A 142,752-nucleotide genomic window follows, 5' to 3' on the forward strand; every position below is an offset into this window, starting at 1 on the left:
TTTCTTAGTGGAATAATCTTGAAACTCTTTATTGCACACTGAAGTAAAAAATAAAGCAAAGAATAAACTGCACACCACACAATTTCTGGTTTGAAGCTTAAGTGTCTAAGTTGAACTTGTGGTCATTTGAGGGTACCATCGTATGTACTGTTCCCTGGTTTAATTCATATGTATATATTCCTGTAATTCAGTCTGGGTTTCAATTTCTCCTGATGAACATTGCCTCTTACCTTTTCCATCATTTGACACAAACATTATTTTCCCAGCAACACATCTGTTAATCAGCCATGTTCTATGTATTTATATACATTGAACTCAGTGGGCCCCTTCTCCGATAATGAACAATATAAATCTCTTTGAGCATCCAAATAATCCTTGCACAACATTTCTCACTACAGTGAGCTATTCTCTTCCACAGAAGGCACTAAGGTGGCATAGAGTGCCTCGGCTCTTTTACTCTGAATCACCACATATAATACATTTGAACTTAGTTTATCCATTGCGCCCTCTTTCAGACTTCCTCTGACCTGTGGTGAAAATGGAAATGCTCTTCCACGGTTTGTCAAGAAAAAAACCCATCATAAACTACAGTTCATATCTGAAAGTTGGGACAAGGGACAAAGGACTTGGAAAATAATCAGCAGACTAATAAAAATAATTAACCAGTCCGCTAGAAAGCAATACATTAGGAGCAGCTCTCCTCTGAATGGCTTTGCCTATATGCATCTACAAAGCCAAATACGGAACATAAGAAGATCTATTATCACAGCCAGAGCAGAACTTCCTCCTGGAAGAATTTGTGTAAATATTTTTTGAGGTTTACATGAACATTCTTTAAAAAACACAACAACTCAGGAAATCCCTTTCTTATACATAGTTTTATGTTGCCAGAAGGAACCTTGCAAGTGCCTTTAGGATGTTAAAATAAAAAGTGTATCAATCACATTTCCTTACTATTAACATAGATTAACATGTAATTACAAAGAATTTATGCTCGCCAGCCACTTTAGCAGGTCCACCTTTTCAGTGTGGAGCGAGACCCCCTTTTGCCGTCAGAACTGAGTTCAACACGGTGAGGGAAACATTCCTCTGTGATTTTGGTCCATATTGACATGATAGGATCACGCAGTTGCTTCAAATCTGAGAATCTCCTTTTCCATCACATCCTGAAGATGATCTGTTGGACTGAGACTGAATGTGCTGGCTATTGGAGAATACAGTAAATTCATTGCCATGTTTAGGAAATCAGTTTGAGATGATTTGAGCTAAATTGACTAAAGTAATAATAAATAAAAATTTTCTAAAAAATCATTACATTATTTTCATAATCTGGTTCAATAGATATATTTTTTTAAAGCAAACAAATAAGATAATATATTACATATTACATCACTCATAAACTAATAATTTGTTGAATAATCCTTTAATGTTTCCGCTACAGTCAGGTGTTTTCTGTTCCTCTCAGTCAGACTTCTGCACCTGTTGACAGGTTTTTTGTCCCACTGTTCAACAGAAAAGTGCTCTAATTTGTCCAGAACCAATTTGTTTGTTTTTTTGTTTTTTCTTTTTCAACTCAATTAAATGAAAAAACAGTGTCTTATATTACTAAATTACTAAATGCAAATTTTTATTTACTGTTCCTTTTTTAAGTCTCCAGTTATTTGAGTGACTGTAGTAAATTCAACCTTTTCTTAAATGAAAGGGTATGAATACATATGAGCACAACTGTACACATAGCTAACCAAAAGGCTGGGATGAGATTACTCCTGTAAATGCTGTAAAACAGACCATACCATGCAGGAAGAATCAGTGAGCCAAGGCACAAAGCGTCAAACACCTTTGTGATTTTTCTTGTCATGGATTTTCTTCACCATGTGTCTGCCTCTCATTGGATTGCAGATAATCAAGGAGAGTTTGCACATCACACGTTTGACTCGCGCATATATTCACCAAGGTGACGAATCAACTGATGCCTTCACTGCCTCGAGAACCTGGGGGTGGGGGTGGGGGGGGGGGGGGGGCTTCTGCTTTAAGACCCCCTCCCCGGACCCGAGAAGTGGCCCAATCGCCCTCCTTTCTTAGTCACCTGATTCATGTGCTGCCATTTTACACACAAGTTTGACTGACTAAATTGCAAAATATATAAATAAAAAAAGATGAAAATGAAAGAAAAAATGGACTTGCCAGCAATTGAAAAAGAAAAAGATTCACATTTTTGTGTGAAGATAAAAAAAAGACTTGAGAATTTAAAAAAAAAAAAAAAAAAAAAAAAAAAAAAAAAAAAAAAAAAAAAGAAAGAAAAAAAGAGTCAGGATGCAGCCAGAGCGGGGTGCTGTGTGATCAGAGAGGTGTTTGCGCTTTCTGAATAGATTCAGAGGAGAAACCGGGTGAAGAGAAGGTGGACAAGGACAATGCTGTTTCACATTGTTTTCCATTTATTATTTTCATCCAACGAGTCTTCGCTTGTAGGAATCTCCGCGCAGATGAAGCGTGTTTAGGCTGCTGACATCGTTTATTTCGGATTCAGCCCTCGTATATGCGGACGCACCCCGCCACCGGCTCCTCACCCTTGGCAGCATCTATTTCAGGGATACATCATAGCGCACTGTACATTCATCTTCTAACCAGCTTTTAGGCCGCTACACTGATTTTAAGCTCCTCTTTTTTAAAAAAAATAAAAAAAATAAATATATATATATATATACATATATATATATATATATATATATTTCTCCCACCGGGCCCATCCTGTTGCCTTCGACTGAATCTTAAATGTTTCTCTGGATGTGACGGTCCTCTGTATTTTCTCTCTTTTTTTTTTTGGCCGCCGCATGAATTCTCCCACCGGATCCACGTCGGTGTACGCTGCTGCTGTCCTCCCCATCCTCCTCCTCCTCCTCCGGCTGACTCTCGCAGAGGGCACTACCCTCTTTCCTGACGTTTTAGACATTTTGATCGTCCTCCCCGGTTCCCCCCACCCGGACATCACACCACCTGCCTTCCCGTCCACCACCACCACCACCACCTCTTCCGTAACATGTCGGGACAGTCTTTGACGGACCGGATCGCCGCCGCGCAGCACAGCATGACCGGGTCTGCCATCAGCAAAGCCGTCTGCAAGGCCACGACGCATGAAGTCAGCGGACCCAAGAAGAAACACCTTGACTGTAAGGTTAAGCATGCCATCACTGCTCAGTGTCATAAATAGCCTGCATGCGATCCCTCCTCACAAAAGGGACAGCTTGTAGAAACATCTGCCATGCTCATTTTCCTCTTTCTCATCCGGCCCGGTTTACGTTTGCAGCCTATTTCAATTAGTCACCATCACATTCCCTCACATTTAGGATGGGATTTACGCAGCAAAGCGGAGCTACACACTCAGCAATGTGTGCGAGCATCAATGGGAGCAAGTGAATTTTAACACAGGGCGACAGGCGTGCGCTATCTGGGCATGTCATTCAGGGGAAATGGGCCACTGTGATATGAGCTAATCATATTGCAACCAACCGCTTTATATTGTAGGCCTATCCATTATTAACGCCACTATCAGCACTACAACCTCAGGAGACTCCTGAGTACAGAATGTGCGTTACTGTGCAGCATCACCTCGTTTCCACGAGCTCACATCCAAGTTCACCGTCCTCTGATGCGTTTTCATTAACCAGCGTCCTGCTGTCAGTCCTGGGGTGCAGGAGGACAGCTTTTACTGTGTGTGTGTGTGTGTGTGTGTGTGTGTTTGTAGATGTACTGTACCTCTGCTGTTACAGTGAAGCATCAAAGCACTGCTGCTTCTTTATCTCCACATTCTGATCAGTCTGTGTACAGTCTGTACCCGCTGCGCACGTGCGCCTTTTCACCAGCAATCATTAGGTTGTTGTTAGGTTAGTTGGCTTCTCTGCTTTCCTGTAATCACTACACACAATCGATTTAAAAAAAAAAAAAAAAAAAGCCCGACTAATCAGTGGTGCTGCCAGACAGACTCAGAGACAGGCCGTCCAAACAGACAGACAGACAGACGGGCAAAAAGAGCGAGATGGACTAATCTGGAGGAAATGTGGATAAATCAGTCTGAGAGACACCACAAGGCAAGTAGCCAAACAGCCTGGGAGTCAGTCATCCAGCTGCACACTCAGCCAGTCATCCGGCAAGTTTGGCACTAGATTACTCAGTCATGTCCAGAGCAGAGGGGGACACCGGGAGTTGTGAGCTCCTTTACTAGATATGCCACCAACTTAAGGCATCTAAATAGGGCTGCATTGCTTTGCAATATAAAAACAAAAACAAAGCAACTAAACTGAGTAGTCTGAAATACCCGAGGGGTATTTCTTTTTCAGTACATTTGTGGGACAGGAAGTACTTTACTTTGTGTTTTTTTCATGTTAAACTTATCCTGATGGTAACAAGAACTAAAGTTCATAAGATGCGTCTTTGGAAAGCTGTTTTACTACCTGGGCGCCACAAATAGAGGTAGGACGATTTCTATGGTACATTTATCAATTAAAGAAATTAAAGTCAATCGTTAACTTTAGATAAATGATTACTTTAAGTGCTACAAAATAATTTGATAGTGCATCAGGAGATTTGCACCATTATCAAGTATTTATTCACTAGCCATGGAGATGTTGCATGGGGGGGGGGTTGATTGCCCACCGACAGCACAAGCAGGCTGTCTAACAAACACGTAAATGTCACTTAAAGCTGAAAGCAGATGTTCTGAAAATAGGACCGAAGCTTTTACGTGACAAATTTCAAGCACTCTAATGGATTTTATACAACCACTCTCAAGGATAAAAAAGTTTCTCCCTGGCTGAGGTTATTCTGGTCAAAGTGGTTACACAGGGATGTCTTTCATTGTGAACTGGTAGTCATTTTGAGTTTTGGTGGAATGTATGGCTTTGTAAAGAAATGGCTCACCTGCTTCTTGAAATGAGCTGCTTTATGCCACTAAATGGTTTTTCTGCTTAAAACATAGATGCAGCTGCTCCGGCTTTAGCTTTTTATTTGACTTCCAGTCGGAGGGTCTCTCTTCTCTACCCGGAGCCCTCAGAAGGCGCATCGTTAAGGTGAAGCAAAGGTGTTGGTGATGTCGCGATCAGGAGGTCAGTTGGTCTAGTCTTGCAACTGGTTGAGAAGACCTTGGTGGGGAAGTGAATGAATAATGAGTTGAAGTGGAGCTTTGGATTAGTCAGCCATGTTAGCCATCTCAGGTCCAAGATTTCATGAGTTTTCTCTGTGCACCCGTCACTGCATTTAAGTCCTTTCTTCTGTACCTTGCTGAGGAAACGGGGTCTCAAACACTGTCACTGGATAATGGAAAGTCATAAACCCCCCTCAGCAGGAATGACACCAGAAAATGAAAACTAAATGAATATGGAGAGGAAAAATAGAGCTGAGGAGAAACAGTAACTCACAGGTTCTCTTGTTTCAGGAGAAATGAAAATCTTCGCTCAGCCTGACCTGCTGGTTAATCTCTATAAAAAGACACAAATATGCAGAATCAGAGAAGAGAAAAGATGTTTCAGTCTTTCTGTTTCTAGTCTAAGCAGAATGGACCAATCACATTTCTGCAATATTTGGAGGAGCAGGTAAACTGCATGTGGACAACTGTACAGATGGGATTCACATGATTAAATTCAGAGCTTATGGCTGTCATCTGCAGCAATTCAGCTTTTGATCAGCATTTCAGACGAGATAATGCTGAAACAAAATGCAGGGTTTAGAACAAGAGGTCTTGGATATCAGTGGGATATAAGTGGAAAAAGAAAAAGAAACTAAACACTCACCTGGGCAACAATTGTGACTCTGTTAGCCTAATCTTACAGGTCTGCTGTTTTATTAGGCAGGCACAACACAAAGACGAATGCCTAATAAATCAAATGCAAAGCCGCTCACTGAAGCCATTCAGAGGGATCGAACCCACATTATTGGCGACACTGATGGCAATCGTTGATTATTTATTACAAATAGCAGATGAACAGCAAGGCAGATGGAGAAATGGAACATTAAAAGAGTAATCAGGCCAAGAATGACCTTTTGTCCTCAACACACAGTCAGCAGCATTACTCAGTGCGTGACATCTTTGGCTGTGTGTCATGGCAGCGACCATGACATGTTTTCAATATTTTTTCAAAAGCAAGAAAATGCGTCGAGGGTCATCACTTGCTTTTTTTTTTTTTTTTTTTTGTGCCACACATTCTGCCTCTCTGCCCTGTTAAGTAAAAGACAACAGAAAGAAAACTAGCAGTGACGACAGACGGATGAAAATGCTGCTGATAACAAAGCTTTGCCTCGCAGGCAGGCTGACAGCACAGTAAAGTATTTCAATAGAAGCTACTTACTCCCACATATGTGTGATATTAATGACCTTATCTTGTAGAAAGATTTCATGCCCTCAATATTTTTCGTTTTTCTCTGAAAGCCAAGGTCTTAAATCAGAGTGAATAAAGTTTTTATATCTTTTTACAAAAGTCTCTTGATGAATATAAATCCTTCCAGTCACACATACTTTTAGACGGTGGGCTTCTATTTTTTTTCTAACGAGCATTAAAGTTGTCTTGAATTCAATCGGATGACACCACACTGCCTGACACTGATGTCATAAATCTAATTTCTAATCAAGTTATTGATTTATATTATTTCCAATGTGGAGCACAGGTTATCAGCAGTTCCAGTTGGCTGCCATATAATCGATACTCCATCATATTCCTCTGGTTATCTCCGCCGTCACACGTCGATGGTTAAATCCTAGCTAGCGTATTATTGCCCAGAGGCTTGACCTGGTATGTACATGTTTGACCGGAGACTTTCTATCATTTAGATAGAGTAGTTTGGAGTTATTCAGCAAACATTTTATATTACCGCCACTTATAAGACCATTACCTGTCAGCTTCTTTGGTTGAACTCTTTTTGGCACTGATGATTCAGTTGGATACCTGTGGATTCACCCTTCTTCTTGCACTGTTGTTGGTCCTCATCAGCAGCTGGAGAGGAAATGAGTGGGGTCTTTTTTCAGCAGCTATCCACAAGCTTCTTTGTTTAAAATGGGTGCGGGGAACCTTGGCCCTCGTCCAGACAGATTTCTACGTCTCCCTGTTCCAACACACCACATTCAAATGAACGAATCACTGCGCAGATCTTGATAAGCTGTTGGATGCATTGGATTTGAATCAGGTGTGCTGGGGCAGGGATGTATGGAAAACCTGCAGGAGTCAAGCCTTCAAGGACCAGGGTTTTCATACCCCTGGTTTAACCCTTTGAACTCCTGGTCCACCATTTGATAGAGGTAAATTTGCAGTGACTTTGATGGATTTCTTTAGAATATTGTGGAAATAAACCTGCCTGAGCCATCTCTACCAACTGGTTTGGGTATATAAAACCCAAACACTACTGTTTTAAATGTCAACTATTTCACTGTTGTTACGTTATCATTAACTTCTTTTTATCATCTCAACGATTTGCGAAAAAAAAACCATTTATTCTGTTTATTCTTGTACAAAACAAAGGGAAAAACACAGAGAACCATTTTCTCCGTTCTTTTGGTTAGTGTGGATGTTAAATGGTTAAAACAACTATTTGCCATGGTGACAACTAAGGGATATAAGTGAATGCAAAGTACAGGTGTCACCATAATCAGTCCATAAAATCTATTAATTGGAAATCCTGGTCTCAGATTTTAAAGGACATATGACACATGCTACCAAAAGACATGGATATTAAACCCATGTCTGGCTGTTTTTCAAGATACTTCATCCAAATGCAGGTATAATGATGGAGAGAGACATATTGAGAAAACAGTTCTGCTCCAGAGTTGGTTCAATATTCAATATATTTGGGGGATTTTGAATCAAAATTTGTCGTTATTTTGTACCTCTTCAAAGCTTGTTTTTTTCCAATTATGTTTCATTTCCCAGTTCCAGATATGAGACAGCAGGTAAAGCTGAAACTAGGATCAATATTTGTATATGTACCAATTGTGTTATTCCTGCTGAGGTTTATACACAAGATAAGGATGAAAAAGAAGAAAAAGACTGAGCTGAAGTGAGCTGTTAGTGCCTTCAGCATGAAACAAGGAGGTAAGCCTGTACCAACTGGGATTCTTTGGTATCCAGCAGGTTAGTGGGTGCAGAGGACATAGTTCAGCACTCATATAAGCTTAGATAAACTATCATTTTTAGGAACAGAGTAAGGATTTACATCTTAAACTATTTTTTTCTTAGTAAGACAGCATACAGTCTCTTCTCTTACTGACTCAACTGGTTTCACTTGTTTTTCATTTGGTTTCTTGCATCATTATGATTGTACTAGTTGCTGATATGCACATCTCGCGAACCTTGTACATTTCAAACTTTTATTTAAAGTCTTTGAAAGGTAGATATGTGTGAGTTCGCTTATATTTTCATTTCTCCTTGCCATGAATGAAATTCATTCATTCTGTTAGCTTATCACTTTTGCCAAGTGTGTCTGGGTTACAGTCCTACTCATATCAGTTCTGACATTTTTTTAACTTTATGAGTAGTTTATCCAGGAAAAGATCTCAAATTAGCTGATAAACGTCAGTGAGCAGATAACATTTATACAGTGAAGGCACCCTGTGGATAATTAATATAAATGATTTTACAGTAAAAATGCACAGAGATGAGTTTGGAAAACTCTGTCCGTGAGGATTTTAGCAACATTTTCATTACCGTAATGAAACATTTTTGGAATCACATTAACATTTAGCAGATTTTGCAGCTTTAAAATACTCTATAAAAGTAAATGAGGGAAATGAGAGGAAACACACTTGTGCCATTTTAGAAGGACTCAGTAAATCTGAGACTTAACAGATGCAACACATCCCTCTCATTCTGAGCTGGAGCCAGAATCCATAAAGAATTTAGGGCAATGTTCCTACAGCCTGCCTCAGTTTAATGCAGAATTTTAAATCACTCATTATTTGTATGTAACTTGTTTTGCAGTAAATATAAGACAAGCATTTTCTGGACTTTAAAAAGACGCTTTTCCTGTGTTAAGTTGCCAGAACACACATTTAAACACTCAGCCTGGTGTTTGCCCAACCATTGAATTTGGCACTGAGCATTTCAGAGCTTTTTTTTTTTTTCCTTTTTTATACAAGCAGTATTCTACATTTGCTTTGAGAGCTGATTTTATACTCCAGATTGGTGAAGGCTTGAGGTTTCCTCAAGTTAGCTGACAAGGATGCTCCACAATAAAGCTCCATTACTTATCATTAGTTTAAATATGTGTCTGCTAAGCTGATTGCACTGGAACAGAATTGATCTTCTTTTGAGTCCATCTTTTAAGATGATATATAAACATTTCAAGGTGTAATACAGTATCTCTGGTTCTGTTTCATCTAACTAATACAATGTATTATTAAAAGAATAATTTGTTCATTGATTTATGTGCAGTTAAGTCAGTTCAAATGAATGCAGCAGTCGATATGACTTCAGTCATTGTGGCTGTTTGCTCATTTTATTGATTCAGAATAACTCAACTTTTAAACCCTACAAGGACATAAACTACAATTTTGACATGCGGCTCCTGCTTTTACTCACAATAACTTAAACTAAGTATACAGATGGGGGTTATAAGCACTGCTTAAAGTAGCTACCTTTACGCCTTGGCCTCTTGCCTCTCTGTTGTATTTATGCCTTCCTCTGACAGTTTTTCTCTGCATTGTTTCATGCTGGTTTTCTCTGTGTTCTGCAGACCTGATCCACTGCACCAATGAGCTGAACGTTAACATCCCCCACCTGGCGGACACACTGCTGGAGCGCACAGCTAGCAACAGCTGGATTGTGGTTTTCAAAGCGCTCATCACCACACACCACCTCATGATGTACGGCAATGAGGTGAGCAAAACACATCAATTTGCAGATGCCCCCCGACAAAGACGGGCTATGCTTCAAATGGTCATAATGACTGGAAAGTAGTTTGTCATCGTGACATAAATAAGACGGTTGTTTTTATTAGATCCACAAAGAATTTTTTACTGCCACATAAACAACATTTCTCATTTTTTTGGGTGACAGAAAGGTTAAAATAACAAATATGTTGACAATATGACTGTGTAATCTTCTGGATGATTTTTGTATCTGAAAAGTGGAGAAATTAATCTGCTTTTAATCCAGATAAAATGTAAAATAAAGCATTTTATGGCTGCTTTCATCAACACTGCTGTGATAACTCTTGAAATATTTATTTATCTTAAGCGCATTGCCTTCTCATAAAATAAGTTTTTGCATGAATGAATGAATGAGTTTAATTAGTCAAAGAAGAAAACATTCAAGACTTTTCCTGTCTAATTTAATGCCTTTTGTACACAAGCATAAATAACAGTGAGACACTAATGTGGATGTTTGCAAGACAGCTGACCAAACTATTTGATCTGCTCCGAAAATAAAAAAAAAAGAGAAGTCTGACATACTGCTCACCAGGTTGTAGCATTTCCTTTCCAACTCTTTCATAGTCAGATTCTTTGAAGCCGCATCTCACACATGTCCAACAAAGGCTGATGAAGGATTTCACTGACATTTCAATGGCCGGCATGACAAATCACCTCGCTCCGCTGCACACCCAACAAGATCAACAAGCCAAACATCAAACATGTTCAATGATGAGCGGCTCCAGACTGCAAAGAAAGGCTGCGGCAGAGATTACTGTGGGGATGATGACCCTCTTAAAGCACGCCAACAGCAAAGCTTTTAGCGACTCCAGCAGTGACATGATGTTTTGAAAATTTGTCAGGGTGGTTAAACTGGACGAATCTTGAGCCTTGCTCTTTTTCTTCTACTGGTTTTACTTGACCAGAAACCAGTTTGGTACGATGCATAGACTAAAAAGGAGGCATCCATGTTTTTTTTAGCCTGATGTAATCTTTTATTTTTTTGAATTTTTTTTTAAAAAAGGGGCTTTCTATGAAAAGCTTATACAAAAACTGTTTTAAATGTTATTTCTAGAATTTGTATTAATACTTTGTAAGATCAAACAAAAGCTGAGTCAGATCTTTATACACTGCAGTTTGGTTTCTGACCTTTATCACCATGGCAACTGACACTTTTCTATGCAAAAGAAAAATATCTATTAATATTGGCATATAATTACTAATGAAGAAAAATGAAGAAAAGTAATAGATACAGTCTTTTTTCTTAAAGAAAAAAAGATTTTAAGCCCATGGTGCTCTCATACTGGAATTTATTCCAGGTTTACTAAACAAAGGCCCAATCCGCTGCCATCCCTTCAAGCTGCTCATTTGGCTTATTTGTTGGTTGATAAGGTTTTTAGTTGCTCAACCATACCCATGTAGAGTTTCTTGAAATGTAAAATAGCAGCACCCCACTGACTGTGTCTGCACACGCACAGATAAAGAATCAAAGATAAAGTATTGCTTTAAGCCAGCAAACTCATCCTCTGTGAAATCCTTCCATAGCTCTAACTTTTGTCAATAAAGGACATTTTTATTATGCCTGACAAACACATTGCCCATGTCTCCCTGTGGAAATGACTTGACACTGACAGACAGCAGGAGGAGATAAATCACTAACTTTGTCCTCTGTTTTCCCATCAGAGATTGATGCAGTACCTTGCCTCCAGAAACACGCTCTTCAACCTCAACAACTTTCTAGATAAGGCTGCATTACAAGGTGATTTAATGCTATTTGGCTGTTTGTGGACTCAGCAGTGCTGTACGTCTAACAAAATGACTTTCTGTCGGACTTTTCCCGGCTCTGTAACACCATCAATAAGCCGCTATTCAGAGCCTATTTCAAAGAATTCCAAGACTGGAAAAGCTATTGGAAAAAAAAAGGTTCTCTTTGTTTGCTACACAAGCTGTTGAATGATGCTGTAAATTGAAACAGGGCTCAGTGTGCAGTCACGTATTTAAAACGGAAAATGCAAAGAGCTGGTTTGACGCATCAGGGACATAGAGGTGGACACCATAAATAAAAGTGTAATGACACGTTATCACAGTTTGGAAATACGCCAAAGTGACCGTCTTTTAACTGCAGCGCCCCCTCTCTGCCCTCCAGGGTATAACATGTCAACCTTCATCAGACGCTACAGCCGCTACCTGAATGAGAAAGCCATGTCTTATAGGCTAGCAGCAATGGACTTCACCAAGATGAAGAGAGGGTAACACTCATGTGCATTACACACATGAACTGATGACATGCATGTTATGCAGATATATACATGTCTTTCTCCCTTTTCAACAGTATACACGCCTGATAGCTTCTGTGAGTGTGCAGCATGTGTGCATGTGTCCTTGTATGTTTCAGGGCTGACGGTGTGATGCGCACAATGAATACAGAGAAGCTGATCAAGACTCTGCCCGTCATTCAGAATCAGCTGGATGCACTGCTGGATTTCCAGGTAAAACAAGCTGAACGTCTCATGTAAGTGAGCAGAGCAGCCAGTGTGGCATCTCCATGCAACCTCTTGTTCCCGCCTTCTGTCCCACAGCCAAACTCCAACGAGCTGACCAATGGGGTGATCAACACAGCTTTCATGTTGCTGTTTAAAGACTCCATACGATTGTTTGCTGCCTACAATGAAGGTGTCATCAACATGTTGGGTAAATCACAAACACAACATCGCTGCTGTCAAGATCAGAATGGGACTATACTTAACTCCACTCAATCACTTTTCATGGAAAAATCTATATATCTCTGATTATCTCTTTAAGTCCAGTTAAACACTGGAAAAACCGAAATCTAAGTAAGATTAAAAATCTTAAATTGAGTACACATATGTTTATTTTTTTAAAGGTAAGATAATTCTTAGTTTTAATGTCAGAGAATTCCTCTTGTTTTAAGAGTATTTTTACTTATTTTGAGAAGTCTTGACAAGCCAAATTTTCTTGTTCTGTTGGCAGATAATTTCTCACTTTAAGAAAACATTTACCTAATTTTTGTATATTTTTTTTCTTGTTTTTTAAGGCTGAGTTTTTGCAGTGAAGACATCTATTAAATATTAAGGCAGCGAGGCATGAGGGTCCCTGAACAGATCATAAGACTCTTTAATGGTTCTGCTGAATTATTATTTTATCTGGCTATAATAATTTATTACTTAACCTTGTATGAATAATATGACGAAGATAACATGCCAAATCAGTACCAGACTGATGAATAAAAAAACAGCTCCTTGACTGATAAAATGTTGTTTTTCATGTGCAATTTTAAGTTTACCTTAAGTTTAAAGTCTAATCTAAACAACTCTGCAGGTCTGCATGGATAAATACAAGTAACTAATGTAGGTGTTTTTAGATAATAGCTGAACAAAATCTATTCATATATGATAATGTTCCCTTTGCTGATTCTTCTGCTACACAGAGAAATACTTTGACATGAAGAAGAACCAGTGCAAAGAAGCCTTGGAGATCTACAAGACCTTCCTGAACAGGATGACCAAACTGTCTGAGTTTCTCAAAGTGGCAGAGGTAACATCTGTTTGTCCTGCTTCGTCTTCCAAGGAGGAAACACAGAATTGAATCCCTGTGGAAAGGATGGCAGCATCCATCTGGAGTGAATCTCAGCGGCCTCCTTTCGGCTGATTTCACAGAAATATTACACATAACCCCTCTCATTTTCTTACGTGACTCGAAAGAGTTCAACCTAAACTTAACTAAAAAAAAAAAAAAAGTTCGGCCTGTTGAGATTTGCTCCAGACTTCTGTCACCCTCAGCTTCTGATTTATGGTCGGTGTTCTCAACCAAGACTGACCGCAGGTCAGTGTCCAGGGGCTTCTTCTCCTTAATCTTCCGAATCTTTATGCATCTAGATATTCTCGTGTTTCTGTCCCCCCCCACCCACCCCGCCTCCTCTCTCTTGCTCTGACTTGGGGAGAGAAGGGGGTTACTACAAGCAGTCATTATTGGACAGGCCTTAGCCTTTCAGAGAACCACTCACGTACAGCTTCCAGTTGAGGGACCCCTCATGTGCTGCCTGTTCACATGCCTGCAATGCATGCCCAAGCAAGCTCTTTTTTTTCTATACTATCTCTGTCCCTTCTTCCTTCCTCTTTAATTTCCTCCCTCTTCTTAAGAACTATATTCTTATGTGTATAATGGCTGTTATCCAGTGAACAGTTGGAGTTCTTGCAAGGCTTAACAGCGAATATAAATAGTTTGATCCTCTGTAGACTGCGTAGCACTTTCCCATGCGTCATCTTCAAAGGCTTTCTCACTGCTTGGTTTCTTTCCCATTTGGAAGAAGGTTTGGGGTTCAGCCGCTTGATCCAAAGAAAAAAAAAAATGGCAAGAAGAAAGACTAACGTTGACTTTAAGGACCCATTTTCATTTTACCTGTCTAACAAAATTTGTTTGTCTGTTTTGTGTGTCATCTGTGTTCCTCCCTTCTCCTTCTGTTCAAAGTCAACATTAGTTGAGTGTCTTCCTTTTGGATGTTTTCTTCCTCGCAGTCACGTGACCTGTTGTCCGCCCTCTCTGCCCTGCCTGTTCAATCAGTCGATGTGCTCAGCATTCATTTTCCAACCAGTCTCAAGATTTCAGTGTGTGTATGTGTGTGTGTGTGTTTATTAGTGTGCGTGCATATACTCTGTTTATATTGCTGTTTGTGTGTGTGTGTGTGCATGTGCCCTCCTCCCCTCCCCCTCTGTTGTCTTTTATTTGTTTTCCTTTCCAGCCACTGCATGAAGTAATGAATGCTTGGGTTTGATTCTTCTTTCTCCCTCCTCCTCCTCTTCCTCCTCCTCCTCCTCCGTCACATGCCTCTCCTCCCCTGTTTTAACTCCGTGGTCCTTTTTTTAAATTTATTTATTTATTCCTTTTTTTATTACTACATTTGGTTTATTTTCATTTTGCCTTCCTCCTCCCTCCCCTACCCCTCCTTCCTTTTTTGTGACACAGCGAGTTGGGATAGATCAGGGCGACAGCCCCGATCTCACACAGGTCAGTCTACATCTCATCTCAATCAGTCAATCAACCAGTCAGTCAACCAGTTTATAAATCCGCCAAGTCAGTCCCATAATGCTTCATTCTAAGCGCTCCCGTTCCCTACTCACCCTACAGACCTACCCACACTGCAGCAGCCCCGTCTTCCTCCTCTCTTCTTCACTCTCTCTTTGCTTTGTCTCATTTTCTGTTTGAACAGAGTCTAGAATAGAGAGGAGAGAATAAATAAAGACCTTGCAAACAGTCTTTTCTTCCCTCAATTACTCAGCTTTATTTGAGGAATTCCACATTTTTTCATCTGAATCATTGCAGAACAAATTTTACTGAAAGTCCTGATTCGAAGGTAAGAAAGTAGAAATTAAAACAGCTGGGTTTAAAAAAAGATAAAGTCTTTAGCTTTTTTTTTTTTTTTTTTCCCCAGATTAATTTTAGATGTCCATGACTGGGACCTGGCATTTTCTCCAATGTAAATATGAAGGCCTGTCTGTTTACTCAGTGGCTTATCAAAAAAAAAGAAAACAAGTCAGCACAATCTCATGAAGCAGGTTTTTTTTTTCCCATATAAGCAGTGTTCAGGTCATTTTTTAAAGGTTTACGTCCCTTTGCATTAGCTGTGGGGAGAGCAGCGAATGGTTTTTTTAAAATAGGTTTCTGCAAATATGACTTGGATAGGTGCACATAATGTCATCATAAGTACTGCATATGAGCTTATGGCCTATAAAACAGATGATCCTTTTCAGTGGATGCATAATTGGATGTTGACAACATGACTAAAAGGCAACAGACAGAAAAGGGTGTACTTTGAAAAAAAAAAAAAAAACGATGTTGTGTTTGTAGTGCTTTTGAAGACCTTATATGCCCTTATTCAACAATACAGTGACCCATGCCTTTACTCAGTTGTAGATATGTGTCTGTTTTACTTTTACACTTTTAGCATATTCTAGATTTCTCTGAAGAAGGATATCGAGAATTCGCATTTTACTCTCTTTCCCCCTTAAAATAAGTATATGAGAAATCTTTTCTTTGCCTGTTGTGTTTGCATTGTCTTTTCTGATGCTTAAATGTAAAGCTCTGGCTGAAAATCAAGGTATCACATGTGGTCCAAACAAACCCATCCATTCTTTTTGTTTCCCAATAATGGCCAGCTGCTCAATGTGTATGCCTGGTTTTTCACCAGATGTTTACATTTAACAGAGTTAACTTACTTGGCTTCCAGTAGGATAACCTCACCTGAGATCAGATATCACCAGCTCCGGATCTCTTGGACCAGAATCCTGCAGGGTTTTAATGTCTTCCTGCTGCAACCTGCAGGACACTAGCTCGAGAAGTCTGGAGTTGGTGATCTTTGCTTTGAATCATTTGATTGCTGAGAAATGTCCGCGCAAAATCAAATTAGTAACACAGTAGTTTGACTTCTCATCTAATTTGGAATCCACAAGTTAACTCTTTTGGATAGTGATTTTTTTTTAATGTGTATGTGTGTGTAAGTGTGTGTAAGCTTCTGAGAGTGTCTGTAGACTGATGGCCTCTGCATGGGCTCGTTAGATGACATGTTTGTTGAGTTTCTACTCTGGAGCCCTGCAGCGACGATGCTCTGCTCCGTCCTGATCTGTCAGTCCTGCTGCGGGCTCTCTTGCATGATCCAAGGCTAATGTGTGCATGCTGGTCAACCAAACCTGATGAAACCAAAAGCAAAATCAGAACAAAAGAGCTGCAGTAGACTAGATAGCTAACCTGAAGGTGATGTCTTAATTTTGCGGCTGCTGTTTGTGTGTATGCAACATGAAATGAGAAGTGAGGAGAGGTTGTGAAAGCGAATTATGCTCCCAACTTTGTCTGCTTGGATGTGCTGCTAACGGTTTCTCTTTAACTCCATGTACCCTCCCCTTACCCCAATCAGGCTCCCAGCTCTCTCCTGGAGGCTCTGGAGCAGCATTTAGCTTCTCTAGAGGGGAGAAAACTCAAGGACATGTCCACTGCCAGCAGGTATGATCCACTGGCAAAGAAGTAGTTTGTGTCTGTTGCATCAAAAGCTGCTACAGCTGTTGCTTATGTTGTTGTTTATGTACCGGTATGCTATTTCTATATCCGTGGGTGAGTTAAAAACAAAATATGGGGATGACACTGATGTAATTAGTGAGAAAACTATTCATTAATTACAGAGTTTCCCACCGTTATCCTCTTAGTATGGCATTTTAGCACAAACTGAATTAGCATTAAATCAAAGCAATGCTAAGAGTGATGTGGATGAACTGCTGTTTTGAAGCCTCAGGTTTATTGTCCTACTTTTTTAACCTTTAATGATCATATATGAGTAATAAAATGGATTTGTCGAGCAAAACTTTTAACCTGACTTGTCAATAAGGGACTTGCACACATTTAATAATGGAATTGTTTTAAGAAGGGCCATTGATACAGAGTTCATAAAGAGCAGATTTAGTCAATGTCAAGGACAAAAGGCATTGATTTAGCAGTACAGTAGAGGTGACGGCCCTTTGAATATGAACCTTCTGAAGCCAGGGATGTTTTGGAAGCTGGCTCTAGAGGTCTTTAGTTGTATTATGATTGAATGAATGTCTCGCTTTTCTCAATTTCCAGTAAGGTTTAATATCCAGAATACACTAAGCAAAATGAGTTAGTTGCAGTTGTTCTTTTTCTCCTGTCCTTGCCATAAAATCAGAAGTTACTGGAGTATTTACTTGAATGAGCTATGTTTTCTAAAAATCTGGTTATGTTATAGACTTCTGCTGGTTTTAAATGTTTATATTTGTGCTTTAGAGCGTAACCACTATAAAAACTATCAGAGATTGCATTATTAGTATCATTTCACTGTTTTGTTGTCACAATCTGAGAAATCTCTCTTCATTCATACAACAGTACTCGCCTATCACATCTGTTTTTGGGGATAAGAACCTGCTTTCTGGAAAAAACGTTCTTGTGGTCAAAATGCGGTAATATAGATGCTATCATAGGAGCAGCAGCACCCTGGCATCATATTAGACAAATAAACAAATACAAATCATTCTTTTAGTATTTCATCTTTTTCTCGTGTCCAAACAGTATAAAAAAGTCTGATCTTAAAATATCCCGGATACAGCATACCTCAGCCTAATAATTGTGTGTTTTTTGTATCAGTCCCAGTTCATATGAAATAAACAGCTGTGACTGACAAGTCCCGAGTGAAATAATGTCTTTTATTAGCTGTGTGCAGTTTTTAATGACTGATTCTGATAATGGCTGATGAGCAGTAAAGGTCATTCGTTGGTTTTCTAGCTTTGTAAAGCCATCAGCAGCAGATGCCAGTTTTGTAAAAATGTTCAAAATAACAAACCTGATGAACTAAATTATCCTGTATAAATGCAGCTATGAGTGGCTGACAACTTTTCAGCTGTGGTTGCAGCGCTGGTTTTGGGGAAACTAGTTGATGGCTTCGCCATTTTGAAATTTCTTTAACTTTGCCAAAGGGATTACTGCGGAATCTGGTCCTGCCAGCTGTGGATTACAGATTATAAAAACTGCTGGGTGTTTTTCCTTTTTTTTTTTTAACTTCATGTATCTGAATCATCAAGGATGTGCAGAAACAAGTTGTGTTTGTGTCTCACCCTCAGATCCAGCACCTTGTCCAGTGCAGTGTCGTCTCTCTCCAACACAGGGATCTCTCTTAGCCGTATGGACGACAAGACAGAAGACAACAGACTGCAGCAACACAAGGCAAGACATTTGCAGTACATCTTTTACATGTATACAATATATTGACATACTGCTGACAGGTTAATGTCAGTAATATTACAGGTCAGCATTATTGTTTGGTTAAACTGAAATACGACTCTGCACAGATCTTTTGGTCTCTTATATGCTTTTTGTTAGAAAACACAGAAATCTCTTTGTGCTCTACTCTGTTGTTAAAGTTAAATAAACAATTGCATTAACTCTGTGGAGCAGTAAAATACACTCTCTGCCTCTGGCTGCAAGCCTGTAATGTAAAGAGCTGCACAGAGAATAGAAATGAGCTGAAACACTTCACTCTTTAGCAAAGCATTTCTTCAAATAAAACAGCCATGACAGTCCAGTCTTTTGTCAAGGAACAATAAGAATTTATATTTTTCCAAGACTGTTAAAAGCAAAAATGTGTGATATAAAGAAGATATGATCAATTCATTTGGCTTTTTCATGCAGGAGGACGGTCATAAGGTGATTGACATTCAGACGCCTAATGTTTCACCCAGCACCCAGTCAGCGGGCAGTGCCAACAGCAGTGGAGGGGTCACAGATCTCTTCTCCAACTCCCCCATTGTACCCATTAACAACCAGTGAGTCCAACTTCAGATATAAACCATAGGATAAATCATGCAAATGCTTAACAAAGCCTTTATTAATTTAGTTTTATCTTTGTACCTTTGTTATTTAATATCAACAACCAGTCTTTAACAAGGCTGCAGGTGCAAATTAGATTTTAAAAATGAAATGAGAAATAAATTGTCATTTTCATTCCTACAGTGTGCCAAATCTCACCAGTGAGCTGTTCACCCTGCAGCCTAACTTCACCCCAATCCAGACCACACACACTGTGCCCAATAATAACAATGCCTGGGGAGGTAAGACTCCATACACACACACACACACACACACACACACACACACACACACACACACACACACAAATGCACATACATATGCAAAGATACAACGACACATGCAAATGCATTCCCACTCATTCACAAACAAGGAGACACTAAGAGCTGAACACGCTGTGACTGTGATGGCCAGTTGCCTCATACTCTTGACTCATTACCCTCCTCTCTCTTTCTATTTTACCATGGTTACCTTTGTACATAAGGTGACTTGCTAAAGCCATCCCCACCATTGCATTCTGGGAAAATGCTGCCCAGTGATTTGGACTCTTCATTAGCAAACCTGGTTGGCAGTGAGTAGTCCTTCTCTCCTAATGATCAGTCATTATTTCCATTTTCCCTGTTGTTATTCTCGACTGTGTTGTTTCTTTCCCACTGATGTTTTTGGATTTGTATCTTCTCTGACAGACCTGCAGTTTGGGGGAATGCCGGCTAAAAAGTGAGGGATTTGTGGCACGCATTCATGGCTGAATGATTCTGTCACCGTCTAAGCATTAATATGTATTCTTTTGCATTACATACACTTTTTAGCATTGTCTGTACATCTTGTGTGTGTTTGTTTTTTATGTGTGCATTAGGCCAGAGCTCCAGTGGAGTCAGCTTGTAGAAAAGAAACCCACTGGAGGAAGTGGGTGGCAGTCAAAGACCATGTGCACCAGCACCAACTGGACTCACACCACCCATCCCATGGCACCTGCACCGATGCCAGTCCCTCAGATGGTAAAATAGTGAATCTATAAACTGTAATATTATGGGAAATAACATTTTGTTGCATTCGCAGGTCTGTTAAGCAAGTCATTATATTTCAATTAATAATACACACTGAACATTCGTATCAGTCTGTGTCCATGTGTGTATCCCTCACCATAATGAATACATGATAAAGTCCTAGACCCATCAGGGACACCATCATTTCTCTATCTCGTCTATGCCCTTTGCATTCCACTCTGATTATCTACATGTCTCTTCTACTCAATCTGGTTTCATCTTCATTTTGGACCGAGTAGCCCCTCAACTGAAACTGCTCATTTTGTCTGTAAATGATACGGAAAGCCGGAGGCATGACATGACTAGAGAAAGAATAGAAGTGATTCTATCGTGACAAATAGCCAAAGGTTTGGTTTATCCTTTCTGACCATTCAGAGAAAAAAAAATTACTTTAGCTTTAATTTATGCTTAGTGAACTGAATGTCTTTCTTTTTTCTTCCACTTTTCTTCTTTTCTCTCTGACTCTCTATAGAATGGGATGATCTATACTGGATATGTAAGTTTAATTAATAACATCTTTGTTGTTAACATCTGTTCTGTAGAAACTTATGTTTTCATTATTGACGCTTTGTGAATTTTCAAAGGATAGTGGAATTATTTTGCTTGTAATACCTCACAATAGTAGTTTTAACACTTGCGATCATCAGCAGCTGCCAGTCTGCTACTGCATCATCATCTTTATCAAATATTACACGTCTTTTTGTTGCACAGGATTAGGTAATTGAGTGTAAACTAAAGTCAAGGTTTAAGAAAGTAAAACTTTTTTGTCTTTGTTCGGGTTGTATCTTTATGAGGGATGAAACTATTAATACTTTATTTGTAACTAAATATGGTTAAAATTAGATTGCATGTTTTTCTTTACAGGCTCCAGCACCAGTGGCTTTTCCTATGACGACACCCCAAGTGCCTGTGTATGGAATGGTAAGGAACAATCCCCATTTTAGTGTCATTTATACATACATAATTCTTTTGTTCATACACTGAATACTAAATTTCTCCCATCCACACTCCCTCGTTTGTCACCCATCTCTTCTTGTCCATCATACTTTCCACCTGCGCTTACCTCTGCTGTGACAAGCTTCCTCCTCAGATGAGTCATCAGATGGGGGGCGTTCCCATGATGCCCCCACAGCCTGTCATGTACAACCAGCCTGTTTTGAGACCCACCAATCCCTTTGGGCCCATCCCGGGAACACAGGTGATAAAAAAAAAAAAAACCCCACATACATATATTGTTGCATGACAGTGAAACTGCTGTTTACCAAGGTTGTGTTTAGGTTAGGTTTGGCATTCAGTTACGTAGGACGATGAAAGATCAAGCCTGGCTCTGCCAAAAACATTAGTGAATAGTTTGGTCTTTATCACCACCACTTAGTAAACCCGTCTGGTAACACTGAAACATTGTAGAGCAATGATCATATAAAATTGGAACATCTAGAGATTGATTAAATGCAGAGCTGAATTAAACCAATCAGGCTTGATATTTGACAGTTACTGAGCACTGAATGATCTTCCTACTAAGAATCTGTAAAAGTTCTTCCCTCCGGATAAATACCTGCTCAAGATCCCTCTGGCAGCCTCAAAAAAGACCATTACTCGGAAATGGAGCAACACTAACCCAGCCATCTTAGAGAACTGGAAAGAAACAGTAGAAGAAATTTATAACATGGAAAAACGTACATACACTATAAAGCTACAACTTCCAAAATGTGTAAACCTATGGGAGAAATGGACAATATACAAAAACAGTCGTTGTACTCATTGTTAATTAATGTGAACACGTGTCACTCTTGTTGGGTTTTTTTTGTTTGTTTTGTTGTTTGTTGTTATTTTTGACATAGTTATGTCTGTAATCTGTAAAAGTAGGGTTGAGCTAAGAGCTATTGGAATTACTTCATCACAAAATAAAATCTTAGGATTCACTGCTTAAATTAACCTGATACAAGGCATTACAGCATGAGAAGAAAGAATTACTTTTCGGCTGATGTTTGCAAGTGTCATGAAATAATTGATGCTATAATTCAGGAACACAACTGCAGCGCTGAGTCAAGCTGCTAAAGGATCGAGTAATTAAGATGCAGGATGTATCATATTGTATATTTTTAAGTTTGGCCTCAAAGTGTGAAGAGGGCAATTTTAAGGAAGTAATTATGGGCTGCTTCGGCTATCAAACGTTTTAGGGGGAAAAAACAAAATACATTTAGACACATTATTAAAAACAGAATGTTGTAATTGCTTTGTACAGTTTAGCTTCTTGGATGAAGCCATTTCCTCGCACTGCAGCGTGTCATTAGATGCCTGAACACATGATGAGATGTTTTGTTGTACTAAATTACTCTTGATCCCCTCTTCAAACCTGTCTTCTGCAGATGCACTTCATGTAGGGTTGATGATGTAGCCATGGCAGCAAAGCTGAGAGGAAAGAGGCAAGTGAAAGTGATGGAGAGAAACAGTCGACGGCGTACACAAATCCCGAACCAAATCCAGAGCAGGAGGAAGAAAGAAGGGGGCAGAGAGGGAAAGGGAGGAGAGAAGACCAGAGGATGGATAAAGATGAAATGCTGATGTCAGTTTAATGTCACATATTCCTCTAATCTCCTCTTCTCTCTTCACACGGCTACCGATCTCTGTGCTCTGTATTTGAACCTATGAGTACAGTGCTGGGGCACCAGAGGCTCCGCATCCGCCTCACTCATTTAATGTTTGATTTGCCACTTCAGATGGCAATTATGACCTATCGCTGACACTATGACGACTGACAGCTAAAAGGAAGTTTTGAAGCAATTTTGCCATTTCCAGACTCCTTCATACTGATCATTTATTGATAAAGGCTTATCCATGCCCCTCTCCATTCCACGACTGAATCAAATTTGGAGGACACGCGTCTCTTTCTCTGATTGGATCGTTTGCTGGCACTTTACTCAATGTGAACTTTGCCAAGGGTGTGTTTCTGTGTAGGTGACTTTAGCACTTGTTCAGATTGGTTCCTGGCTGCGTGTCATCCATGACCCGATTTTATAAGTTACTAATTTGAATGCGTGCGTGCCCCTTTTTCTACATTTCAGCGTGCTGCATCAATGTTATGGTTTCTCTTTATGAAGTCCATTTGTTCTTAAATGCGTAAAACAATGATTTGTGGGCATGCTTGTGTGATTGTAGATGGATGTAGCTGTCTAGAGTGTGAACTGTCTTTCGGTACCTGATGTCATTACTGTGTTTTGCCAGGTGCCAATGTGTTACTGCACTGGAACAAACTGATGAAAGCACTGATCCAGACCTAGTTATCGCATTTGGATGTAAACAAACCTGTCACCCTAACTTTGCTTTTTGGGGATGTGCTGTACACTGTTTTTTTTTTTTTTTTTTGTTTTGTTTTTTGTTTCGTTTGTTTGATCATTTCCTTCTCTGCAGCTGTGCAATACTGTGCAATCTGATTGCTGTCTTTTTCACACATCTGTTGCCTGTTTAGAGGCTTTACTGCTGTAGTGTTGTACTTTTTGGGTGTCCTTAACAGGACAGTAATTCTGTACAAAATGCTTTTTACCTTTTTTGGTTGTTTTATACCTGTACTGCTCTAATGGTGAACAATGCACTGAAAGGCACATAGAGATGGGTAGATATATGGAAAGTGATTCTCAGTCTAACCAATCAGAAACGGTGTGGTTTCCTTCCTGTCCTAAAACATCAAGAGATGGATCCAAAAAAAAACAAAAAAAAAAAACCCTCTTGTCAAGTAAGCTTCATCCCAGAAAAACAGGAGTAGTGTAATCACCACAGTACATGTCCATCCAAAACTGGAGGACTATAAAACATTGTTATTACAGAATGGGACATACATCTAATCTTAGCATACAAGGACAGGACAGCTAAAGGTCATTGAGAGAAGTCTGCTGAATGCCAGAACCATCGGACAGCGACTGAGGGTAATGTCTTTCGATCTCGACCTGAGTAATGCCTGCAGTGACGGCGTACAGATTAATTCAGACAGCCAGAGACGAGCAGGCTTTAATGAGGCATTAAATGTTAATGTGGAATTTCCAACAGATTCAAGGTCCAACCCAACCCATATTATATATATATATATATATATATATATATATATATATATATATATATATATATATATATAGACACACATACATTACATAGACACATATATATAGCACAAACCTTCGAGGAGGGGACAATGCTCTGCTGCACAAAAACCTAAAATCATTGCTGGGATGTACAGTTGAAAGGGGCAATAATTGATTGGGAATGAAGTTGTTTTCTATTGATTGTGTCTGTTCTATGTACATGTACTGTATGTGTGTTTGTGTGCACATGCCTTCGCATAGAGATAAACAGGGTCATGTTACTCGGTTAGAGATTGAAAGTCTCTAAGTGAGTTGGTAGCGTGTACTAACTTAGCATAGTGTTTTTTGTGACCGTGTCCAAGTCTGTAGAACACATCCGTCCAAGGTGGCTTCAGGATTGCTCATCTGCTGAAAAACAGCAAGGCTTGGAGTCAGAAGTGCATCTGAGCCGAAGCGCTCCTGAAGAACGAAGGTGCACAAGCTGGTGATTTCTAACAAAAAGCATTGGAGAAGTGCAACTTCATGTTGGTCTTGTTGAGATTCACAGCTGAACTGTAACCGATAGCAACCCAAATGACAGCCTCCCTACGGTTACAACTCTACCAGCAGAGATGCTTGTGTTAGAAATCATCGCCAAGCAGGCAGATACTCTCCAAGGTGTCACCTTTCAATGAACATCTAACTAAGAGGTCAACTGTCTGTTCCACTCTCCTCCATTAATCCTTGTTCCAGTGGTTTGTCTTTCTCCGTCAGCTGAATGCTTTCTTCACTCGGCACTTCAGATCCACCATAGAGCTCAACCCATCCTGGGCCAACCTCTGACTGTTACTGTGTCCCCTCTGTATATAGGTAATGCTGTTCATGTGTTTTTAGACGTGCTCTCTCTGTAAAGTGATTGAAGCCCCATTGGATGACTTACTGTACGTGGGACAATTTATTGCTGTATCTGTGTTTGAATGGTTGTAATTTGAAGGTGTCATCATCCAGGGATTGGTGGGTGGGCAGGGTCAATGTTTGTGTCTATCAATAGAAAGAAATGGGTGGGGTTAGGGGGGGCGGGCGTGGGTCAGTGGTAAACTATCACAACTGGTCTATACCAAGAGTGTCTTCATCAAGGAAGTGGACAGGACAGGGTCTGTCTTCTTCAAAACAGGAACATTTTTTTGCACCAAAGTCATCATCAAAGCGCAGCTTCTTCTTATTCAAGGTCACTACGGATGGATGATATCAGAACTACAAAGATGTTTTTTTTTTTTCCTCTTATTTTTTGTTTTCTTATTTTCAACAGACAAAAACTGTCTCTTTTGCATGATTAAGTGTTGTCTTTTTATTGGCTCGTGTGCCCGGTAAAAGCATGACCATTGTGTGAACTCTCTCTTACCGGTGTTTGGAAAAATGTTAAGGAAATTTCTCCATGAGATTTTTTTACTTACCTCTTGACATGAACATTCATTGACATTCATAGTCAGCTGTTTTACAACGTACGGTCTGTAACTGTTTGAAGGCTACCTTGCATGGAGAAATGTCAATTGCAAGTAACCCATCAAACTTCAAACCCAGTTACCATAACTGCATCTCTGTAAAACACCATGGATGTCAATGCCAGTTATCACCTAGCTAGCTCAACATTGCAGTCTTGTAAAAATCGCTCTTTATTAAAGCGTTGCTATTTTCAATACGTGTGTTTGAACGCTCGCTCCTTTTTCATATTAAGCCAGCAGCATCATGGGAGGTTGTGATTCAAAGTACTGTAATATGTGTTTGGTCTGGTCCACACTGTGTGGTGTTTTACTGTGTTTGCTCCGTCTCGTCCTGTCTCTTTCCATCAACCACCTATAAATTTCTGGTTTTCATCCTCCGAAGCGCAGACTAGTTTCCAGGCTTTGATTCACTAGAAGATTAGTCTGTTTTTTTAAAATCAAGGAAAGTCAGAAAAAAATATTTTTTTCTTTTTTGCCTTTCTAAAGTATCATGTTTATAAGCCAGTTAAACAAGGGTATTTGGGTAAGTATACTAGGTTCTAGTACTTCCATCGATCTGCACTTATTGTAGCAATAGCTTAGAAAGGGCATACTTTCCTCTTCCCTTTGCCTGATTATTTCCAGTTTCCCACTGATCACTGAGAAACACAGAAATGAGGCTTTGAAAGGTGAGGCCATTTTAGAAAATAGAAAAATGATTTGGATTACTAAAATGTGATTTGCTTCCAATATTTTTAAGAAAAAAATCCAGAAACTTCTGTGCAACACATATCTTTAAAAAAGGAAAATTTCAGTAAAGATCAACCACTGAAGCTTTTTTAGGGACTGGACTGGCTGCTGGAAACCAGCTTGCGTTCCCGGAGTATAAACTGCTGCATTGCCAAGTCACTAAGCCAACAAATGGCGCATGATGTCGCAGTTTTATACTTTGCCCATTTACATACATAGGACGACTCATCTTATTACCTCAGCACATTATTAGTATATTAGTGTTTGGAGCATTCGCTGCACTCATTCAATAATCTAGTGTCTATCTGTAAACTGTTCATTGTTGTTGAGGGCATGAAACTCAGCAGTGTCCATGAAACTTCAGCAGGGAGTGCAGTCCCAATCCTTCAATTTCTTCTTTCCTTTTTTGTATATCAAAGCAACTGAATTATCATCAGGTTTGAATTGTTATCAAATTATTGATTTTTATTTAAAAAGGCATAGATTGATGTTTTTGCAAGAAAATGGAATAAAAACGTCATCTGATGCTGAACTGATTTATTGATCATACTGTTGGCTTTTCCATCTAAAGTTACAAAGCATTTTTCTAAATATTCACACAGAGATGGTGGAGTTCAGTTCAAATTCATTTATTGATAATTAAACAGTTCAAAGAACAAAAGACAAAAAGTAATTTAAAACAACATGGTAATTTTTGTGTTCATTGTCATTCATACAAGTTGAATGTGGCATCAAAAATCGTTTTCCGGGAAGAAGGGAAGTCAAGCGTCGAACCAGCAACCGATCCTGTGCCAGGTTTTTCAACTGTAAAATGGAGGGCTTACCAGTGTGCTCTTCAGCAAGGCACTTAACCCTAAAGTGGCTGCAGGGTCGCATTAACAAAATCTGAAAAGAACCCATCCTACCTAATTGTCCCAAATCCGGCTGTGACTGTGTTTGCCTGGCACTCTTCAGAGACAGGCTGAATTATGTCTGCAGGAAGCGTCAGATTTACACTAAGGGTGGTACCGATGTCCTCCAAAGGACTGTATGTGACTTAAGCGGTTGAGAGCAGGAATGTATGAGCAGAGTATGCTTGAAGAAAAATGTAGGAAAATAAACAGGACCATCAAAAGCAGGAAAAGGATAATCTCCCTTTCAGGAGACATTTCCAGTAGTTTGAAATCTTAAATGAAAATCCCTGAAAACAGGCAAGGAGGAGAAAAAAAAAAAAAAAAGTATTGACAAACGTGGTTCCGTACTGTATTTGTGTGCTTGTGTGTACGCGTGTTTTGGGGAGGGGCAGGAGTGTGTGGTCTGAGTGTTTACCTTAGTGGGGGGACACCCCATCGTCCACAGCAGTTTCAGGCCTAACGCTGCTGTTTTCCCCATCCCACTCTACAGCTGCGTGTGGCGTACGTCCAGGGCAAGGGCTCAGTTTGGCTCCCTCCCACTCTAGCTGCAATAATCAGCAAGAGGAAGAAGGTGGCTGGAGCAGCAGCAACAACAAGGCATGCAACTAACAGTTCACATGGAGACGGTGGAATAATGTGGAAATGTTGAGTCGCTATGTGTCACTGAACCCTAACAAAGCGCTATCAGATGCCCCATAAACAAGATGAGTAATGTGTACAATCAGAACAACTTGTAGGTCTAAAGATTCAGGTGAAATCATGTGTGCATCAGTATCATTTGCACATGAGGAAAAACCTATGAACCAAGTTAAAACACATCGAGATGTAAGACTGGAGCTGAATGATCGTCTCGCTGTGATATGAATGAAGCCAATAACTCAAGCCATGTGTCAAAATGAGGTGTGCATTAGTGAAATCATATGAGACAGGAAGGTCATCAGCTCTTCTTACTGGTTCTTGAGAAAAATCAGCAGCCTTTATCAAATCGAAAATGACTCGATATCGAACGTACTACCTGTCACTGCATATCAACCCAGTCAATAACCCTATAAAACACACCACCAGTAACACCACCACACACAGGAAGACATTTTCCTGAACTGTTTTCCACAACTTTGTCACCTAAGTTTCAAATTATAACTCATGTTCTATTTCAATTTTAAGGGCAGATTCGGTTAACATTTGCGCCACAGTTACCCAAAACCACGCACTGTAAGCATGACAGCAGCTCTTTTTATGCATACGTCGGAGGCTGCAGCTTTCTCAAAGTTTGGAACAAGTTAACCGTCCAACTTCATCGAGCCTGTTTAAGAAATACAATCGCTTTATCTTCTAACAGTCAATGTTCTTACTAAATGATGGCTGACATTTCGTTTTGCTTTCTTAGATTCAGTTAAGGATGAAAGTACTTACAAAAGTACCAAAGTGAACGATTTCCCAGCGTGAGAATGAGCTGTGTTGCTGGGGGTAAGACAACAGACTACCCAAATGAAAAAAGAAAGAAGAAACTAGAAATTGTGGAAAAACAAGTTGAAAATTGAAGTACTGATTATGCTCATGGGCCACATATCTTTTATCAACTAAATTCCTTACTCATAGAAATTCACATACGTACGCATTTAACAAAAAGATGGTCTCTTTAAAAACAAAAAACAAAACTGTGGATTACCTAAAACTATAAATGGTATATAGATGCTTCAACTTGCTTTCCTCAAAGAACGTTCTTATAAACAACTTGACACAATACTGGACTTGAAAAATGACCACAACAGTCTGTTTTGACGTTTTAGAGGCAAAAAAAAAAACAACAACTCTGGTCTCGGCTGACTTTCAGATAAAGTTTAGGCTAAGAAATAAACAAGCAAAGTAAATTATAAGAAAATCACCCCAAGGGAAGAGCCAATCACATCATCTGAAAACAAGTGTTCTCGATTTTCATACACACTCAAAGTCAGCTCAAATGTTCAAACTGTTTCCCATCATATCAGTTCAAACTTCCAATAAGCTTAATCAGAAACCGTGACAACAGAAAAGGGCAGGGAAAAGCTTCCCACTTAACTGGACACCCTGTATAACATACCATCACAATAAGTCAGTCTCCCATCCTGAAAGCAAGTGGAATGAAGACATTTTCAATCCAGTGAGACAAACGCCAGTTATTCATTGCTAAAGGGGAAAGTGGACTCCCTCACAATCTGAATGACAAACTATACTTTCAATCCCAGAGTTCAACTCCAGACCGTATATCTAAGGCAACCTGCTCAGCCGGGTCTTTTGGAGCTTCTACAGTAAAAAACCAAAATGACTTTCATTAAACACTCAAACCCATTTTTTAGTTCAGTTTCTCTCCTTTTCAAGCATGTGTACTGCATGTATTAGTCAGCATTCAGATGAACAGGATGCTACTTCAAGGCCTCTAAACTGTAACTGGATTTATCTAAAGGCTTGTTACAAACTGAACTGGCCTCGAACAGGCACACTTATCTGGTACTCATAGCTAACAGCCCTTCAGTAAATTACTGAAAGATTTTCTTCCCCAGTTCCAGAAAAGTGGTGAGTCCATTTAAGAATCTTACTGGAAGGTAATGCTGTTTCCTGGTGTTGCTGACAAGAACAGCATTAACCACAGAAATATTTCTGCCATTTACTCTACCATGTTGGATATAAAAACTGGTCTCCACAATAATCGAGAAACATTTGTCAAATTAGTTAACACTAGCCTAAATTAAACGACTGCTGTGAGTTAATATAGAAAGAAAGTCAGAAGAGACGGCTTCTTTTACAAAACTCTTCAAAGGCGAAATAGTCTAATTTTGCCAGAATATCCATGTAAAAAGTTAACAGTTTGAATATGCTATTTTCTGATCCATATTTCTAATTGTCTGCCTTGCTTGAAATTATTTTGACTAAATAAAATGACTCCACATTTCAATTTGAAAAAGATAATATAGATTATATAAAAGGCCTTGATCCAGCACCAACTACAGAGGGTTTTATTTATTTTTTTTAAAGGGAGGTTCAATCTTGGCCTTTTATGCTTAACTTTGCCCCAGGCAACATTAAAGCTTTAACATTCGACATGGAACGAGAGTTGTACCTCTACAACGTCTAACAAAGAACATAAATGTGGACTATATTCCAATTTTACCTGCTGTCATCCCCACTCTTCCAAAGACTTTGCTTATGAGCAAATTGTTTGAAAACTAGCAAACTATTTAGTCACGATGTAGGTAGGTATGGGGCAATGCCTTAGATTTTAAAGCATTTAAATTATGACCTTTCATTCTCTCTGATTTTCCTCTTTAAACTGTCCCTTACGTAAATACACATTCGTGCACACACACACACACATCAGCAGTGTGTAAGGAGTGAGTGGGCAGTGGGACTATCGATAAGGGGGTTCTGGCGTGTGGTAAGGGTAATCATGACGCTGGGGCGTGGGATGCCCATGTGCGGGTGTCTGCTCATACGGTGTGGATGTGGAGTAGTTTCCTGCTGCTGCGTATGCTCCAGATGAATCATACGCTCCTGATGCCCCGTAGCCTCCAGATGTATCATAGCCTGCTGAGGTGTCGTAGTTTCCTGAAGAGGCATCGTAATTCCCAGATGAAGAGTCGTAGTTTCCTGATGAGGTGTCATAACTTCCCGAAGCATCATATGTTCCTGGGGGAGCATAAGGGTCCGAAGCAGCATATGTTGGAGGTGCTGTGTACGTCCCAGGGGGTGCTGGGGTTGTGGTGGAGGCTTGTGCCTGTGTTGTGGCTGGTGGAGGAGGTGGTGGTGGTGGAGGATTGGTGTAAGCATACTGGAGGTACTGGTACTGTTGCTGGTACTGTTGATACTGTTGGTATTGATGCATTTGCTGGTAGTACTCTGTGTAAGACCTACAGCACACAATAAAGTTGAAAATATGATAAACAGAAGGGGGGGAAAAGGGTATAAATACCTAAATAAGTCTTAAAATCTTCCCTGACATAAAACAGTAGTTAATTTTGTGTTTTTAATATTATTTGATTTTCTAATGTATTTAAAAAATGTAGTTACTTAGTTGAATTTAATATTTTTTGTCACTGTATAATGAGTTTAAATCAAATTTAATTTGTTTCTCCGTCCAGCTTAATCCTACGTTACAATATGTTATGTGTACCTAGCAACAGGATCTGACCCTTCAGGAGTTGTAGAAGCAGCTGGGGATTCCTCTGGTGCTCCAGGTGGCGTTGGCAGCAGGGCACGTCGTTTGGGTCGAATCTGAGCAAAGGAACCTGGAACAGGGTCGGGGAGGAGGGGTGCTCGATTTCCTCTTATGGGGCTGCGGTCCCGCTCATTTTCAGATGATGCTGCTGCCGCCGCCGCCTTTCTCCCTGCCTGCTGCTCTGCCAGAACCTTTAAATCAAAATATGCATGTAATTAAACATATATCTACATATATACATGTATAGAAGAACTATTTTGATGCCAGTGTTAACAGACCTTCTGTCCTTCTTGAAAAAACTTGGCCCTCGCTGCTTCAAAGAGTGTTGTTGGATCTGGCACAGTCTGTGGCTCTACCTCTTCAGTGGTTGGATTATGATTGGCCAATTCATGGTACACCTGGTCAGCAACAGTTCCATAAACTTGACTTGCAAGAGCACCATATATGACCCCATCTGCACCTTTAGCACTGGTGATGCCTTTAAGAGCAGCATAGGTGGGGTCAAATGATGTTGTATTGTAAAATGAGTTATGAACACTTTGCTGAACCTGCAAGAAAAAGGGAGATAATTAATCATACTAAATATGATCTAGGATGAGCTTATCAAAGACTTTACTAAAACCATCTAAATACATGTGAAATTACTTTAGAAGTCACAAGATTTTTACCAATCCCACCAACATAAAAAAAAACATCCCTATGGGACATTATGGTGGGAAATATAGATGCACTAAACTGCTTTTTTGGGTTCCTATCAAAATCCAGTATCTGACATTTGGATCTTGTTATCGGTTTCATGAAGATTAATTCAACCATATATCATTTCCTAATAAGAGAGTAACCAATGAACAGTATTATTTTCTAAAACAATTGACAAGGAAAAAGAAATTAAGTACCGGTATACTGAAGACAATGTACATTCTTCTTCATAATCCTAATAACAAAATAGTTATAATTTAGCAGTGAAAAGTTTTTATCTATTTAATGTCCAAGAGAAGATGCTAAAAGGAGCATGGAAATGTGTGAATAATGTGTGAATAGATCGAGTATGCAGTATTGCAGGTTATAAAATTGTTTAGTGAAGAAGGCTGGCTTCTAAAAGACACCAGAACAAGACAACAGCCTCCATCAAGCTCACTCCTAGTGTTTGACCTGCACCTGGGGGGATCCTGGAGAAGATCCATAGAAAATAAATAGGTCTATTAATCATGGCTGAAAAAAATTACCATTATGAAAGGCTGCCGTGTATTTAAAAAAAAAAAAAAAAAAAAAAAAAGAGAGTGAAACAAACAAAACCTTTGATGTTTCTGGCAGTGTGAGCAGACAAAAACATGGCTTATATTACAACCAAAGAGGAGCTGCACTTACAAAATTAAACTTGAATTTTGAGAAAATAATTCAAGAAATTCAGCCCAATATCCGATTTTGGTATCATGTCAATATCAGAACCCAATACAACTAATGGATATAACCCAACTCCAGTGGGAAATTCGACTTACTTGTATGGGTAGTCCAGCTGCTGCTGCAGCAGCAGCAGCTAGTACAGCTGCTTGACTTTGATGGTGCTCTAATGATGGGGGAGGTCGTGGAAGAAGACCCTCTCGGTCACCTTCAATACAAAGTAGAACAGAATATAGGCATTAATAGTTGCCTCTCTTACATACTGGTAAATACTGCATATTAGAATTCTACTGAGTTGATTTATTAATAGATTTATTAAAAACAAAGTAAAAACATTTTTCATTTTAAGCTACTATTATAGCACCTCCAGGAGTAGCTGAATTTCCTCCTGTTGCAAGCTGGTTAATCAAAGGTTGGGCTTTGGACAGCTCTACAGCCAACTGACGACCCTTGAACATGGTCCCATTGAGCGCCTCAATTGCTGCCAAGGCCTCCTCCTTTCTCTCCATATGTACAAACGCATAGCCAACATTTGAGCATAAGCGGGCTGCAGAGTAGACAAGAAAATGGTTAAAATTGTAGAAATGGGATTTAAATAAAACACCATCTACTTTAATCTCTAACGTTACTGATTACTTCTTATCTAGATCTAAATATGCTGCTAAAAAAATACAGATTTAAAAAAAAAAAAAAAAAACGAGTTTATGGAGGTGCTTGTTTCATCCATGGATACCCATTCCTCTAAACAAAGAGTACAATATTTTTGTTTGATAGGCTTTGTGCTTTACCTTTGACTTTATCACAGTCTAAAACTCTCCCAAAGGTTGAGAAAAGCCCATGCAAATCATCTGCTGAACATGTTGCACTGAGGTTCCCCACAAACACTTTAGTGGAATTGGGTGGGCGTGCACGTGACTCCTCAACCACCAGTGGTCTGCCTCGGTACTCTTTGCCATCAAGATGCCGTATGGCTCTGTAGGAATAAGAACAAAGATTACTATTTTAATTGTGACCAACTAACTTAACTTTTGTTTAATCTTTTTTTAAATTTTGCTAGACTGCAACAGATGCCTTCACACTTTTATTTTTGCCAAGTTGTAGAGATAACAAAAATGTAGTATGGCCTTTTTTTTAAAATTATATTATTGAAGACTACTGCAAATGTGGACTTTACTGGCCAACAACAAGCTTTAACGTAGCTGCTTTTGAAGACTAATAATATGAAAGACTTTAAACCACTTTGTGAGATCTGAGGTAGTTCAACATGTATGGTGATCTACCTTCATCATTACAGTATAACTTTATACAAATGGCCAGATGCATACCTGTCTGCTGCCCCCTCTCCCTTCAGGGTAACGAAAGCATACTGTCTAAGCAAGGAGCAGGTGTTGATCTCTCCATATGGAGCAAAGAGTTTATTCAGTTCTTCCTGAGTTGCATCTATAGGAAGGTTCCCAACAAACAACTTTGTGTTTTCCCCGCTCATCTTTGTATCAACCAGGCATCTGAAAAAGAAGCATAAAAACAGGATATAGCTAAAATTTCGACTAGTTTGACAGTAACGTCAACTACCTGTTATCAAGTTTATATATTTAAAAAAAAGTTTATTATTGGTAAAATCTCACAAGGCATTATCTTGATTTTCTTTTTTAATTAAGATAATAACTTGACATGTATTAATGCCGTTTCTGTTGTGTCAGCTAAGCTAGCACAGCCGTTAGCTTTCGTCGCGATTATGATTCAATAAAGTTATAAGCTGTTTGTAACCCAGCAATCTTTATGAGCGACAAACAAAGAGCACATGGGTTTTAAAGTACTAAATTGCGTACGGCTAGATGTAAGAACACAAACACGACTTACAGCTAGCTACGAACTCCTGGCCATTTTGTTAAACGTTAGCGATGTAGCGTTAGCTTAGCTAGAAGCTAACGTAGCGTTTTAATTAGTATGTTTGTCAGCATTTGCCTAAACTGGGACCGTTCTAGTGGTAAGGGCTAACATGAAATATATTAAATAATCCTAATTGGTTTTAATTATATATAATAAGCTAGGGAAGCTTTAGTTATGCCAACACAGTACACCGAAGCCTTACCCAACGCGGTCCTGGGCTGATATATTTCAAACCTCACATCCGGCTCCGGTTTCTTGAGGATGCTGCTGCTGAAGCCTAGGGGGCGCTGTTTCACCAAAGCTGCAGCTGGGCCTCATATAGACATCTTACATACGTATATATACCTACATATATGTATATAACATAGAGTCTGTGGTATATATGATGTCTATGCTGTTCCTGGTCGGTCTATGGTCATGGCGCTACTAGTTCACCATCAAAAAGTGTCACGTGGTGTGCATAACGAAACACGTTTATCCTGCGCAAATACAGTTTGGTCAGCAATACTGATTAACTGAATTTTCACCATTGTTTTCTGGGAAAAACTGGAAATCATGTCTATATTTGTAATTCTTCGTGCATTGCACTTCTTCTTTTATTGTATCTACCATTTTATTATTATTATTATTATTATTATTATTATTATTATTATTATTAATTTTATTTTATTTATTTTTCTATTTCTATGGACCTGGATTCTGTGTCCGTAATAAAGCTTGAATTGAATCGAAAATTGAATTGCTATTTTGTATGAGTTCATAATGGCACAGACACGTGAGTTTGGCACCTGACCGTGACGTTTGTTTCCAGGTGGGATAGGGGGAGGAGTCGCGCACATCTGAAGGTCTGTGAGCGCACGTCATGACAAGCCGAAGTGAAGGAAGTTGGCTTTCTGTAGTTGTAAGTTGGAGGAAGAACATGGAGCGTGTCATCATAATGTGGAACCGGAGGGGATAAAAAAAAAAAAAAAAAAAAAGAAAATAAAAGAAAGAAGGAAGATCGGTGTGAAAAGGTACCCAGCACTGAACCAGGTAAAGACCAATACGCAGAGCACGTAGCTGGAATGTTGTGAAATTTTCGAGCAGGGGGACTTAAAATATGTTTTGGATAAGAAACGTGACGTTTTACGTAAAGGAATGCATGTTGTGGATCTAGATACACACTGACACCTGGGCTCCTTTCAGCTACATATCTGGTATTTTAAGAATTTAAAGAAAAGTGTGTTGCGTATCTGTGACTTTTGCTTTGAAATATCCAACAGTATGGGTCGGTGCGTCAGTAAATTAAAACTTTGCTTCCTTAAGGTTGCTATTACATTTAAGATCTGTCTGAGCTTCTCCGCTTATCCAAGTCTGGGCTTGCTGTTCAAATCCAGGTAGATTTATTACCCAGGTGTGTGCCTCTGAATCTGCAGCAGTCTTATTCAGTCCTCCTGCTTGTGAACCACAATTACTGCTTGATCATTTGAGGTGCAAATAATAACCATGCGATTATTATTATTATTATTTTTTTATGTATGCAGGCTATGTTTAAATGGCACAGCAAGAGCAACCTCTGTATGACTTCCCAGAGCCCACCCACCCTTTGGAGCGCAAGTTCCAGAGGCATCAAAGGGGACAGGGCTCTCTAAAAAGTATCAGCATACTGGACCGTCTTCTGCTTACAGTTCCTGTCTGGCTTCAGCTGTCAATCAATCCTGCCACTGCATTGCACATCCTGCAAAAGGAGCCTCCAGGGGTCTGAGCCATTAACACACTATTTATTAAGTGCACACATGAATCACATCCCCACAAAGAGTTCTGCCTTTGCTTGCTTAATTGAAAAGGATGCACATGCTTACACTTGCGCTTAACAATCAGACATGTCGTTCTGCAGACATTTCTGGTGAGAAAGTCCCGCACATCCCAAAAGAATGTTCTTTGTGTCCGTGTGGCAGATGACACTGTACCATCCTTCGTTCAGCAGTTTGGCATCAGGAAGGAGCAGTCCAGTAAGAGCATTACCATGAACACCCCCACACATTTTTCATACCTACAGCTGTCCAAATAAGTACAAAAGAAAAAAGTGACCCTTGGTGGTCACTTTATGACTAACTTTTTATTTGAATAATTGTAGATTATTCCCATCATGTTGTTTGGTACCCTTGTGTAGTAATAATGCATTTCTTTAAAGTCCTTTTGTGTTGTTTTTCCTGTCTTTATAAGGATTATGTATTATTTTGTGGTTGTGTAATCTATTATTAAATTTATTCTAATTTTGCATCTCTTTATAGGCCGTTTGGATTCTCTTTATTTAAATTTACTTTGTGTCTTTGTTGCAATTTTATTTGTCATAAGGGTACTTTGGTTCTAATTTGTGGTTATCTGGCAAGATTAATTTGTATTACTTTCTGTGTATTTGAGTGGCTTTCCAACCAGAGGCCATGCAAGCCCCTTGTAACAACTTTGGCCGTAGTTCAGAGACGAAGAAAAAATATTGTGCTATATGGGCTATATAGTTGTTTTAGTAATTAGCTAAATTTACATTCCTCATCATGATTTTCTTCATTTCAAGAGATTTGAATTGACACAAAGCTAAATTAATTTTCTTAAAATGACTATACTCATTCCAGTAGATACTTCACATACCTTTAAAAAATATTCCATTAACACCCACAGCCACTCATTTTATGGTTTCATTGCAAATGTCCTTTAAGTTTTTCTAAAAATGTTTAATTCTGTAAATGCTCTAATTCAAGAGACCTTTAAAAAAAAATCCAACAATGCTAACTTTGAGCCCTCATCATATAGTATTCAGGTGATGACTAACAGATGCATTTCAGTATGCAATGGTTCGAAGGGTTTTGATACTTAAATGATAATGCACCTAAGATAACCTAAAAAGCATCTTGATAAGACTGTTGATTTTTTTTTTTTTTTTTACCAGCTCTGAATCTGGAGACATCAGCCATCAGCTTTCCAGATCTCCCAAGATTAATTTCTTTTTACTGTGTCAGCAGGTAAAAAAAAAAAAAAAAAAGCTCTCCACACTTTGTTTTATTTCTTTATATTTCTTGACTTCTATGTTAACAAATTTTGAACTTCATTTATTTTAAATAATGTCAAGATCTATTCGTATGTTAGTCTATTCCTCACAAGTTGTGTATTCCTGTCAGAGATGTGTTACCTTTCCCTCTGGAGCTTCCTGAGGCCATCGCAAAGGCAACATCACACAAAGAGCTCGAGTCCATCTCACATATGGGAATAGGTTAGTGCATTACTCATTTCCTCACAGCAGATTTTGTTACCAAGACTTCAGATACGACCGACATTAAGGAAGGGATTTACTGTAAATACCAGTAACTCACATACTGGAATGCAAAATGTACCTCCCATCTGTGTTCAGATCTGTTGTTTTTGTTTTCTCCACTGATAAACAACTCAAAGTTTCCTCAAACCTTTCGTTAAGTGTTTTGTGTCAGGATGTCCCAAGACAAATGCTTAATGTCTAATTAAGTAAAAAAGAAACAAATGTAAAAATTTATTGTTTTATAGAATTCTGGAGTTCCCAACTAAATGTCCGTGGGCCCCGGGAGACACCAAAGCCCAGGATAGATGAGGAAAAGACCCTGGGTGCCGTTACGTCTGCTTCACCTGCTGCTCCACAGATGGATTCTGCTGCTCAGTCTAATGTTGCGCCCCATGCTGACTCAGATACCCAGCTCGACAAAACACTGGAACCAGACACTTCCACCAAAAAATTAGAGCCAAATCCAACTTTATTCCACGAGTTTTGCCCTATTACGACACGCAGCCCTAGAGAGCTAGATTGCGGCTCAGGCTTAGGTGCGCTGTGTTTCATAAACCCGCTTTTCTTGCAGTCCCAGAATGCCCTGTGCAGACGGCGAATGTTCAAACACAGCCTCAAAGTTCGAGTTTCCACTGAGACATCAAGTTTGCTATCACCTCCACTTGCCCCACCACCTCCTCCACCTATTATGCCAAAAACCAAAGGAAGATGTAAAGCCCTGAAAGGGACACAGGGAAGTGATCAACCATGTGAAGGTCCTTTACAGGGATCTCAAACACATCAAATCGGAGACAATATTAAGCCTCAGTCCCTGAAACAGATGCAGGACACTCCTAATGAGGGCCAAGTGCAGCTTTCATTAGAAAGCTTTCACCTCCATTCAGACTGGCAAAAGCAGGGCCAAGCAGAGATTAATACAAACCAAAGTAAAGCTGCAGTCGGAGAAGAAGCTAACAGTCAGCTACCTGGAATAATGGAGCATCATCTAAACGACTACATGAAGCCTTCTACAATGATCAATTTCTCCCAGGTTCCCTCACTTTCTCCCTACCAGTCACCATCTACGTCTCCTATGGCGCCACCCTCTTTCCCCAAAGCACAGCCTTTCCTCTTGCCTCACTACTCTCCCACTGTTTCTCCCTCCCTCTCACCTTACCAGTCCCCATCCGTATCTCCCAAAGTTCCCCTTTCCCTGTCACCACACAACTCACCCAGTATTTCCCCGTCTCCTTCCCCTTTAGCCTCCCCCCCTTCCTCTCCACCAACAGAACAAACACAAGCTACTTCTTCAGCACCTAATCAGGAAAAACTGGAGCAGCTGCCTGAAGAGGAGAAAGAAAGCAAGCATGAATGAAAATCAGAATGGAGACAAACAGGCAAAGGATTTGCCAAGAAAGATGGAAAAGGAGGGAAATGATGAGGATTTACAGATGATTGCTGCATTGCAAGAAGAAACAGAGAGCTGCAGGTCTGTCATTAACGATGAAGCGGCAGAGACTGAACCTCAGTCACCCCTGAAACAGGTTGATGGTACAATCCTTTAACTGTAAAGGGATTTGATGTAAAAAAATTGGCTGCTTTTTTCATTAAAGTTTAAAATAAAAAATATTGCAATGCATTTGTCAGTAACAATTTTTGAGCTTAATGAGTTATCTAATGATTAACAGTGTTAGGTTAAAAAAAAAAAATCCAGTGAAATGTTATCAAACACTTTATTTGTGTTGCTTAACCAACACTTAACCAGGAGATTACACATCAGAGAAGTATTCTATTACTTCTTTCTGACCAAATCTGGCATTAAAAAGAAAAAAAAGTGTGTGTGTGTGTGTGGGGGGGGGGTGTTTATAAATTAACTTTTTCTTTCAGTCCATGAACATGGTCCAATACAAATATTTCATTTTTAATTCTAAGTTTAACAGTAAAAGTCAAGTCAGATACATCATCAGGAGAACACAGATATCATCGTAGTAATCTTGTTTATACTCAGAAATCAATACTCATTGTCAAGTTGCATTGGTTTAACTGACAGTCATCACCATTTATAATTAGAAAATATCCTTCCTTATTCTAAAAAGTAAATGGTATCAATAATCAGCTCAATAATTTCCGCTTGAATAGGTTATCAAACATGGACCTTCTGAATCCGACCCCCCCCCCCCCCCAAAAAAAAGAATCAGATTATTTTGCTGGAAAAATGCAGCTGGCAGTTTCTAGTTTTACAGATTATTTCAAGATTTGAACTTAGATTTTGTTTATAGTGAACAAAATTTCTTTCACATAAAAAAAGAAGAAAAAAAAAGAGCTGATTTTTGCAGTCGGTATTTTAGAAGGAGCGGATCCTTTATCATCAACACCAGCAGGTTGAGTCTCTTTTGCTCAGATCCAAGAGGCTGGCCTCTAGTTGCTCCGCGTCCTCTTGAAAGCGTTCAATGAAAGAACGAATCAACCCTGCTGGACTCCCTTCATATTCCACCAGCTCCACGTTCTCCCCTGTAAAATGCACCAAGCCAAACACAGGTTGAATATTTAATAAAAAAATAAAATCAAGAAAGCAGTCATTGTCCAGGTTTTCTGTGATGAATTGTTAATACTGGATGTTGTTTCTGTTGTCTAGTTCTCATTTTGATCCTTCTGGTAATCTAAACCACAGAACTGACCACTGATTTAACTCAACAACACAGGTTCCAATTAAGTTGTGACGTTGTGTAAAACGTTAATAAAAATTAAAAAAAAAAACCTGAATACAATATGCAAATTCTTTAACCTGTATTCACTGCAAAGACAAGATATTCAATGTTTAAAGTGTAAACTTAATTTTTTTCCCCCAGCAAATATTCCTTTTAAATTTCATGCCTGCAACATGCTTCAAAAAAAAGGTGAAATGAGCATTTTCATCACTGTGCTACATCACCTTTCCTTTCAACAACACTTAATAACTGTTTGGGAACGGAGGACACTAATTGTTGAAGCTTTGCAGGTGGAGCTCTTTCCCATTCTTGCTTGATGTACAACTTTAGTTGCTCAACAGTCCAACCTCTCGGTTGCCATATTTTGCACTTCGTAATATGCCACGCATTTTTAAAGGTAGACAGGTCTGGAGGCATCAAATTCAAAATGTGAGTGTTTGCAAAAACAACCCACAAAAAACAATGAATATGATTAGTTAGAACTTTAAAATAGCTCGTCTTTGTTGTGTATTTAACTAAATATCGGTCGAACAAGATTAGCAAATCAATGTATTGTCGTTATTTGCAGTTTACACAGTGTCCCAACTTCACTGGAAATGGGGTCATAAACTACATACCGTTCACTCTAGTGTTGGCCTGAACAAACATCTTGCGAGCCTCTTTTCTCAGCAGCACTGTCTCTCGCAGACGCAAGAAGTTGTGAGCTCCGCTGGCGTCAACGGTGGAGTAGCCTTCATAAAGAGCCCTGCCTCCTTCAACATCAGCTGTTGACTTAAAGACCTGGAAACCAGAGTCAAGTTACCACATGTCAGGTTTAGAAGTGATGAAATCAAAAGGAGTATAACATGAAGCTGATCATCCATAATATCCACGTCATTACACGCTGCTAAAGTTGCAATTAAATTCTGCCTTGATACGGAATGGCAATTTCCAAAAGCCAAGATTCTGATCTCTGTTTGTCTTGAAGCCACTTTTTCCTTGGTCTAATGTGTTGATATAACATTTAATACATACATATTCATATACATACATAATCAAGTACAAGCTCCATGACAAAAGAGTTGGGTTTCTGGATTAAAACAGAAATAAAAAGAGAAGCAAATAATGTGCACACATTATTCCCCAATATTTTACAAACAATAAAAGACAGAAAACATTAAATATTCTTGATATTTTACAGTATCATAAAATAATTTTTTTTATGGAATTGTAAAATATACAGGACTTCATCAGCACCTACAAAATTGGAAATGAGCACATCTGGAAAGGCTCCATTCATATTAAAAAGTATAAACAGGTTCTAGTGTTAGTTATTTTACCACTGTGACAACTTTCAGAAAAGGACTTGCATAATTCAATAAGATTGTGCTAAACTGCATGCTGCTGCTACTACTACAATAATAGGAATTTTAAAATGAAGTGTCAATATGCGTAAGTTTCTTGAGTGCATTACAGACCTTTTGAAAAAAAAAATGGCAACATGAAATGCAAAGTGTAACAACACGACACGATAGCTCAAAATGTTATGGATGGATTTTCATGAAACATTCGGAAGTTGTTAGAAATGTGAAAAGGAAGACCTGAATAAATTTTGGTGGTGATCATGATCACCGTTTGGATCCAGGAATTTTTTAAAGAATTCTTTAACATAGTGCTTGGTGGAGGTTTGTGCTCTCCGAGTGCTTTTCTCGTTACAGTATTTTTGGCTAGGTATCATCCCAACCTGAAAAGTCATTCTTTCTTTCACAAGTATGAGCACTGTGGGCCCCTGTGCAAGGCCCTCAGCCTTAATACTGCTCTTTAACAAAAGCAGAGGTAGATATTTGTGTTTTAGCAGTTTGGAAGGAGTAAATGTACCTGAAGTTTACAGAGGAACCTATGGATGGCGTTTTTCCCCACAGTATGGATCTTGTTGCGGTCCAGAGTGATGCGTGCGTCAGGTTTGCCGTCCTGCCCGGTTACTTCCTCCAGGCCCACCAGACCATCCCCAGCCTCCAGCAGAACACGCAGGATCACGAAACGTGCCTGCATGTGAGCCTGAGGCGAACAAAAATATGTGACGTGCCGTTTACGTCTCCTGTCACTAAAATAAAAACTGAGTCAGACTTGGTAATAAACAGAGCAGGAATGTCCCACTAATCATGTTAAATAGCAGGTAAAACCCGTTTTAACAGCCTGTGTTAACCTTTTATATAAACAGAATTTTCAAACAAGATGCATCTCTCAGGTTCTCTGCATCTGATGTGTTTATATAAAAAGTGTTTAAAAAAAAAAAAATTCCAGTTACTCGCAATAGATTACCTGTCTCCAGCTCTTACTCTCTGGCGTGTAAAACTCCAGGCCCAGCAGGCCCGCTCTGACCATGCTCAGCCAGTTGATATACACCACATCCTCTGCATCCTGTCCTTCATGGCCGAAAATACTGGGACAGAAAGAAGCACACACATCAGTCAGCATGGTGGCCATCAGTCACCAACACACAGTACGGATGTTCCCACGGCTCCCAGTGATTCTCTTACAGGGCCTGAATCACATGACGAAGATTAATTATCATCCACACAATTCTGAAAACGAAGAAAAACAGCCTGTAAAAACAGCTGCCTCAGGCTTTTAAACAAAATTAACTATCTAACATTTCTTAAAGCTTGTGTTTACTTTCTGGTTCAGTACGGTGACATGCCCAAAGAGATGCTTGTTCAGGCTCCCAAAAGGCTTCATAAAATCCCCCAAATTATTCTCCTATTTTATAATATTCCAGTGTTTTTAAGAATAATACCCTTTCTTTGCTTTCTCCAGCGACTCTTGGCTCATTTTTTGCAGGAAGTAAAAGTACAGTAACACCAAAGTTACATCAGGGTATACCTGAGCACTTGCTTGTTCAGACATAGATAGAGTCCAACGCATTCTGCACGGCATTCCTCATATGAGGAAGCAATGGTGGAGAATTTACTGTCCCACGTCTCACTGCCTCGATACCAACTGGTCACCTGAGAGATAAAAGTCACACCGTTATTACATCGTCTCTTTTTCATTAATTTATTTCAGGATTAGACATTATGGTGCACACAGACAAACTTACAGCTTCTCCAGTCTCTGGGTTGACCACCTTACTCTGATCAAAGTTGAACTTGCCCATGTCATCCTAGGAAAGGAATGATTTCAACAATTAACAAGGAGGAAATGCAAAAAATTCTTGAATCATTAAACAACAGATAGTTATGTTTTTTTCATTGATGCATCACAGGAATTAACTTTGCTGTTAAGGTTGTACACACTTCATTTGACTGACCTGGACAAACAGCTTGCCGCTACCGTGGCCCAACAGCTCATGAAGTCCAACCTGCACCTCAAAGGATGGACCTTTCCATTTGACAAACAAATCCTACAGAAAACAAACAAAAACATAAACGGCATATAGTTACACACAGGAAGTCAGTCAAAATAAGTCTAACAGAAAGCAACACCTTGTGTGTGGGCTGCATAGACTACCTTGTCTTCTTCTTCGAGGAAGGTGAGCTTTTCTTTCTTTGTAGCATAGGCTACAGCCAGCACGTTGCCTAGTGACACATTTTTAAAACCCTCTGACTGTCTGATGTCATCATCTACAATGAAACACACCGCCAATGTTTTTAGTTGTAGTGCCGAACTGTGCATACTTGTGGTCATTCGAGTCAGGATGTCAGCGTACGCACAGTTTGGGATATTGATGCCAGCTGGTATTCCACTCCCTGCAAAGGTGAGGACGTCCAGTGAGGTGAAGTCTGGTTTAAGGAACGTGTCCTTCTCAAACTCCTGGGGCCAAGGCAACTCAGGAAGCAGCACTTCAGCTGAACTCACCAGCTTGGCAAAACGCTCACTCATTGCCTTGTTCACAACTGCAACAAAGCCTGGACATGACCAGACACAGTTAACGTCATACAAAAAAACAGTAAAAAATGTCATAAAAGTGCTGTGTGACAACTATTAAAAGATCTGTAATGTCTCAAACTCATTCCCTCTGCAGGTAAACACAGCATAAAGTTTATCTTCTAAATAAACAGCAAATGATCAGAAACAGAAAAAAACTGTTTTGCACTTTTGCAATGACAGCCTCTTTGAGATCGAACTGTATATCTGATAGGATAAAAAGCTGAAAGCTGAATTTACGAACTTTGCAGTTCCCTGAAAAGATATGAACTCTTTGAATTTGATAAACTTCAAAACAGCTTGGAGAAGTACATTCATCTGCAAAAAATCGCTTCATCTTTCAATTAATACTGAGGGCATTTTGGAAATGAGCAATTACTTTTAAGTAATTATTCCTTAACTGCTCAAGTCTCTTTATTATGATTTCTGGTGATTTTTTTTTTTTTTTGCATCTGATACAATTGCAATGCAGACAGATGAGCAACTTATCTTTTTGACCAAGGAGCATTACTTTTGTTATCCACACAGAATTAAGTAGAATGTGTGTCATAATAAACAAAGCTTTACATAAAATAGGTCTTATCTTATTGGCAGCACAAGGCGCACACAATTCGCATCATGTATACTGCTGGGAAAGTTAACTGTTCCCCAAATACAATCCCATCTCATCAGAAACACTGGCTTTTAGCGATGTGCTGACAGCAAGCCACAAGGGTCCACTTCTCTTTAGCTGGCAGAATACTATGCATTTCAGTCAGATAGCCTGAAGATCATAGCCATTCAGTACTGCTTTTCACTCCTCTCTTTTGCCTTTTCCTTTAATTGTTGAAGTATTTTTAAGTATTTTTACTGTGTGAACTTTTTTTTAAAGACTTTTTTAAACTCTCTTAACTATTTACTTCTGAAACTCTTTTACAAAACTTTAGCAAGCTTTAGAATTAATTAGCTAATGATTTCCCCACTTAGACAAGCAAAATTTATAATTTACCCAATATTCCAACGTTTTTGTAAATATGGGAGCAGCATCAAAACTCTAAAATCACTTATTATAGTTTAACACTGCAAATAACTGTGTAAGTAACAGTTCTATGCGGCGCAGCCAAGTGCAATAAAAACTTAAGAGGCCTGCGGGATCACAGCTTGAATCCCAATAAACAGCATCTTTGTTCTTGAGCAGCTTTGCAGTTACCTTCAAACTCTCCTCTGGAGCCAAACGGGTCTCTGTAGCTCTCTATGAAACCAATATAACTGGAAAAGGCGAGACAGAAGAAGAGTAATGAGGGGGAAAAAGCAGAATGAGAAAGGTTTCAGAGGTTAATGAGAAAAGTAGCACTCAATGCTGATAGCAAAGGTCTGAACAAAACTCATAGAACAATAAAAATCAGCATTTAAACATCTATGAAAAGTTACTGACACGAAATATAACTTATTACATTTTGTGTACAAAGTTAATTATGTTCATTACCTTGCTAATTTTAGGTGTCATAAATCAAGCATCTCATCATGTCTAATTAGAATAAATCGGACAGTAAATATGTTCAGTGGGTGTTTCACCTCTCAACAATTGGTCCCTTGTCTTTGATCCAGTATCGTGAGCCCTCTTTGTGGGCTTCAACAGAACCAAGGGTGAAGCTACGTCTGTACTCTTCAAGCATCTTCCTCTGGTTCTCATTAGCAGCATAACCCTGTCAAATAAGTTAGGAGAATTCCTTTCAGGTTAGTAACTCAGTGATTCACACACAAACGTTGTTGCTTTTAATAAGCATTCTGACAGGCTGCTCCGCTTTGTCATTTAGTACATTTTCTTTTTATAGTTAATTAAATCAAATTTAACAACTCCAGCTCTGTATGCTTAACTGTAATACTGAGCATGAGTTTTATGTCCCATTGTTTTCTTTGTAGTCTCACCTGTGCTTGTTCGAGGTGATAGCAGACTTTCTCCATGAGAGGACTATAGTCTCCTCTCTTCACAATGAACTCTTTGTCTTCAAAGCTGAAGCTGCCACAGCAAGACTCACACTCTCCTTCTACTGCACAGTCTGAAGAAAGAAATTGGATTTTTTTCCTGTAATCATTGTCAGCATCATTATTAAGGTACATGAAAAGAACAGTTGTGAGCTGTTTCTCAGGAATAACACTGTGTAATTACACAAGTTATGGATAGTAAAAAAATTCAAGTCTACCTAATTTATGATTTGTTAGGTGTAACCTTTTGGGCGCCCCGTTTATCATTATCAAGCGTGACTTTACATTTGTTCTGACCTTTTTGCACAGCTGAAGCCAAGCGCACCTCATAGCACGCTTTCCCTCCATTTTCCCTCTTGAAGAGACGCGTGTTGTAGGCAGAGAGTTTCTGGAAATAAACCATAATCATCTCAGAATAAAAGAACCCTTTTTTTATCTGCTTGAGGGCAAACTTACAAAATACTGAACAGTAAATATACATTTAGGTGACTGATGTGTTAGACAGAAAGACCAAAAGTAAAAAGTTACAGATGTAAGGTTATGATTATTAAAACAAAATGATTGCTTTAAGCCTGAATGTGCTTACTTTTGAGTCAAGGAACCTCTGAGCCAGCTCAGCATCCTCCAGACAACAGTTTCCTGAGAAATAGGTAGTAATTCCCTGAAGAAAAGGAAAACAGACTTTTACAAGCCAGCCATGATTTTTAAGGCATAACATATTCCAAGTTGTGTACAGTGGCTTAAAAAATGAAGGGCAACTTTACAAAACTGATGAAAAGTGTACAAAATTTAGTATACAGTAACAACAGAGCGAACTATACAGTCCATAAAAAACTGAAGACTAACCACCTGATAAAGTAGTTTAAAGAGAATATGGCCTGAATTTGTGTTAAATGTTATAGGATCTCACCTTGCTGCCAAGGCCCAGCTGTTTCTGACGGTCTTCCAGAGAGTAGATGAGATGCGAGCAACTATTCCACAGAGCTTCCATCTCAGCAGGTTCATCCTGAAATGCCTGGCTGGCCCTCACCAGAGCTTCCAGCTTGTCCTGGATTAATGCACGATTGATGAAGACTGTTTATTTTCACTACATTGGCATGAGTGCAATACATCTGAAGAATAATTTCATCCTGTATCAATAATTAAAAAGCAGAAGAACAGCAATCACAGCCACATTTTACCTTTGGTAGATTTGGAATGAATTTGGTGTCTCCAAAGGACTTATAGTTGCCCATGTTGGCATACAGACCTGCTGCATATACCAAGAAGGCCTAAATATCACACACAGAAAAAAAAGATGACGATAAAAATCTTTCTGCATGTTTGCAGTCATGAGGAATCATCAATGATACAGTGACTGTGTACCTGATACTCCTCAGAGCTGAGTCCTACTGCTGTAGCGGTCTGTTCCAGCTGGGCTGGTGTCTGCTTCCTAAACAGTCTCTGCAGCAGGACAAAGATGCTTGCAGACTCTGGGGATGTCTGCAGCAGCACTGCCAGTCCTCCATACCTAGGAAAGGTGATGATCGTAGTTTCTTAATTTGCAATTTGAACACCCTTCAAAAAAATTACAATGATTCTGTTAAAATCAGGTGAAATATTTTTTGACAACAGTGGCTCCATTAGTAACGTACCAAGAGGCACGTGATAGGTAGTGGGAATACATCTTCTCCTGAGGTGAGAGCAGACGAAAGGCCTCACGGCAATCAAGTGCAGAGACACCAATGTCATTTGGGAGGTAGTACTGGGAGTCCACCATCTTGACTCTGATTTAACACTAAGGTACTGAGGGAAAGTTGGGCGGGGGGAGACAAGACCAAAAAGGTAAGTAATAGAAAAGACAAAACCCAGGAAAAGACAGTTGGCTACCCCAACTGAGTGCTGGAAACCCCTTGTCTGCTTTGGGACTCTATATGGATACTAATTTCACACAGATACACTGCTGAAACAGTGGAAATGATTTGTCCTTTTGTTTTTCTATTCTTTCAGTCAAGTAAAACAAATACTGATTACTTAGATGTATGACTATTCAATGTAAATGTAAGCTATTATACATTTCATATTACATGTTAATACACCATAAAGTTTATAACAGGTTTCCACAATATGAGACTTAACAGTATGATTACTGTCTCAAATTTAGTGTAGATGGTATAGGTTATATAGTTATTACCGTACAGTTATCACTGTGTTCAATGAATGAATTCAATCTGTGCAGTGTAAATAAAAATTACATTGGCAGTCACGTTAATATACTGTAAGCTCAATTTGAAGCCATTTTTAAGTTTTGATTAATCTCACTTATTAACTGAGAATTAATAAATCTCAGTTAACTTGGATGCATTCATCAATGAGCCTTGAAGCCTCAAACCACGTCGTGATTTTAATAAAAAATTCATTAAGGTTAATAAAGAAGCTCAGAAACTAAGCTGAGAAACAAGCACCACTGTGTCCTATCTTATAATTCTTCTAAGATCAAAACCATCCGATCCGCATGACTAAACTAACAGTGCATTGATAAATAAAAGGTTCCCTTTAAATTGCACTTTGAACTGTTTTGGACAGGAAAGGTGCAATACAAATAAACTTGCCTTGCCGTAGTATTGTTAACGCTAGCATTTAGCGTCCATGCTAATGCACGCAACACACACTGCCACAACTTCCATAAACCAAATCTTATGTTTGAAATATTATACAAGCTATCTATGTGGATGTTTAGGAACCCAATCCACGCGAATAAAGCTAAATTTAAGCTCCATTATCTGTTACCTTAATTCCTGAACGTCCCAAGCGAAAGTCAAATTGCAGTCTCACGCTGCTTACTTCCTGCATTCATTCCGACTTAGAGCCGCCTCTCAACCAATCACAGGCTGCATCTCGTGATTGACACTAACTTTAAGCAATCATCAAGTAACATTAGACACACTTTCATTTGTAATATTCTGACAAGATTCAACACGAAAAACATAAAAATATAGACTATTACAAGTACACAAGACTGTGACAACAGCAAAACAACAGCACAGAAATACAGTAGAGGCATCCGGTATGTCCTCTATATATACCGCTTAATAACGGGTGGGGTGATATCTGACGAGGTGGCCGAGTGGTTAAGGCGATGGACTGCTAATCCATTGTGCTCTGCACGCGTGGGTTCGAATCCCATCCTCGTCGAAAATCTTTTCCATATTTTAGTGTACGATGCATAAATAGCATATTTTTCATCGGTTGAAGACACAAACCACAAGGTGACACCTGTAGAAACTTGCGCTCTCAAACACTTGCTCTCCACCTTAAATCCCTAGGCACCGCCCCTTTTTCCCCCTGACCACGCCAAGAAGTACTGCTGTCCAAGCTGGTCATTTTTAATCACTATTGATACTTCTTGTTTTTCATAAGTCCGACATTTAGTAATGAACTTCTCTTCGTTTATGAAAGCTTGAAGGAGCACCACGTGCTGCTAAAGCCAGAGATGGGGGTGTTAGGGGGGCCCTTTTAAAGAGTTCTCAAAAAAAAAAAAAAAAATCACATTTCAATGCTTAAATTTGATTCTTTAACTTGTGCTTTGTGTGTGCGTTGAAACTATCATTTCAGTGTGAACTTCTTCACGCCTAATTGCCTACCTTAGCCTACTTGTTAGCACGTAGCACCACCGCGTGTTATAAACTATTTTACATTTGAAAAATAAACAAAAACTACACATGGAAAATTATGTTTTCCAGTCAATAGATTATTTATTTACTTAATTTATGCTACCCAAATTAGTTCTTCACGGACCATAGCTCCAAAAAAGACGTCTAATTGTTTGACATTATCGTGTCTGAGGAAGCATGACTTTGAAAGTAGTGGCTGTAGGAACTGAGGAGCAGAATTATCTTCGGATAAATTCACATGTTTACCACGGTTCCTAAACATAACAGAGTTTAACGGTATATAGTAGCTATTACACAGCTGTAGCTACTCTAAAATCACACACTCCCGGGTTCCCTACTTACCTGACTCCGCTAAATAGCTCCAACTCTTGCCTGGACGGAAGTACTTCGGCGGTGGAGTCCTCTCGTGGCTCCTTTTGAGTGCTTCCATTCATCACGTTGCATCCTAAATATAAAAATCCTTGAGGATATTAAGGAGTCATTTCTTGCAGTACAAATTAAGTTGAACATTAAAAATGTCCGATGAAGTGCACGCGCCAGATGGAGCACGCGCAGTGCCTGGAGAAATTGAACGCTCAGTGCATATTGGTGAGATGGAAATCTCACGAGCTAAAGTTTGAGACTGTCTGATTTTGATGGAAATTTAAAACGCACAATTACGTACATTTTAGCTTTAGGAGTCATAAAAATGGGAAAATGTCAAAGGCACATTATAATTAATTTTAAACACAGAACCATAAAACTATAAAACATTATTAGTCATAAAGGCTACATTTCTATTCCTTTAGAAAGTTTTTTTTCATTTCATTTTTAATGCAACAAACGACACCTTTTTTTCTTTTCATTGATTTTATTGAATTAAAAAAAAACATGAATGAGTTATTTACAAAGGCTGTGAAACAGAAATTAAAGCAAGTCAGCTGTACTATCCAAACTGTAGTTTTAGTGACCAGTCTTTCACCACCAGAAAAATGTTAAGGAACATGTCTGCATGTCTAAGTGTGTCTGCATTTGGGTTCACGCTTGATTTTTGCCTTCTCTCCTGTCAGGAGGCGTTGTAGGAAGTACCCAGCGATAGCAGTCTGAAAACCTGAGGCTCTTGTCCACAGCACAGCTCGTGCAGTACACAATCCCCAAAGCCAGCATCACTACGAGGAACACACACAGAGGCACCAGCAGGGCTACAAGCAGCCAGCTCTTGTCATGCTTTCGTTTACCTTCATCAGATCCAGCTGCAGTTTCTGCCGTGTTGTTGGTGTCCGCTGTGCTATCCATCTTTTCTTTCTCAGCCCCAGCTGGTGACATATTTGCAGTTTCAGCTACCACACCATCACTAGGCTCTCTATTTCTTGTTTTAGCGTTGTTATCAATTTCGTTGCCTGTGCTGCCTTTTTGTGTTGGGGATGGGGCTGTCTGGTATCGCCTCGGTGACAGGTCATCCCATTGGTTTAAGTGATTATCTGGCCTATGAGCCTCATCAGAGGAGCGTCCCTCAGGGGCCTCTGTCCCCCACTTGTCATCAAAGTTGCTATCAACTTCAAAGTTGGGATCAGGAGTGAATGAGGTAGACCAGGGGATATAATGCTCAGCAGAGTCACTGGGGTCAGGGGTCAAAGTGGAATACTCTCCATCATCATTTGAAGGCTGACATGTGAGTCCATCTGGCTGCAAGTCAAAGCCGTTGTCACAGAAACACTGGTACCCTCCAATGAAGTTGATACACTGCTGCTGGCAAGGTGATCCTTCCACACACTCATCTATATCTACACACTCTCCTCCATTGCTCAGCTCATAGCCAGGGTTACATAAGCATGCAAAGGACCCCACTGTGTTTGTACAAGGGCCTTCACAGCTGCCTTCATCAAGGCACTCATCGATATCCACACACTCACCCTCATCATCTGGCTGATACCCGTGGTAGCAAGTGCAGTGAAAAGTGCCCGGGGTGTTGACACAGAGTTGTGGGCATGGCTGCTGTTTACATTCATCAACATCAGAACACCTGCGGCCATCTGGACCCATTTGGTAGCCTGGGGGACATGTGCAGCGGATGCCCCTAGGTGTTTCCATACAGTTATACTCACACCCCATTTCTACACAGACCTCCTGGATGAGGGGCTGGTCAGTGGTGTTGGCGGAGTCAGCGGACAGCTCAGGCTGGTCAGTTTGACTCAGAGGATCAATCTTGCAGCTGTAGCCATCCTCATCTAATGCAAAGCCTTCAGAGCAGTAACAGATGTAATCTGTGTCTGTGTTCTGGCAGTACTGCTCACATCCATGGTCCCCGCTGCACCAGTCCTGGTTTTGAGGCGGTGAACTGGATGAGCAGAGGGGGGTATCCCTAGACCACCCCACTGTCTCATCATCTCTCACCATGCAGAGTACCATCTGCTCAGTAGGAGCATTTGGGTTTGAGCTGTCTGCAGGGCATGGTAGTGAAGCTACAGACCCATAGGGCACGTGAGTCAGCAGGGTACTGACAAGGTGAAATGGGGTGGTGTAAACAGCCGAACCTCTTCCTTCATCCTCTAGCGGTGAACACATCCCTTTGTAGTTGTACTGACACACATATCCATCCAAAGCTAGCACACAGGAACCATCAAGCCACTTGAAATTGTCTTTGCTCTCTCGTCCACTCTCAGATGTGTGGACAGTCATGGCCACACAACGAGGGGCTGCACATGTCCCAGGGGAGTCTTCACGGAGCCAGTTTGTGAACTGGCCATCCTGGTCTCCTGTTGGAAGATTAAGACAAGGAACAGTAAAAACACAAATTAACTTCCACTGAAGATTTGTGCTTTATCACATTACAGTTTTATTTTTAACCCCAGAAAACAAAGACAAAAAACTACATTTAGCCCACTCGTTTTTTAGACTTACGGAGAGTTGCAGCCATGCCAGGGCACCACTGTTGGCAGCAATGCATTTCATTATTTTATACTGCCACTAAGAGTCGCCAAAGTCTATAATGTTAATGGTGGACACATGCAGTTTTTTTTTTAAAATGCCAGTTATTCTTGTAGCAACAGTCTCCTTTTGTCTCCCTGTAATTTTCATTGGTGGGGGTGGGGATATTACTCCCAAGAAAATAGAGGGACGTTTGCCTCTAAGCAACTTTTTAACAAGCATGCATTTGGAGTTTGTTCATGAAGCTTGTTTCTGTTCTTATAAACATACAAAAACTGTTTTAACTTCTATAAATAAAACAGAACAAAAGCCCATTTTTACCATATATTGAGTTTATCATTGTATATTTGCTTGTGGATAGTTTTTCAGACTTGGCAAGCCTCCATATAGTGCTACATTCTTTCACTTTTTGCACAAATTCAAATGAATGCTCAGCTTGATTGTTTCCTGAATGAACATACTCAGCCATCACTGAGAAAAATGGCTTACCCAGTGATATTTTCTGTGGAAATACTGCTGTTTGGCTTTTAAAATCTAATGCTGTGACCAGCACAAATAAAACCATTCTGAATGACAATGACTCATCCTGTCACCCAGTAAGTGAACCCAAAACTGTCTGGTTGGCTTGGTGCAAGTACACACCAGCTAGGAGTGTGTTTTTGTAATTTGGTTAAACTGGCCTTTTAAATTATGACAGGGGAAAAAATAGAAGTGAGCTGGCCTGTTCTAACAGTAGACCACAGCAGACACATCTGGTTTCAGTAGGTATTTCTATAATGACTAAATCAGACTGAAGGGTGTCAATGAGGTCAAAAAGGAGTGAACCTTCCTGGTTGCACCAGTTCTTACTCTAAAACTAAAGAAGTTAATGCAATAAACATCCAGGAAGCCCTGGAAGCTGTTTAAGTTAGGCAGACAGACGTGGTTGCTGAGTCCTACGATGGTTTAATATCCTCACAGGACCATAAAATGGGATACTTCAGAAGGGTGTTATTTCAGTTGAATTTTTCTGCACATAAGATAAAATTGGCCTGTTTAGTCATTGATATCCAGTCAGCTAAAAACTATTTTTCATATTGATTTTATGTCCACGGAACCTTAAAGTTCCACTCGATCAGTTTTCCTTCCTGTAAAAGACATTTATGTTCCTCTCAATGTAACATTCAGAAATGTTTATTTGAGAAATAGACAAACAAACCTCAAATTCTTCAAATGGATTAGGTTTGACAACACCTTTTACCTCATTCGGTGAATGAAGGTGTTTGACTATACTAACTTTGCTCCATCCACATGACCACCAGCATGCAGCTAACACTTTCTACCCTGTTTCCCCCACACTTCTATGATCAGTCCAGATGCTCACCATACACCAGGCACATCAGCTTGGACTAAAAGATTCACTGCTTAAAAGCAGGAACTAAAAACAATAGTAGGACAGAGGAGAAACTCATTAAATAGTAAAAACTTAGTTACTGGGTGAGGGACACGCCTGCTTATACAGAGCTACGCAGACAAATGGTTGGAACAGTACTTCATACCTAATTAAGTGGAAAAGTCATAGTGTTTTTGGGTCAGCTTTGTCATACCGAGGTTTAAAAATTGAAATGTGTAGCTTCTTGTCCTTTTTGGTATTTCTTTGCCAGAATAATCTAACGTCTCCAGATAAACTAAATCCTGACGTGTTGAACATAAAGGTTTGCAGAATCTGCCACTTTCATCATCAGAGAAAAACACAAACAGAAGCTTTGCCACTCAGCATTTGCTATGTACTCCTCCTAACTTGATGGCTTCTCATTTTATCCATCTATCCATTTTCTAAACCTGCTTAATCCAGTTCAGGGTCATGGGGAGACTGGAGTCCATCCCAGCTGATATCAGAGAACATCCTGAACAGGTTACCAACTCTCATTTCATCAGATCCTCAAAGCTCATCTAAATCACCTACAAAGCTCCCACCTTGCAGATTCAATCCTCCAATCATCCACACTGGGCTTTGAAACTGTCTAATTTAGTCTTTCTGATACTGTTAGTGTTGCTCTGCAGATTCAAAGTGGAAATGCTCAGCTATACCGTTGATGGCTGATGAATGTTAATGATATGACTTGTAACTCATTAAAGTTTCCTACAGACGTGTCAAACTGTCTATAAACCTAAGTTTATATTTGATTCATCGGGAAGTTAAGTAGCTATTTGTGATTGCACCCCCGGCATTTCTTAAGTATTCTTTTCTCTGGTTTGGGAACATTTTATATGATCACACTTGCTAAACACCAAAGAAAATTGATCAAAGAGCAGAGATAAAGCGATAGCGATAAATACTGAAATAAGCAAAAGGTCAAAAGCCAAAATGATAAGACTTTGCCTGTAACCCAGACGAATCCTCTGAGTGGCCGGTTAGATGAACACTGTCGTGGGGGTCTGTGCAGCCCAATCCAGAGGCGAAGTCTCAGCCTGGACCCTTGTGCCTCAACCGCTGACAGCAGCTCATGAACTGCACCGGCTGCTTCATGGGTGTGCATTGTCGCTAAGGTTCCACCTAGCTCTCTGCAGCTCCTCCCAGCCTCCCTGAAGGTTCTCTTTTGGAGAAAGACAGCATAGCATCCCTCCTGGTGGCAAAGCGCATCTCTCTCTGCCAGCTGAGCTGCTGGCTGCTCCCCCTCTATCTCTTTCAGCCTCTGGCCTTGGCTTCCAGGGGCCACACAGGCAGTTAGCAGCCACAGGATGCACAAGACATTCATGTTGCTGCAGCTTTGCCAGACAATCTTTTGCATACTCCGCCAAGACACACAGTGTGAGCTAAGCCAGCATTCAAAGAAATATCCCTGTCTTACTGTGGAAATAAATAGGCTATTAATAAAGAAAAAAGATGACAAACTCCGTCTTTGAAACTAACCTGAACCTAAATGAGCCACTTTGTAATTATTTTTCTTTTATCTAAAATTTTTAATTTTAGAATAATTTGGTCTGATTGTCTTTTCAGTTGAAGGAGTTTGTGTCACATAAGTCTGAGAGCTCTGTTTACTTTACTTCCCCTTGAATATCGCAAGCTTTTAGATAAAGAAACTCAGTGCAGAACAGATCAGCCTCCATTCAAACTGTCAGTGGAGTTGACACCTTAAGGCAATTTTAACGGGAAACATGAAAAATACTCCTCCAGGAAGTTCAAGCAGAGTCCAGCAGAGCCCAATTTGCTGTCCGGTGAAATTAAAAAGGGTTGAAAAGGCCTTTCAGACAAGTCCAGAAAAGTTGAAGTCCATGTATGATTTCAATAAATCTCAGTGACAGAAACCCGGTGCTCTGTCTGATCCTGCCGGAGCTTTCTTGCCTCTGCAGAGTTGGCTTTCTGATGGAACCTCAGAAAGAGAGAAAGATGGGGGAGGGCAGGAAAGGGGGGGAAGGCTACGTAGAGGAAAAAGACTTGTGCTTTTTTGGAAGGGGGGGATAAATTGTGTGAGTGTATAAGGGAGACCTGGAGGGGATGACTAGGGGTGGAGGGTAATGGGGGAGTAAAACTAAAAACCTTGAGAGAGTTATGAAAACCATACGGCACCATTCTGTCCCCTTTCTAGACACACACATGCATTCATAAAGACAACATTCATGCTGCAGCATTCTCAGGTGTGGTAAGTGCTTGTCAGCTTTGTGAAATGCAGAAATCCTCTCCGTGTTCTTCCTTCTTACTCTTCATTTTCTCTTACACAAACATTTGCCTTTTATCACCATTGTTTTTGCCCTTTTCTTGTCTTTCTCTTAATCCCCTTCTGTCTACTCTCTTTCTCTTTACCTTCACTCTTTACATGCTTTCTCACACCCCTTCTCAGTTTTTCCGCTTCATTCTATCAAGTTCATACCAGCTGGAAGTTTTTACTGTCCAATGGAAACATTTGAGTTTGGAGCCGGAATACCTGTTGGGTTGTGTATACTGTGAGTGTGACTTCATTCTCATCATAGAGTAACTTCATAAGGGCACAGATGTCTCAGAGATCCTCAGAGTCTGTGTGTGTGTGTGTGTGTGAGAGAGCGACGATGACTTGGGGGCATCTGGAGTAGAGGAAACAGGAAATGCCAGATGTGCATCAGCTTGACCTCGCCATGGCTGGGGGAGCAGGAGCGATTGGTGGGGTACCCCCACTGCTGTCACTGGATCTGTCCACCATCAATAGCATGCCTGGTGTTAAAAGCCAAAGGCTGGGTTTGCATTTTCCAAAGAAAAATAAAATCTTCTTTATTTTTCCCTTGTGTGTCTGTGTGGGGAGCAAAGCCAAAGAATATTAAATGAAACCAAAAGCTGTGGTGTGAAGATTTCAGTCGTGAAGGGAAAGTTCCAGATTTAAATCTTTTTGGTGGTAAAGCTGTGTATTAAGGTCTTTAAAACAAATTAAACAGATGAACAAAAGAAAATCCTGCTAAATGCTCATCGTGTTTGCAAGTGGAAAGTATAACGTGGCCACAACATTATTTGGGCAGCTTTATATCATTGTAATCCTCTTGGTCTGCCATGGAACTGCTTTTTTAAAGCAAATTAATAGATGACAGCACCATTTCAGCCACTGCAACCTCTTGACAAAGGATGATGAGATGGAAAAGTGATGCAGTATGTGCAGAAGAGGCAGTTATTAACCACAGGCAACCTCTGTCCAAGCCTCTGTTCTCTCTGTGCATTGCAGATGAGTCGCCTGGCTGCGGTGTGTTGGTTTTGGCAAACACAATATATACAGTCTCATTATTCAGCAATCTATTCCAGTTATGTAACAGCCACTGAAACTAGAGGGAGAACAAACATAAAACCTCAGGATCCTGGAGAACCCAAAGAGCCTTTTGGCCTAATTCCCCCTCCTTCTTCACATCCCTCAAACTCCTCAGCTTTTCTTGGACCCCCACTTATCCTAAACTTTCTCTGCCCTTACTCCTATGACCCTCCCACCCTTTTCTGGCATCTTGCATCCTCTTGCCCTCTTCCTTTGCCTTATCTTCAATTTGCTCCAGTTACTCAAGGTTGCCACTTTCTTCCCAGAAGACCCTTTTTTTTTCTTTACCCTAAAACTCCCACTCTTTGTCTGTTTATTCTATCAGTCTCTTTGGCCCCTCCTCCTGCCCAGAAAGCCACACCCCCAGAGGCACATTCCAGGAATATAATTGATAGAACAGACAAAACTTCTCCTTTCCATCGTCCTGGACTTCCAATTCTCTTAGGTCACATTATTCTACATACAGTGCATCCAAGTCTCTCTATCTCCCAACCAAAAGACCTCTGATGGAACATGCAGAAGTCTTGATTTTATATTTTATGCCTCCTTGGTCTGAGCCTCCTTTCTCCCTCCTTGACTCCTACCTACTTTCCACATATCATCTGGCCCTTACATTAGATATATTCATTTTATTATATGCATGTAACTTTTGAGCAGATGCCTAAAAACCATAAGCACAAAACTCAATGTGGTAAAAGAGACAAATGAACCCTGAAAAACAAAAACAAAAATGACTGCACAGACACAAATTTGGAATGAGACACAACACTACAAGACAATAAAAACAGCCACAAACAGTACAACCATATAATCATGACAACAGTCGTGTGATGAGTAGATGGCAATGTAAACACAAAACTGTAGAGACACTAAAGGACAGGAAGAAGAATAAACCACAAAGAATCAAATAATTAGCTCGAAAGAACAAAATAACAATATGAAGTCACAACAAAGAAGGGCCCAGGAGACACAAAATTACCCAAAAGGGAAGTAAAAAACCACAAAGAAACACCAACCGCATCTACATTGGATGCACTATTATGATGAGTGGGAAAAATTTTATAAGTCTGTGTACGGGAGGCTGTCGTCACATAATCTGTCCGTGCTCGTGGTTAGTATTTTACGAGGATTGGAGTCTGCAGCCATGCTCAGAGCATTTTCAGCCTGTGCTCAGGAACACTAATGTGTGAAGCCGAAGTCTACACTCAGCTCACTCTGACAAAACTAAAGAGGCATTATGACGGCGTCTGCATGTAAACATCTGCCGTAGAACACATACACATAAATGAACTGCAGCTGAGGATGAATGCAGCATTATTAGTTTAGTACTTTACAGATTTGTACTTGGTAATAAAGACAAATTTAAACCAGACAATGACTCAAAATAAAAATCTGATAATTACCAAATTGACTGAGAGCTAAAATTGTGGGGAGAACATGAATGTCGGCCATAAATTGCATTCCAGTCTAATTGCTGGTTTCACTTAAAATCACAAATGTGAACCTCATGATGGCACTGAAGGAAAAAATCCAATGCAATTACGTAAGCATATATTGATGGGATATGCTGTGATTTAGCTGGCCTTCATTGGTTACATACATTCCCCCTAAGAAAAAGTCAACAAACTCTTTCATAAAATGACCTGGGAAATGACATAAAGTTGAGCTGATCATTTCTAACAGATCAGGCAAATAAATAAATAAATCAGAACACAGCTGTGAAACTTTCAATCACTAACATGGGGCATATGATTGCCTGGGTGTGAAAAAACCTTGCCACAAAAGAAATGGTAACGGGTCATTCATTCAAACATCTGCGACATCTTTGAGGATTATAGAAAATTTCATGTCAAGGAAACTGCACTGTTATTTCCTTGTGGTCTCGGGTCAGCGGAGCACAGATTTTGCGCTCTTTGCGCGAATTGAAGTGCTTCTATCATATTAAATACAGCAGGACACGTATATTGTTCATTTTTCCCAACCGCTAGTGTCTCAAGTCATGCATGCACGAGCACACACACATACACACACACACACACACACACACACACACACACACACACACACAAGGACACGCTGAAGCAATTAGCAGCAGCCTTGTGGTTCAATAATGGACTGTATGCATTCCTGGTGATTTTTGTGAGGGAAAAAGACGATACTTTTATTCACTTCTTCTACCAAGTCCATATGTTTCATCTTTCATAGCAAACATCCATGAATGTCCTCCTTCCACACCCACACTGTCAACAAATCTTTCCTACAAACATCTGAATTGGCTGGGGGCCAGCGTCCAGTTGTTAAAAATTCAGGCGTCTTATAGATCTGGAAACTTTATTGTAAACTTTATTGTAGTCCACTTTATCTGCTAAAATTATTTGGACTTTTTTTGATTGGCGAGGTAAAATTGATTTACTTTCATTTACTTTAAGGAGAAACAATATGTCACCCCTACATCTTAATGCCTAGTTTCACTTTGGTTTAACACCTCGGCAAACACACCTTGAGTGGAACAAATTATAGTTTTTGAATCCTGGCCTGCAAATTTTTATGAAAATTAGTAACTTCTTTCAATTATTTGCTGAAATAAAAGATAAGACATTAAAAAAAAAAGTTCAGAAAGTCAAATTAGGAAAAGAAGGCAGCATAGTAGCAGTGAGGTGTATATATCAGCAGTAAGGGTTTATAGCTGCACATGCAGAGTCACACATGTGTGAACTCATCAGTGATAAACAGAAAGTCAGTGCTATAAACTGCCGAGATGCTGAAGGAGAGAGGACAGAAAACTGGGATGGGATAATTCCTGACTGGTTATTCCTTTACCAGACGATAGGCTCAGCTTTTCCACGGACACAGCCATGTGCACATAGACGTGCACAGACATCTTACACCTCTTTGTAGTGCCTTTCATGATACACTTCTCCAGAAAGGGAACCTTTTGTGTGTGTGTGTGCCTTTACTTGTTATGGTAAAGGCATTAGCAGTGAGAAGAAAGGATGACGACTCCACAAGAAAGAGACGGGACACAAAGGACTGACAGAGCAACAAACAGTCCGACTACTGTCTGATGTGCAGGGTGGTTTGTGTCTGACTTATTTTTGCACCATTTCCCCTCATTCTCCCTGTCTTGTTTCATTTCTATTTCACATGTTGGACTTGACAGTCACATCCCACATAAATGAGCTAAGCTTTGGTGTCGCTAATAAAAGACAGGCAATATTCTGGAAAACAAAAGAAACCATGAACTGCCTGACTCAGCATAAACAAAAGAATGTAAATCAAACACAATCCTGAAATCTTCGGCAGATGTATGCGCAAAAAAGTCTAATAGCCGCTTCTTTTCTTCGCTGTTTTTCCATCTTCTTTTCACTCTCCCAACTGGGAGGCTGAAGCCACCACACCGTGTCATGGTGGTCACAGAATCAGAGGTCGTTTTTTATTTCAGTGCAGTTCTAAAGGAAAATCACAGAGGAGGTAAATAGGTAATACAGTTGCTGCTTGCAAAAAAAAAAAAAGAAAAAAGAAAAACAGGGCTGTCAAACTTGATCCAGTACAGCAATGTCCCCCAGATCCCTAAGGAGCCAGCAGCTGAAGACTTTGTTGTACTGGAAAGACTCCAAGTGTGACTGAGATGAAATGTATGAAAGGGACGGTGGAGAGAGAGCTAAATGAGAAATCAGCCGTGTCTCTTTAAATAAATAACAAGGAGAAAAGAAAATCCCCCTTAATCCATTTAAAACTACATTTTCTTTGAAAACATTTCTCAGCACAGAACAGAAGGTAAATTCTAAATTGACACCAGAGTTTGGTTGGTATTCAGTGCGCTGGTGAATATGTGCAGCTCAGGTAAACAACACAAAACTTTCCAAACAGGCAGGCAAGCTGAATCACTTGTACACAAGAATGTAAAGAATAAAACACCAGTTTTAGCTGCAGCATCAGAAAAATGTGCTCAATCAACTGGGTGTGAACGAAATGATGTATAAGACTTGTAACTATTTGGATTTATATCTAAGGTGCTATTTTGAAGCTTTGTTTAACTGAATTCCTCCTTACCTGTTGTGTTGAAGATGTTTCTTTTCTTCCTCTAAGTCTGAACCAAATCTTGAGCCTAATCAGTCATCCTATGAGATGTTTTGACTAATCCCACCTGTAGCCAAGCGCTTACCAGTCAGCTCTGCGAAAACATAACCCAACTCCTAAATCCTGATCACATTGGGGGGGCTTCCAGGAAACATCTTTTTAATGGGGTGAAACAGTTCAAAAGGGGGAAACATGCTGTACCCACTGGTTATTGTGGCTTCATGTCAAATAAATACAGTCTAAGTTTTTTCATGCAAACTATCACCTTATCTTAAGTGTTAAACTTTTGTTTAGTGGGTTTATAGAAGTGATTATGTTTGTGGACATTTAAGGGCAAGATATGTTTTATCTATATTATGTATCTATTTGTTAAAAAAGGTAGTGATGTGCACATTACTATACATCAACATGTAAAATTAATGAGATTGTAGTCCCTTTGTGAGCAAAATCAGCCATAACACATCATAACACAAAGCAGCAGTGCAACAAAGTATATCTTTATTAATGTATATAGCGCCTTTCAAGATAAAAATCACAAAGTGCTTTACAATAAAATACAAAACAATAAAACAACATAAAAGACCATTAAAACAAATAGAAGTTTAAAAAGTTTAAAGGATGTGTTTTTGGTGTGTCATTTTTATCTAAAAGAGCTCTCTGAGTCTGCTGATGTCTGGTTGAGAGGAGGTTCCCAAGGGAAGGAGCCACTGTTGCAAAGGCTCTGTCACCTTTGGTTTTCAGCTTTGTTTGCTTTACAACCAGCGGACCCTGATCAGCAGATCTCAGAGACCTGCTGGGAACGTTTGGCTTTAAAAGGTCTCTGATATAACCAGGTACTTGGTCATGCAAGGCTCTATAAGTTAAAACCAGAATTTTAAAATGCAGTCTGTGATAGCTGAGACTCCACTGCAGCTGGATCAGTAGCGGTGTAACAGGAGGGAAGTTTGAGGATTTAGTAAGCAGCCTTCCAGCAGCATTTTGGAAAACCTGGAGAGGGCCAAGAGATTGTTTACTTAAGCAAGAAAAGGTGGAGTTGCAATTGTAAGCCTAGAAGTGATAAAAGCATGAAGGATCATCTGCATCTCAGATGGTGAAATGATTGGACTTGGCTTCGCAATGTTCTTTGAATGATAAGAACAGGAACAAACAAGCAAAAAAAAAAAAAGAAAAAGTAAATAAATGTGCGAATAAAACACTTCATAACACTGCAATTCAGGGAAAAAAGGGGAAAGTAGAGAGGACACAAATATGACACAGACAAATATCTGGCATGATTTTGAGTGGTTGTTAAACTGTATTTTATTTAATATTACTTGTTTTATTTTGCACTTAATTTATTGCCTGTTTGTGTATAAATTTGTTAATGGCAGAACAGGTGGTTTTGTATGACTCAGTTGCTTTAAAAGCACTGTGCTGCTTTCACCGTGTTTTACATTAAAAATGATGTTTGGTTGTTTTTGGGATTTGATTGTTTCCTCCATTTCATATTTTTAGACCAAAGTTAAACTTTTAGTTTAATTTGGCCACAAAACTGGTCTCTATTTGTGAGGCAGAGTGGTGGTCTTCTGTAAACTTGAGACGTGTGGTTTTATTTTGTTTTTTCTGAGCAGCAGTTTCCTTAATGGTGTTCATTCATCAACTCCCACTTCTTTCTTCAGCGATTGTGTTAAAAAGGGGGCATGTGAACACAGAGTTCAGTGAAAAGACATCTGCAGTTGTTTTGCAGTTGCTTCTTTAGTAAAACCTTTGCCTGACTGATAAAAACTCTAATCTTTAGGAATGCACGTCTCCAGCTATATGTACCTGTAATGCTTCTTCGCATCTGGGAAAATGGATGATCAAGGAAATTTCCATACCAAATACTTTCCGGCTATATCTTAAATCACTTTCGATGATGAAAAAAAGCACATGTTTAAGACTGTAACTTGTATGATGATTAGACTCCTCATTACTGCAGGTGATTTAACATTTGCTGTTGTGTCCTTTTACTTGCCAAAGATATCTGCCAGATGATGTTTTGCAGAATTCTGTTCTGAGCAAGTATCGAAGCCAGACACAAAATAATCCAAAGTTATGGAAAAATTCAGCAAAATTAAGAGACAGGAAATACACACTACACGTAAAATGATTTTATTTGACCTATTTTAGGTTGCAACGTTTTTATAACTTCTAAGCCTAACCCATAAATCTTAATCCTTCAACACAACCTTTCTCCTCACTGTCGTTTGCATGTACCCTAAATGACCTCCTTTCTTATTCCTCAGCTCTGTTACTCCACATATTCAATTTCCCTTGGGAGACACTAACCTTTCCCTTATCCTCCCCCTCCACCTTTACATTTTGATTCTCCCTTATTTTTACTTCTTTCTCCCTTTCTCTGTCTCTTGGCTTTACTTGTGTTGCTTCTGGCTAAGCCAATTTTTTCTCACTTTTTTTTTTTCACTCTTTCCATATAAATCTGACAGTCATAGCGTTGTTTGTCTTGAAAACATGATTTTTACATCGCAGTGTCACTCTGCCTTGGTTCCTTTTAGTGTATTTGTTGGCAGTAGTCTCTGCGTTTCTGTCCATTTGTCTCTTCTTTGCTTCCTCAACTCCTCCACTGCATTCCCTTCTCACTCATTCACTTACCTATTCATCTGTTTTCCTCAGTTAAACACACACACACACACCTCTCATTCTCTCTGGCAGTCACAAAAAAAAAAGTTGTACTGCTGTTGGGTTTCAATACAGTAGGAAATATTTTCAACCATGCAGGAAATGTCTGAAGGGCTAGACTTTTTGTCCTTTCATGCTTACCCACACACTCATACTTCAAGAAATAGAAAACTATTGCAAAAACCAAATCCAGAATAGAAAAAAAAAAAACACATTTTCAAGCAGTTAAGTGTGTTTAATTACATTTGATTTAACATACAGATGCTAGAGGGGGAGCCAGGCTGCAGACTGGAATGGCTCCATAGAAGAAGGGGTCTGTCAGTGGGAATAGCAGTACCAGGAACAGCAGGAAACCCATCAGATAAGAGAAGAGCAGGCCTGAATGCTGAGGGTGCTGCAGGGCAGAACTGATGTCAGGCAGGCCCTGACTGTTGCAGAAAGAATGGCACAAAACTGGACCTACAATATGACCTTCATAGGCACAGATCATAAATGTTAGAAGGTGTGAACTCTAAGTTTGTGGGTCAACAGGTTAATGTGCTTCTCGCTCCATTTCTCACCAGTTCTCAGGAATATGAAGGCGGTAAAGGCACCAAACACAGTTGTGTAGAGGAACTGCATCCCTGTAAAAGTACAGCACAGTGAAACTGCTGTGGTTCATCTAAACTTTATCTGAAAAAGCAGAAAAACTAAAATCCTTTACAGCTTGTTTAACAAGGTTTTACTTAAGTAATGTGTATGGTTTATCTGAGAAATGTGTTTTGGCAAACTGACCTGACACCAAGAGGATGATACCCAGACTGTCCTTGGCAAGGCGCCTCTGTTCTATAATATGGTGGAAATGAGCTAAAATAACAGTAACAAATATGATATCCTACTTATTAACATTAACAAAATGAACATAGACAAATTATGAAGCATGTCAGTTTCTGTATTTCACTGTATTTCAGCACTAAAAAAGTCATTTTGACCCTCTTATTTAAAGTACTGTATTTAAATAAAGTAAAATGTGAATATGAGTTGTTTGTAGTATGTAAATCTTATTTTCATACCAACACCAAAGAACAGTGGTGCTGTGAAGACAGCAGCTGTTGGTCCTGTGCAAGGGACCAGCATAGGCAGCATGGCCCCTCTGAACACCAGCTCCTCCGTCACTGGTGCCACCACCTGGTTCCTGAGCCACACTGCATCTTGCACACACATCCTCCAAGACTGAACATCTGGCAAAGTGAAGTAAGGGCTTCGTGATGACCTTCAGTGCGGTGGTAGCACATATGCAAAAGTCTCCAAACCAAACTCATCTAGCACAATGTTTGAACGTTATTAGACAAACACACCCAGGGCAGACTGCAGCTCCCTGGTGAAGCCATCAGGGTTGTCCATAGCAGAGTGGACCAGGGGCCCGAGATAAAAAACCTGATGGGGAGAACAAATTCAGATGTTTATGACATGCAGAGGAAATAAATAACAAAAGATTAAAGATGATGATCTGGAGGCGCGCTTTTCAGTGTGTGATTTAAGCATGCCCGTGGGATGTAACTACAAACTGCAGAAACTTTGTGGATGTAGTAGTCACAGAATATTTCTGTAGGAAGGGAAATAAAACCTCTGAAATGTCTAAATGGTCTCAGTGCAATGAAAAGAAGACTTTCCATGAGATAAACAGGATCTTTAGAGTAACATTTCAACAGTTATACAAAAACTATTTTGGTAGTTATTTATTTGGAAATTATTTTCATGCCAAGTTTAATGAAAATATGTATAAAAAAAACATATTTTCTAATATCTTAAGATTTCAGTTCTGTTTCCAATTTCATTTCACTGTGAGGTTTATGTAACATTCAGGTAATTCTTTGAGGGAGTTTAAGACATATTCAGGTAATTTGGAAACACAAAAGGGGGATTTTTTAATTATTTAAAGGCATTTTTACAGAGCTGCCACTTCCCTGCCTTACCATAGTCAGTAGTAACGGCAGTAGAGCTGCAGGAACAAAACCTTCCAGACGAGCTCCCATCAGCTCCCACACAGATGCATCAACCTGGAGGACCAGGATGCACTTAAATAAACATACAGCCAAAAAAGTTAGTTCAAGGAGTAACCTCATGAGCTTTATGTGAATATGGTGGCTTCTGTGAACTGTTCCAGAAAAAAAACACCAAATCCATTTCAGCGTGACCTCCACATGGAGGTAATGTTGAAAATTTAATAGAGGTCTCTGCCACAAGGTTGGATGATAATGCAGATACTGCATCTATGATATTTCACATTTAATGTCCCTGCTGTAATGTTCCTGTGATGCCGCTGCTGAATAATTTCTCTGATGCTGCCTGCAGTGCTAAATCAAATAAAATCCTATTTCACAGTCCATCAGTGAAATCTACATAAGGTTTTATCTTGTTTTCTGAATGTTTTCTGGAGTTTTAGGATTTTATTAGAAGTTCTTTTGAAATTTACTTCATTATGAAAAGGTTTTTTCTAATGTTGAGGCTGCATTTCTTATTATATTAGTAAACTTAAAGATATCAGAATCAGAGTCTCATTTTACTTAACTACAGAGCAATTAAATGAAATGTTGTAAAAACTGTACTTTGCAAGGTTCAACAGACAAAGCCTGCTGAAGATCATTATGAAACATTTAAATATACATCTTTTACTTAATAATTTATTGATATGAAATAGCAAAGAAGCCAATAAGCAAAAAGACATTGCAACTTAGGGTTTCTGTTTTAACTTATATTACAGAAAACTAAAAGCAGGTATGGAGCTCCCACTTTTCTTAAATCAGACTGATGCAAGATTGAACTAAGACATGTTTCCACTGTAACACTAAGTAATAACTGCTGACAAAAGCATTATGCATAATCTGGGGTTTGCCAGTGATGATGCAGAATTAGGGAGCATGCAGTGACTTGTTGCAGATTTATAGTCAAATCAGTGTTTTTCTTTTTCTTCTTCCGTCTATTGTTCCATGCTTTGCCAAACTGCTCTGTGAAACAGTTTTGTCCCTGAAAAATTCTTAAAGGGCAAAAAAGATTTTTTGATGCATTGATGCATTGGTTCTGTCCACCATAGCTTGCATTTACCAAGAAATAATGACAAATTAGTCTCACAGAAACACTTGTTTATCACTTTTTTTTTTTTTTTTTTACAATAGGTAGATTAAATGTCTGACTAAAGTCTTATAGTTTGTTAGATCAAGGCCATATTGCAACATAGTGACAATAACCACAATTATTATTAGGAGGAAACACAAAAAAGGGTTTTAATCAAATCTCCAAATCCCCCAAAATGAAGTAAATTAATGTGTACTCACGATAACATTATCCCAGTGCATCCATATCTTTACAAATGCAGATGACACTGCACAGACCAGCAGTACACTGGCACAACGACACTTTATCACACTTGGATGGTCCCTTCAGATATGCACACACACACACACACACACACACACACACACACACACACACACACAAAGCTTCACCTTCGATGCCAGATGAACAGCGATACAGAATGATTTGTGGTGACTTGAATACCTCGGTAAGCTGCTCCTCCACACATACAGACTGCCAACGTAGAGACATGCCAGCAGGAGGCAACTCAGTCCACTCACCCAACACCTTGTGTGGGTGTGCTCCCCCTGCCTTGATGGGTCATGCTGTGGCTGCAGCATGACGGCGTGGAGGATCTGCAGCTCGCAGGACTTTCAAAGGTTCTCCAGTGATGGAGAACAGTGGCACTGGTTCGACATGCTTTATATTAGCTTGGTCTGCTCTGTCAGTTCAGATTAGTAGATCCCAGTGAGGTGGAGATCTGTGCTGGAGAGTCAAGCTGATTAACTTTAATACTCACACCCCATGCACACGCACACACATATACAGATAGATAGATAGATAGATAGATAGATAGATAGATAGATAGATCAGTCATCATTTGCTCAGCCAGATTCACTCCTCCTTGTCAGATATCAGGTTTAAATGATTAGCCTTCCCTGTCTATCCTTATATGGGGTCAGCTTTCTCCAAAATGTAAATGATGACAAATGTGATTTAAAAAAATAAGTGTCATGGTGTTGTCTCTTTATATGGGTTCCTGTTTTATTTTGAAGTTTTGTTTTCTTGTTCCCTTGTGTATTGTCTCCAGCTTTGCTTCCTGATTTTGATTTTCTTACTCAGGTTCACCTGTTCCTTATTGTTCCCTCTGTGTACTAAGCCATGACAAGAAGTTAGGTTTCCCTTCTGAAATATGGGCCACATATTCTATATGTGTGATTATGTAATTAATCTGAATTGATCTTTTGTTTTAATCAACAATCAATAAACTTCACTCTGGACAACAATATAACCAATATGAATTTTACGGATTATCATTCAGTGATAAACATAAAAACTTTTAAGTGTAAATTAAGATCAGACTTAAACAGACAAATTATCAGTGTAGGAACATCATATTGGTTTGCATACAGTGCACCTTATTTACACAAACATACTTTACTTCTCACAACTGACAAATATAAGCAACAAATTTTTATTAACCATAACTCTTCACCATTGTTCACCAACACAGTCTCCTAAAGACAGACAGCCACATGTGGAAGCCCACAAATGGGTACCACTTTATCAGAACACCTCAAAAAGCATGCATACAGTAGTCAAACTTTCAGAAAGGATGTAAAACAAAAGATTTAAGATGAAATCCACTTTTGAGTTTGAAAGGATGTAAAACAAAAGATTTAAGATGAAATCCACTTTTGAGTTTGAGTCCAGCTCGATTTATCACATACCTTTTGAATTTCTGAAATGTTTCGAAATCGATTTCTTTTTGGGAGGGAAACTGACTGACAAAATCAACAACACTCAAACAGAACTAGTTTGTATATGTGCAATAGCAACGTGAGCTACTCCTCATGAAGTAAGACAAGCATTTGGCCTCAGTTCTAAAAATCTCTCATCATGATAAGGAAGACTCATTCCCCTGAAAAAAGGGGACTGGCCAGTGTTTAAACAATGAATAGAAATAAACACACAAAAAAAACCCATGTGCAATACATGTATAACATCATAACACGTCATTTAAATAAATAAAAATAGGCAAAAAGAATCAAAATAATACCATTATTTTAAGGCACACGGAAAACAAAGAAACTTAGATGTGCTACTGTCAAAGAACACACACTTTGCAGCTCGGAGACCTGGGAATATCAAGGCACTTTGATAAACCGGAAAACCGGTTGTCCTGAGACACCCTTTCTTTTTTGCCTACAGAAAACACTTTTTTATGACCTTGAGGACTCCTTAACAAATGCTATTTGCGGTCGTCCATGTCACTGTAACACACATTTGTCTTTGTTGCTGTGTTTTCTTCTCCTCATTTCCAGGCCTCGCTCCAGGCGCTCATCCTCCTCCATTGCGCTGCAAACACAAGCAAAAACCAGACTGAAGGAATTCTTCAAAAACGAGCGGTAAAAACAAGACAGCATTGGAATTTAGGAGATACATGTTTAAATGTGTTTTCTCTCTGCACACAGCATATTTTGCCCATTTTGGGAGAAACTGACCTCCTCTCCTTGGCATCAATATCTCTGATGATTTCGTCCCGTTGGTTGACTAATGACACCAGCTCTTGGAGGAGCAGCTGCTCCCTCTTCTGTTGAGTGGACGACTTCTGCCAGTCTGCAAAACAACCAACAGTCTTTTGCTTTTCTTCATTATTTGATCAGTTTTGACTCCTGATGTGGATTAGTCTAGAATTGCATTAAATACATTTAATTTCCTTTGGTATAAATATAAAAGGGTTATTCTCTTCAACAGAAGTAGCTGTCTCTGAAACTCCTCATTTGTACTACATTCCAGTTTTTTTTGTCACTATGTTGCTATTTAAGACATTTGCATACTTCCTGCCGAGCGACTAGTTTGGGCCAAATTGCAACAGAAACATGCACGGTTGCTTGGCAGACTGCCATTATTTTCTCACTTGAATAAGTTCTGCCATCCCCAAAAGGCCTCAAGTCACAAACAAATCAGTGTAAATGTTCTGTAAATGATGGCAAAATTAGGCACAAACTTTAACTACTTAAAGATCTGAAAACACTATGGAATAAAACTTAATGGTAATGGTCCCAGACCAGCTGGAAAATCCTTACAGTATGCAGTTAATGTTGTATAATCTTACCATAAGCTTTGCTTGTATGTTCCCATGTCAAAGCTTGGTTAACATAACTGTTATTTTGAGGGATAAGCGGACTTGTAGAAACTTTAAGACTGAATCTAAACAAATAAACAGGACTTATATGTGAGACTTTAACTTTATGTTCAGCATAGGCCTTTCATACAGAAAATTGATGTCAAGAACCAGCAGCTACATAAGGGCCCCTTTGCTTTGTGTCCACATGTTGTTAACATTTAGAAAAAAAAAAAAAAGCAGTCAAACACACAGGAGAAAGTAGTACAAGTAGTACAAAAGAAGACATAACTCTCCTTAACAGATGAGGGCTGTTATCTTTTACTGTTTTCAACAAGTGGAACTGAAAAAATATATTAAAAGCAGTGTTTCTTTATAGTTATACCATGGCTGTTGAGGATATGGCTGGTGGAGAATTTTTGGTTGTTGAAGAAAATAGGAGGAGGCAGAGCTGAATAAAAGACTCCACGTCATGGGAAAACATGGATTTCAACTATGCCAAAAGTCAAACTGACAGACCTGATGCTAATTCAGCAAGCTAGACGGGTCTGAAAAAGGTTGCAGCTATCATCAAATATCTGTTGCATACTGACCCTCTATAGCCATCATGACTCGTAGTTCTCTGGTCAGAAGCTCAAATCTTCTCTCCAAATCCTGCTCCTCTTGTCTGTAGACAAATCAAGAAGAAAGGAAGTTAAAAAAAAACTAAAGGTATGTGTGTATTATGTGAGTATTTCCAGTAAACTTACAGTAGTTCCAAGTGGTCCTGTCTGCGTATCAGAGCATTTTTCTTGTTTACCAAAGTGAACCACTCCTGTATCAGCCTTTCCTCTTCATCACGGTCACTTCCTGGACACATGGATAAATAAACCACAGATTATGCACAAATGTCAACCTCCGTTTCAGTGTGTAAACCACTGAAACCCTGAACAACCCTTAAGTCTGCTAGTTTTCCTGCTACCTACAGTTTTTGGATTGCGCTGAATTGAATCATTAGCTAATTTTGACTTAATGTGATGAAATTTCATAAATTTGGCTTTAAATTGCCATCAATTCAGTTCAATTCAATTCAGCTTTATTTGTATAGCGGCACTTCACAACAATGTTGTCACAGGCGACTTTACATATACATCATTTCAAGCCAATTCATTCATAGCCTATAATAAAAAACCATCAGAACTTCTTTTAATTTTATTTTTAAGAGAACATTATTCATTACTTAGTGTGTGGAAATTCCTTCACGCACTGTATAGGATTAAAAATGTCATGACACTGTCATTTAATCACAAAAACTTTCCCAAATTCATTCATTTCATTTTCAAGTTGAAGGTAAAACCACAAAAGCAAAGCTATACATGTACAACTGCTTGCTTTAATCAGTACAACCATTTTCGCTCATCCTTGCATGCATGTGGTCCGCTCACCAGTTTCCATGAGGCTTCGAAGTCGTCTTTCCACGACAGCGGCTCTGCTGTCGATGTGCTTCTGCTCTGTTTCCAACACTGCCAGCTCACTTAACACGTACTGGCTGGTGTCCTGCAGACACTGACCACAAGCCGCATCACACACGCATATCGATGCAACCACACACAGTTCCACATGACAAACACAGTGGTCACAAAGAGAAGAGAGGAAGGAGAGTAGAGCAAAGAGAAGGGAAAGGGATGCAAGAAAAAGATGGTCAAAGGATTAAAGAGCGGCCAATAAGCTTGAAAAAAAAAACACAAGCTGTGAAATCTTTGTGATCTAATTGTGATTCTTTGCCTTCTGCAGGTATTTGTGATGTTTTGAGGGTCAAAGAAATGTAGAAATGAAGCGTAGAAATGAAGAACACAAAGCTGACCATTGTTTCTTCTTGTTGTTTAGGAGGCTGGCTCTCAGCTGCACTCTGCAACTCTGCAAACAGAAAAAAAACACACAAGACGGATTAAAGCATAACAAGAAAGACAAGAAATAATAGAAAAATAATAGAAAGCCTAGAAATATTCACATTTGCATTGTCAGAAACGCTAAGTTTTCTGTTACCTACCAGTGTTATTTGTGTTCTTATCTCCATCCTGGAGAATGAGAAACAAGCTTTAAGTAACTAATGGAAAACTGACACTAGTTAATTAATCATTAATCAATTCTGCATTGTGACATTACATATTTTTAATAGTTTATCAATACTGAAACCAGAAAAAGAATCACCTGAGGTGGTCCAGATTTAGCTGCTTTAGTAATCGACCTCGGGGGTGGCACAGGGGTTACCGACTCATCAGCTAAAAAAGAGATCACACTTAAAGCCTCTGGGAAAGCTTTGTTCAATACTTGGGACAACATACGTCACACTACTCTGAAATCTTTAGAAATGAAAATCAATACATTGAAAGAAATATATTTCATTGGAACACAGAAATACATCACACACATGTCCTTTTAATCTAAATGAATATTATCCATTTCATGCCAGTAATGCTCATACAATGACACAGGACAGCCAAAAACTGAAAACGTAGTCAAATTGACATAATCCTTCAGATTTTTGACAGAACAGAAAAACTCATGATACAGTCCGACCCTAAAGATTCGTCAAGAAAGTTTCAAATTTGATCAATAAGTTTAATAGTTCTCATACTGAGAAACACTGTCATTTCTATTTAAAGTATAATATTCAATTAATTTCCATTACTCGTTGATAAATGTCTTGTTTATAGCTCCATAAAATCTAAAACTTTAAATGTGAATTATTTCAAATAATTTCTCTGAACTGAAGATAAGATGTGTGTCATCTTTAAAACTATTATAAACCTACATGAATCAAATTTATTATTTGTCTTTTTTTCATAACTTTTCTATCTGTTTCTGCACTTATTGTTTCCATGATACCTCATGTATGAGGCAGGGCTGAGTAGAGTTGCACTGACTTAGAGAGCACATCCTCCAACAAATCCAATGCTATATTTAGCAATTATCAAAAAGTGGTCTGCACTAAAATTTGTTGTGTGTTGTTGTTCAGATTCTATCCTTCTCAAAAGTCTCTTGAGGCTCTTGAGGCTCATGAAGCTCCATGTACCTATAAGGTTAATTAAATTGACCATAATCAGGACTGGACAGATGGGATCACGGTAAGAAAAATTATTTGAATGGAATAAAAGTTTTGTAAAAACTACTGAAATGCAGAAGAGATTAAATAAGTAGAGGGAAATAAGCTTTTTACCTTTAACCGCCCGTTTGCTTCTCGGTGGTGGGACAACCAGCGTGCTGCTGCCTCCTTCCTCCAGACTCACACCTTCGTTCAGTCTGGCCATGCAGAAAGCAGCAGCGTCGACGTTGGTGGGAGCGGGACCGGAGGGGGCGAGGCCATAACTGGACCTGATGCTGTTGTGCTCTATCTGCAGCACGCTCAGCTCCTGGTTGGTAAAGTGCGAGCGGATCTGGCTGAGGTAAGTCATGACGATGAGCCTATCAGGGACGGACAGAAGAACCATGTCGGACGGTTCCAACAGGCGGGAGATCCCTAGCGCCTCAAAGCCGTCAAATGCCTGATGCCAGAAAGATGAGAAAATTTTATTAACAACCTCTCAAAAATATGTGAAAGTCATGAATAAATCATGTCAGAGACAATGAAAGAAAAGCTCTTGGATTTGTCTGGCTCAGAAGACCACATTATTCTGACACTTCAGTATGTTTCTGCTGCTTTAAATGATTTAAATAAAATCTGTCACAGAATCTGTGGTCCGGATAGATTGATAAAGATATATAAACCTAACTGTGGTGTTCCTCAGGTTCTCCTGAGTTTTAGGTTCTCCTGGAGACCCAAACCCAATCCCTTTATGTCTGCAATTTATATATCAAGCTGTGGATGGTAAAACAACTCTCATATCTCAATCAGGACTAAACTGAGACCTTAAAGGTAGAGTATGTAAGATTTTCAATATTTTCAAAATAAATTAACTAAAAAAATAACTACAATCAAAATTACATAGTTTTTTAAACATGTAGGTTCCAGTCTGTCCATATTTGATGCATTATAAAATTACAAGTTTAATTAATGACAAAGACTCTTCTTGAATGTTTTCTGACCAGTAAAAAAAAGTACTTTTTTCCACCAGTAGGGGGAGTATAAGCCCATTTATTGCAGAGCGGCTCTGAGCTCACAAGCGATTCCTGCCCTCATTAGAACTGGCAAGGAGGAGGGGTGAGGGGGGAGTTTTGCTCATTACTGCCAACCTTGTTTGTGGAGGTAGCAGTTTTGTGGTTTTGCTTACGACCTGGTGTTTGCCACCTGGTGGTGGAAAGAATCGCCTTGAAATCTTACATACTCTGCCTTTAATAACTGGTCTTAAAGCTCAGACAAAGGAATAAATTCAAACTGCAAGTCCTAAAATGAAGCTCAAGATTTATGAGTTTTCTTTCTGTGGAAGTGGAAGCTTTTGTTTCAGACAGACTGGATTACTGTGATGTTCTTCTTTCTGGTCTTCCTAAGAAACAATCACAGTTACTCTTAAAATCAACCATGCAGTGCTCAGAAAAGCATTTGCTATAACCACATTACACAAAAAAGTGTATTTTTTGCATTTCTGTACTTTTGGCACAGTCCTGATGGCACGGTGCGCTAAACATTTATGGTCATGTGCCTCATTCTCACCTTCTTGTTATTGAGTTTGATGTCATGAGAGTCCAACTGGTCAAAATCTCTAATGGGGCAGAAACAAGAAAAGCATACGGGACATATTTATGAAGGATTCACTGAATAACAACATAAAAAATGTTAGAATAGATCAAATGTGATGCACTTAAAATACAGTAACCAGTAACAAAGATGCAGAGATAGTTGACGTACATCTTATCAGGATGGAAATGGTGCAGGATGGCACAGAAAGCCAGGCCGTTTCTCCAGGATGTGCTGAAGTTTGTGACCTTAACCCCCTGGTACTTGCTAGTGATGCTTTGACACCACTGGAGCAGAGACTGACTGGAGTTCACCAGGCCCTGGGGGGAGGAGGATGATGAGGGAGGAGAAGGGGGGGCTCAGTTTGGGTTGTGCAAACATCGGGGTTCATTTGAGTGTCAATGTTTTATAAATTTACCTCAGCTGTGTCATCTTTCCCATCAGCCTCCTCTCTGACTACTGGCACAGGATCAGGGGTCTTAGAGTCAGGGATTTCTTCCTCTGGTAACGTAGGAAGCCGAGAAGTTTTCATTTCACAGTGATGGCCGGAAGCAACGCTGTCTGTGACGGTGGTGTCTTTTGCCTGAGATAATTGTTTCTTCTTTCCACCATCAGGGAAGTCGGTAGGCTGTTGTTGTACTCTAGAATAAGATAAAAAACAAAGACAGATGATTCACAAAGAGAATGGAGAGTGTAGATGAAGCCAGCGGGAGCATCCTGCTAGTAGCAGATTTGAGAAAGTGCTGACAATCATGCAATGATGAGCAGAATGGGCAAGCTGGTGTTAGAGAGCATATAAATGATAACAAATCTGCGAAACCTCCAAAGCTTCTAAACCACACAGCACCCCATATCAACTTCCATAGCAACATACTCACATCGACAACATCCTTTTAGGAAGCAAACTGAAATCAAGCCTCAAGCAGCAGAGAATAACTTAATATGACTGTTTATATTAAAAAGTATTTGAACGCTGTTTTTTGAGCCAAGTCATGGACTTGTAGACTAAACAAACAGTTCATGGGGTTATATTGTCACTGTCTCGTCTTTTCTTTAATATTTCTGGGATTTTACAAGTCAAACCAGAAGTCAAATGTTTTTCTTTAACTTTCAAGACATGAAAAATCTCTAATCGTCAATTTAGCTGCTATAAAACTAAAAAGCAGAATGCTTGAAAATCAAGCAGGGAACCAAAGCTATCTTGGTTTTGCATTTAGGTTTTGAATCTCTTTAGATAACCTCTGAGTTCAACATATCTGGCAATGTTACTCCATGTCACCCCAGTAAAGATCACCTACCCAGCAGGTAAACAACCAAGATGGGAAGCTGAGAAGCAAAAATCTAGCTCAAATATTTAATATTGAGTTTATGACTTTACAGATCAGACGGCCAAACATCCTTTTGGGGAGCAGCACAGATGTACAACATCTGTTTACTTACACTTCCATCTCTCCACGAAGCTCCTCTAACTCACTTAGTGATATTTCCTCCAGGGAACAAAAAGTGGGAATAACTGAGTGTTGACTGTGGTCAGTCAAGTCAGCGGGCTTGTCTGATTGGTATTTGGGCTCCTTGGCATCACAGTCAATATCACCAGGTGCAGGAATGAGTCGTTTCATACCACGAGGGCCCGAGACAGGGGATGCATCGCCTGACATCTGGTGAATTTTAGCTAGTAAGAAAATTTCTTCTTCTTGGAGCTGCTGATCTTTAGAGAGACTGTTGTGAGCGTAAGGTTTTGTGTTGTTTTCAGAGCTCATTTCGAGACTCTCAGGTGAACATGTGGCTGTTTCTAAGTCATTTTGTTTCTTTCTGATGTTTGCACCAGTTTTTGTCTTCATATCTTTAGTGCCACAGTTCACGTTTGCAGTGTTTGTGCTTGGCGGTAGGGGCCAAGCGACCACAGAAGACAGAAGGAATTCCCCTTCCTCCAAACTCTGATGAGTCTTTATGAGAATCTCATCGCTCTCTCCTTTAGCTAGTTGTTTGTGATGTGTTGGACTGAGTCCTTCTTCTTTCTGATAAACCAAAGGAGGCTTAGGATGTGGACTGTTAGTTTGACAGGTTTCAGGAGGTTCAGGTTTATTTGTATGACTTGTGTCAGAACTCTGATAAACAGATTGTTCACTGCAAGGGGGTGAAGAGGGCGTCTGGGCTACAGCAGGAGTTGGGTGGCCTGGGCTGAAGACAGAAAAGGAAAATTCAGAACTGAATGTACAGGCTGACATGCTGATTACAAAAACAAACAATCACAGATCCAACCAGTATCCATGTCATACTCGGTTCTGCTTTGCCAGCATACCACAGTTCATCTCAAGCAGCCAATGCTTGGAAGAAAATCAAGCAAAGAAGTTGTGTCGAGCTGAAGGCAGCACGTGGCTCAGAAACGTTTTCCACACTTAGTTTCCAATGTGTCTGTGCAAGAATTTCCCCTTCACTCCATGAGTGTTAGTGGACCAAAGTTTTAATGTAACTTCATCAGATTTTAACACACTCAACTGAATGGGAACATCTGAGGAAAATAAACAATCCATTCAACCATGCCAACTACCATGCTAAGCTACATTGACAAATAAACAAATGCTTTATCTATGTAGACCAGGGGTGTCCAACGTCGGTCCTCGAGGGACACAATCCTGCAGGTTTTCAGTGTATCCCTGCTCCAAGACACCTGACTCAAATTAAATGTATGCAACAACCTATGAGGTTATGCACAACAATTTATTAATTTGAATCAAGTGTGTCAGAGCAAGGACATATTAAAAACCTGCAGAACTGAAGCCCCTGAGGACTGTAGCTGGACGCCCCTTATGTAGACCATGTGGACGAAACCATAATAGATGCAGATGCATTTTCCTACTACAGATTTTCCAGACTAACAGCACTGCTACGTGTTTTCACAAACATTAGCATGCTGCTGAATTAGCTATAAACAGCTTGTGTTTTCAATCTACCAATTACTGTACATACTACAAGGTTACTCTTATGTACCCCCATGGAGTCACAAGGTCAGAGAAAGACCATCTCATGTTAGCATTTAGTTTTTTCCCCTCTCTTCTTTTTGACATATGTGATTGATTTAGAAGCTAAGAAGTTGAGGACAACTTAACAGCGGGTCACAGACAGTACTGCAGATTTTCCAAATTCAACTCCAGTAAATAACTTGCTTGTCTCTTCAAACACAATGCTTTTGGCTCATGTCATTTCAAGGTTTCAAAACTTCTTGCATAGGTTAGATCCAAAGTAAAGAGGAAATTCCAGCTTCCTTCATAAACAATATGATGATGATGATGATGCTCTTTAGGAGGTGACTCACATGCTGACACTCAACTCTGTTGTGAGTACTGACGGGGACAGGCCAAACCCCAGAAGTTTAGTAGCTATATATCTATATCTTATATCCGCCAACAATCCTTACTCACCCTGCTTCCCCCTCCATGTACAGCTCAGCCAGCCAGACGGAGCCAAGATCTTCATGTCCTTTCTCATACTCTACTTCCTCCTCCTCATCTTCTCTCAGCCACACTGGGATGGCATCATGTTTAAGACTGGATGCAGTCGTTTTAACCAACCTCAGGCCGCGACTGTCTAGAGCTTTCTTAACAGCGCCAACATTGTCCTTGGGTTTGCTCTTAAATGCTGTGTCGGCAGCAACAGAATCAGCGGATCTACTTGAAGCCAATCTGGCCTCAGTCTTGGGTGGGATTGTGCTTGTTGATTTGGGATCAGATTTGTATTCTTCATCATTACCCTGCTGCCTGTCATCATATGCAATATCATCTAATTCTGCCTCCCTCAGCGGCGGCCATTTGCTTGTTTGGCTACCATTAACCTCCTGGTTGTTGAGCACTGTTGAAAGGCCTGAAAATTTCTCCACCATCCACTGTGGAGTTTCTCCCCTGACGTCATCCTCTGTCAGCATACTCTTTTCATTTTCTGTTGATCTTAACTCCTCATTTTCTTGCTTTTGCTTATTCTCGTCTGCCTCAGACTGCTCTACCTGTTTCTTGATTTCTGTCTGTTGCTTGTTCTGCTGCTTTTTCCTCTCTTTTGTTAATCTCTTTTGTTCCTCTTCCTTTTCAGGTCTCTCAGGCTCAATCATCATCTGTATTTCTTTCTCTCTCTTTTCAGCTTCTTCTTTCTCTAGCCTTTCTTTTTCTCTCTTTTCAGCTTCTTTCTTCAGTCTTTCTTTCTCTCTCTTTTCAGCTTCTTCTTTCTCTAGCCTTTCTTTTTCTCTCTTTTCAGCTTCTTTTTTCAGTCTTTCTTTCTCTCTCTTTTCAGCTTCTTCTTTCTCTAGCCTTTCTTTTTCTCTCTTTTCAGCTTCTTTTTTCAGTCTTTCTTTCCCTCTCTTTTCAGCTTCTTCTTTCTTCAGTCTTTCTTTTTCCCTCTTTTCAGCTTCTTCTTTCTTCAGTCTTTCTTTTTCTCTCTTTTCAGCTTCTTCTTTCTCTAGCCTTTCTTTTTCTCTCTTTTCAGCTTCTTTTTTCAGTCTTTCTTTCTCTCTCTTTTCAGCTTCTTCTTTCTTCAGTCTTTCTTTCTCTCTCCTTTCAGCTTCTTCTTTCTTCAGTCTATCTTTCTCTCTCTTTTCAGCTTCTTTTTTCAGTCTTTCTTTCTCTCTCCTTTCAGCGTCTTCTTTCTTCAGTCTTTCTTTTTCTCTCTTTTCAGCTGCTTCTTTCTTCAGTCTTTCTTTCTCTCTCTTTTCAGCTTCTTCTTTCTTCAGTCTTTCTTTCTCTCTCCTTTCAGCTTCTTCTTTCTTCAGTCTATCTTTCTCTCTCTTTTCAGCTTCTTTTTTCAGTCTTTCTTTCTCTCTCCTTTCAGCGTCTTCTTTCTTCAGTCTTTCTTTCTCTCTCTTTTCAGCTTCTTCTTTCTTCAGTCTTTCTTTCTCTCTCTTTTCAGCTTCTTCTTTCTTCAGTCTTTCTTTCTCTCTCCTTTCAGCTTCTTCTTTCTTCAGTCTATCTTTTTCTCTCTTTTCAGCTGCTTCTTTCTCTTGCATTTCTTTTTCTCTCTTTTCAGCTGCTTCTCTCTGTAACCTTTCTTTCTCTCTCTTTTCAGCTTCTTTCTCTAACCTTTCTTTCTCTCTCTTTTCAACTTCTTCTTTCTCTAACCTTTCTTTCTCTCTCTTTTCAGCTTCTTCTTTCTTCAGTCTTTCTTTCTCTCTCCTTTCAGCTTCTTCTTTCTGTAATCTTTCTTTTTCTCTCTTTTCAGCTTCTTTCTCTTGCATTTCTTTCTCTGTCTTTTCAGTTTCTTCCTTCTTCAACCTTTCTTCAATTCTTGTCTCTGTCTCTTCTCTAATTCGGTCTCTCTCGCCCTTCTTTGCCTTTCCAATACTTTCCGCCCGTTCTTTCTCCATCTCTTGTTCTTTCTCGTGCTCACTGGCTGCGAGCCGCAGACTTGCTACCAGACTAAGCCCACTTGTCTTGTCTGATTCCTGAACTAATTTTTTCTTGGAAACCTTATCTTCAATAATCAACTGAGTTTCTGCTGAGTCAGATAAAGCTGCAGGGGGTAAAATGTTAATACCAAAGGGACTTGTTGGCTCCTTATCTGGCTCAGAAGAGCATATGATCTCTGTATCTACTTCATATAAACATGGCTGGTCTTCATTGTTTATAAGTAAGCCTGGTTGGTTTGCAGACATCTGCGGAGGACCCGCATCACTTGATCCAGTTGTGTGCAGTAAGGAGGCCACTGTCTCGTAGCTACAGGGCAAACAGGAGGGACAGGAAAATTGTGAGACAGAACTCACCCTACAATGACCTGCATAATGGTCATAGCTGAACCCTGTGACAGAGAGCCAGACAGCATGCTTGACAGATTTTGTTTCTGTGCTTGTCCAAAGAGTCATAGGAAAGCACTCAGAGGAAATTGATTTCTTGTAATACAGATTACCACCCTCTATTATTTTTTAAGCAATGCAAACACACTGGCATTGGTATGATTAAGAATAGGTAAAAAAAGAATTGGTAAAACAATTAAAGGTGCCATACTGTTGAAAATATGCAAGCAAATTCTGGACAACCTGCACTGATGAAAACCATAATGAGGATAGTTATTGAGTGCAATTTAACCATATATGGTTAAAGAAGAATTAAACTAATTTATTTGAAGGATTAAGATAAATCCAACAGAAATGTTGAGGAAGGATTTAAAGCAAACAGTTCAATGCACGCACCCGAGTAGCTGAATCTGTTTATGAAGGAGTGGACTGCAGGACTGATGAAAAGTTACTGGAAAATTTAATTCATTACTGCACAAGGATTTCATGCCGGATACCAAACGCAAAAGACACACAGACCTTTGCCAGTCTCAGATATGGAACATCCAATTAAAATGATACAGAAATGACTAATATATAGTTTCATCCTGAATTATTTTGAGGACCGATGATGTTTTAGGTCATGTTTATGTTGAAATTTAGGAATCAGTGTTAACAATCTTTCAAGCACCTCTTCAATAAGCTCCAAAAACATTTGTTGCATTCTGCATCACACACCTAAAAATCTAATTTGACCACACCGGCAGGCAGATAGACTCACCCTCTATAAAACACCCCAACTACTGCTGACATGAAGCCAGCAGGTGCTTCCATCTGCTGCTCAGCAACACATACATCTGCCTCTGTCTGGGCACTATCACACAAACACACACACAAAGAAAACAGACACACACAGACACGCATTTTACTGAAAAGCTCTAATTAAATCACTTTCATTTAAACGACTACTGGGGCAGATGGAGGTTAACATGAAGGAAAAAGCTTCAGATTAGGTTAATTGGAACAACTAGGTAGTACTGATTAGACTGCCGCACGGTGGAAGAATGTTAGTCAGTGCGTGTGCATGTTTGCATTTGCACACCATGCTGCAGAGACAGCAAAGAACCATCACTGACTCACCCCCCTGCAACACTCTCCTCCTCTTTCTGCTTCTCCTCCTTCTCTTCAGCGTTTTCACTACTTTCCATTCCTTGTTCCATTCCCGTCTCAGCTGTGGTCTCCTCCACAGCTGCCCACAGCTGCTTCTCTGCATCGCATACCGGCTTTTCATTGTCGACGAAACTCTCCTGACTGCCAGCGGCAACATCAGCTGCTTTCTCCTCTCCTTTCTTCACTTCCTCTGTTTGTGGTTTGTCTAGCGGCTGGAAATCTCGTTCCTGCTGCAGTCCTGGTTCTGGTTTTGTGGGCAGCAGCGGCTCCAGCGCCAGAGCTGTCCGCTCGCCAGGTGGTTTAGTGGGAGGTTTAAGGGAGGGTCTTGGTTGCGCAGTGGGTTTTTCTGGGCTTTTGGGCTCCTCTTGAACTGGCGGTGGGACGGGCTGAGCAGTGGACTGCACTGTGTGTTGTGTTTCTTCTGAACCTTTTGCAGTTGTAGGTTGGCCCTGGTGCCTCACAGTGGTTTCCACCTCAGCAGCATCTTCTCTGGTTGAGCTACAAAAGACAGAATACCACATGAATAAAAATGTTCATTTTCTACCATCTTATTAATTTACAAGCCAAATCGACAGTGAGATAGACAAACAAAGACACAGACAGAAGCACAAAGCAGGGAAGTGAGCAGAAATATGTCCCCTCATCCATTCTTACCCTCTGCATGAAGGCTTTACACCCTCCTTAGCAGAGACTTTTTCTGGTGTTTCTTTCCCACTTTTCTCTTCAAGCATTTTCCACAGAGGAAACTCTGCATCAGACAGCCTCCGTGGAGGTGGTATCAATGTCAAGACCTCTAATGTCAGTGGTTTATTCTGATTTGAGAGCTGAACAGTGGGATCTGAACAGATGCCATATGGAGCGCATATTTTCTTTTCTGTTTTAACAGTGTTTGACAGTTCACCTTCCTTTATGGGAGTAGGTTGAGTCAGACTGGAGTAAGGAGGGGGAAAGAGGACAAAGAGAAGCAGAAAAAGAGTTCAGCAGACAGAGAAAATACATTAATATTACCACAGAATATTCTGCTGTTATAGTTTAATTATTCCTGCTCTGGTAATCTCATTCATACATTCACACAAAAGAGGAAATGAGAGTGTAACTTTAGGAAAAGCATTCAAGTGCTCAAAGTAACTTTTTTTTTTTTTTTTTTTTTTTTTTTTTTAAAAGATTTGTGTCACTTGAATCAAAACAATCCCATTTCCAAGAAAAGTTCAGAACTTATTAAAATGGGAATAAAATGCATTAATATGCATTTACTTTGGACACCATATTTAATAATAATAATCTAAAAAAAAAAAAAAAAGCACAGAGGCAATAAAATTGAATTAGAAAAAAACTTAAAAAAAACATGGCTGAATTATGATAAAAAATATTTTTATTAATCACACAGCATCCTAATGTTTTCTTTTGGAAATGGCATTAGAGATTACAGATGTGTCCTATAAAACCTTATGAAAGATCATTTATGAAGCTTTAGGTGGGCAGACAATCACAAAAATGACCACAACAGACAAACTGAGATTCAGCCTACTTCTGTGCCACTTTAGTAAGAAATGACTGCTGACAAATTAGGCCAAAGTATATTTTAGGTTTATTAACTTTCTTTGCTGTTTATGAAAGTTGTTTCAAACACAGACAAACACCAATCTCAAACTGTTATTTCAGCAACTCACCGCTCATCAGATTTGGGAGTTTGTGAGGGCGGCGGCTCGGCTGTAGTGCTGGTTCTGACCAGCGGAGGGCAGTGTGGAGCAGGAAGTAGAGTCTGTGTTATGTCTTTAAGAGATGTGTGGGAGTGTGTGAAACTGAGAGGAGCAGCAGTTCTCATCTTCTGCTTGTCCTCATCTGACTTATTGACCTCCACGCTGCAGACTAGAGCGGCTCGATCCTGCTCCTCTCTGGCTCCTCTCTTCTCTTCCCTACTCTTTTTGCTTTCCGTCTCCTCCTCTTGCAGAAGTTTAATTTTCTGTTCCTCCTCTTTCTTTTTCTGGTCTTCTTCTTCTTTCAGTTTCCTTGCTGCTCGCTCCTTCTCCTCTTTCAGCCTTTTCTCCTCTCCCTTTTCTTTTTGCTTCATCTCTTCCTCCAGCCTCTTCTGCTCTTCTCTCTTCTTCCTCTCCTCTTCCTCCTTTTGCATCCTGTCCTTCTCACTTTGCTCCTGTAAGATTCTCTCTTTCCTCCTCTCCTCCTCTTCACGTTTCTTCTCCTCCTCTTTTTTCCTTCTCTCCATCTCCTCCCTCTCTTCCTTTAGGAGTCTCTCTTTCTCTCTTTCTTCTTTGAGCCGTCTCTCCTTTTCTTCAAAGTCCCTCTTCCTTCTCTCTTCTGCTTCTTTCATTCTTCTCTCTTCATCTTCTTTTTTCTTTTTCTCCTTCTCTGCCAGTATTTTTCTTTCTTCTTCTTTCCTCCTCTCTTCTTCATCTCTCCTCTTCTTCTCTTTCTCAGCCTCATGCTTCTGTCTCTCCTCCTCTGCCCTCTTCATTCTCTCCTCTTCCTCCTTAATTTTCTGTTGCTCCATCTCCTTTGCCTCTTTCAGGCGCATTTCCTCCTTCTTCTTCCTGTCTTCTTCCTCCAAGAGCCTCTTTTTTTCATCTTCCCTCCTCTTTCTTTGCTCCTCAAACGCTCTTCTCTCCTCTATCCTTTTCGCCTCCTCCTCTTTCATCTTCAGCATAAATCTTTCTCGCTCCAGTCTTTTCTCCTCTTCCCTCCTGAGTTTTTCGTTCTCCTCCTTGAGCTCCAGGTGCTTCATCTCTTGTTCTTTCTCCCTTCTGTTCTCCTCTCTCCTCCTGCATTCCTCCTCCTCTCTCAGCCTCTCCTGTTTATCCTTTTTCTCTTTGAGAAGTCGTTCTTCTTCACGCTTCATTCTTTCCTTCTCATTCTTGACCTCCTCCTCCTCCTGTAAGAGTCTCCTTTTCTCCTCTTCTCGCAGTCTTTTCCTTTCCTCCTCCTGTTTTCTCATCTCCTCCTGCTTCAGAAGCTTCTCTTTTTGTTCTTCATCTTTCTTCCTCCTTTCCTCATCTTGTGGTTTTTGAATTTCTGACCTCTTCTGTTTTCCCTGCTCCTCCCAAATCGCTGCTCCCTCTAACTGCCTTGTCACGGATGCTTTTTCTCCATGTGTCTTTTCATTGGTTTTCTGGTCAAGACTGCAGAACAGATAAACAGCCTTAAGTCTGTGTTTCTGCGTGTTTTAGCATCAATTCACACCCTGAAAAAATATTACTTGTCATTAGTGGACATTAACTGTTTTACTTAAAATATATACTCACCCTGAGGGACACCTTTTGATCGTGTCTCGCTTAGAGTCATCCTCTTCCAAAAACAAGCCCCCTGATTCTTGTGACTCATTAATAAAGTCATCCAAATCAGGTTCAGGCTTTGCCAGGGGCACCTTTTCACTCTTACAAGGACTCATAATAGTATAATTGGTGGGCTTTTTCAAATCAGTTTGCCCCTCAACCTTTGGCTGCTTGGGGGTGATAAAAGCCGCCACCACAGTGGTGGATGACTGCTCAGGGGTGGAGAGCTCACAGCAGGAGAATGGCCAAGGTGGGGGCGGGGCTATGATCAGCTCTGAGTGGGAAGTGGCAGGACTAGGGACAGAAATATTGGCAGTGAGGCTCGGCACATGAGCAGGTGAGATTTCAAAAGGTGGGCAGCCATAGACAAACCTGCAAAGCTTATAATTACAGTAATGCTGGGTGGTTTGTGCAACACGAGGTGAGATGCACAACACCCTGAAACTATTAGCGCATGTTAGCATCCAGGAAGTTCAAAAGCCAAGCACAGAGAAAGTGTGAGCTGCAGAGAAGCTGCAAATGAGCAATTTTTAGAGTCCGTGATCCACAAACTTTTACACAACAAGTATCAGCAAGCTGAAGCACTCAGGTGAGCTAGCTTGGGGCCATTTGGGTGTATGTCCGACAAAATATCCTGCTTTCTAAAATGAAAATTCCCTCCAGGGTATTCTCCAGCAGACTTATTCTCGTCCATCTTAGAAACTCTTTCAGATATTTAACCCTTTAAATTTGCATCATAAGAAACCCTTACATTTTCCCACCAAATTCTGTTCTGAATGTTGTTCTCCTTCTGCACTGTCTGTAACAGCTGCAGTAAAGAAATAAAATCATGTCAATAGGAAAATTTAAGCAAATGATAAAACATGAGATAATTAAAAGTTATAAGTCATATAGGGTTATTTGTTTAAAGCAATGTATGTTGAATTCTATGATTTATTGTGTGTATTACAGCTGTATGCTGTTTAAGTTTCATTGTAATGGAATTTAATGTGTATTACTACATTTTTCATGCTGTTAAAATTTTTGCAGTGTCATTGATAAGGGGGTTTTGGACTAGATAAGTGCCCAACTTCTTCCAAAATCCTTTTTCGAACTTAAGAAGCTTATTTTATTTGTTGTTTGTTGTAACCAATATTTGTTCTTTTAAAAGTTTTGTTTTAGTTTGAAATAAAAAAATAGATTTTTCTTTATTATTATTATTATTTTTATTGTAAGGCAGTTAATTATAAAAAACTTGCCATACTACAGGCTTTATATCTATATATATATATATATATATATATATATATATATATATATATATATATATATATATATATATATATATATATATATATATATATATATATATACATATATATATATATTAAAAAAAATTTCAATAAAAATATTTTTTAATCATTTAACTGCTGTCCTTAATGTTAATTTGATTTTAAATGATAACTTTGTCCATGTTAATCTATAATGTATCCAGAATCACCCATAAAGAGACTTTCAAACACCCATGCATAGCATGTATGATGCTGTTTGCTACATTTATGATTTACCATATAGCATTAAGATAATTAAAAATACTTGTTTGCTTTTCACAAAAATAGAGACGATAAGTGATATCTGTCAATTAAATCAGAAGCTTCCATTTTAGTTTGTTTTAACTTCAAGCCTGGAAACAGCCTAGAGCTCTGTATGTACAGGTGAATTAGTCCAAATCAAGTAACTTTAAATGCTGCAGTAAAAAAGCAGTAAAATACAGGGAGCAGAACTCCCTCCATAGTGCTGTAATTTTATAAACAGTTGTGTAACTGTATTGCTGCCTGTCTTGTATGATTTAATCTAATTTTACATTTTTAACTTCTTATTTTTGATCCACTCAAATCAATACAATTTGGGAGTAAAATACTAAACAGTAATGCTTTAATTGTCATCAATATGTTGTGTGTTGACATTCAATGTAACCAGTTAAACTTTCAAACTGAATGGTGCAATAAAAGATCACTCATCATCACTGCATTACACTGTATTAGTCCAAATGATCAGGAGGTAAGTTATGCACGATTGAGATCAAACCAGCAGGTCAGATTCTGATACTTAGACCATGACCCATCGGGGGAAGCACACACTTATTCATTGATATTTGTTGCAGACATTAGATCATAATGAACCCAACAACTCACTGCAGTCCAGTTATAGGTTATTAAACATAATGGAGCCAACATAGAACAATTAACTCATAAAGACCCAACCTATGAAAAAATGTTGAGATAAATCCATTTTTTAAATACGAGGCTTTTATTTGGGCTGGTGTACCTGAGTGGAGCTGTAAAATAAAAAAGTACTAAAGTTGTTTTTTTTTTTTTTTTTTTACCATTAATTACCATGTGATAGTTAAATTTCTTTTACTGCATAATCTTCTGCTTTCTAGTATCCATTAAGAGGCAAAAGCCAAAAAATGACTGTATGTATCATATATGTCACATTGGATTCTTATGGGTTAACTGTTTGTGCTAATATAATGTTGGTGGCTAACCCACCACAATGTTCAATTTCATGCAGGTTATTTATAATTCTGATTGAGTTGAAGTTACTGTGAAAAACAGTTGAATTCTATTGTAAATCCACAGAAAATATAAAGCAGGTTACAACAAGATAAAGCTGTGCTTCATGGTGCCACACGTGCAGATTTTAAGAGACCGAACCAATTAAAAATATCACATGTCAATCTTTAAGTAGGAAGGCTGACAGTTGAATATTATTACCGGAGCAGAAACAAGTAACTTTCTGCCTCTTGTCTTTATGGTTAACATAACAGCTGATAGGAAATAATTTATATTTCATGTGGAAACACGAGAGAAGCTATGAGCCTTTCAATAGTGAATCTGAGTTTAACAAACATCAAATATATTTAGACATTTTCATCACACCTCGCAGGAGCAAATATCTAAATTGATCCACAAACTCACCTGATATTTCCCAAGCCTGCTTTCCTTTCTGCCACCTTTGAATCCGGGGTTGGTATGACTGACTGGTTGGATGTTTGACCGCTGGGAGGAGAATCTTTGGCTGCGCTCGCTGTTTCTTTATTCATCTGAGTGATGGAAGATGCTGGGCCTATAAAAAAATTAAAAAGCTGATTAGACTGATAATAGCGTGGGTCAGTTGTCGCCGTTTGATGAACGGGTTGCGGTACCTGACTGAGAGGAGCTTATTTGAGCAGGAAGAGCAGAAGTATGAGAGACAGTAAGAGGGGAAGAGAAGAAAGTCGAGGTGGAAAGAGAAGAGGACTGAGAAGGTGCAGGGTGAGCAGAGCAGTTTGGAGTCTCTGGGTCACAGAGAGCATCAAGATCTGGACTGGTCAACAGAGGGACTGGTGCAATGCCACCACCAGCTGAAGCAGGGTTGTGTTTAAGCCACTCTCCCTGAGAACCTGAGGAAGATAGAAAGGAAAGATGGGAAAGGGGAGGCTCCGAGGTGAATGGGAGAACTTAAATAGAGAATATCAATACGAATGGTTGGAGGAAATAAAGAGAGGGATGAAACAAATGGATGTAAGAAATAATAAAGAAACAGCAGTTACCTGACTCTGAGTTAGATGTGGAAGATTTGGGAAAGGGTGGTGTTGAAGCGGGAAAAGAGGCATCGGTGGTGAAAGGAGAGGGAGAGCTGGGGCGATCAACTGATTTTACAACATGAGGTCTGAAAATGTGAGAACGACCTGATGTGGAGGATGAAAGATAAAAAAAGATGAAGAGAGAAAACTGTAAGCATTTGAGTTAAGTTACAGGGGTGTATAAGCATCACTTTAGTCTAGCCCAGGGATGGCCTGGTCCGGTCCTCAAAGGACACGTTCCCGCAGGATGTTTTGCTGCTTCAACATACCTGAGGTTGGGGGAGAACTTGACAAAATGCTATTAAGGAGAACCGTTTAATTTAGATCAAGTGTGTTGAAGCAGGGAAACATCAGAAACAAGCTAGAGGACTGCCCTGAAGGACCGACACTGGACATCTTTGGCCATATCGGAGAAGAAAGACGAACCAGAGCCTAAAGCAGAACCATCTGCAATCTGAAGCTCAGGGGGACGCCTCTGGTGTGAAGCAGTAGCTGAGGAGAGAAGGGCCCAGAAAGAAGTGGTGAACAGACAAAGAGTAAAAACTGAGGCAAGGAGTGAAATTTTATAACCAACATGCAACTTAATAATAGTTAAATCCAGGAAATTTTTTTTTGTAAAATGTCATTTTGATTTGCTCAGATGGCAAAGCACCCGCAGCAAGTTCAACACTGCCAGGTTTTCCTTGTGTTAGCTGAATCATTGAAACCTAAGACTTAAGTCAGAGAAAAGCCCAGCAGAACAGTATTGTTCTCCTTTCATTGTCCTTATGGGTTAACTCTTTGTCATCCAGAAGACACAAAGAATGCTTCCATCACTCTTAACTTCAGTCTGGAGTAGCAGGTCAGATGATGTTAACCTGAAGCTGTGACCCACCCGTCTTAGTTTGAACATTTTCTACTAACTTTTTAAATCTTATGTTGGTAAGTTTTTGAATGTGTTAAATAGAACTTGAAAAAAGTAATATAATGGTTCCTGCTTGCTATTTTGAGCCAGTCAGAGTTCCTCGTTCCAAGAAGCTGGTTTTCTTTCAGCCTGGCTAGATGCTCATTTAGGATGAACAAACAAACTGCTCTGGTTTAATGTATGTTCAGTTTCAGACTAAATAATCTCACAATTCTATCACCAATTTGTCTCCTGACAATAAACCAGAAAGACTGGATGAACATTCATCGTGCTTGATTTATTCACATGAGATTGTCAAATAACCTGCAAAAAATTAATCTTTTATGTGTCAGGTTTAAGACTAGTCAGGGAAATTAAACAATTGTTGACATTTTAATGGACAAATGCATCGATGATACATTAACACTGTTTCTGCATTTAACATATTGATAGTTGGCAAGATCACCTATTCAGTGTTGAATTTAAAACGCATGTAAACTATAAGTCATGCCACTAAAGAAGCTTTACAGCCTGAGTAAATCATGTTACCATGGAAACCATGTCTTCAGTTCAGATGGGTTCTTGCAGATTAGAAAATAAGTCAATAAAAGTCAATAAAACTGAATTACTTTAGATTCTGTTTGAGATTGAGTGAACTGATTATTATGGGAAAGTGTCGGAGCTAAACGCGCATCTGGAGTATTACATAAAAGCTTTAAAGCTTTGTGCTGCACTCAGGACAGAAACAAACCAATAAAGGAGATGAAAATAATTTTATCCCAGAGGAAAATAGCAATAGGCTGCATAGGCTAATCTGCAGGAAAATATTGATTTATTACTTTGTGTACCTAACAAATGTCTGTTCTCAGTCCTTTTCTTAACTGGACAAACATTGCTGCTTTCTCCTGTAATGATTTTGAGATTTTTCCCACCTTTCTAATTGTACAAACTACTTTCCCAAATAAAAAAGGTGCCATTATTGAGAACAGAGTATATTAACATTTAATTATCTTTTAACTTATACTTGTCTCGAAAAGAAAAAACAAATTATCACATAAAACAGGAAGAACATGTTGCTTCCTTTGCCATTTACTGAAGCCCCCATCACACGCTGCTTCTCATGCATGGTGCTTCACAGCACACCACTTTCTACGTTAGTACTTCAGAACATTCAGTTATTGACTTTGTTCCAGTCATGCAACAAAAAAATGTGGAAAGCAAAGTGAATCTGATCAGGAATCAGTTAGCAGAAAGCAAGCAGCATGAACGTCTGCCAGCCAGCTCCTTTATACCTTTTGCCGAGCCTGACTGGAAGATTCTAGGCAGTGAAGGAGGTTGAGAGATGGTCCAGGTGGGGGAAGGTTGAGCAGATGAAGTCTCAAAGGACAGAGTGAGTTTTGTAGGAGAAGAGGGTTTGTGGGGAACATGCTGGGGGCCAGTAGAGATGGGCTTATGAGTCATAGTTGTGGATACAGTGAGAGATGATGTTTGGGGAGCTATGGAAGATGATGATACCATTTTTGCAGATGATGATGATAACGAGAGGGAAGGGGCTTTGGGGACATCTGAGGACAGGAGACTGTGTGCATTTGATTTTACAGGGCCTTCATAGTAGGTGGATGAAGAATTAATGGGAACTGAGGTTGATGTGGAAGAAGACCCAGCTGAGTTAGAAGGTAAATTTGAGACAGAATTGGTACATTTAGAAGATGGAGGATGTGGAGCAACATCTGATAGAGGAGGGGCAGATGGGGTAATTTGGACTGATGGAGCATCTGCTATGATCTGGGACTTAGAGGGATCTGAGACAGGAGAGGCCTCTGAAAGAACTTGGTTGATTGGTTTCTTGTGCTTGGACCTGGGCGAGGGCTGAGGGGAGGGACTGGGGGAAGGTTCTGATTGGACAGGGCCGGTGGAGAGGGGATGTCGGGAGCGACGGGGCGAGGGGCGAGGAGCTATTGGTAGAGGAGGCCGGGAGTGCACTGTTGAAGTTGGTGGGCCATCATGTCCACAGGCTGGGTAAAATAATGGAGGGATAGAATGATGAAGAAAGAGACGGAAAAAGACAGAGAAGATCATGAACTGGAAATGGCAATGGCGTGGAAACTAGATCCCCGTTTGGATCACATGACATTTGATGGTGACGTTGTCATGTGGATCCTTTGTTAATCACTAGCCTGTATGTGTGAGTGATAACATATTCAAAACATGAAACTGTGATGGAATAAAAACAAAGCTTGACACGACCTCCAGTGCATATCTCCTGATCATTTGACTAGACATTTGCAAACGCTTTCAAAAGCAAACCTGTGAGCTGAACTACAGCTGAATTGCTCCTTGGCTTTCTAATGTGGCATGGTGTTTTGTCTCATCATGACCTGTTTGCCACGTTGCAGGAAAAAATACTGCAATTAGCAAAACAAGTGGAAACAGCTTTAGTCTCCCAGTCAGATCGGAGCCAGTTGATGATTTGACTTCCAGTATGAGCAGCAATAACAAGAAGAATAAACGTTGTTCATTTTATTTAGCAATGTCTGTTTGGATATATAGCTTTATGAGATTTATGTTAAAATGAACAAAATATCGTGCAACTCATAGATACTTTTACAGAGTTTGCCTTGATGTGTTTCTGCATACATGTAAACGATCTGCAAATGTATTCCATCACTTCTGCACACGGTTCATTTAAATCTTTGTCATTAGTCAATTAATACTCCTTAATTACATGTAAACTTAATATTAAAGTATATTATTCTAAATAAGCTAACAAGGATGCCTTTTATCTTCCCTCTTAAAATAAAAAAGGGAACAGCGACAGACAGTCTAATGTCAGAGTTAAGGTCATGTGATCTGCTTAATTTCTGCCTTTTAGATGTCACAGTCTTGTCGCTCTACACAAAAGCATCTGTGTAACATGCTGCAGATGGAACTTCTCGTGCCTTCAGACACACTGTTCATCTGTGGCATGAGTTTGCAATCACATGATGCTCAGTTATGTCTAATGTCTAGGTTAGAAGGATGTGGTATTTCAAGAATCTTGTGGAAAGTACAGCAGAGCAAGTGACACAAGTGTGTGAAATACTGTGATATGCAACCAGCCATCCACTAACAAACAGACACAGACAAATACAAACGGTGTTCCTCTTCACACTCTTCTCTTCTCTGGCAAGAGAAAAAGCGAGATGGAAATGCAGCTACCTGAAGCTGGAAGAGAGGCTTCGGTGGAGTTTCGCCTGTCAGGCGGAGGAGGAGCGGGGCGGTTTGGACGAGTTAGAGTGTGTGTTACTGACGAGCAGTCAGAAAAAGAGACGCACAGAGCAAGAGACAGGAATAATGTTGAAGTTATGAAAAACAGGAAAAAAAGGGTAAAGATCAGGGAGAAAAGACAATGTTGAAATGAGTTTGCCTACCAACAGTTATAGACTTTTTTTCCTCCTCTTCATCACTTTCGTTGAAGTCGTCCAAGTTGCCGATGTCTGTCGGTTTGAAGCTCATTAAACTAGCAAGACTCTGCATGTCTTCATCACTGAGGAGCAAAGACAAACAACCTTTAAGTGTCTTGTAGGCGGCATCTCTTTTGATGGAGGATCATTTTAAATGATTTGAAACCATTTTCAAACATTTGACATTATTTAAACATACTGTATTGGCTGACCTCAAAAACTGGACTTATAATTCACAGCAACTCACAACTACCTCATTGTTATTATATCTACCTTAAAGTATGTACTTTTGAATAATATGATGTTAGTGTACCATCATCATTTATAACATTTCAGTCAGAAATAGAACAAACAACATATTTTCAGGCAACTTGAACTACTCACGTGGCTTTTCCCTCTCGGACAAAGACACAAGACAGTGACAGCTTGAGCGTGGCTTCCACCACTTTGACGGACAGCGGCTTCAGATTCAGTGTCAGGTCAGTCTGGGTCATTGAGGGACTGGCAAAGCGCTTCAGGTTGATGTCAGCAGATGCCAGCACCTTACGGTGACCCTTGTTCTCCTGTGTATGATCCATGGAAACAGTTATCTAAAGTACTTTGTACATCATTCTTACATTTCTACGCGGAGAATAAAATTTGTCTGGTTGTCCCTGATGGGATGCCAAAGATTAACCATTTTGTTGACGCGATAATTTGGATTAGCTCATTTCTTAAGAGGCAGACAGGTACTTACACCTTCAATGACAAATGTCCATTCTTTATCCTCAAACTCATCGGCGTTGGGTTCCTGAAGGGGCGATATGAGAAATACCATTTGTTTTATTTAACACTTTAACTTTCACATTAAGAAAAAGTCCAGAGAGAAATGTTTCTCTGTGTTTTTCTGTTTGGTTTGGACAAGAATAAACAGAATAAATGTTTTGTTTTTTGTTTTTTATTAGCAAATGATTGAGATGTTAAAGAGGAAGTTCATAATAATGTAACAACGGTGAAATAGTTGAAATCTGAAACAATAGTCTTATAACAAACAGTTTGGGTTTTATATACACAAACCAATTAGTGGAGATGGCTCAGGCAGGTTTATTTCCACAATTTTTAAAAGAAATTAATCAAAGTCACAGCAGATTTACCCAGTGGTGTAGTCCAGGGTATACACAGGTATACAGCATTGAGTATACCTACTTCTAAACCCCTGTGATGATGCTTTTACAATTACAAACTTTCCTACACAGATACCGTACCTACGTGGTCCAGCAGCTGTGCTAATGTTACCGGTGCAGTTAGCCATCAGCTGTGTTAACTTTAGACATAATTAAGATATATGTATATATGTCTGTTATTAGCCTGTGTCTCACTGGCCTACTGGCACACAGATGAGTGAGAGACAGGCTAATAGACATATATATATTTCTTTATTATGTCTAAAGTTAACAGGTGACCCTGGTTTAGTCATTTCATAACCCTTCTTTCCTGAACCTGAAGAGCAAAAATGATCATGAGAAAATACTCTGATGGGTTTTTGTGGTGAAGTAAATAGAGTCGTCTTAGATGTTTAAGCTTACTCAGGATGGGAGATTGAATTTGAGCCTCCAACTCAATCTGTTGGTTTCCTTACATAGGCTATTATGAATAGGCTTTCATTATGTTTTTTTTTTCTTGTCTGTAAAGCTTCTTGAGATGGCATTGCTGTGATTTGATGCTATATAAATAAAGTTGAATTGAATTGAATTGAATAGATGTCCCTTTTTCTGAAACGTTTTTCCGGGTTACTTTTTTTTCTGTTTTTAAAAAAGAGGTGAGAAATTGAGAGTATACCCACTTCATGAGGGACCACTACACCACTGGATTTACCTCTACAAAATGGTAGACCAGGACCTTAAAGGGTTAACATCCTCGCTAGACATTGTTCACATCATACATTTATTATTATTCATTTATTACATAGTATAACATGAGCTCCTCATGTCTACAAAATAAAGTTTTACATGCTGAACTTTATTTACATATGTGTAAAACTGCAAACACCTCTCCCATTTAAATTGCTGGCAGATTACCTGGATGAATGAACAATTTGATGAATTTCTAATTACAGAAATGCTCCAATTCTCCATGATTTGGATCAGTAGCTTCTCAGCATATTTAACACTTGATGTCCGACTCTGTGGGAATTATTTGTTTGTTGTGTCAAGGTTCCTGGGTTTCTTTTTATTTCTGTGTTTGCTACATTGTCTTTTGTGTTTCTACGTACTGTATTTTAGTTGACCTTACTTCCTGTTTTATTAGGAAGTTGAAATTCCCTGAGAACCTTCGTTAGTTTCTCTTCTGCTTTCAGGTTTGACTTAATTAATCCTTGCACCTGTCGTTAACGATTTGATCAAAACCAAGTCAATATCTAAGCTCCTTTCTTTGTTCTCAACCATAGAATTTGTTATTTGATGAGTGGGTTTCTTCATATTAACTCTGCTCCTGCCATGCTTAATAGATGGCATTTTCTGCCGGCCACAGCAGCACCTTCTCAGACTGATTTTATTTAGAAGAAAACAGAGCTGAATGCTCTTGACTTTGTTTTTGGTGGACTCGTCTTCATGCGTGTGCAGCAGACAGCTAAGATCCAATGGAAATAAAGAGATGTTTTTGTTTAGACGGTGTCTCTGTATGCAACTGATGCTACTATGGTTGGGAGTGAACACATCTTACGATTGAAACAAATAAGTTATGCTTTGTTAGAAAATATAACATCTCTACTTCTATGAACTATGACATTAGATCTTACTTAAATCATGCATCACATGAATGAAGAGTATTATGCCTAAACAAAATTGAGAAAAGCGATAAAAAAGTCTACTATATGTGAATTACAGAAAGTATCTCATTTGTGACAATTAAAATAGATACAGCTCCAACCTGCCTGCAACTTTGAAGGGTTCAAAATCTGATTCACATCATCACCATCATATTGGTTCAACCAGTTAAAAATCCTGCCTGGATTTCAGATTTAACTCTTCAAGTTATCATCCCCCAAACTGTCCTCTGTAAATGGTGTAATCTGAGTTTGCTACCTTGAAGAGAGTAACAGAGATATCAATGTTCTCTGGGACCGGCCACACCACCATGCCTCTGTAAGGGTTCTTGATCCCCGGCTGCCAACTGTGGAGCTGCACAACAAACAGCACATTAACAAGAGATGATTGTGGATGGATTTGCCCGACTAACTTAGCAAGGTCCATCTTGTGTTTTTAATCAATTATGTGAAGCCCTTTAGTCCAGTTCTGACTACTTTTCCTAGCATTAAAGGGTGTTTGAGAATTTTTATTTATAACTTAACTTTTTTTATAGTCTCAGTCTGGATTAGTATATATATATATATATATATATGTATATATATATATATATATATATATATATATATATATATATATATATATATATATATATATACACATATATATACACACATATATATATATATATATATATATATATATATATATATATATATATATATATATATATATATATATATATATATATATATATATATATATATATATATGATATGTATGTATCTGTATGTATGGAGATTTTAATTTTTTTAAGTGGTTTCACCTTGGAACACATGCGCCTGTTCCGCCTGGTCCACACCACCCTTAGCTTGTCCGGTTGCCTTTAGAAACATACAAACACGTCAAAACAGAAATGACATATTGACTAATGTTGTTACATCACAACCATCGTGTTTACACACTCATTTCACACCCAGACAGGGCAAAAACACAAAAAGCCCATGAAATTAAGTGTTCATAAGGGTTTCTAAAAAAAAAAAAATCTAAATTTGAATCTTTGATTGTTTTCAAAAAGCACTTTGAAACAAAGTAGACATTATCCAACAAAGATAAGAAGGGTCACATCTGTGGTCTTATGACTGTCACTATTGAATAATATGTCTTTGAGTCAAAAATCAGGCATTATTAGTCGTGTAAGAGAGAAAGAGAGAGAGAGAGTGTGTGTGTGTGTGTGGCTATGAGGACATGAGGATATTTCACTTCTGTATCTGTGTCTATAACTATCACACAGCAGAAGCACCTGTTTATTTGGCGACATAAGTTGTTTTTTAAGTGTGTGAGCTGGTAACATTAGTTTAAGTGCTTCAATTGTATTCTTTCAGTCCTATGTTGTACAGGAAGTGAAAGAGGAAGCTGCGGAGTCATGTGACCTGAATATAAGGTGTGCCTCTTTACAGGAAGAAGGAACCCCCTTAACTCAAGAGCACACACTCACACCACTCTACCCAGTCTTCAGAGCTCAGTTGTCAAAACATTTTTTGTAGTAATAATAAGACATTCAAATGATTATTGGAATAACTTTTCGACATATACGGGGAGTTCATATATGTTTAATATGACCTCAGAGTTCTAAAGTTTCAGCGTATCGAAGTTCACATGTAGTTGAGAAGGCTTTGTGTGAATATTTGTTTATGTGGTATGTGTGTTAGTGGGTCGGGAGTGGCATCAGAAATAGCCTGGCAGGCACAGGATGGAGGTGATGGCAGAGATAGATGGGAACATGAGAGGAGGAGATGAGCATCGGAGAGGCATGACGTGAAAATGAAAGATGCAGACACAGTTACAATAGGCAGTGGTAAAGGGCCGAGACTGTTCCACAGACATAAATATTCGATGAAGTTTGGTAACATGTAATTATCGTGCATCACATTTTGGAAGACAATGCTTTTTTTTTATTATTATCCTCTGTTAACTTGTATAATGTAGAAGTGTTATTCATGTTTGATAGGAACATTTAGTCAACAACAGATACTAAATTTGCACATTCATGCAGCTGTTTCCTCAGCGCATCCACGAACTCATAAACCTCTTGCAGGGTTTTGTTCTTTGAAAAGTTGCATGAAAATAGTCCTGTCTTAATTATACCCATGGCTTTGTCTCTGTTAACAATGATCATTTTCTATTTCTACTTTCTAATATTTTCCTCAATCACACCTTATAATAAAGAAAATATAAAAAAGACAAACAATGATCATTTTCCAACTGCCGTCTTATCTTTTGCTCTCGTCTGTTTCCACAAAACTTCACTGAACGCTTTATCTTTAACTGAAACCTAAACCTTCAAGAAGTGACTGCATTTGGAAACCATTCAGATAACTTGTTTGCTAAAATGAGTTTTTATGTTAATTTTATTTCACATTTCAAAGTATAACAAAGCTTTCCTTTTAGTGATAAGTCACAATAAAAAAGAGCGCGTATGTAGCACCACTATAAGTCAAACTGAATTGAATTTCAGGCCAGCTGGTGAATTTAAGCCCAACATTAACTCTCTCCTTTATGTGTCTGTAGTCCATAACAGTTGCTAAAGAAAATATGTAGTGGTGGAGCAACAGTTGCTAATACTCTCATACAAAGTTCTAATTTAGGACAACCTAAAAGCACATGCAGACACATGCACGCAAATAATACTCATACAGAGAGAGGGGGTGACTTCTGAGATGTTTCCAACCCCCCACGTGGCCAAAGAGTTTTCTCTTGTCTCTAATGTTTGACATTATGTTTAGTGTTAGAAACATTTTACTCTACACCTGAAGTACACAAAAGGGAAACTTTTCTATACCTGTGATGTTTTTACACCTATTCCTGTCATCTCTCTCTCTATTGCCTGATCTTTGCCTTCCTTTCTCAACATTTTAGTGGTAAAGACTAAAACTTCTGTTTTCTGTTTCTGTCACATTTTTTGAATAGCTCTGCCCACTTTCACGTGCGTTCTGCTGCTGACCAAACCCTTCTCTGACAAGACCAATCAATCAAACATTGATCTGTTTCTTATCAAGGAACTGACAAGCCGCTTGCACGGTTATTTCATTTTTTAATGTAATCACAACAGATAAGAAGATGCAACGTGGGCCAAACAACACAACTGGGCAAAGGTTCAAAGAAGATACTGTAGCTTTCACGTAATACAACAGCGGATAAAATTCCTCATATCTATATCTATATCTATGTCTATCTATCTATCTATCTATCTATCTATCTATCTATCTATCTATCTATCTATATATATATATATATGTGTATATATATATATATATATATATATATATATATATATATATATATATATATATATATATATATATATATATATATATATATATATATATATATATGTATGTATGTGTGTGTGGGTGTGTGTGTTTACAAAGTAGGATATGTGTGTGAAACTAATAGATTCAGGAAACAGTTCAAGAGGAAAAAAGGCAGAGAGCTTGTTATGGTAACAATTGTTTATTTGCAGATCTGAGTTTAAATAAGAGCAAGATAAATTAAATTTTGTAATATTTACTTATGAATCTTAAGTCTGCTTTGTCTGCAAAATAAAAACCACAAAACACCAACTATTACAGCTTAAAACAGCACCTAGAGTTGTACAGTATAATTTTTGTTTATTTTTCTATTTATTTATTGCACAAGGAGGACCAACTATCAGTCAAGGTACAGTTGACTACCAGCTGATTGATCGTGACACCTTTTCCCCCCTATTCATTGATCTTATTTTCTCAGGTATATGGCTCGAAGGAATGTGTTTAGACATTTGCCTTTAAAAATAAAGGACATGACAAACAGTTTGCGGTCTCGCAGATATGGAGCAGAGGCGTTGTCGGGAATCGAACCCACGCTCTCTCGCACAGGCCCACAAGTGGGACGCCCACGCCCCCCTTACCTTTCTTAATCATATAGCGGAAAGGACCTCGACGTGAGAATGAACGTGACCATAACGGAGTTTCACCATGGCAACAACAATGCCTCTGGGGGTTGTATACATTTCAAACAGTGACGCAGAAAAACGTGTTTACTCACCATTTCTTTGTACACTCCAAAACAAGCTCCTGATAAGAGGCAACAAACTGAAACTTTGAAGCCTTCTTACCAACTCGCTGCAGTCTTTTCCACACCGAAGTCATCACTTTCTCAAAAACAAAAGCAAACACGCTGAAAGAAGACAAATATCCAGCTTGCTCCGGTGAACTGCTCCTTATAAGGCTCTCCTCTTCCTCCCGTTCCGCCGCCGCCGCTGCTGCTGAACCCTACACAAGCCGCGACTTGCGCTCATCTGCAATCACCTGAATCATGCACTGACAAGAAACGTCGACATGTAGACTATATTACCGACAAGAGAAAATCTGTAGACATAACAGTTAGCAGCAAACCGAAACCTTTTCGCCTCGCAGGCTATAAACGTCTGATGTGAAGCTAAAGTTTCAACTACACACAACTACAGGAGTTCTCATTGACTGCTTGCCTCTCTCTCTCTCTCTCTCTCTCTCTCTCTCTCTCTCTTTCTCTTTCTCTCTGGCAGTAATCCACACGGAGACAGAGGTTTACTCAACCCGGGGGTTGCTGTAAAATAGATTTGCTTCCTCTTGAGTTAGTCAACCCTCCCTTTTGACTTCAGTGACAGCAGCCAGTCACACACAGAGAGAGAGAGGCACAGTGGGACAGGATATGCTGTGCATGTGGTGATGCAGGCTATGCAAAGTCCTTTATCTCACTGCTTCTAGGCAGTGTGTGAAATGCACAGTGGAAGTCATACCTGTAGACTTTGATCCTCATTGTCTATATCAGTAGAACAACCTTATCTAGCTGGGACTATTTTATTTGATCAGCTTTTCAAGCTCATTCCCTGCAACATGTAATGCTAAAACATCCCACATAAGTAAATTCATAAAACTTCACTGATTTGGAGCCACATTAGTTTGTTATGACTCAAGTCACTTCCTGAGTTTCAGCTGCGTCATCCAACACTCCCAGGAAAAGTGCATCACATCCAGTAAACTGCAGAGGAATATTTTCCACAGTAGAGGGGCAGACCAGCTCCAGTCTGTGTGTGTGTGTGTGTGTGTGTGTGTGTGTGTGTGTGTGTGTGTGTGTGTGTGTATATTCAAGCTAGGTCAAAGCATGGGGATTTTCCTCAGTGAGAGCAAGAGTGTATTTTTAGGTGGGGTAACAGAGATGGATGGATAGAGGCAGCTGCGATGGAGGAGTGTGGGGTAGCAGCAGGGGGTGGACAAATCCCTCATGACTCAGAGTTGGTCTAATATTACCTTGTGGGTCCTGCATTCAGCGCTGCATTATTGCTTTGTCCACAGTGAGCAAACATGCAAAGCCACCTGACAGCATGATGCTCTCTGCTTTCCTCTTCTATTAACTAAGACTATCAACGGAAGTCACGATGACACAACAGATGGACAGTGACGTGTTAAGGCAACCCCGTAATCCTACAAAGGACTGATCCAAACTGAAGCAGATAGAAAACAAGCAACTATTCACACTATTTTCTGTTGTTTTGTGTCTCTGTGTTTTCATCTTGCAGATGTTTTGCAGGATATTTCATCACTTACTGGTGATTTTTTATAGTCTTTCATTGTTCCTTTCTTGTTTTTACTGATTTTTAGTCATTCTAAATCTCATTTTATTGCCGTTGGCTCATAATGTATGTCATTTCTTGATATTTTTGTAGGTCTGGTCATTATGCATTCATGTCGTGTTTTATTTTTGTATCACAAGAACTTTTTAGAGTCTCTTTGCAGTTACTCCCCTTCATCTTTGGTTGCTTTTTGTGACCTTTTGGTTATGTTTGCATTTATCTGTAGCCAATCTAAACACCTTTTAGGGAATTTAATGTCAGGTTTCAGTTTGCTTCCATCTCTTTTTAGTTGTTTCACATACCTCTGTGGTCACAGGTTCTCTGATGGCTTAGGTCCCCAGAGACCTGTATCAACTAACCTGGTCAACAATCTGTCCAATTCTATAGTCCATACAGATGTGTCCATTTTTCTTCAGCAATTTCTGAAAACTGTAACTAATTTAAAGTATATTTTATGCTGCTAATGTTTCCTTTCTCATGCAATTTCTTGTGTTTTTAAAGATATATTCTTCCAATTTTTCCTGACTAGAGCAGATCTTAACATTCATTGTATTCCAACTCCCTCACCAACACACCACTGCCCTGCCAAGCTGTCCTTGATGGCGTCCACTGCGCCGACCTTCTGTTTATTTTACCAGCCTTTCACTGCAGTGGATTGACATTGTTTTCATTAACCATGGGCAGCAATAACCAAACTTCCTGTCCATCTATAAAGGGCCGACACAGAGAGAAGAAAGAAAAACCAATCAGTGAGAAATCCATATTTGTATAGAGCTCATAGAAAACCACAAATATCCTTTTGTTAAACATCCAAATACATTTTCAGTTTGATCAGAGGCTGATAAGGGAGATTATCTTCTGGAATATCTCACCACAGAAAATAGTTTTCCCCACGCAGCTGACTTAAAGATGACTCAAGAGGAGGAGACCAGAGTGAGGGAAGAAGTTCCCTCTTGGCTGGAGACAGTGTGACCCCTGTTGGTCATCTTTGGTGGCATCATCCACAGACAGTCTCTTGTCACAAACTAGGAATGTTATACATGAGTTTGCACTGTGGTTTTTGTTTTAGATCTCTAAACATTTCTGTCATTTCTGTGTGTTTCAAAATAAAAGGGGAAAACAATTTGCTATACAAGTCATTTGCAGACAATTATCAGACTTAGCTTCAGCATCTCAGACAGATGTAAGTTTATCAGATCATCGATGTCACAGCAAACCAACTTATTTTGGGTTCCTGAAAAAGTGTTTCCACTGATCCAAGAGGCTTCCCAGCTTAACTGGTTGTAAGTTGCTGTCATTTAACCTCCTGTGGTGTCATTTATAATGAAACAATGTGTCATGTGAGAGCTTGGGGATACACAAATCAAGATGCAGATGGTGTCACTGGTTGCACAGGCACACCAGCACAGCACTATATGTGTGTATGTTTTTAAACAGACATTTTCTCTCATTTCCACTTTGTAAAAAAATGTTGTAAATGTAACCATCAATGAAAAATGCAACTTGCTCTTTAAATTTTTTATTTGCGCCTGGCAAATGTATCTGTCTGATCGCACTGCTGGGTCCGGGGTCCAAATGAAAAAAAAAAATCTATCCTTTTCCTGTCACAAAAATGCCCTCGCTTTCCCAAAACATGTATATGAAAAGGAATCAAAGCTGTGTGTCCCTCTAAGCTGCAGTGGCTCAAAATGAATCAGACAAGATTACAGATACAAACTATGTTTTTCTCTTATAAGAAAAAAAGATTAAAGGAGACTTAAAAAAAAAAAAAAAAAAAAAAAAAAAAAAAAGCTAAATCCTGCATTCCTTACAGTGTAGATTGTTAGAAATCCGTCCTGAGTGTAATTTTAAACGCAAACAGCATATTGTAACACATACCTGACATAGAAAATATCAATCAGTAATATCTTGTTTTCTGTGTTTAACCAAAAGGCTTATTTATTTCACTCACTACATCCAACATATGGCAGCTTGTACCAACGTTATATAACATTGCCACTGATTTAGTCATTTTATTTGGACAAAAAATACAGCGTAAAAACAAAAAAAGGACAAATTATAACATAAAGACAATCTAATTGTCATTATACACAATTATCCCATGCAGACAAAAACTCTGGAGTTTAAAATTACACTCCAGTCCTGGCAGGATGGAGAAAACAGACTTTTACAACCTTGAATGCAGATGAAACTCACCTGCTCTGAAGTTAGATTCACACCTGGTACAGTTTAGCAAAAACTTGTAAAAAGAAAGCAAAGGCCACACAGGTGGGACAGTAGTTTCAGGGGAATGTCAAAATCTTCATGGATCTAAAAGGTGTCAGATGGATGCAGCAGGAAATCTTCAAAATAGGCACTGATGTAAAATAAAAGTAAAAAAAAAAAAAAAAAAGCAAAGTATTTAGTTGATTGTTTTGTATTGTATGCAGTACCAGGTTCTCCTCCATAAGCTTTAAATAGCTTCCTCAGGAGACCTCATTCACATGTATGTACAACTCATATGTCCATTCATTCATTTTCTTAACCGCTTAATCCAATTCAGGGTCGCCTGGAAGCTGGAGCCTATCCCAGCTGGCTTTGGGCGAAAGGCAGGGTACACGCTGGACAGCTCGCCAGTCCATCGCAGGGCAACTCATATGTTGTATGCCCTAATTAATGAGCATGTGTGTGTGAACAAACAAATAAATAAATGGAAGAGAAGTCTGGATACTGGACACATCGTTGCATGAAATACAAGATAGTTATAAAAAACTGTAAAAAGAGACTTAAAAATCTGTGTTTTTATAATATGCGATGTGAGAATGTCTTCATGAGTCAATATTAAGAGTCTTTGGAAGAAGGTTGTGAGAGAACTTTTGACCCACTCTCATTCTTCTCCGGCTCCTCTTCTTCCTCCTCAGAGTATCCATTATCAGCGGTAAATGAGACTTCGCCCTTGCATTCTTGGATCGACTCGTGGAGAGACCACAGCTGGCAGAGCAGAGACATATCGAGCTGACGCAGACCGACCTGGAATACGAAAGCATGTCATAAAATCTAATAACTAAAAGGGTTAAACTGGTTAGAATATGATTTGTTCCTGAGGTCTTTCTTACAACAGGACCAGTTTGAGAGAGACTTCTCCAAACTTATTGTCACATCATTGAACCCAGAAGTCCGGTTATAACACCCATCATATGAAAAATGTTACATTTCTTTAAGTGCAAATAAATGCATTGTAAACACTAACCATAAATTTCTAAGGAATAAAATAAACATATAACATTAATTTAAAAAAAAAAAAAAGTTGATATGCTGTGAAATGTAAAAAAACAAAAACAAAAGAAAACAAAAACCAAAAAGCAATGATTTGGAAATCTCATAAACCCTTATTTTAATTGTTCCAAGAATAACATATCAGATGCTAAAATAGACATTTTGCCATTTTATAGATAATCTCAGTTTACTTTGAATCTGATGGCAGCAACAGAGCTCAAAGTTGAAACAGCTTGTAATTTATGTCAATGTGATTAACACCAATTTAAAGGAACTGGAGGTGTATTTAACAGCTAATTAGATTAATAGGTAATACAGGCCAGACTGGGCATAGAAGAGCATTTCTGAGAAACAGAGCCTCTCAGATGTAAAGATGGACAGAGGTTCACCTATCTGAAACATTTTCTGAGAAACGTTCCCCAACATTAAAAAGTAGTGATTCAAATTCATCACAACTTTTGGGAATTCTTGGGTGATTGAAGATGAAGTCTTGCCGTTTCAGTAGGATAGGTGTTGGATAGTCAAGAGATGGTAACCTGGGGAAATGTGCAAAGGGTCAACAAAATGCTGGAAACCGAAGAGAATATTAGACTTTCCTCAGGAGCACTGCCCTGAAGGTTTTAGATGTTTCCCTGCTCCAGGTCATCTGACTCAAATCCAATGTTTCCAAAAGCTTTTTGCCAAGTTCTGTTTTACACATTAGGTGAATAATGTGTATTGAAGCAGGGAAACATCTTGCCAGGCCTTTATGACTTCAATGCCCTTTACCAAAACTCCAGCGATGATGATTTTTACCCCAAAGTGTGATTAGGTGAGACAATGGAAAGTTCTGCCAGATTCCCCCTTTAAAAGTTACTGTACAAAAGAGGTCACACACGCTGACAGTATAAAAGTTATTACAGCTTTACTTTATGTGGCACGCGCGCCGTTAGGTCCCACAGCTGACACGGGCGTGTGCATCTCACCATCTCTTTCCTCAGCAGGGCCAAAGCTGCGTCCAGTCCGCCACGTTTAGCTGTGGCCGTGTCTCTCCCGCCTCTGCTGATGATTTCCGCCTGGATGCGAGCTCTCTTGCTGTGCAGCCTCTCCACGTCCCGCCACGACCCGCCGCTGGAGTTCAGGATGCCACTCAAGCTTTTCGGCAGCGGGGGAAGCCCCTCCGCTGCCAACAACCCGCCGGCTGGATTGTTTTTGCGTAAACTCCCGTCCATTGTGACGACTCAGTCTGCACAGGATATTTCTCACTCAGGAGGACACGCAGTGAGAGTTCTCTCGCAGAATAAGAAATCTCTCAGGGCAGAAGGGTCCTAACATCAACCAGAGGAGATATTCAGTCATGGCAAAGTAGAAAAGCGTCGTGACCTAGCACAAAACAGTCTGGGTGTGATTTGGTTACGGTAGAAGTAATTAAATCGGGTAAATACGAGGCTTCCGGGCTTTGTTTTGTATCTTGCTCTTTGTGTGGGAGTGGGCGTTGACCGACAACCTCTGCCCCGCCCGGACGTGAACGCACCACGCTGCGCCGCTTTCTGTTTGGGGATTCTCTTCTACAGTCATTTAGCAGACGCTTTCATCCAAAGCGACTTACATATGAGTGAGAACAACACAAGCACGAAAGATAAGTTGGTCCTGCTGGTCAGACTGCTGCTGGGGACGGTTCTTACCAGACACACCACCGCACTTACACCATTTCTTACGTGACAGAATGGCTCATATAAAAAAACAAATATAAACGCGCGAAACTAATTGAGTCTATTAAACCTCGTATGAGTAAATATGTGCAGCTAAAGCAACTTCTGAAATAGATTAATTCTTTAATTACTTTGAATAAAACTATTTTAGTGTACCGTTCTCCTTTATGGCAGTTTCGTGTAAATGGCGCCCTCTCGTGGAAAGGAAAAAAGCTGCAGAATGTCTGAAAAGTTTTAATTTATTCTGGTTACATTAATGGAAAAACTGTTCTGATCAACACTGAGGCAAGCTTCTCATGCCCCAAGTGCTGTCTATTGGTATATTATGTAGCTAATTTGCTCTAGATGTTACAATGAACGAAGAAGAAAGTTTAATCTCTTGAATCTCAGTGGAGCACTAATGAGCCATAAGGTCATCGTCATGCGTCAAATGCATTTATCTGAAATGCTCAGGTTCTCACCAGATACACACAAGAGAATACTGATTTAGACTGAACAGAAAAATCAAACGGTATAACCTGGATTGTAGAAAAAGTTAGGTTGGGGTGGAAAAACAGGCTAAAATCTTTAATTGAAAATCTATGTGTTGTTATTCAGCACAGAATATTCAGATATGCAGTGAAGCCTCAGCTGCTTCTGTATTCAGGGGCTAAGGACTTTTTTTTTTTTTTTTTTTTTTTTTAAGTAATTAACATACCTAATCAGAAAATAATGCATATTTTCCTGTGTACAATTGTTATGGATAAGCCCAAGCCAACAAAATTCTGAATACAAGTGATCACTGTTTTCATTTAAGATATAGATAAAGCTTTGCCTAATTGTGTTTTTAATGGCCAGATATTTTGAAACTGAATGTGGTCAATTTATGTGCATTGACTAATGTTAAACGTTTGTAAATATAACTTACAATTGGACAAAAGCAATCACATGAACATGTAACATGATTTTTCTGTCAACTCTATGCTTATTAAACCTTGAGTAACGTGCTTTTTTTTAAACATTGTAATCCTATTTCAAGTGCATCTTTTTTGAGCAATATCAAATTCATGTCTAAACAGGAATTCAGCCAGCGAGCGAAGCTAAACCAGAGTCAATACTTCAAAACAGAAGCAAGCAGAAACAGCGTCTCAAGCACGCTATGATGTCATCCAGTCTGTTGTTACTGGCTGAGGTCCTTGAGGCTGCGCAGAGAGCTGGCACAGCTGGTGATGAGGCTGCAGAGTTGGATGCTTGCCTCCAAAGAAGTTGAACTCTGTAACTGGGTTGTAGCCCAGCGAAGTTTTGTAAGAACAGCTTCCTCAGCTTCTTGCAACACGGGTCGGAGGGTAGAGCTTTGCAGAGAAACGGCAGGGCGAGTGGGTGCCAGGGTTGAGGTGGAAGCAGGAGCTGCAGGAGCTGCAGGAGCAGGCACAGCAGGTGGGGGCAAAACAGCTCTTCCACCTGCAGCAGCTCCTTCGCAGTGCTCTGGTCTGGGCTGAGGAACTGATGAACTTGCTTGACTGGTGCAGGGACCTCCATTGAGCTCAGAAGCCTGGGACGGAGCAGGGGACTGGGCTGCTAGCTGCCTTTCTCTCACTTGAGACAATGCGGCCTGTGCATTCAGAGCTGAGAACAAAGAGGAGACAACTTCAAAATGTACAGGCAGAAGACACAAGAAATAAGACAAGAAATAAGCTAGTAAATTTCAGGGTTTGTTTGTACCAGGGTTGTCCTTGTCAATATCAGAGTCCAGCTCCTGGCATGAAACACAGTAGTTTTTCTGCTGTTTGTCCTGAAGAAGAATTGTCTGGAAACATAAACAAATATTAACAAATCACAACACGCTACCATCTATATACAATTTAGATTTAGATGGTCAACTCAACTTATTATTAAAATGGTGCTTTATGGGGCAGATTATACAAGAATTAATCTTCTATCTGTGCCTATTAGTTCATGTACAAAAATGTAAAGTTAAACTGAACATGAAATAAAATGAACAAACAATAATAATAAAAAAATTAAATTAGATTAAATTTAGATTAAAAGATGATGACAGTCCATCTTTACTCACCCCACATTTATCGCAGCATTCTCCAAGCATCTTGTAGCCTTTTAGCAAGTAATCTCCCATTAGCTTGCTGATTTTGTCTTGTCGCTCCCTGCGAGCTTGGATCACCTTTATCTCGGCCTCTGTTGGTGGTTCCCACTCAAAGTCTTCTTCATCTGGAGGTTAGTAACAACAACAAGCTGAGTTAAATAAATGCACCTACACTGACAGGTTTACAGTCTGCTGTACTACCTGAATAGCCCTCATGTTTCTGTCAGGTGTGCGTAGATATGTTACGTATGCGTATCTACGTACGGCGACTCTGTACGTCAAATTTCACGAAATAGTTTAAAAAGTCTGTTATTTCCCCCTTCGACAAAGCTAAATTGTATTTACAAGTGAGTTGTGACACCCAAAGAGCTCAGTGAAGAATTATTGACATGCTAGCTAGCAAATCAACCGACACAACATCTAAATGACAAAATACACTGATGCGGCAAATAAAAATCGAACAAAAATACAGTAACATGGGAGAGTCGCCGTGTAAAAGACCGCCAAATGTCTTCTACAACATTAAAAACGTCAAAATGTAGACCCTAACAAGAGTTAAGTTCACAAACCTCCATTCAAAGCCATGTTGCTTCAGTGCTACACGTTGTGCGTGATGACGTCGAAGTCTTCTTCGTTACAGGGAAACAGAACTGAGGCGGCTGCCCCCTAGCGGTGGAAGAGACCAACTTTTCCCACAGAGAGGCAGTTCAAAGTATCAAATTTACACCGCAGGAGTAAGGAGCTCATAGTGATCAAAATACAGTCTAAAACTGTGAAATAAGATATGAACAATAATCTAACATAGTCATTAAAAGTTTCTGAACATTTTACTGATGACCACATATGTTAAAAAACGAACTGATGTTGAACTGACGGAGAAAGAGCTAATGTAAAATTATAATGAACGTTGTATTCTTTTAGCAACACAATCATTCTGAAAAAAACCCCACGTTTGCATCAGGTATAGAATAAATGAATGGTATTGAACTGATATACATTGTTCCGCATGAACAAGATAAGGATTTCAGAACCACGGACAGAGACACCAGAAGCCATGCCCTAAATTAGTGCCATGCCATTCCATTTTCACAGATGGATGACAAAGTATTGACTTCAGACATGATGCAAAGTGTTAGCTGAATACTGACTGGCTAAGAGGAGCAAGAGGCCCATTTCAGAACTGCTGCACTGGACAGTCATGCTTGTCTTCACATCAAGTTACTCTCAAACACACCAGATTATCCACTCTGTTTTTTATCGTTTCCTCTCTACAGTAAAGCTAAAGAATCAACCCCCCCCCCCCCCCCCCCCCCCCCCCCCCACACACACACACACACACACAAACTCTGTTTTCAGAATAATTTTATTGTATATTGGAATATGGGATGAGTCTGATCAAAGTCGTACTGCAGCACATTAAATATAGTTTCACAAGGTGTCAGAAAGAAGTTTAGAAGCACTTTCTGCATCTCAAAACAGGCAAACAACAAAACAAAATAAAACAAAAAGTAAAAACAAAACGAAACGAAACAAAACACTTCACTCTCCCACCCCAACAAAAGAATAAAGATCTTTTGTGTATTTCCACATGACTTTTGTATTGGGTTTGACTTTGTGAACCAAGTTAACACTACGACTAAACTCTATCATTTCACTACAAAGAAACAAGAAAAAAATTTGAGGGACTGATATTTCATCTGATATTGTTGTGTTTAAAAGATTTTCTCTTCAGCTGCTTTTTTTTCCAGTACACCAATCACATTATTTTTCTTAAACTTGTATCACTTTTCTCAGTTGTCCTCTTGTCTTTCCGTAGGCATCTTCTCAACTTGCAGGGTAACATCCTCTCTGGAAAAAAGTAAACACAGGGATACATTTTACTGCAGCATTGGGTTTGTATGTAATCTTCTTAGAAGAATAATTAGCTCAGCAAAGTATAAAGAAGTAGAGATCTATTTAAAAACATCAGTGTTTTAACTTTACGTAAGAATCTACCCAAAAAACATTGATGCGTTTGTGCTAAAGGGGACTTGGACTTTCCTTTTAGATAGCTTCAAAACAAGAAGGTGTACTCACAGTGATGTGTAGTCTTTACTCTGTCCAGAAAGGAGGGATTTAAAAAAAGACAAAAATAATTGGATAAGAGGGTAAGTCAATTAGTAAAATTGTAAGTACAAAAGATTCACTCTACTGTTAGCGGTAATAAATGTGTTATCTAAAAATAAGTACCTTGAGGCTTGGGATGCATAAGGTTCAGTGGCAGTTCAACCGAGACATCACTGTACAGGAATATAAATCCCAAGATCAACTCAGATTGACAATGGCAACTATTGGTAACTTGTTGCATAATTGCTGGATGCTGCTTACCTGGCAGTGAGGCCACCCAGCAGGCTGAAGACAAACATATAAGGGATGTTTATTGTGTTTAATTTGTTTTGATCTTTCAGTGTCCATAGCAAGAAGTTCTAAATAACAAAGACTTACCCTCCTCCGGCCACCATGAGGTTAATTTTAATCTTGTAGGAAACCAGAATACCCAACACCTCTTTTTCTACCCCTGGTCGCAGCCTGCGGAGGAGGAATGTACAGGGATTAAGGGGATTAGGATGTTTAATTTGGTGAAGTGTTCTATCACAGAGACAACAGATAGTTAAACTGATTGAGCGGGGGCCTCGTGTACGGAGGTCTGTATTCAAAACCTTGATCTGCAGTACATGTCAAAGCTTACTTTACTTTTAAAATAAATGCAACAAATGCCTGAGAAAGTCTTTGGAATTAGATGATGGGCAACATTCAAGAAAAGCTTCTGTTAATAGAAAACTACTAGGAAATGCCTTGAATGCAGCATCTAAAAGGAGCTTTGTCGAAGGCTCGCCATCAGTGTAACTACATGGAAGCCGTGCTTCACTCCGCTTGCTGTGTTTGTGCACTGACATTGTAGTGGAGGCCAAGTTAGTGTCCTCGTCCTTCAGCCGTCCATCCAGCGCCAGACCTCTTTTCTCCTTGTTCTCACTCAGCAGAGGTGTGATGGTCAAAGATTTATCAAAGGTGCCGTTGGACTCCACTGTCTCTCTGTAAAGGAATAAAAACACTGATAAATGCATATGTTAACAAGCTAAATTTGATGCATTTAGCTTGTGTAACGTCTGCTGCATTTTTAGTTTCCTTTTTACCTACCCAAACTCCTGGGTGAGAACAGTTTTGGTGTATTTGTCTGCAGAGTAGAGGACAATGTCTGTGGTTTGGTCCACTGTGAGAGAATAACATGAGGATGAATAACTCTGTTATCAGGAAATTTATGGAACTGAATCTGGTGAAAGACATATCTTCAAGCAGAGGTACCCACCACTGATTTTAATTTTCTTGACTGTCTTGTTGCTCTCATTTTTTATACTAATTTTGATTGGGATGGGTTCTCCATGAAAATAGAGCTGCAGAAAACAGAGAAGCACATTTCAATTGGCTCACTGTACAGGAAAAATATGTAGTTTCAGCAGGCAACTATGAAGCTGGAAAATGCATGCAAAAATAAATGTTTGCTACTGTACATCTTTCTCCATCGATGCTTCTAGGTGGACAGGCTTGTCGGACATCATGAAGCTTTTGCAAATGTCCGCCTTGGGCCCAGCGCCCACCTGAGAGGGGGCAAACTGGATTTTACGGATGACAAGGCGAGCAGTGTCCCTGTTTGGACAGAATAGGAGAGAAGTAAAAGGAGATCAGTGACAAAAAATAAGTAAGAAGCAGCTGAAAACAAAGCCATAGCAAATAATGAAAGTAGGCCCACTTCTTTTCAATTTTCTCATCCGGGTTATTCTTTTCCTTGGCAAGGTAAGTTTTAACCTCAAAGTCAACACCGCAAGCCTGCGGAGGAAGATCAGATGTTAGAAGCTTTAAAGATATCTGTTTACAAACTAAGTTTAAGCTGTGAAGCATTTCTAATGTTAGAAAAAGGTGTGAACAGATGGACCAGAAGGCTTACCTTCCCCTTATCATCAGGTCCAGGCTGCAGAGACACTGAGCACGGCAGGTTTGTCGGAATCTGACGAAACAAACAAAATAGGTTTATAGCTGACAAGAGGAAGATTTTTAACCTGTTTAGACAAAGATCACTTCACATTTTCAACATTTGTGTTCAAATGGGTAATTTAGAATATTAAACTGAGTTTACTTAAAGCAGAGGTGTCCAGCTCCGGTCCTCGAGGGCCAGAATCCTGCAGGTTTTCTATGTATCCCTGCTCAGACACACCTGATTCAAATTAATTAGTAGTAGAGCTTAATCGGTTGTGCACGTCATTGGCTGTTTGATCCATTTAGTGGAAGCTAGATGTGTTGGAACAGGAATACATGGGAAACCTGCAGGACAGCGGCCCTCGAGGACCGACTTTGGACACCCCTGACTTAAAGGAATGGCTTACTTTGATATTTATTGCATTTTAGAAGCAATTTAGGAAACAATGACACATATCCAACAGGAGTACAAGAAATAATGCACTTAAGTAAAAGTATCAGTGTATATAAACCCCTGAGCAAGGTGTACTGGTTCCATCCTTCTGTCCAGTATGTTGTCTATGTCATCATCACATTATTAGCACTGAAACATATGCATGCAGACGTTACTGCTGAGGCAACACAACACTAGTTTAAACTGCTTTTCTTTTTTTTTTTTTTCTTTTTTTTTAAAATTAAGATGACAAAAGATGCATCTAAGGTGATTGAAGATTAAAAGCCAAACGAGGTTTAAAACAACATGTCTAATCTTACTGTATATTAGTGATATTTTGAATTTATTTGATATATTTTAATGTATTAAAAAAAACATTTAAAATGAGATATCATTATTATTAAATTATGTAAATATTCTATAAAATATTGCTGTTTCATTTTCTTTTCCTATTTATTGCAAAGGCAAGCCTGCGTAGTTATGCATTTACGTTCAGTTATTTCATATATTTATTTATTCTTCGGTGAGTGGTAATGTATTGTATAACTCACTAGCATCCACTGAAGTGAAATGTACCATCTTCATTAATGAATAAGCAAGAAAACAGCTTGTAAATAGTTGTCCACTATGGTGACCACTATGTGTGAAAGGGTTTCAACATTTCCCTCTTAAAAGTTGAGGTGTAGATGTATAAAAAGCATAATATGGAGAGACATCAGAAAAGTATGAGTACATTCAACCTTTACTTAAATAAAGAGTACATATTCCTATTTAATATTCTAAACAAACAAATTAAAATACTGTGTTCAGTCAGAGGCTTCTTCAGCTACAAAAAAGCTGCTCCTATCTATCGCTGATCTAATGCCAGTATAAAAAAAACTACACAGTGTGTTCCTGTTTTTGTTCTCTTTGGAAAAAGAAACCTTTAAGACAACCTTTCACTTCAGTCTGTGAAGCTGAAATCTTAAACTTTTTACATACCTCAAAGGAGAACGGGTATGAGTTGTCTCCCGCCTTTTTCAGCAGCATGTCATGCATGGCGCTCACTTCGGGCTTGCTGCTCTCTGGGTAGATCTGAATCTGCTGGATCCAGATGTCCTTCCTGAAGCACAATCCCATAACATCCAGGTCTTCAGTACCATAGCGGAAGGCACACGCCAGCTGCACGAAAGCTGTCAACATATAACATTACATGCGTTATTTCCTTGCAGGTTTCTCCAACTTGTCTTTATCTTTTTCAAACCATTGAAAAATAAAATCACACAACTGAAGACATATCACGTCACCTTTTCTGTCTCCGAAATCTGTAGTGTCCACCTTCACAACACCATCTGTTAAGTTCACGAGTATAGTTACTATCCTGATCTTTCAGATGTACATTAGCACACAGTAAAGCAGGAACATACCAACTCGGTCCACTGAGGTCACGTGGTCCACATAGTCTCTCTTCCCCAGATAGAGGGTGAGCTGTCAGGTAGGCGGAGAAGCAGTTTAGATCATCAGAACTGACTTTAAAAGTGATCAAAAATGTTTTGAAATAAACATCAGAAGAAGAGAAGATGACTGACCCCTCCATTTCCACTGGTCTTCTTGAAAACCCTGTGAGGGAAATGAGAAGCTTCTTTATTTCATTACTGCCAGAAAACGGATTATTTAAATAAACTTTAACGTTAACATTCAATTTTCTCTTCACCCTTTCTTTGGTTTATACATCTCATTTGGAAGCAGAGAACAGACAGAAGTTGCATGATGTTACTTGTGTTTTTACAGAAAAGTCCATTCTCTTGCACACTGACATTTGGGATTAACACACTAAAAAGAGGTTTTGTTGCAACTTTAGGGGGTGAAGTTGGTTTCTTGGCCTGTGGCAGAAGGAGCAGTAAGTCTTTATTCCAGTTCATCCAGCTAAGAATAGCTAAGTGTGGAACAGCTTTACCTCATCCTGCCCGGATTGAGAGGGTGGGTCAGGTGAGGGAGCCACAAATGGTGTGACAATGTTCCGAAATAGCTGATAACCCGTGTGATCAGAGGAAGCTCATTACCAGAGTTAATTTTTGAAACCACATTTTGAAAAACAAATCCCTGTTTGAACCCTTAAAAACTACAAATAAATAAAAGCTGAGCTGGTTTTTGCTTTTAGGAACCGGCCTCAGTTTTAATGGCATGTACAGATGCCTTCTTTGAGCTCCTCTTTGTTGTTGTTGTTGTTTTTCTTAATAAAAATAAGTTGATTATGATCCATTTTATTTCATATATCATTAACAAATCATTATAAAAATATGAAAAACTTAATTTTTAACAGTTGTCTGTTGATACTGAAATGTTTAGTAATTTTGCCTGCTTGGCAGCAGAAACACTACATACAAATATGATTATCCATTTATCAGGTGGCCCCCCTGTACATTGGTGTCTTGTAATTTTCTGTCTAAAACAAACAAAACAAAAACAAATGAAAAAAACAACAAGAACTGCCCTCTTAAAATTGCAGGACTCTCAAATGAACAGTTAATCAATTAATTTACAATAATAATAGCTAGGATAGTTACTTTGATGTTATGGTTTGATCTCAGAAGAAGCAAATGAAAGCTGCAGTTTTCAGCATGAAGATGACATTGAGAAGACAGAAAGGAAAAAGAAACTAAATAGGAATAGTACTTACTTTGCCATGTCTGAAAGATATTTAGAAGTTGTCTGTTGGAAGAAACAAAAATCATGTGAGTTTTAATCTTCACTGGGTCTCGTATTTGTCATGAAGTGTGATTAAGACTTTGATTTAGCACCTTCTGTCAGCTCGCTGGCAGCTGGGCTGATATTTTGTATTGAGGGGAGAAAAGGTTAATCCTTTGTGATAAGATTATGCCATTGGTGTTAGAGGTGAGTTCCAAAGCTGTAATTCTCTATCTACGAACTGGCCCCTGTCCAAATGACACAGGCCTCAGTGTAAACATTACAGACTTATTTTGTGCACATGATTGTGTCACAGTGTATGCTCCTTTAAAACCCAGGATCCCAAAAAATGATAGTTAAATAGACCTGTTTATAACTTAAGTTAGTAGTTGTGAACTCAAAAGACACAAAGTTCCACAAGAGACTTAAATCAGTCTGAGTGTCCACCCACAGCTATTAATCAAGTCTGATTGTTGATATGAGAACTAACAGAGAACTGAGAGAAGCACCTGAGCATAATCCTTTCATCAAATGTATTAAATGATCTGATAGTATTATCTGTTGTTAGGTGCGTTTGTTCATTTGTCATCTACAATCCATCTGTTGTTGTTTGACATTCCTGCATGATATCAAAGAAAAAAAAAAGCCATGTTTCCTTTCACTGAAACATACATTGCATTTACTTAGAAAGTAAAGGATGCTATTCAACCACTTTTCAAATTCAGAGTTTTTATAGCTGGGGTTTTCTGGTTAATCTAAAACAGGTGACGTAGAAGAGTCACTGTTTTAAACATTTAGCTGCTTCCCTTCATAATGGAGAAGACTGCAAAATTGAATTCGAGTGGTTTTAGGCTTAGAAGGTGACAGGAATGGGAATGAAGGGTTTTGTTGTGGTTAAGTGTGAAAGGAGCACTTTAGATCTTGTGTGTATACAGAAACATATGTAGCATGCACCCAGTTTCTTTAGGTATTCCTGACATTCCTGCTACATGATGTTGTGCAGGTACATCATAAGGAAAAAAAATATTAGGGAATTTTTTTTCAAACATTTTGCATCCACTTAAAAGCCTTCAGTTTTTCTCATTTTTAGCGGCCTCATAGATAAACCTGAGGAGTGATCGTAGCTCTGATAACAGAGACAGAAATATAAATATTGGGGCTTGGTATTAGATTGCAGGTGCATGTGAGAAAGATTCAGGTAAGGCGGTAGATGTCAGCACCACGGAGAGCGACACCTGAGTTGCATTCCTCTGCTCTGATTGGCTGATTGCTGTAAAAACTTATCAGCAATGCTTATTATATGACATAGATATTGGGAACTAAACTGTAAGTCAGCCTTGTCAGATTCCTGTAAATATTTATGTCAAGCTGTTCAGAACTTAAGAATTTTAATCTAAAGCTATTTTTTATACTGTTTTCAATGAGTTGCTGTGTTTTATAGTGATGGAGTAACATTCTGACAATGTCATTGCTCATCTTAGCACAGCTAAACAATATGCAGCTGATGTCAGGAAAACACATTACTAATGACAGAAATTAAGTTTAATAACTTTCATCCAAGAAAAAGAATTTGATAATTTGCTCTTTTTTGGATTCTACAGTAACTGTCTTTTGAAAACCTGTGATTAATTTGTTAGTTCTTTGTTTAAAACAAATAAACATCAATCAATCCATCATTGAAAACAAAACAACAAACCAAACTAAATACGCTTTAGTGTAAATAAAGTCTACTTAACATCTCACAACCAGCTTGCCACCTGCTGCCTGAATGTTATCTGACAGCATTCATCACATTTCTTTCTCTATCAAAATCATATAACATATGGATTTATAGAGAACTTGTAAGCTTATGGTTAGTGCTGATAAAATAACACAATAACTTTTGATCATTTATTTATAGATAATCAAACACTCATTTACAATTTTGGCCATCTTCACAAGCATTTTCTGAAGCTCATCTCATTTGTATATTCATGTAAAGAAGCAAATAAAATACATTAAACTCAAAGTAAAATGTCAGAATTACTTTATTCTTCTGCGCTTTTAACCATTAATTTATGAAGATGAGGTCTTACCTCTTCTCAGTTGTTTCGGACCTTAGCAGAGTGTGTCAGGGCGAGTTGTGTTGTGTGGTCTGCTACAATTGCTCTGCCTTTATATATCAGCTTGCCGTCATCCATCATTCAGACTTAACCAGTTCATCATTGCTGTTCTGCCTCTCCTTAATCCAATTAAGCAATCAGCGGACAGCTTTTTTGAACCACAAAGGGTTTAAAAATGTCACCTCGCCAAATCAACACCCACACTGCGGCCACCGCATGGCTGCTGTTGTAGTAGGCTGATAATCCTTCACTGTACTGCCACATATTGAGGAATAAAGCACATTAATTTGATTCATAAAAACAGAAAAAAATAGGGTCATGAAGTTTTACTGTTTTCATGTTGGTTTCTTATTTATCTAAGATGATGGTGATTTTTTAGGAGAGTATGTGTGAAATTTACCACTGAATGCATGCTTAACAATAGATTCTTATTCCAAAATGGACTTGTTCTGTATTTTAATTAAGTGTGAATATCGGAAAAAGTTCTAATAACCATTCCTATTTTACACAAAATCTGTCACAAAATATATGAACAAAATTAAAAAAGCAACTCATTTAAGGTACATTTTCCTGTAAGGAAACACAAGTAAATCTGACAAATTATTTTAATATTCTTTTCACTTTTTCCCAGAGCACTAGTGAAATAAAAATAGTGTACTTAATCTTAAATTGGAATTTTCTTTAGGGCAGTGTAAAAATTCCCTGTACTCAAGTCTGTCTGATCTGAGCAGCTTAACAGCTCCTGGTCACATTACGGTACGGATGATGGAGCGTCGATGGCAACGTCAGACTAAGCTGCCTTATTCAACACTCTTTCAGCAACGTGCCAAAGATTAGATTGGATCAGCGACATTCTCTTCAACCTTTGAAACCCTGTGAATCCTTCAACAAGTCCATTATAACAAGATCAAGATGAAAGATTGAATAGGAAATGACACAACGCAACAACTTTTATCCCAAATTTTACAAAAGGTTTGGTTAAAACACAACAAAACAATGTTGTAAAGAGTTAATGATTATTAATAAAAAGGTGGTGTTATGACAAAAGAGCAAGTTGGAGCTCACCCAAGTCGAGAGTTCAAGGCCACAATGACACCCTACAAGGCAAGGGTTACTGTGTTGTACTGACAATGGCTTAACACAGGCCTGAAACGAACAAGTCCTGACTACACAGATAATACAGCTTGGAAAGTCAACACTATACAAGCTGTGTCATCAGGCAGCATGTTTTTGTTTTTGTGTTTGTGATGAGAGAGTAAAACTTCAAGAGGGAGAGGTTATTTTGCGAGTAATAAGCTCTGTGGCTTTTAGGGTGGACCTGGATGAGATAAAATGAAATATTATTAAGATGAGATCACATTGCCTCCATACTAATCAGTACTTTGCTGATGCCTTCTAGGAATCTGTGCATATGTTTGGCAGCGTAAAGGCACAACGTGACAGCATGTTTCTAACTGAAGAAGATCTCTCTTCTGAACATGTGCCAGAAAAACAAAGATCTTCCCACAACTGCATGGGTGTAATCCCATTTTGTAAATTAAAGTATTGTACTCAAGTGTAAGCATGAAGTAAGTGAATTGTACTTCAATTTATGATATTGTCGACTTAAATTTCCATACTATTTCAGGGACACAATGCTTTTATTAGTTCCACCTGTTTAAATGCTTTTTAATACAAATAGTTCATGAACCAATCACATGGCGGCAACTCAGTGACTTCCCACATGTGCTCAAAATGACTTGTTGAAGTTTAAGATGAGTATCAACATTGGGAAGAAAGGAGATTTGAGTGAATTTGAATGTGTCATGGTTGTTGATGGGGTTGGTCTGAATATTTCAGAAAATGTCATCTATGAATGCACAACATGTTGGACAATGCAGATGGGCTGCAGCAGCAGAAGACCACATCGGGTGCCCCTGCTGTTACAATAAAGAACTAAGACTGCTTTTTTTTTTTTTTTTTGGGCTCACTTTATTTGGACAATAGAAGATTGGAAAAATATTCCCTGAACTGATAAGTCTTAATTTCAGCTCGGACATTCAGATGGTGGGGTCAGAATTTGGTGGAAATAAAATGAAAGCATGGGTCCATCCTGACTTGGATGAACAGTTCAGGCTGGTGCAGTGGGGTCTGGCTTATCTCTCTCATAGTACCAACTTAGCATGGTTTGAACATCACACCCTGCCTAAGTATGGTTACTAATCACATCCATCCCTTTATACCCACTGTGTACCATCTTCTGATGCCTACTGAAACATGTCACAATGCTCAAATCATATCAAACAGACTTCTTAATAATTGATAATGGGTTCACAGTACTCCAATAACCTCCACAGCCATCAGATGTCAGGCCAGTAGGGCATCTTTGGGATGTGGTTGAGCAGGAGATTCTCATCATTGATGTGCAGCCGACAAATTGACAGCAAGAGTAAGGTGCTATAGTATCAGTATGGACCAAAATATCTAATGAATTTTTTATGACATTTTGTAAAGTTTATGCCGTGAAGAGCTGAGGCACTTCTGAAAGCCAAATTGGCTCCAAAACAGTACATGCTTGAGGTTAAGGTTAAAGGTTAAGATAAATGGCTAAAACTGAAGGTTAATTCTTAAGCTAAAACAAAGGAAACCAGAAAGAGATGGCAAATTGGTCAGTTTGTTTAAATGAGGCTGACTTTAGACAAGTGATCTGTGACAGGTAACAAATTACAATGAGTGGATGTGCAGAATTTTCCTGAATAAAAACACAGGTCTCAGTAAGCAGTTAGACAGAGCTGTTGCAGCTACTGTGGCAGTGACAGAGGTGAAATACAGAATAGTGGACTTCAGGTAGCTTTCCTGTGATGAACCAGCAAACTGTCCAGGGTGTACCCTGCCTCTCGCCCAATGATTTCTGGGATAAGCTCCAGCTTCCCACGATAGTGGTTAAAAAATAAATAAATAAATTGACGAATGAATGAAGGCAGCTTTCTCACATTGGTGAGAAAAGGAGGCACCTGGAGCTTTTAAACAGCACACTGGACTCAGTTACAGGTGAGAGGAATGAATAATCAGGCACAAGCACACCCACAGAGAAGCAGGACACTGAAGAAAGAGAAATAACAGACCACAGGATTATCCAAGTATGGTCCACGAGGGCCGGTCTCCTGCAGGTATTGGATGTGTCCCTGCAGGAACACACCTGGTTAAGATGAATAGATAATAAAAACAAAGACTCATGCAGAACTTGACAACAAGCAGTTGGAGATAGGTTTTGTTTAAATCTGGTGTGTTGCAGTCAGGAAAGATTCAATACTTGCAGGAAACTAGCCAGATTTGGAGATCCCTTGACCTTATAAGGTGTAATAATAAAGTGGGCCTGGAGTTTATTTTAACCTGCTACTACAGATTTGTCTGACAGCTATCAATTATTAATTTACTGCAGGTTAGCACTTGAAAACTAATTATAGCCTATAAATTAGGCCAAATAACAAAATATAAAATAATAAGATCAGGGACCTGAGAGCAGGTTATGTTGAAACTCTGTTAACCCTGGGTTGGTGGAAATTTTCAGTTTCTCTATCCAGAAAGTGTTGCCTCCGGTTCTGTTACTACGGTAACAGACTCGTGAAGTGAATCTATTCTTTGGCAAGTTTACCAGAAAGAAACCCATAGTTTACATGTCTCCATCCGAAGCAGCTGTCAGACAGAATGTCCATAACAACAAGACTTTAGACGTAGAGTTTTGAGCACTCCAACATTTCCTAAACAACAATCTGCCGTTTTGGATTTCATGCCTTACATATGTCACACGACATGCGAGATGACGTCACAGCAAGTGGCCCAAGCAACACAGAGCCCTGTAGGAAGTAAACGGTGTGTAACACAGGCTATCATGAGCTTCATGTGAGCTGAAGGTGATTCAAGAAAGCTTGAGTCACCTCCAAACTTGAGTCAAGCGACATCTAGCGGATCCAAGAGTTTCAATACAACTCTTCACCTTCTTGTTACCAATTTAAAATGAAATAAAATAAATAAATCTAAATGTAAAATAGCCTATCTCTTTTTTCTTAACACGATGAGTGTTTTACACCTCACTCAATTAATGACCTTCATTTTAAAGAGGTGGGACAGCAAAGAGTGAAGTCTGTGGGGACATTTCTACATGGTACGGATTGCACGACCAACTCTTTGTCGGCTTTGACGTCAGGTGAGTGAAGCACACCCCACCATCCCTGTCCAGAGCTAAGTACGTCTGCTGAGGTGCGCAATCAGCGCGCATGCAGCTCGGCCCACCCGGACACTGCAGTGGAGGTTACCGTGCCATCGCTGCGGCTGCTCGCTCCCGACGCCTCGCGCCGCCGCAACCGTCCCGGGCCCGGGTAGATTGGGGCAGAACAGGGAACCGCAGGAAGCTATGGCCGAGTCCAACCCGCTGTGGGGCTTCCCCCGTCTGCGCCGGGCTGCGGTAAGCTCCACCGGGAGGTGGGAATGTAGGAGGCTTCAAACGGGGCGGAGGATACTGCAGCAGAGAGAGGAGCAGAGACAGACGAACCTCTCTAAAAAAGTGTTTGTTAATGCGACAGAGGATGTGATGGTTTCTCAAACAGCATTAGACAAAACGCCTCTCTGTTTAAAGAGCGCTTTGATTCAAAGTACAGCTCAGTGTTAGGAGTCTGTAAAAGGGACCAGGACAGGCCAATGACAAATGTGTGTGTTTGGGCTGTAGCTGCAGGTGCAGAACAGCAAGAGGCTGTCAGCTTTGTCTGCAGACTATATGTATGGAGTATATTATATTAATGCAGCTTTGTGAATTTGTTGCATGTATAAGATACTTTATGTACAGAAATCTTAGTATAAGTGTGCAATGCAGACAGATGATAAATGTATAGTTATCCAGTTACATCCATCATGGCTGCTATAGGAGTAAATATCAGTTCTCAGGGAGAGATGGGATGAGTATCTGGTATATTATTTTGCACAAGGGTCTGATTGGAGCAAAGGGAAGAATGTATCTCTATGCTTGGAGGATTTAGAATGAGAGACTTATTTAAGATCAGAAGAACAATCCTGAAAAGTTTCTTTCTGGGCCTTGTATGTAAAAATAGGTACAAGATATTCCTAAACTTTACCTTGAACATGTTTATATAGATGATAATGTGAAAGCTACAGCTATAGTTTCACCTGTTTCGTTGAGAAAATTAACGTTATCATCCCTCAAGATATATGATTTGATCACATAAAGTTTTTCCCAGTTGTAGAAATTTAGGATTAATTTAGATAAGAGGATGGAAGACATGGGATAACAGAAAATGATGCTAAGCAGATGCAGAAAAGAGTCACCAACACTGATTTCTGATCACTAGGATTAACAGTTTTATTGTCACCTTTCCAAGCTGGAACTAATATGCACCATTATGGTCCTAAAATGACCGAATATGAATCATTAACAATTATCAACTGCACCTCTTGTGCTATAGAAAGAAACGAAAATGGAATCAAAGTGTATTCTTGATGAAGGTTTTAATGAAGGAGTTAAAAATGATAATAAAAATAAAGGGCCATGGCCTATAAAAAATATTTTACTGCAGTAAAAATGACAGTGTTTAAAAAAATTATGACAACTTTGTATTTCTACAGGGGCTGCACAGTGTCATGGTGGTTTGCACTGTGGCCTCACTGCAAAGTCAGTGGTTCGATCCTTGGCTGCGGAGAGATTTGGACAGTGGCTTTTCTGTGTGGAGTTTGCATGTTCTTCCTGTGTATGCGTGGGTTCTCTCCGGGTACTGCGGCTTCCTCCCACCATTCAGAGACACACGTTAGGTTAATTGGTTACTCTACTTTGCCCATAGAAGTGAGTGTAAGCAGGTGTACCCTGCCTTTCTGCTGGGATAGTTTCCAGCTTCCCCACGACTCTTCGTCTGATTAAGCAGTTAGGATCATGAATGAATGAATTAGATAATGAATAAATGTATATCTACAGAGCATAAACTATAGTGTAAAACCTGTAATAGGAGGAAGAGGGTTTGAAGGCATGTGGGGGGTTTGACAGCTGATAATGAAAGAGAAAAACTGCCAAGGAGCAGAGTGGGTAAGAGGAGCTGACTGTAAGAGCTGCTGAAGTGCTACAGAAGCCAAAACATTTGCCAGATTGACACTGAAGGATGCTGATGCTGTGTTGAGCTTTGCTGGATTGCAAGTAGAACAGCATTCAGCTGTCAACTGTCCTGACTGACTGACAGCCCAGCGTCTCTTGTTCTAAGTCACTGTGTTGTCTTCTGACAAAATCCTGCCAAGACATGGAAGAATAATCCACCAAACTAACTCCATCATATTATTAGAAAGCAATCATTTTAAAGAAACAATAATCTTAGTCTAACACTTTAAACTGCAGAAGACATAGCTGCCTTTCAGTCTTATTTATTGTGTCTTGAGAATGTTTCCACCCTCTGTGGCGTTCTGAGCCTGTTTTATTGCTTTACATCCTGGATTCAGACTGGATCTGGAGATATTTGTGTTCTGTTCTTTTATTTTACTGTAAAACAAATAAGAAATTTCGGATTTAAAAATGAAAAAGGGTTCAACCTACAGAGATATAAAGACAACACTTTGCAGAGGCCTGTTTTTTTTTTTTTTTTTAACAATAAACTTCAAATGTAGTTCTCATTGTTTAGTTATTTATGCAAAAGCTTTTTTCTGCATTTTGCAGCTTGTTTAGAGTTACTGTACCTTTGGCTTCTTACCTCTCTGATTAAAGCAAGCTTTTCCTGGTCCGAGAGTTTTGCAGGTCTGCCAGGCTTGGCAGGCTTGCTGTTCTTTCCTTTCCCCGAATAATGAATTCAATTTTACTTGTGTGATAGAAAGTTTATGTTGTTTTTTATAACCCCTGACATGTACTTTTCTATAGTTTTGTCCAGAGCCTGCTTTCGGAGTTCCTTAACCTTCATTGGGCTGCTTGTTTATTAGTGTTGCAGATTCATCAATGCTGAGACTATATGACTCTCTCAGATTGCACACAGGTGGACTTCATGCACTTACTGAAATATTTCTAAAGGTTATGACCAGCACTAAATCTTAGTTTAGGTCTTCAAAGAAAAAGTTTAGACTATTTAATCAAAATAAATGATGCAATTATAATAGAATTACAACTTGTTTTATGATTTTGGAACTCTTTAATGTTTGACTTGCAAAGATTTGCAGGCCAAGACTAAAGCTGTGATAATGATTCGTTTACTTTATTTAATTAGAAATGAATCATTAAAGTTAGGATAGGCTGGTGTTTTCTGTCTGTCACCCAAGGACTGCTGGGAGAGTCTCCAGCTTCCCCACAACTCTTGATTGGACCAAGCGGTTAAGAAAATATATGAATGTATAAATAAAGGAATGAATAAATGAATGAATTTAAAGTCTTTTATGTTAAGAAAACAACAAAAGGTTTTTACTAAGAAATAAAATGCTATCCCTTCTCTTCATTCAGACCTCGTTTCCGGGCAATCTGCATTTGGTATTGGTGCTCCGCCCCACTGGCTTGTTAAGCTCCGCCCCCAGTCCATCCTCAAGTACTGACCTGGGCTTTCGTTTTAGCCAGGATGACTTTCTGCTGAAGATGCCGGTAAGAGGGTTTTAAAAACAGGGGTTTTGGATGATTGAATATTTTTATCTTTTTATGTCCGATTTGCAAAATTACTGCTGATTATGGTTATTGTTTGTTTTGTTTGAGAAGTTAATAATAGCATATTTGATCAGGAAAAAAAGATAACATCCTGCAAATACAGACTTGACAAAATTATAAGCATGTAAAACATAGGATACATAGGATTACATGTAAAAAATGAACAAATAAAATATAAATCTCACACCTTATCGGCATTAGATGTAAAAAAAAAAAAAGTATCTCAATTAATGCAATGAAACTGACTTCCCTTTTTTCTGCTTTTATTTAATACCATTTAAGAGCTTATTTCATGCAAAGGAACCATTTTATACATGCCCTTTTTTCCAGTGTAGTACATGTTATGGAAACATGTAGCAATAAATCCTCTGGTGAGACCTTTGTTAAATAAAGCGATCTGTAGTATTGAATAATATTTGCAATTTATTAATTTTATTCCTCACAAAGAGGTATTTCCATTTTCAGAGTGCCATAAATTGTCTACACAGTGAAAGGCCCCAATTTCTTTTGCAGAGCATCATTCATACACTGGGAAATAAAGAACCAGATCATTTGATCCAATTTAACGGACTAAATGTGAGAACAGATCTTGTAATGGACTGGTGGCCTGTCAAATGATGTACTCTGCCTCTCACCCAATCAGTCCTGAGATTGGTTGCAACCTTCTTGTGACCCTTAATTAAAACAAGTGGTTAAGAAAAATGAATGAAATAAATGAATATATGTGAGAACAACTCTGACAAAGGACTTATATCTTCCACAGTATCGTCACAACACAGATACATTTTAACACCACGCAGAAAGTACACAGACTTCAGGACAAAGCACAGAAAAATCTCATTCTCGTTACAATCCTAAATATAAAAACAAAACCTTTCCAGAATTCATATTATCACTTATTAAAATGTCATACTCAACACAATAATTGCCAAGTGTCTGTGATAATTTGTTGCTCTGTGCTTTCTAGGTGGTAATGCTGCGCTCAGTCGGGGACCTCCTGCGCTATATTGATGAAAACCACCTGGCATCAGACTTTACTGCCAAAGTGGAGTATTGCCACAGTGACTGGCTTGTCCTCCACTCGGTATGCACTTCTGATGCTGTTTTATTCACCATGGCATCCTATGATGGTGTCTAGAACCAAAAATAAAGCAAAGAACTTCTGTTAAGCTTTCCTGTTCTGATAAATGTTGTCTGTATGTTTGGATGAAAACGTGTGTTTTTGTGTCTGTAGTCCATTGAGACATTTGCAGTGACAGTGAAGGAGATTGCCCAGCTGCTGCAGAGCTTTGGATCTGAGCTGTCTGAGACAGAACTTCCAGATGAAGCTAATGCCATTGAATTCTTGCTGCACTCCCACACCCACCGCTACCGACAGATGAAGGTTGTAAACTGCTCCTTACTTTTCTTCCTGTCTGATTTCTGCTTTGCCTGCCAGTTTTTGCTCTTAATCTCTCTGAAATTGTTTTGTATTTTCACTTATTTTATCCAATTCGTTATTTTTTCAGGATGATATCCGAGGAGTGCTGAAAGAGGGGCGCCTGCTGTTGTCCAACTTAGAAACGGTCAAAGCTGCCAAGAAAGACATAGAGGAAGAGAGGGAAATACAAGCTGACATGGACACTGTGCAGAGGTCAGGCGCATAACTAAGAAAATATTTCAAATCTCTTAAAGAGATAGCCTTTTATTTTAAATTAATTTGAAAGACTCTGCATCATGTGTACTTCAGACTCCTGGCCCAGCTCAGAGACATGGAAGAGGCGTTTGATGGCTTTTTTGAGAAACACCACCTGAAGCTGCAGCAGTATCTCCAGCTGCTGCTCTACGAAGTCAGCTTCCAGCAGGTGTGATAATTGGTGTCTCTGTACGTTGCTTCCCATAAATCACTTCAGCCCAGCATCCTGATTTACACTCCTGTACGTGTTTGTGTGTCTCTGTGTAGATGGACGAGGTGCTGGAGCGACTCTCTGCCCAGGAGAAGGAGATAGCGTCAGTGGGAACCACAGTGGTTCAGACTGAGCAGCTCCTTAAAGACCTCGACATGCTGGACAAACGCGCACAGGTCAAACACAAACACACATCAAGAACATCACTAATGTGAGAAGAGAAATGTAAGAGAAGTTTGTGACACCAGAGAAAAGAAACATATAGCCTAAGCAAGAAGAGCTGGTTTCTTCTGCATCTTTCTTAGCAGGTACTTTCTGTAATGGATACTAGTGAAGGCAAAATAGTGTGAAACACAAGTTATGCACATAGAGTCCTCACTGCAGACCAACATCTTGACGCTGAGAAACAATTTTATGTTCCAGCCAGGAACATCACATAACAGCTTGATTTTGCTTTACAGCACTGTATCATCCACCAGAAACTGGTTATCATCACACTGGCTGTTTAGGACATGCACCATAGCTGATTTTTGTCACAGTGAGCAAAGAAAAGAAAGAGAGAATGTGACAGAACAAGAGATTAAAAGAGCATCAACAATATTGCTGAGTTTTACTGACTGGGTAGGGCCATGAGAAGAGACAGGAGGCAAGATGGATGCTGAGTTAGCCTTCATCATGGGGTGCAATCTGCCAAAAGCTTGACAACTCAACTGTGGCAGATTTTGGAAGCCAAAAAGAGTCAGTCGGATGTTGACTCTTGTCTAATCTTTTGCTTTGTTACTTTCTCTCCTTCTTTTCCTCGCTTCCTCCGGTAATGTCCTCTTGTGTTTTTTGCCAAGTCAAAACCCGAAAAACAACCAATGTGAGCTGTGTAGTGGATACAGGAAGTGACTTTACTTTTAGTGATTTTGCATTTATTTAAATGAAAAAACTAAAATAAAACAAACAAAATGACTAATGTGTTGGTTTCCAGTTGCTAGCATTTTACAAGTTGCTATAAAGTAAAATACAGCTGTAACATCATGTCCCAGACTGGACGGAATAGCTATGAGGGACAGTTTGTTGGTTTTGGGAGGCTGCAGGGCAATGACGGCTTCAGCACTGTACAGTAATATTGTCAGTGTGCCATTAAAGCAGTTCAGAAAGCAGGCAGCAAAGTTATGTAGTGTTACTTTAAAGCCAGAAGTGATGAAAGTGGGGTGGGACATCCAAACACATGGGAGACAATAGAGATATTAGATAGAAGTGTGGAGAAACATAACTTTAATCCAAATATAATCTCACACAGCGAGATGGGTATAATATTGTTTTGTTTGTTTTGGGTTGATGACCAGGCTGTCACATGTTTGCATGTTTTGTTAATGTTATATTCAAGAAAATTAAACTCTTTCTCACTTCAAATATGAGCTGAAGTTCAGTAAATGTTTTCAAGCTTCATAACACCTTCATGTGTTTCTGTGGGAAGCAGGAGGAGATGGCCCGGGCCCAAGTGGTCATCCTGCACGGGCACCAGTTGGCTGCCAATCACCACTATGCCCTGGCACTCATTGTCCAGCGCTGCAATGAGCTGCGACATCACTGCGACGTCATTACCACAGCCGTACGCATCAAGCGGGCCTCGCTCACCCGGATGCGGGATGTGCTGCTGCGGCTTGAAGAGGTAGTGCTCATGGACTCATTAACGTGTGCTCAAAGATGCAGCATATTCACAGTCAGTATAATAATGTCAGGTGTGATTACACAGGAGCTTCTAACACACTGGATAACAAACTTTTACCACTGCAGCAACAACTGTCGTTTTGTAAATCAGTCTTTGGTGGATTGTTTAGTTGTGTCTTTTGTGAGCAGGCTCTTCGTTGGTGTGATGAGGGTGCTTATCTCCTGGCAAGTCAGATGGTAGACAAGTTCCAGACAAGAGAAGGAGCTCAGGAGGCGCTGCAGTACCTGAACTGTCACCAGGAGAGGGCTCCATTTGCACTGAGAAACAGCCAGGACACTCTGAGCCTGGAGTTCGAGGCCATACTGACCCCACAGCTGCAGGTAACTGACTGCTGCTGATGCTGAGTACCATACAACTCGCAACCCACATCAGGTAACATTTTGTTTCCATGCAGTCGCAGATTACCATGGTGACAGAGAAACTGAACTCCATGCAGTCTATGATCAGAAACAGAGAGCAGTGTCTGAGAAAGCTGGCAGATGTGCAGGTTCGACCCATCCAACTTGTGGCCCCGCGACCTGAACCTGATCAGAGCTTAATGCGTACCAAGTCGCCTCTCTTCTCCCCCAAACATGGTACATTCCACCACATTGCTGTTGTGGTTTTATTTTATTTTTTGCCGTTATTTCCTCTTTGATCTGTCACCACCCATGTCCACGTATCTGTGTGGTACTCCATGCAGGTGTAGACTTCAACGTCCTCAACTCTAAATTCTCATTTGACTTGCTTCCTGGCAAAAGAACGGCAAGGAGGAATAACAGCCAACGTAAGGTGTGTGTGTGTAAATATATTCCTGATATTTATGCTGGTTACCTGATAGACAATATTCTTTTCTTAACTTTTACATTGACATGCTGGCACAATTAGAACAAATAAAATCTGAGTGTAGATCTAATCATAATATCCAATATGAACATGCTCCCTTTCTTCTGCTTCCAACATTCCTCATCTATACTGGATTTTTTGGAAAGAAATGTGTGCTCTCAAATATGCATTCATTCATGTGTGTTGTCAGATTGAGGTAATGCACGATTACCAAGGTAACCGGAGCTGTTTGTATGGCTCCAACCCTGAAACTGACTCAGAGGCTGAGGACAATCCAGAGCAGGTGACACGGTATGCTATCTATACACTGTCAGACCAAAAACTTGAATCTGATCTGCGTCCAGTCTGCTACTAGATTTGTGGCCCAATCTGAATATTATCTTCTCTCTTTCTAGCCACATTATGAAGGAACTGATTGCCACAGAGAGGATCTATGTGGATGAACTACTCTCCGTCCTTCTAGTGAGTTTGCTTTTGTTACATAAAGCAGCATATAAGGCAAAATAGGAAGCAGGTTGTAAGAAGATTTTAGTTTTGTCATTTTGAATTTCTTGCATCGCTTTGTTTATCTTTCTTCTCCTCGTCTTGTCTCTTCGCTTATCAGGGCTACAGGGCAGAAATGGAGGACCCATCCATGTCTAATCTCCTTCCCTCAGCTCTACGCAGCCAGAAAGATGTTCTGTTCGGCAACATGCCAGAGATTTACCAGTTCCACAGCAGGCAAGTCTCGCTCACATTTGGGAACACACACACACACACACACACACACACACACACACACACGCACTGAGCTACAAGCTGTCACTGAATTGTCCTTGTCTTCCTGCGTCTTTCGTCTAATCCAATTTCCTTTTATTTTCCTCCTGGGTTCTTAATTTAGGATCTTTCTCCAAGATCTGCAGGGTTGCCTGGAGTCACCGGAGAGGGTGGGGGCTTGTTTTCTACAGCGGGTAAGAAAAAGTGACAAACACAAGAGGACTTTATTCAATCTGATATGACATAACTCTTTGCAAACATACATGTGCATTGATGTGTGTGTCTGAGCAGAAACAGAATTTTCAGGTGTATGAGCGTTATTGCCAAAACAAGCCTCGCTCTGAGTTGCTATGGAGACAATGCTCTGATTCACCCTTTTTTCAGGTAATTACACAAAGAAAGCACGATCCACACCTGGCTGGTAAATTTTACATTATGCCTTATGCATTCACGCTTTTTCTTGCAGGAATGCCAGAAGAAGTTGGACCATAAATTGGGTCTTGATTCTTACCTCCTGAAACCAATCCAGCGTCTTACCAAATACCAGTTGCTACTCAAGGTTTCTTACACTGATATTATTGCAGAAATAAAGATTGCACTATAACGCCAATAAGTATGATTTTGATTATCATTATCTTTATCTAAAGAGTTTTCAGATTAGGGTTGTTAAAAATATATGTATTTTTGCATGATTAGTAGCAAAACACAAAGTAAAATACAAAACTGAAAAGAGAAATCCAAAAAACAAAAGTAAAACTACTTCCCTCGACCTCTTCCTCTGGTATTGGCAGAACTCTTATTGGCTTACTTTACTCCATGTAGACACATTATCAATATGCTGTAATTGATTTTGCTTTAAAAAGTAACATGTCTCTGTAAATGTGTGGACAAAGAGGAAGTTCAAAAAGCCAACATCCACATGTGGACAGTTATACAGTTAAATAGATACATAGACAAGCTGACAGCAAGATTACATTCATTCAATTTGCAGAACTGCACACAAACTGGGAAATGCACCTGCAATGAGTGCAGTTTCTAAGATTAGATTAAGAAGGAACTGTTGACATGTCATCCTGTGTGCCTGTCTTTGCTCAGGAGCTTTTGAAGCACTGTGTGGAGGAACGATACCGCTCTGAGCTCCAGGAGTCTTTGGACTGTATGCTGGAGCTGCTGAAGTCGGTCAATGACTCAATGCATCAAATAGCCATCACTGGATATCAGGTACCAGCCAATAAATCAGTGAATTATAGTGGAAAATCATTAGTGGATGCAGATTCATTTTTTCCCACAGCACTTCTTGTTTACGTTAATATGTAGTCCATGTAAGGAGTTTTCTGTGCAGCTACACTGAAGATACATACAACTCCAAATACAAAAACATCGACACTGTGTAAAATCTAAATAAAAATATGGAATTTAATTAATAAAAACTAATAAATTCCAGTGTGTACACTCCCTCTCACCCACTGATTGCTGGGATAGGCTCCAGCTTCCCCATGACCCTTGATTGGACTAAGCGGTTAAGGAAATACATGGAAGGATGGATCATATATTCTTCACAATATAACAGAAAAAGTTAAAGTGGAGGATTTTGTTATTACAGGCAAAAAATACAAGCTCATATTGAATTTAATGGCAGCACCGTGTATATAATAAAAATCTTGTATATGAAAAGAGCATCTTAGAGAGACAGATTGCTTGAGAAGTAAGGATTGGGAGAAGTTCAGTAATGGTTAAAAAACTCTGCCTGCATGTTGTGGCTAAATTTCTGAACATTATTTCTTAATGTAAACATGAGAAGACTTTAAACACTCCAGTCAGACTGTGACAGAGTGGGTGAGTCCACACCTTTTGCCACTGTTTCATATTATTTTAACAGTCACAAATTACCATACTTGCTTGATTTCAACAACATTAGCTTAATCTTTTCTCAATAGTCAGCATGCTCCCACTATCCAGGATTGGTTTGTGTTTAGTAATGTACATAAAGCAAGACTCTGACCAGTATCAATACATTTAGTCCTGCTTATTTGGTTAAAACTGTTTTGTTTGTTAAATGTTTTATTTGATCACTTTTCTCACCATGTTTTTCATGTGCTCCAGAAGCAGAATGAGGGAAAGCACATCACTTCCTGTGTTTATAGGGCTGTAAATCCTCAGTTTGATTACAATAAAAAGGTTTGATATTACCGTATATCACTTTTACAGGTACTGATTCAATGTTTGCTGACATCTCAAATTCAGTCATGTTTCAATTTATATTTAATTTGATTTGATTTAGGATCCACTGATACATATAAAACAATCACAGGTAATTAAAGACAGTAATTTCTATTTCTGAGATCAGATATTTAAACAAATGAATTTAAGTTATAAAACAGACAGATTAGTCATAAATGGAAAGTGACATAGGGGAAATTAAAATACAACCATTGTCAAAATAAAACTCTAATAAATTGTATCATATTGATTTTTGAACTTGCTGTTTGCATTTTCTATCAGTATCATAGGCTCATTGATCATGTGAAAGATATATCCTTATCGAATGATGTATTGTTACACCCCTAGGGGTTCACCATATTAGTCATTTTTCTTTAAGGAACGAGGTATGGGTAAGACTGATTATGCTAAGTTACAGACATTGCTTGAATTTTCTGTTGTATAACTGTATACTAGAATTTAATTATTGATGTTTGTGTCAGTGTTTAAGTTTATTTTGATGAATAACTTGATGGTATTTTGGATTTTAAATGTAAAAAATAGACTCACCTGTCAAGTGGCATTCAGGGCAACCATGTTGTTAACAGGACTGAAATTAATCAGTGATTGTTGCTTTTGGATCTGTTTTATTTAAGTCAGGTGTGTTGCAGCAGGCACACACTGAAAACTTGCAGTGCTGCGACTCTCACAGGACTGAACTGTGGTATAAACAGATCTTAGAGCAACTTATGCTCCTATCTAGATGACATCTGTTGTCAGAAGATGAGAAGATGCAGTGATAAACCTGTACCTGGCATATCGTTTTATAAGACTTTGCTGTTATCTAATTCAAAATTATATTTTTAAATCTCAAAATACCTGACTTGAACATTAGATCTTTCTTTTTCTATTGTTATTAATGTTTTCATTAATGAAATTTAAACTTTCTACAGTGTCTGTAATTACACATTGAACTCAGTATTTGTTGAACATTTTTCTAGGCAGTTAATTCTCAGATGTTTTTTTTTCTTTTCTATTCTATTTGATGGTAAGAACAACTTGCTTCGTCTGTGTTTGGCTCAGGGGGATCTCAGCCAGCTGGGCCGTGTTGTGATGCAGGGGGGCTTCTGCGTGTGGATCAGCCATAAACGTGCCGCAGTGCGAATGAAAGAACTGGCTAGATTCAAACCCATGCAGCGTCATCTCTTCCTCTACGAGCACGCCCTCCTCTTCTGCAAGCGTAGGGATGAGGACAACCACGACAGGACGCCATTCTACAGCTTCAAATCCTGCCTCAGAGTAACAGCTCAAAACACACTCAAAACAAGCAGAACTGCATCCAGTCACTTACTGCAAACAGTTTATTTTCCCTTTGTAAAGCTCACATTTTGGCTTCATTTCTGTTTGTAAGGACTTTTTTCCTGCTTGTTAGTGGTGTATATAACTTTTTGTTGCAGCCTGCAATGAATGCAGATTTATTTTATTGACAGGTTACACTGAAATATCACAGCTTTTCTCTCTGTGTCTCTATAGATGAGTGCAGTGGGAATCACAGACGCAGTCAAAGGCGATGTGAAGAAATTTGAAATCTGGTACAGTGGTAGAGAAGTGGTGTACATTGTTCAGGTATTTCATCCTCTGCTTTATGCTTTTTGGCCACATTGAGCAGATTTTCAGTGTTGTACTGTTTGCTGTACTCTCTGTGTTTGCTTGTCTGTCCAGGCTCCTACCGTGGAGGTCAAAACTGCCTGGCTGACAGAGATTCGAAAAATTCTCACCAGCCAGCAGAAACTACAAGGTTTTTATCCCATGTGGTTTTGCTAAAGTTTCTTACATTTTTTTCCCCAATGAAAATGTTGATTTTAGTTAAATTTGCACTGTTAACTTGTCTTAATGAACTCCTTCCTCCTGATCATGTTTTCTGGTAAGCTTTTTTTTTAATTGTCTTCTGTCTGTGTTGTCTCTCCCTATCCTAGATGAGGCTTCCTCTCTTCCTCTTTCAGACAACCTTTACTCTGACAGGTAAATCTCGCTGCGTGGTTAACCAAAGAAATCACTTCAAGAAAAATTGCATGTTCAATTTGTAATTGATCCATGAAACTCTATTCTTTAGTTTTCAAAATAGTAAATCCATGAAGTTTTTTTTTGTTTTGTTTTACATTTTTTTCTTATGTAGTATTGGTGTCTAAAGTCTAGCAGTAGTGCAGTGTATGAATGATTTCATGTTGTCATGTCGCTTTGATGCTGTTAATGACCTTTCAATGATCAATCTGTGGCAAGAACAGGTCATCTCACCCACCAGATTTTAGACATTTATAAAGAATTCGGTTTAATATTTAAAAAAAATACTCATAATTATCTTTTCTCAAGATATGAAAGTTACAAAATTAACTAAATGACTTGGCAAAAGAGTAAATGTATGCAGAGTCTATGTATGTGCACAGTCATGCGAGAACAAAAACACACCTTTCAATTTTAAGGTTTTACATGTCAAAGCCTTAGAAAAAAAACAGGACAAAGCCAAAATGTGTTTTTTTTTTTTTGCTAGAATACGACATTAAAAGGAGGTAAATATTTCAGTGTGTTTTTACAAAAGATAATATAAGTCATAAAGGTGAAGTGTGAGTGACAAAATCAGTACTCACAATCTAATACTGTAGCTTGTTGAACCACATGTAACTCCAAAAACTTGAAGCTTAATTGTTCTGAGCTTTTCTAACATTTTACATGTTTATTCTTTAGGCTAAACAAATTGTTTTACCATTAGGATGTCAGTATTACTGCCGTGCAGGGTGTGTTTGTGTGTATGTGCTTGCAGAGTTATCGTTGCAGGTGACATCTGGTAGCATGCCAGCATGATATGAAGTTTGTAAACGTCTGATTGTGAATCTCACAACACATAACCTGTTCATTCATTTTCAGGAAATTTGTCACATTCTTACACCCTTATTATTAATCCTTTTGTCAACACGATGAAATCAAAACCAACAATGTTGTTTCTTTAGATTCAATACTTTATTGCAGTATTACAATGAAAATCTCCAAAACCCATTGCAACGAGTTAGTAAGCAATATCTGAATTTGTTTCATTACAAAGATCATAGGCAGTGGATGCATAGAATATAGTCCCAGTGAATTTCATGTTTCCATATGAAAACCTAATGATTGTCAGTTGAGTGTAGGATGAAGATCCAAATGCAAGTTATTGTCACTGATGGGCTAAAAATGTGAATTTTCATAAACTAAAAGAAAGAGCAAAGCATAGAAAAAGAGGTAGGGCATCAGTAAAAATGCACAACTTAAACAAAACTCATACACATGAATCAGTGAAGAAGAGAATATTCAGAAGACGGAAAACTTGCTGGGACAACACAAGACTTAAAAACTAGGTTGTACTTGGAGACAATCAGGAATGAGGCGGGAACTGCCAATGGTGAAAAGAATAAACAAAGGGGTTGTTGGTTTTTTTCTCATCACTGGAGAGGATGTAACAATACCATCTTTTTCTATTCCTATTGATACACAGTTAAGTTTTTGTTAAGTATTTGAGTTAGGTTTTTTGAGTATGTACACATGAGACAACCATGACCTCACTTTGTGGTGTATAATGTTTTGATTCTTACTAACAGGCACTGTGATGATTATCACTCTGTAAATGATTTGTTCACATAGTATTTGCAAGTAATTTAAAAATTTTCTGCTTTTTCAGCAGACGGATAAAATTGAATAAGTTTTTCATGTATTTCATGTATTATTGTAATTTTTGATTTGTATAATGAGGAAAATCCACTCATTTACTGCACTGTCTGGCCAAAAACAAAACATTGCTTCCATTTAACTAAGCAAACTCATATAAGTCCCTTATTGGATCATTTTTGCACTGGCAGTTATCTTCCTGCTGGCAATAAGTAATTTAACCCCTGCTGATGCCATTAGTTGTTTCTCATTTCTTAAAAAAAACAAAACAAAAACAACAACAACAAAAAAAAAAAACGTGGAAAAACAGATCCGATGGTTGTGGAAAATATGTTAGTGTGTTTAAGAAGAATCAAATCATTGGTGTGAATCAAGCAGAGGAAAGGAAATTGCAGAAACTGCTAAAATTGGGTTAAGAACTGGGAAGATAGTGGGGAACTAGTGTAATTCAGGAAGAAATGTAGTCAGAAAAAAATTCTGAATGAGAGTGATCAGTCATCACTTAAACATTTGGTAAAATTAAATGGAAGAAAAACAACAGTAGAACTCAGGGCTACATTTTAATAGTGAAAGTAAGAGCATGCGTGTGCACAATGTGAAGGAAACTAAAGGGACTGGGTCAGAACACCTGTGTAACCATAAAAAAACCTCTAGTGAGGATAAAGGTTTCACTTTGCTAGAGAGCATAAAGTCTGGACTGTGGAAAAGTGGAAGATGTCACGTAGATTTAATGAGTCCAGATTTACCTGTTCCAGAATGATGGGTTTCTCAGGGTAAGAAGAGAGGCAGATTAAGTGACGCAGCCATCATGCCCATAGACATACTGTACAAGCCTGTGGGGCTGTGCTATGATCTGGGGTTGTTGCACCTGGTCAGGTCTACATTTAACAACATTGTGAAGTAATTTGACTCTATGAACATACAGAATGACCAAGTTATGCCATCAATGGATTTTTCTTCCCTTATGCAAAGAGTATGTTCTGAGATGACAATGCCAGGATTCATGGGGCTCAAATTGTGTGTGATTCAGGGACCACGAGACATCATTTCACACATGAACTGGCCACCGCATGGTCCAGACCTTAACTACATTATAAGTCTTTGGGATGGGCCGAAGAAGGCAGTGGTCAGACTCTCCCATCATCAGATCTGTGGGAAAAATGTAACAATTGATGGAAATATATCTTGAGAAAGAAGAAGCTTTTTAAAAGCTTATCAAAACAGTTCTACATGTGCGCTGTAACCAAGGCTCCATTAAATGTTTTGGCCAGGCAGCTTATTTAAAGTAAGTGAAACCACACAGTGATTTATTTGCAAATACTTCTAAAGCAACCCCTGGTATTTTTGTGGAGTATATCGTTTAGATTAAATAGTACTTTCATATATTGCAGCAATCTGATGATCCATATTTGTGTTATGGTAGGAGATCAGATGCTGAAATATATGTGATAGTGAGCTAACTGCTTACTATCAATGCTGTATTAACTTACTGAATGTGGATGAGGTATGAGCTCGTTTGTGACACAGTGGATGTTGTTGTTGTTCGTTTTTGTTTGTCGTGCCCGTATCTTTGTTTCTATGGTGATGATGTTTAGTGCATCAGAGATGTGTGTGTCGTGGGGCGGCGCGTCGGTGGGAGGCTGCTCAGCGTGTCTCCCTGTCACTCACAGCTCATCAGCAACAAGCCACTCCCATATGCACAGAGGGGAGGAGTCTATACACAGCAGTCCCGCCCACTCAGACCCTGTTGTTCACTCACCTCGACGCAGTGAGTTGCCTGCACAGCATCAGCAATTGTTTCGTTTTTTTGTTTTTTTTTGTTGTTATTTTTCTCATGACATGCCATTTTAGGAGCTTCAACAGAAATCTTGACTTTTTCTTTGATATTTGGTCACTTCCAGAGAATAAATTGTTTATGTAAATGAGTTGATTTTGATGGAGTGACAAGATCTTGAGAACATCGATGAATATTAAAAGTTCAGAGCTGATTTATTTGCAGAAATCATTGTTGTCTCATTGGGAGTGTTTTGAACACTCCTCTTTAAAGTTCAAGCAGCACAAAAGATAATCTCCTTTAAGTAAACAGAATATTTTGGTAGTTTTTCTTTTTCTTTATAAGATGCCAGTGAGTTAAAATGATAACAGAGCAGTTTCTAGTTCTCTCAGTTGTCTCTAATCTGCAGGTTGGCCCATTCCTGCTCACTCCGTGGCAATCTGTGAGGGCCTGGAGGACTGGGGTGCTACAGACCTCTCTGCCTTGTCAGACTCAGATGAGGAGGATCAGCCTGCCCCACTGGTGAGATTTTGTAAATATCACAGGACAGGCTTGAGTAACCCACATAAAGGAAAACATGAAATAGTCTAAATCTTGATCTATTTTGATAATCTATTGCTTCCTGGTGCTTTCAACTTTTATTTCACAACCCTGTATACATAAAAAGTACTTGGTTGAAGTTAACAAATTAAATAATCATAACATACAACAATTTTTTATGTAAGAAATTAAATACTACTTTGTTAAGATTAGAGAAAAATCACGGCTGTGAAAAATGATAGTGCTCTATAACATAAAGCTTCCTTTTCCTGGCAGTTTGGTTCCTTCTTTGCAATCCTTTGATGCATAAAACAAATAATACACATGAAGCAGAAGTCTAGGCAATTTAAAATTTGTGTGGAATGACACAAAAATATAAAGATTTTTCAACCTGAGTGCAGTTTGGTTCATTAGGCTGTGAATTATTGGTCCTTAAACTCTTTTGCATTGTTGTTTATATTGCTAAGAGATTCTGGTGGGAAAACTCAACTCAGGAGCAAATTACATTTTAGGACTGAGGTTTCTTCAACGAACTTCTTCAACTTCCACAACATACCAACTTTTTGACTCTTTCTTTCTGTTCTGGCCTGTTGATACTGAATAGGCCCACTTTTAATATTTGCCAGTGAAGTGAGAGGACAAAAACCTGTTACTATTTATGGAATGATGAGGTCATAATCCTGAGAGGTTTTAGACAAAACACACTAGAATTTATGTGAGAACCATGAAAGCCAGTTTAAAATTGCACTAAAAATTTCAGTATAACACTGGAAAACTTGTAAAGTTTGTTGAATATTTGTTCACTCTTGTACACAGTGATGCAAATGACCTGTTTCTACTGAACCGCATTAACTGTAAGAGAGTTGTTTAAGCATTACACATCTCTGGTAACCTTATGCTGCCCCCTTTTCAATGCTGTTGAGATCAAGTGGAAAATGTGTTTTGTATTTTTCTCAAAAAAAAAACAAAAAAAAACAAAAAACCCAAACAAACCAACATTTTCTTGAACAGCAGTAGATAAAATTTTTTTTACACATGCATGACTGTTCTAAATACCTGCCGCATGTTTGCAATGCCTTATAGTTGATTGTTTCTTCCCCCTAGGTGGCGGGCAGGTACAGAGTCATGGTAGAAAGCAGCATGGCTAGCACTGATGACATCATCTTTAATTGCGGTGATGTCATACAACTGCTGCATGAGGATTCGTCAGGAATGTGGTAAAATGCGTTACTTATTTTTTATAAACTAGTCTTTATTTCTTCCAATTTAGAATTTGTATATAAAAAAAGACAAAAAAAAGTTTTTTAAATGACTGAATAGTAGTTAAATCCTCCTGGTTTTGTTCTGTTATTTTGTAATTACAGGATGGTAAAGAATGTCAGTCGTGGTGAAGAAGGTCGTGTTTTACCTGAGGACTTGCACAGGATTCTGGGAGAGACTTGCTGAGAGTCCATCAGAGGAGACGAAGGCAATGCAGTGTTCGTGATGAGGGTACATTTTTCTTTTGTTGTTGTGGATTACTTTGCCAACTTTTTGCCTGAATACCCCATCACGCCCACAGACTCTCATATTCCATCGACTTGGTAACTGATGTGGGCATCTGCCTCAGCAGACTCAGACTGAAACACAGCAATACTGTGAAAGTTTCACCTCAGACGGCTGCAAACCATAGAGTGGACCTTAGAATAGCTCAACAATGGAAAGCACAGACAAGCCATTTTTTTGTATGTCTTTTCCAGCAGTAAATCATTTATACTGAAGGAGTTAAACAACAGTTCTCGCTCATACAGAATGAACTTTTTGTTTAAAAAGTTGTATTATTTCTATTTTCTTATGAAGTATAACAGAAAACATCTATATCCTTCCTGACATATCATTCCTGTGCCAAACAGCTGCAGCTTCTTCATGTGGAAAAGTGAGCCCTACAAGAAGTAGCTTCTATCTTTTGGTCATTGTTTTAAGTGAAGCCTCATCATACAGCAGACAGCTTCATTGTTTGGGGATGTGCATCTGATCAATCTGGAAATCGCCATGGTTACTCACTTCTTAGTAACAAAAGTGGATGTTGAATGTCTTCCAGCTGCATTTTATATGATACCAAGACAGCAAAGAAAAAAAAAGGTTTTGGGTCATGATATAACAGATCTTGCAAGTTTTCCCTTGTCTAGAAGCAATCATAAAATCGCTTTGCCACATCAGTGTTAGTAGTCTGGTGGTTGCATGTAAAACGATCAGTGCATTCCCTCTTTGGATTTTTTTTTCTATGGCTAGCTAAAGATGTTAGTGACAAAGGTGCAGGATAAGAACATTGCTAACGATAACTTCTAGATGTTTTTAAGAACTGGATCTTCATACAGATGTCAAACATGTGTAAATGTGAAATACACAAATCCATTTTTTTGTTTGAGTCATGGTTAATTTCAGAAGAGTGGTAACCCATTTACATTTCACAGACCTCAAGGATACGATACATCCTGGAGAGTAAAGCTTTTTCATTTGTTTACACAATAACCCCTCAGGGCCATTTTAGTGACCAAATTATATTCAGTTTTCCTCCTGAACCCATGACTTGGTGCATTGTGACATACAGAGATAAATATATACGTTTTGAAACATTTTGATTTTACTGACAAAAAAAGTACTTCACTAAAGTAGTTCACTGCTTTAGTGGCTAATGCACAAAATCAAGAAAATCTGGAGACAACAACAACTACACTGGCTGGTGTTTAAGTACTATATTGTATGTACTTGGCTATTAATGTTAATGTATTCTTTCTGATTGTTGCGATTCATGCTAATAATGCATTGTTACTTAGTTTTTACTTGCTGCTAGTAATTCTGCACTGTGTCTATCAAAAATTTTTTGGCATGCTCTGGTGTAGCAGTGTTGTTACTAGGAATGCACCGATCCACTTTTTGGGAGTTCGATCCGATATCTGAAATTTGAGCATCTGCCGATACCAATATTTGCCGATATCAAATCTATTTATCTGAACATTATTGTGACTATGGTTATTATTGCTGTTATAAATGTGTAAGATTTCATTAGGTTGTAATCAATTACCCATCCTTTCTGAAGTTACCTCACCAACACAAATATTATAACATTACAGATCTAACAATTTCAACAAGTTTTATTTTGATTTGGCCCATTTTACCTAAACACAACCATAAATGTGTGGTTTTGA

The 142,752-nt window shown here is 39.1% G+C and overlaps 10 protein-coding genes across 18 annotated transcripts; 2 read left to right on the top strand and 8 right to left on the bottom strand.

The window, feature by feature from the left end:
• Positions 1–3,037: 3,037 nt before the first annotated feature.
• On the top strand, positions 3,038–25,211 carry LOC306761723 (phosphatidylinositol-binding clathrin assembly protein-like; the record flags this gene model as incomplete). The annotated part of the gene is made up of 19 exons (XM_079247993.1): positions 3,038–3,167; positions 9,712–9,854; positions 11,570–11,645; positions 12,033–12,135; positions 12,282–12,375; positions 12,466–12,577; positions 13,335–13,441; positions 14,870–14,911; positions 16,815–16,900; positions 18,523–18,625; positions 19,091–19,224; positions 19,412–19,509; positions 19,752–19,838; positions 19,954–19,984; positions 20,124–20,265; positions 20,786–20,809; positions 21,178–21,234; positions 21,377–21,511; positions 25,143–25,211. 19 exons carry the CDS (start codon positions 3,038–3,040, stop codon positions 25,209–25,211), a joined length of 1,773 nt encoding a protein of 590 aa, XP_079104119.1.
• Positions 25,212–27,212: 2,001 nt separating this feature from the next.
• Positions 27,213–35,201, bottom strand: LOC306761046 (uncharacterized protein). Of its 4 annotated transcripts, none has more exons than XR_013771463.1 (9): positions 35,178–35,201; positions 34,411–34,590; positions 33,874–34,058; positions 33,450–33,632; positions 33,184–33,293; positions 31,963–32,232; positions 31,640–31,875; positions 27,908–31,376; positions 27,213–27,779 (listed from the first exon to the last, which is right to left on the bottom strand). XR_013771463.1 is itself a non-coding variant. In XM_079247131.1 (9 exons), exons 2-9 carry the CDS (start codon positions 34,569–34,571, stop codon positions 28,034–28,036), a joined length of 1,563 nt encoding a protein of 520 aa, XP_079103257.1. In that variant the 5' UTR covers positions 34,572–34,590; positions 35,178–35,201; the 3' UTR covers positions 27,213–28,033. The 4 variants fall into 4 exon arrangements, 3 of the variants coding, with proteins under 3 accessions (XP_079103257.1, XP_079103256.1, XP_079103255.1); XM_079247131.1 differs by having other exon boundaries at positions 27,213–28,037; positions 30,963–31,376; XM_079247130.1 differs by having other exon boundaries at positions 27,213–31,376; positions 31,658–31,875.
• A 5,234-nt stretch (positions 35,202–40,435) lies between these two features.
• Positions 40,436–49,656, bottom strand: dpp3 (dipeptidyl-peptidase 3). 2 transcript variants are annotated; one of them, XM_079248062.1, is made up of 19 exons: positions 49,592–49,656; positions 48,457–48,607; positions 48,188–48,332; positions 48,004–48,093; positions 47,733–47,870; positions 47,409–47,483; positions 47,120–47,210; positions 46,766–46,896; positions 46,412–46,542; positions 46,047–46,105; positions 44,644–44,838; positions 44,441–44,553; positions 44,241–44,333; positions 44,031–44,093; positions 43,814–43,938; positions 43,253–43,373; positions 42,809–42,988; positions 41,569–41,731; positions 40,436–40,754 (listed from the first exon to the last, which is right to left on the bottom strand). In XM_079248062.1, the coding sequence occupies exons 2-19, from the start codon at positions 48,579–48,581 to the stop codon at positions 40,612–40,614; spliced, it is 2,181 nt and encodes a 726-aa protein (XP_079104188.1). In that variant the 5' UTR covers positions 48,582–48,607; positions 49,592–49,656; the 3' UTR covers positions 40,436–40,611. The 2 variants fall into 2 exon arrangements, with proteins under 2 accessions (XP_079104188.1, XP_079104189.1); XM_079248063.1 differs by having other exon boundaries at positions 48,457–48,599; positions 49,592–49,647.
• A 1,659-nt stretch (positions 49,657–51,315) lies between these two features.
• On the bottom strand, positions 51,316–56,707 carry LOC306761900 (uncharacterized protein). Its single transcript, XM_079248228.1, has 2 exons — positions 55,745–56,707; positions 51,316–53,210 (listed from the first exon to the last, which is right to left on the bottom strand). The coding sequence occupies exons 1-2, from the start codon at positions 56,151–56,153 to the stop codon at positions 51,493–51,495; spliced, it is 2,127 nt and encodes a 708-aa protein (XP_079104354.1). The 5' UTR covers positions 56,154–56,707; the 3' UTR covers positions 51,316–51,492.
• Positions 56,708–65,118: 8,411 nt separating this feature from the next.
• On the bottom strand, positions 65,119–68,542 carry LOC306761725 (CAAX prenyl protease 2-like; the record flags this gene model as incomplete). Its single annotated transcript, XM_079247995.1, has 8 exons — positions 65,119–65,339; positions 65,429–65,491; positions 65,643–65,714; positions 65,921–66,088; positions 66,206–66,284; positions 66,824–66,907; positions 68,183–68,285; positions 68,406–68,542. 8 exons carry the CDS (start codon positions 68,540–68,542, stop codon positions 65,119–65,121), a joined length of 927 nt encoding a protein of 308 aa, XP_079104121.1.
• Positions 68,543–69,380: 838 nt separating this feature from the next.
• LOC306761390 (EH domain-binding protein 1-like protein 1) lies at positions 69,381–101,236 on the bottom strand. 5 transcript variants are annotated; one of them, XM_079247515.1, is made up of 31 exons: positions 100,715–101,235; positions 97,455–97,512; positions 96,908–97,003; positions 94,582–94,635; positions 94,230–94,408; positions 93,813–93,928; positions 93,601–93,687; positions 91,695–92,417; positions 89,946–90,011; positions 89,487–89,624; positions 89,100–89,336; positions 88,873–89,020; positions 85,883–86,206; positions 84,296–85,759; positions 83,280–83,555; positions 82,596–83,123; positions 82,237–82,329; positions 79,126–81,399; positions 77,144–77,884; positions 76,122–76,344; positions 75,875–76,023; positions 75,680–75,728; positions 74,249–74,573; positions 73,240–73,310; positions 73,079–73,106; positions 72,893–72,945; positions 72,474–72,585; positions 71,799–71,898; positions 71,643–71,716; positions 70,427–70,541; positions 69,381–70,280 (listed from the first exon to the last, which is right to left on the bottom strand). In XM_079247515.1, exons 1-31 carry the CDS (start codon positions 100,816–100,818, stop codon positions 70,193–70,195), a joined length of 9,093 nt encoding a protein of 3,030 aa, XP_079103641.1. In that variant the 5' UTR covers positions 100,819–101,235; the 3' UTR covers positions 69,381–70,192. The 5 variants fall into 5 exon arrangements, with proteins under 5 accessions (XP_079103641.1, XP_079103644.1, XP_079103643.1 ...); XM_079247518.1 differs by lacking the exon at positions 77,144–77,884; XM_079247517.1 differs by lacking the exon at positions 85,883–86,206 and having other exon boundaries at positions 100,715–101,234.
• A 3,042-nt stretch (positions 101,237–104,278) lies between these two features.
• Positions 104,279–106,747, bottom strand: fam89b (family with sequence similarity 89 member B; the record flags this gene model as incomplete). Its single annotated transcript, XM_079247335.1, has 2 exons — positions 104,279–105,290; positions 106,502–106,747. 2 exons carry the CDS (start codon positions 106,745–106,747, stop codon positions 105,102–105,104), a joined length of 435 nt encoding a protein of 144 aa, XP_079103461.1. The 3' UTR covers positions 104,279–105,101.
• Positions 106,748–107,460: 713 nt separating this feature from the next.
• znrd2 (zinc ribbon domain containing 2) lies at positions 107,461–109,920 on the bottom strand. Its single transcript, XM_079247258.1, has 4 exons — positions 109,877–109,920; positions 109,281–109,432; positions 108,929–109,013; positions 107,461–108,832 (listed from the first exon to the last, which is right to left on the bottom strand). Exons 1-4 carry the CDS (start codon positions 109,890–109,892, stop codon positions 108,387–108,389), a joined length of 699 nt encoding a protein of 232 aa, XP_079103384.1. The 5' UTR covers positions 109,893–109,920; the 3' UTR covers positions 107,461–108,386.
• Positions 109,921–111,398: 1,478 nt separating this feature from the next.
• arr3a (arrestin 3a, retinal (X-arrestin)) lies at positions 111,399–115,692 on the bottom strand (the record flags this gene model as incomplete). Its single annotated transcript, XM_079247336.1, has 15 exons — positions 111,399–111,403; positions 111,537–111,586; positions 111,675–111,698; positions 111,792–111,875; positions 112,242–112,379; positions 112,485–112,557; positions 112,654–112,738; positions 112,856–112,991; positions 113,095–113,171; positions 113,290–113,349; positions 114,733–114,923; positions 115,038–115,082; positions 115,158–115,218; positions 115,320–115,350; positions 115,688–115,692. 15 exons carry the CDS (start codon positions 115,690–115,692, stop codon positions 111,399–111,401), a joined length of 1,065 nt encoding a protein of 354 aa, XP_079103462.1.
• A 7,221-nt stretch (positions 115,693–122,913) lies between these two features.
• On the top strand, positions 122,914–141,010 carry mcf2b (MCF.2 cell line derived transforming sequence b; the record flags this gene model as incomplete). Its single annotated transcript, XM_079248056.1, has 26 exons — positions 122,914–122,964; positions 125,974–126,108; positions 127,136–127,252; positions 127,403–127,552; positions 127,677–127,801; positions 127,898–128,012; positions 128,111–128,230; positions 129,523–129,714; positions 129,903–130,094; positions 130,169–130,349; positions 130,457–130,545; positions 130,790–130,890; positions 130,995–131,061; positions 131,204–131,319; positions 131,480–131,549; positions 131,647–131,739; positions 131,822–131,914; positions 132,451–132,576; positions 134,638–134,853; positions 135,088–135,180; positions 135,277–135,352; positions 135,531–135,576; positions 138,846–139,018; positions 139,434–139,546; positions 140,669–140,781; positions 140,929–141,010. The coding sequence occupies 26 exons, from the start codon at positions 122,914–122,916 to the stop codon at positions 141,008–141,010; spliced, it is 3,045 nt and encodes a 1,014-aa protein (XP_079104182.1).
• Positions 141,011–142,752: the final 1,742 nt, after the last annotated feature.

The sequence above is a fragment of the Telmatherina bonti genome (assembly GCF_933228915.1).
Source record: "Telmatherina bonti genome assembly, chromosome: 10".
NCBI lineage: Eukaryota > Metazoa > Chordata > Actinopteri > Atheriniformes > Telmatherinidae > Telmatherina > Telmatherina bonti.

Coding starts and splice junctions, on each gene's coding strand:
- LOC306761046 (XM_079247129.1), bottom strand. CDS start 34,571: ATGAGCGGGGAAAACACAAAGTTGTTTGTTGGGAACCTTCCTATAGAT. Junction 33,633..33,873: donor AGACTGTGATAAAGTCAAAG/GTAAAGCACAAA, acceptor TCTACTCTGCAG/CCCGCTTATGCTCAAATGTT. Junction 31,876..31,962: donor TTTTTCAAGAAGGACAGAAG/GTCTGTTAACAC, acceptor TTTGATTTAAAG/GTTCTGGCAGAGCAGCAGGC.
- dpp3 (XM_079248062.1), bottom strand. CDS start 48,581: ATGGTGGACTCCCAGTACTACCTCCCAAATGACATTGGTGTCTCTGCA. Junction 46,543..46,765: donor ATCACCTCGAACAAGCACAG/GTGAGACTACAA, acceptor CTTATTTGACAG/GGTTATGCTGCTAATGAGAA. Junction 46,106..46,411: donor AAGGGACCAATTGTTGAGAG/GTGAAACACCCA, acceptor CGCCTTTTCCAG/TTATATTGGTTTCATAGAGA.
- LOC306761900 (XM_079248228.1), bottom strand. CDS start 56,153: ATGCAAAAGATTGTCTGGCAAAGCTGCAGCAACATGAATGTCTTGTGC. Junction 53,211..55,744: donor AGGATTCGTCTGGGTTACAG/GCAAAGTCTTAT, acceptor ATCTTCCAACAG/GAGACCAGGATGGCCAGTTC.
- LOC306761390 (XM_079247515.1), bottom strand. CDS start 100,818: ATGACTTCGGTGTGGAAAAGACTGCAGCGAGTTGGTAAGAAGGCTTCA. Junction 85,760..85,882: donor ATCAAAAGGTGTCCCTCAGG/GTGAGTATATAT, acceptor TCTGTTCTGCAG/TCTTGACCAGAAAACCAATG. Junction 74,574..75,679: donor TCAAACTCAATAACAAGAAG/GTGAGAATGAGG, acceptor TTCTGGCATCAG/GCATTTGACGGCTTTGAGGC.
- znrd2 (XM_079247258.1), bottom strand. Junction 109,014..109,280: donor AATGCTGCGATAAATGTGGG/GTGAGTAAAGAT, acceptor TTATGTTTCCAG/ACAATTCTTCTTCAGGACAA. Junction 108,833..108,928: donor TATTGACAAGGACAACCCTG/GTACAAACAAAC, acceptor CTTTGTTCTCAG/CTCTGAATGCACAGGCCGCA.